The 137,313-nt window shown below is 40.5% G+C and overlaps 15 protein-coding genes and 1 pseudogene across 32 annotated transcripts; 8 read left to right on the top strand and 8 right to left on the bottom strand.

Moving 5' to 3' along the window:
- Positions 1-5,423: 5,423 nt before the first annotated feature.
- On the bottom strand, positions 5,424-7,702 carry LOC115668040 (annexin-like protein RJ4). Its single transcript, XM_030589819.2, has 6 exons — positions 7,547-7,702; positions 7,259-7,404; positions 6,523-6,741; positions 6,122-6,334; positions 5,876-5,965; positions 5,424-5,796 (listed from the first exon to the last, which is right to left on the bottom strand). The coding sequence occupies exons 1-6, from the start codon at positions 7,617-7,619 to the stop codon at positions 5,593-5,595; spliced, it is 945 nt and encodes a 314-aa protein (XP_030445679.1). The 5' UTR covers positions 7,620-7,702; the 3' UTR covers positions 5,424-5,592.
- Positions 7,703-11,513: 3,811 nt separating this feature from the next.
- On the top strand, positions 11,514-17,062 carry LOC115669079 (protein LNK2-like). 6 transcript variants are annotated; one of them, XM_030590520.2, is made up of 8 exons: positions 11,514-11,768; positions 12,961-13,273; positions 13,362-13,491; positions 14,045-14,333; positions 14,418-14,504; positions 15,091-15,804; positions 15,883-16,037; positions 16,283-17,062. In XM_030590520.2, the coding sequence occupies exons 1-8, from the start codon at positions 11,745-11,747 to the stop codon at positions 16,632-16,634; spliced, it is 2,064 nt and encodes a 687-aa protein (XP_030446380.1). In that variant the 5' UTR covers positions 11,514-11,744; the 3' UTR covers positions 16,635-17,062. The 6 variants fall into 6 exon arrangements, with proteins under 6 accessions (XP_030446380.1, XP_056169087.1, XP_056169088.1 ...); XM_056313112.1 differs by lacking the exon at positions 14,418-14,504 and having other exon boundaries at positions 11,517-11,768; positions 16,280-16,657; positions 16,754-17,062; XM_056313113.1 differs by lacking the exon at positions 14,418-14,504 and having other exon boundaries at positions 11,517-11,768; positions 16,280-16,657; positions 16,737-17,062.
- A 1,397-nt stretch (positions 17,063-18,459) lies between these two features.
- Positions 18,460-23,458, top strand: LOC115669478 (probable ADP-ribosylation factor GTPase-activating protein AGD11). 2 transcript variants are annotated; one of them, XM_030590762.2, is made up of 10 exons: positions 18,460-18,904; positions 19,034-19,156; positions 20,284-20,367; positions 20,741-20,825; positions 21,209-21,284; positions 21,416-21,579; positions 21,666-21,903; positions 22,196-22,312; positions 22,426-22,521; positions 23,086-23,458. In XM_030590762.2, exons 2-10 carry the CDS (start codon positions 19,102-19,104, stop codon positions 23,365-23,367), a joined length of 1,197 nt encoding a protein of 398 aa, XP_030446622.1. In that variant the 5' UTR covers positions 18,460-18,904; positions 19,034-19,101; the 3' UTR covers positions 23,368-23,458. The 2 variants fall into 2 exon arrangements, with proteins under 2 accessions (XP_030446622.1, XP_056169023.1); XM_056313048.1 differs by having other exon boundaries at positions 18,460-18,937.
- Positions 23,459-25,534: 2,076 nt separating this feature from the next.
- On the bottom strand, positions 25,535-27,038 carry LOC115669730 (uncharacterized protein At5g39865). The gene has a single exon (XM_030590895.2). The coding sequence runs from the start codon at positions 26,644-26,646 to the stop codon at positions 25,834-25,836; it is 813 nt and encodes a 270-aa protein (XP_030446755.1). The 5' UTR covers positions 26,647-27,038; the 3' UTR covers positions 25,535-25,833.
- A 2,828-nt stretch (positions 27,039-29,866) lies between these two features.
- Positions 29,867-33,332, bottom strand: LOC115669783 (uncharacterized). Of its 2 annotated transcripts, XM_056313500.1 has the most exons (4): positions 33,099-33,332; positions 31,874-31,911; positions 30,307-30,348; positions 29,867-30,055 (listed from the first exon to the last, which is right to left on the bottom strand). In XM_056313500.1, exons 1-4 carry the CDS (start codon positions 33,169-33,171, stop codon positions 29,942-29,944), a joined length of 267 nt encoding a protein of 88 aa, XP_056169475.1. In that variant the 5' UTR covers positions 33,172-33,332; the 3' UTR covers positions 29,867-29,941. The 2 variants fall into 2 exon arrangements, with proteins under 2 accessions (XP_056169475.1, XP_030446770.1); XM_030590910.2 differs by lacking the exon at positions 30,307-30,348 and having other exon boundaries at positions 33,099-33,316.
- A 2,058-nt stretch (positions 33,333-35,390) lies between these two features.
- On the top strand, positions 35,391-42,306 carry LOC115692778 (F-box protein At3g54460). The gene is made up of 8 exons (XM_030619770.2): positions 35,391-36,253; positions 36,466-38,943; positions 39,040-39,247; positions 39,343-39,633; positions 39,719-39,778; positions 40,403-40,533; positions 41,240-41,354; positions 41,961-42,306. Exons 1-8 carry the CDS (start codon positions 35,475-35,477, stop codon positions 42,105-42,107), a joined length of 4,209 nt encoding a protein of 1,402 aa, XP_030475630.1. The 5' UTR covers positions 35,391-35,474; the 3' UTR covers positions 42,108-42,306.
- Positions 42,307-42,552: 246 nt separating this feature from the next.
- On the bottom strand, positions 42,553-50,364 carry LOC115692250 (PH, RCC1 and FYVE domains-containing protein 1-like). 3 transcript variants are annotated; one of them, XM_030619155.2, is made up of 9 exons: positions 50,130-50,364; positions 49,385-49,471; positions 48,499-48,588; positions 47,690-47,770; positions 47,354-47,545; positions 45,155-47,275; positions 44,415-44,561; positions 43,297-43,670; positions 42,553-43,014 (listed from the first exon to the last, which is right to left on the bottom strand). In XM_030619155.2, the coding sequence occupies exons 1-9, from the start codon at positions 50,187-50,189 to the stop codon at positions 42,882-42,884; spliced, it is 3,285 nt and encodes a 1,094-aa protein (XP_030475015.1). In that variant the 5' UTR covers positions 50,190-50,364; the 3' UTR covers positions 42,553-42,881. The 3 variants fall into 3 exon arrangements, with proteins under 3 accessions (XP_030475015.1, XP_030474944.1, XP_056169412.1); XM_030619084.2 differs by having other exon boundaries at positions 45,155-47,269; positions 50,130-50,337; XM_056313437.1 differs by lacking the exon at positions 49,385-49,471 and having other exon boundaries at positions 50,130-50,337.
- Positions 50,365-51,875: 1,511 nt separating this feature from the next.
- On the bottom strand, positions 51,876-54,952 carry LOC115692452 (protein NRT1/ PTR FAMILY 5.4). Its single transcript, XM_030619329.2, has 6 exons — positions 54,763-54,952; positions 54,461-54,678; positions 53,838-54,089; positions 53,254-53,534; positions 52,588-53,002; positions 51,876-52,505 (listed from the first exon to the last, which is right to left on the bottom strand). The coding sequence occupies exons 1-6, from the start codon at positions 54,869-54,871 to the stop codon at positions 52,080-52,082; spliced, it is 1,701 nt and encodes a 566-aa protein (XP_030475189.1). The 5' UTR covers positions 54,872-54,952; the 3' UTR covers positions 51,876-52,079.
- An 11,318-nt stretch (positions 54,953-66,270) lies between these two features.
- Positions 66,271-85,854, top strand: LOC115688335 (DNA-directed RNA polymerase V subunit 1). Its single transcript, XM_030614167.2, has 19 exons — positions 66,271-66,380; positions 66,498-66,550; positions 68,554-68,642; positions 68,901-69,027; positions 69,134-69,249; positions 70,063-70,116; positions 72,932-73,099; positions 74,013-74,171; positions 74,267-76,159; positions 76,266-76,441; positions 77,801-77,876; positions 77,987-78,111; positions 78,967-79,124; positions 79,752-80,026; positions 80,188-80,361; positions 80,467-80,610; positions 82,169-83,775; positions 84,428-84,542; positions 85,289-85,854. Exons 3-19 carry the CDS (start codon positions 68,565-68,567, stop codon positions 85,508-85,510), a joined length of 5,667 nt encoding a protein of 1,888 aa, XP_030470027.1. The 5' UTR covers positions 66,271-66,380; positions 66,498-66,550; positions 68,554-68,564; the 3' UTR covers positions 85,511-85,854.
- Positions 85,855-86,518: 664 nt separating this feature from the next.
- On the top strand, positions 86,519-99,859 carry LOC115691000 (uncharacterized). Of its 3 annotated transcripts, none has more exons than XM_030617565.2 (18): positions 86,519-86,655; positions 86,766-86,917; positions 87,159-87,398; positions 87,814-87,960; positions 89,655-89,733; positions 92,188-92,371; positions 92,957-93,022; positions 94,328-94,567; positions 94,977-95,183; positions 95,276-95,579; positions 95,952-96,111; positions 96,249-96,357; positions 97,339-97,474; positions 97,582-97,637; positions 97,709-98,008; positions 98,101-98,223; positions 98,357-99,046; positions 99,365-99,859. In XM_030617565.2, the coding sequence occupies exons 2-18, from the start codon at positions 86,788-86,790 to the stop codon at positions 99,527-99,529; spliced, it is 3,336 nt and encodes a 1,111-aa protein (XP_030473425.1). In that variant the 5' UTR covers positions 86,519-86,655; positions 86,766-86,787; the 3' UTR covers positions 99,530-99,859. The 3 variants fall into 3 exon arrangements, with proteins under 3 accessions (XP_030473425.1, XP_056168953.1, XP_056168954.1); XM_056312978.1 differs by having other exon boundaries at positions 98,089-98,223; XM_056312979.1 differs by having other exon boundaries at positions 86,587-86,676; positions 98,089-98,223.
- Positions 99,860-100,911: 1,052 nt separating this feature from the next.
- Positions 100,912-106,445, bottom strand: LOC115691078 (phosphatidylinositol 4-phosphate 5-kinase 6). The gene is made up of 8 exons (XM_030617683.2): positions 104,516-106,445; positions 103,907-104,074; positions 103,461-103,626; positions 102,980-103,096; positions 102,687-102,880; positions 102,074-102,219; positions 101,911-101,992; positions 100,912-101,616 (listed from the first exon to the last, which is right to left on the bottom strand). Exons 1-8 carry the CDS (start codon positions 105,679-105,681, stop codon positions 101,328-101,330), a joined length of 2,328 nt encoding a protein of 775 aa, XP_030473543.1. The 5' UTR covers positions 105,682-106,445; the 3' UTR covers positions 100,912-101,327.
- A 1,927-nt stretch (positions 106,446-108,372) lies between these two features.
- On the bottom strand, positions 108,373-111,600 carry LOC115691584 (NADPH:quinone oxidoreductase-like). Its single transcript, XM_030618305.2, has 3 exons — positions 111,445-111,600; positions 111,157-111,351; positions 108,373-108,956 (listed from the first exon to the last, which is right to left on the bottom strand). Exons 1-3 carry the CDS (start codon positions 111,539-111,541, stop codon positions 108,655-108,657), a joined length of 594 nt encoding a protein of 197 aa, XP_030474165.1. The 5' UTR covers positions 111,542-111,600; the 3' UTR covers positions 108,373-108,654.
- Positions 111,601-114,173: 2,573 nt separating this feature from the next.
- Positions 114,174-118,840, top strand: LOC115691404 (hydroxyproline O-arabinosyltransferase 3-like). Of its 7 annotated transcripts, none has more exons than XM_056313085.1 (9): positions 114,174-114,302; positions 115,108-115,706; positions 116,351-116,418; positions 116,516-116,717; positions 116,968-117,065; positions 117,163-117,232; positions 117,365-117,436; positions 117,598-117,711; positions 118,427-118,840. In XM_056313085.1, the coding sequence occupies exons 2-9, from the start codon at positions 115,281-115,283 to the stop codon at positions 118,487-118,489; spliced, it is 1,113 nt and encodes a 370-aa protein (XP_056169060.1). In that variant the 5' UTR covers positions 114,174-114,302; positions 115,108-115,280; the 3' UTR covers positions 118,490-118,840. The 7 variants fall into 7 exon arrangements, with proteins under 7 accessions (XP_056169060.1, XP_030473918.1, XP_056169064.1 ...); XM_030618058.2 differs by having other exon boundaries at positions 114,174-114,308; XM_056313088.1 differs by having other exon boundaries at positions 114,197-114,368.
- Positions 118,841-122,236: 3,396 nt separating this feature from the next.
- Positions 122,237-125,075, top strand: LOC115691256 (aspartyl protease AED3-like). The gene is made up of 3 exons (XM_030617886.2): positions 122,237-122,808; positions 123,265-123,739; positions 124,531-125,075. The coding sequence occupies exons 1-3, from the start codon at positions 122,311-122,313 to the stop codon at positions 124,890-124,892; spliced, it is 1,335 nt and encodes a 444-aa protein (XP_030473746.1). The 5' UTR covers positions 122,237-122,310; the 3' UTR covers positions 124,893-125,075.
- A 146-nt stretch (positions 125,076-125,221) lies between these two features.
- On the top strand, positions 125,222-128,292 carry LOC115691171 (uncharacterized; annotated as a pseudogene).
- A 4,148-nt stretch (positions 128,293-132,440) lies between these two features.
- Positions 132,441-134,370, bottom strand: LOC115691670 (L-ascorbate peroxidase 3-like). The gene is made up of 4 exons (XM_030618410.2): positions 134,260-134,370; positions 133,207-133,256; positions 132,685-132,750; positions 132,441-132,608 (listed from the first exon to the last, which is right to left on the bottom strand). The coding sequence occupies exons 1-4, from the start codon at positions 134,351-134,353 to the stop codon at positions 132,441-132,443; spliced, it is 378 nt and encodes a 125-aa protein (XP_030474270.1). The 5' UTR covers positions 134,354-134,370.
- Positions 134,371-137,313: the final 2,943 nt, after the last annotated feature.

Here is a 137,313-nt window from a genome sequence, read left to right as displayed (position 1 = left end):
CAGGATCATTCAATTGAGATGGAGCTTATGTTTGGGTCTTTTTAGGTGTTTATTTTCGAGCTGCCCTCTCTATCCTCTATTTTGGAGTTGCCATTGGTTGCTGCTTCTTCAATTGTGCTCAAGTTACTATTGTTTGTTTTATCAGTGGTTGCCCTTGGCTTCTTCTTGTAGATACAGCCGATTCTTGACTTGGTCCTCCTTCAGATATCAACATCTCGGAACTTCTCCCAAGCTACAACATATAAAAAACTTGATTAGTTACCATATCAATCAAATGACATATATCAAATGCGTAATACATAAAAAACTGACATTTAAAACCGTCATGCCAGTATTCATGTCAGTAAACAACCTATAGCCATATTCCATTAGCCTTTTCCCAATTGCACCATGTGTATGTTGTGGTGCAAAACTTTCAGAAGCCTCTTCAACTGCTCTTTTTCTAACCTACAAAATGACAAAACAGAATGAAGTTAATACATCAAGAAGTACATATAATGGCAATGACCATAACAAACAGCTTACTTGAAATTTACTCCTCTGTTGTACAATATTGGACTGAGTTGGCATTGTAGTTGGTCCTGCATTATTGCTTTCTGAGTTGCCCTAACATATCCCTGCATCATTGGCCTGTGTTGTCTCTTGCTGTTGTTGTTGCTGCTTCTTAGTTGGACAACCAGTCTTGTTGTGCCCTTCCCTATGACAGTGTGAGCATCGAATTATTCCACCAGCCCTGCTCATTCTGTTACTAGTAGTCTCAATTTCCTCCATTCTCCTTTTCTTTTTAAGCCTGCCAATTTGTTTCTTCAGTGGTAGAGGTTATAGGGGTTGATGGTTTGTTTTGTCCTAAAACTTACAACTTCTCAAAGGCTGCATCATGAATTGGTATGCAGCAAGATGCTTGCTTTTCTTGTAACAATCCTCTACATAATCCTCTGGATTGAGTTGCTTTGACTGGATTGCGCAAATGGCATGTGAACAAAATATTCCAGCCAATTGCCATGCTCGACAAGAACACTTTTTTCTATCCAAATGGACAACATACTTGTCACCGTTATTCATGATCTCGTATCCATCGTCCCCATTCCAAATTGAATGACAGAACCTACTAGCAGCAATGTTGTCATTCAATTTTTTTATAATCCTACGCCCACGTTGTCTAAGCCACTTTGAACATTCATCTCTCTGTCTTTGCAGCCTCGTCATAATCATAACTCTGATGTCTTCCAGCATACTGATAATTGATTTGCACCTGGCTTCTATAATCCTGCCGTTGAAAGCCTCGCAAAGGTTGTTGTCAACGGTATCGCACTTGAATTCTTCACTGAAGAAGGCTCTACACCAATGCTTTGCTTCAGTTTGGAACAATGCTTCACAAGCTTCAGTTGACAAGGCATTTAGAGCTTCTTTGTGAATTCTGAAATCTGTCATATTTGTGCTCTTTGCAATTAGCCAAAATTGCCTTTGCAGTCGATCACTTCTATACTTCTTTGCCCAATTAGCATATATATGGTGAGCACACATTCTATGCTTAGTGAATTACATCAACTCAGCGATCACTGGAACAAGCCCCTGCAAAACCAACAAACATTTGTAAGCTACATGAATGATATTAGAAAGCTAATAATTCAATGGCATTACCTTTTATTGGTAGCTCACGAATGCCCAACCTGTTCCATCAGTTATTTGAAGATCAGGCATTAAATTTTTCAGAAATCAGGACCAATTCCTTTGTTCTCAACCTTCACAACAGCCCAAGCAATTGAAACATTTAGTTGTTTCCATCTCTCCCAACCGCAACCAATAACTCTCCTTTGGATAATCCTTTCAGAAAACACCCATCTAACCTTATCACTTTTCTACAGCCAGTTAAGAATCCAATTCTACATGCATCAAAACATATATACATCCTACGAAACTATGTCCCATCATCAGGCGAAGGCTTATCCACAACTTCTACATGAATTCTACTAGGTAGATTCTGAAGCCTACATTCCCTAGCATAGTTCCAGATCTCTGCATATTCTTCCTTATAGGTACCTAGCAATGTACTCATCACCTTGTGCTTAGCTCTTTTGCACTAATTTTTGGACACATTAACACCAAGCTGCTCTTTCACTAGCTTTTTCAATTGAGAAGTCTTGATTTCTGGCATTGCCTTGATGGTGTTGAAGAAGTGTTTGGCCAACCACACACTAGTCACTCTTTTATTATCAAATACAATACTGCAATTATGCTCCTCCTGGAGTGACCGGATTTGGAATGAGCCACTCTTCTTATTCAATGCACCGTATATTTTCCATGGACAATTGTCTTGTGCACACTTTGCTCTAATAAAATTCTTGATATTTCTAGTGAAGTTAACATTTCTCTGTTGAGTGATGCAATACCTTATAATAGCGTCTCTAAAATGCTTGGCATCATCAAAATTCATCGACATGCAAAAGGCAAGAGATGTACCTGTCGAATCATAAGAGGGATATTAACTTCTCCTTCTTTGTTGCACTACACCATCTTTATCATCATCATGCTCCGAGATATTGCCATCATCATGCCCATTTTCCTCATTATCATAATCGTCACCATCAGACGCATGAGTTCCTTTGTCCCTGTTGACTGAAATGCCCTCATTCCCCACCCCAAATGGTACTTTTCTTCTTTGCTGAAATGCCTTCACTTCTTCCTTTGCTTGTGCAATATCCTCATCATCAACATCACTTGTGCAAATGGTATGCACTGATGTTTCCTTATCTTCGTCACCTGACAGTGCAATTTCCCAAGAGCCCAGGCTTATCCCAAGAGCCCAGGCTTATTCTAGTCTATTCTTCGGGCAATGTATCTTCACCATCAGATAAGCCACCGGTATTCTCAAGTTGGTCAAATAAATCTAACACAGCATATATATGCAAAGCCTCGGTCTCCTCTGCTCTCACATCTCCTTCTAAAACAACTCTATAACTGGCTTGGGTTTCAGCACCAGCTTCTAACACTGCTTGCTCATCTTCATCGCCATGATATACAGCATATGCATAAACATCACTACCATGAAGATAATGATAAACAAGATCCCTCACGCCACTATCATCATGCAGATATCTCAAGCCATCCTTAAGACCCTTACCGGGTACTTGATAATGTAAGTTCCCTATTTTGCATTGCAATTGTTCCTCTATATCCTTCTTAAAGTCTTTATATGATAGCTTACTAAGACTAACAAGGATAACACCAACGTATTCCCACTCTTTCCCAATCACAAACCTCCCACCGTATCAAACTTTAATGGGTGCATCAGTATCGTCCATATTAACACTGCACCCCATAAAAAAAGTTATTTCTATAATAGGGGACCACAACACAGACAGACAATTTCAATTTTAGTAATCAATCCCCACAATTACAATAAATACATTGCACCGCATATAAAAAAAAGGTTATTTCTGTAATAGGGACCACAACATAATTAGACAACTTTATCATTTAGTCCTCACAACCACAAAAAAAACATTGCACCCCATACAAAAAAAAAATGTGATAGGAGACCACAACACAAATGGGCAACTTCAACAACGGTCCCCACAATCGCAATAAACAATCAGAGGTGTCGGTCAGTGAACACAAATCGACAAAGTATAACAGTGAATTAATTAAAGCACTCACCTTTACACTATAGCACCAAACCCAAATCAATAAAGATATCGTCTTTTCCCACGCTTTTACACTCTGTCAACAACACGAAATTAAATAAACATTTGCTCACTTTGTTAGTCAGTCAACACAAAATAACAAATCACTAACCTTTATTCTCTGTCGACTAAGATTCGTCACGCGACAAGTCCTAACTTTTCCCTCCAGTCCGTCGCCTTTTTAGTCTCTGTCCAGTGAGCAGCAGAAACAAAGATCAAAGGGGAGAAAGATCGAAACCCTAATTTGCCATTACAGAGAGTGCCAGTGAGAGCTGCGATTTGGGACTTTGGGCATACAGAGAGAGTGGCAGTGAGAGCTCGATTTGCTTTAGAAGAGACAAAGTGTTGAGGAATCGAACAAAATCGAAGCCCTAATTTGTGATTATCTCAGAGAAATCGAGAGAAGGGTGGAAGACAGCGTGCACGAACATGAGGAAGATGACGTGTGAGTGAGAAGCCCTAATTTGGCACTTACACGAGACGTCGTCGTTTTCAAGCTATTACACGCCCAGAAACGACATATATCGTTTCTGTTAGAGGGAGAGATTTGTACACAATTTAGGAAACGACATTGTTTCTCTCGAACAAAAATTTCCACGTAAGATTTCCATTAATTTTTGAAAATTCCACGTCAGATTGTAAAATTAAGTAAAAAATCCACATAGGACGATTTCGCCAGAAGTGGTACTCAAATGATCTATTTTGGTCGAAAATGGCACTCAAATGATCTATTTTACTCCGATGTGACACTCAAGTGAGCCAAAAAAAATTATGGCATTCAAGTGTGCGCTGTACAAAAGTTAAGGCACTTCTAGTGTCCTTATCCCATTTTTTAACGTATTTTCTCAAGAGGACGACTTTTTCGGCGAGTAAATTAATGAGACATGAAATTTGAAATACTATCAATTTCTCACCAAAAAAAAACTATTAAACTCAAGTACTATTAATAAAAAATTTAAAAAAAATAACTGAAACAATTGATAATTTAACACGAGAGAACAATTTTAAGAGTCATCGTCACCTCCTCGATTTACCATCAAATAAAAGATCTGTCTTTTTATTTTTATTTTTTTCCTGTTTTGGGTTTTGGTTTGTCTGGCTTTATAGGAGATTCCCAATCCATATTGCTAAAGAATGTTTATTCACAGCCAGCATGCACCAACCAAATCACTCATGTTGGCAATGCATCAGCAAGGAACACATTCACGTTATAGCTCAAACCACATATCAAAACCTCAAGAACCAATCTTGCATGTCCTTTCCTTTCCCACATCTCTCTCTCTCTCTCTCTCTCTCTCTCTCTCTCTCTCTCTCTCTGAATGTCTTCATATGTGATGTTTTCATGTGATGGACTTTCAGTGTTCAATGAGCTTGACGCCACGTGCAAGGTACTGCCACCAAATCGACCAAGTTCATTGGGTGGCTGCTTCCAGGCAATGTGAATACTTCTTTGCCTTCATCCAGGTTTATTACTCTTATCTTCCACTCTCTACTGAACTACATAGTCGGGCATTGATCGAAGGCTAACCAAAGTTGTCGACTTTGCAGCTACTTCTATCTATTCTGTGGATGGGTGTTCGAATGTTTTGTGCAAAAGAAGATGAAAGCCAAACGCTGCAGAGCGACACGAGTCGTGATTCTCACGGTATTTGATACTTTCGGTGTAACATCTATATCTCATTTGACGTAGTTCCATCTAAGTGGTTGATCAACAAAGGATTGCTTCTATGGAAGAAGTGCTTGTGCAAAGACAAACATCACATAAATAGATAGTTGAGACACGCCAATTACAAAGTAACAAGCACTGTCCACATAAAAAGTCCTGGCCGAAATCGCTTAAAGCTCATACTTATTAATAAGTTCATAGGACGAAAAGATCGATACGCAATATGGGAAAATAGGTGGTTGATCACTCCTCCTTGCCCAGGAGAGCGAGCAAGAAGGCCTTGTAATCCCCTGAGGTGTCCTTGGCCACTGCTTCGTCAAGCGACACACTGTTCCTCTTGTAATACTCCTCCTTGATCTCCTCCAGGTCCTTCTCTGCCCGAGTCACGATCACGCGGGTCAGTGCATCCTCATCTGTCCCGGCCCTTTTGATTGCGTTGCGCAACACCTGTGCTCGACACAGTCAGTTAATCTACCTAATTAATACTGCATCGCATGTATTGCAATGTAACACAATTTGTTCTAACCTTTTCAAAGTACTTTTTGGGATCGTTGAGGCACCGAACCGTCGTGCGCAGTGCCACCAAGAACTCATCAGGATGTTCAGCCAGCATATTCTAAATCCAGACAAAGTGAGAAAAATCGAATTTGAAACTCACCAGAAACACAAAAATAATTGACAGCAATTTAAGTAGTAACGTGTTGGGAAGGTCTTTTGCAAAACTATTATTAGGAAAATTGCTACATAAGTCATATGTGAACATATTTGGTACCTTAGTGATGGAAGTGCCCTGGTCATCTCGGTAGCGATTGAAAGTGACCCTGAGCTGAGCCTTGCTCCTGGTGCTCAAGATTCTTATGACCTCTTCATGGGTGAAGGCCTTCTCTTTTATGGCATTGTGAAGAACAACGGCCTCCGAGTTCGCCAACCTTGCATTGATCTCTTCTCCTTCGTACCTATACGCACTCACTAGACCAACCAAGAGCTGCATAACAAGAGCCAGCCATGAAATAATCTTCAAATTTGCATTCCAGATCACAAGCAAAAGCATAGAAATATTAGGTAAATTCTCGGTGGTACATTAAAAGATCTTCTAGACCTAGTAAGGGCGAATTCGAATGCCAGAATGCGTAGCCTCTTGGTACTAAATCTTGTGTTCACTTCATAACGTACCTTGTGGATGTCGCCGGTGGTATGTGCAGCGACATCTTCTTCCAAGGAGCGCTTGTAGCGAAGCTTGTAGGCCTTTCTCACCTGTAAGAGCTCCTCAGGGGAATGAATGCAAGAAATCTCTATGATCACATGGTAATCAGGACTCGATTTCTTCAGCGCCACGTTCGCTAACACGGCATCCCGATCAGCCGGGTCCAGTATCCAACGGTACACCGCTTTCTTCAAAACAGATGTTATGGGAACATATATCAAACTCTCAGATCATTTTATCCGGTAAAAGAACATCAAGATTGCATGGCTCGTTCTCTTTCTCAGAAGACTTCATCTGATCTTTTTACAGCTGAGCTTCATTTTGACAAGATCAAGACGATCCAATTTCTTTTTCCGCGTTACGTATGATCCCTACAGTTGTCAGTGCACATCGGGTGCTCTCCCGAAAGAGTCCTACGCAACATTCAGTATTTTTGGTTGAGCTTGGTTAGGTCACCTAAAACATTTAATAGATGAGTTATTGAGTCAAAAGCGGGTCATTCTTTTACACTAGCTCCTTAGCCTTTTCCATTTGGATGCATCATGCGAGTCCCAGAGCATGCAACGTTGATTACCAAGTGTAATCAGTGAGTGAAAAGTTGACAACTGTTTCGATGAAACTGACGACAACACTATTAAACAAATATATAATGTTCAAAGCACTTCGACCAAGAAATTTATATCATCAAAAGAAAAAGAAAACGACCTCGAAGTCTCCGGAGAGCTCAGACTCAAGGCGCTTGACGAGGTCTTCCTCGTAAAGCTGCTCGTAGGCTTGCCTGACCTGCCTCCTCTGCGCTGCATTTCTGTGCCCCAGCACTTTTATGACCGCCTTCTCATTCGTTCCCCATCCTGATCTCATCGCAAACAAAAACAGGAAATGAACGATTGGGTAAAGCCTCTCAACACCTTAAACTCATAGCAAATCTCGACAAAGATACGAACACATGGCTTGAAGTTGACCACATGCATCAACAGCGAGATAGGTTCAAACCTTGACAGGCCTTTCTTAGAGTTTCTGCGTCTTCAGTAGCAGAGAAATGGTCAGGAGCAACAAGGGTAGCCATCACTATCACACTCTCTCTCTCTCTCTCTCTCTCTCTCTCTCTCTCTCTCTCTCTCTCTCTCTCTCTCTCTGTAGCCTCTCCACAGTGTGATGTGAAGAAACTTAGCATCCCCACATCCCCATTTTATACAGCATTACGCACATCGAAATCATCGACACCTAAGAGAATCCATCATTTCCCTCAAAAGCTCTATATCATAAATAAATAGCCAGATCCTATACTATATTAGCATTGTCCGGGCGCGCAATCCCACGTGTAGACAACTTAGTCCTTAAGCAAATGTGTCTCGGTTGGGTTTTGAAGCAGTTTAACCTAATAAAAGTGTTTTGTGTAGGTGTCATGGCGTTCCCTAACAAGCACGTGTACATGCAATGTGAACATGAAGAAAACAATTGCCCCACCGTCCTACTTATGTCCTATTTTCAATTCGACCTTAAGACATAATTGGCACCGAAAGACGTGACTTCTGAGTCATGTACATCTCACGATAACATATGCACGACTTCTGGCCTCTTTATCATGCCCTCTTTTCCCTTTGTTTAAGGGTTCAGGCGATGCTTAAATCGATTTAATAGTTCTCCCGTACCAAGTAAGTTCACACCGTCTTGCTTCGCTAGAGACGGAACATTTACGTCGAGAGCAGAGAGCACGGGAAAAAATGTACTGCCTCGTGATTGAATTTCAAAAGTCGAGTTATGTTCGAGCACAGGACCTCGTACCCTTTAAGATACGGAGTCATTTTATCTCTCGTAATTCATCTGAAATCTTAATGGTGGATATCCGCTCGATACCTACGAACTACCTTTCAATTCATAGCAAACACTAATTAGGGTTGGAAACGCCTACAAGATGTGTATTCAACATAACCAAATGGATTGATAAAGACTCGCCCTTACACTCTGGACCCCAACACTGATCTTAGGTATTACTTACTCTCCCTTTCTGTCCATCTCTAATCTAATGAAGAGAAAGCACGTTGCTATGTACCTTTGCACGCCTTTTGCAGAGCTTCAGCATCTTCAGTGGGAGAGAAGTGATCGGGAGCAACTAGAGAAGCCATTTCTTTCTGTCTATTGAGTATAAAAATGCATTTTCATCAGCTGATGGTGTGACATTTGGTCACGCAATCCCTCCAATTTATAGAGCAATCTCTCACATGCAAAACCCCATCATGGATATCAGCGCCGCTTCACATAGATCACGTTTCCGAGCAAGCAAACGTTACTTATTTTGAAGAACGTACGTTACTGTTTTTACTCCCGCAAGTACCGTGGAAACTTTTTGAAAGAGCAACGGACGAATCTTTTGGAGTACCCTTTTTCGTGCTCTCCAGGACTAGGAATGACGAGATGAATCGAGGACTGAATCGAAAGGAAAAAAACAAAGAGCCGGCATTGAACAAGTAAAGAACAGTTCAAAGATGACTGCTATCACTACTTCTATAAGTAAACTAGTGTCGAGACACGCTATATATGTGCATTAGGGGTGAACAATCGGGTCGATTCCGAACTGGGTTGTACCTGACCAGTTCACATGAGGACCGAGTATGTCCTTAAGAAAAAAATTGGGGATCTGCCCTTAATTGGTTCAGTGCCCACTCTTATACTGTGAACTGTTAATTCCAAGACTAATTCTTTGTAGAATTGGTTTTTTAGTTTTTTTTTCTTTGTTTTGTATAGATATGTTGAATAAGGGTTAAGAACCTAGAAAGCTAATATTTATATTGCATAAAGTTAGGCTCTTAGGTTGGGAAAATTGTCCAAAAAGTCATAAATCTATTGCACTTTTGCCAATTCAGTCATATACATTTCAATTTTGTAAATTGAATCCTAAACATTTTGTTAATTTGTCAATTGAGAGCCATCCAATCAATTTTAATTAGAAATCACTGACGTGGACGCCGATAGTGCCATGTAGGACGGCCGGTGCTGACATGGACAATTTTTTTTATAATTTTTCAAAAAATATAATCTTTTAGTTTTTCTTTTTTCCTTTTTTTCTTTTTTCTTTTTCCTTTTTCTTTTGTTGTTTCTTTCTTTTCCTTTTTTTCTACCAAATCTAGTGAGCCGGCAAGGACCGCGAAGAGGATGGCAACCCTCATGAGGTTTGGGCAAGGGCCGTAACCCTCACCCGAGGCTGGTGAGCCCTCGCCCAGTGACTGGCGACGGTTGGCTGGCGACCCTCACGGTGCTTGGAAAAAAAAAAAAAGAAATAAAAAAATTTTAAACATATAAAATATTGTTCACATCAGCGTCGATCATGCCACGAAGGACAGTCACCGTCCACATCAATGATTTCCAGCTAAAATTGGCCTGATAGACTCAATTATCAAATTGTCAAAAGGTTTATGACTCAATTAGCAAAATTAAAACGGTTCGGGATTGAATTGACTAAAGTACAATAGGTTACTTTTTTTTGACAATTTTCCCCTCTTAGGTTTCAGACCGATTTTTTAAGGAAACCGACTCTGATAGAGTAGATTCTAATTCTTGATTTAGAACCTATTCACCCTGGAAACAATAATCCCTAACATGCCTAATCAAGGACGGATTACATCTGAAGAAAGAGAAAACAATAATCGAAGTGAAACTCTTGTTTTCATGTTTGTAGGGCTCTTTCGACAAGAGAGAGCATTAGATGAGGTGAAGAAGACGAGGCGGAGAATAAGGGAGGAAAAGAACGAAAGACGAAGGTGCAGGTAACAAACAAAAACACAGAAGGGACACGCATAAAGTAGGCTTGCACGAGAAGCCACGTTAGTCGCCGCAACTTCCGAAGTCTCAACATTACTCGCGAAAACTAAAAGATGCGTGAATTTGGCAGTTACATGATGGAAAGAAAGTGGTTGATATAAAGGCCGCCCTTCGAATCGTGCCAAGCATAGGAATTCCCCGTGCCAGGCCCATCGAATCGTGCCTCCAATTAAGTTAGAAAATTTGGCTGAAGAAAAATCCAAAAATTAATAATAAAAAAAAGGGGATAACGACACAAACAATCCATGAATTTTGGCTCAACGTGCAATGTGGTCCATGAACTTTTGATTTGTTCAATGTAATTCCTGAACTTTGGCTTAATATTCAATGTGGTCCGTAAACTTTTAATTTGTTCAATGTAGTCTTTAGATTTATTTTGTACATGTTCTATGTAGTCCCTGAACTAGAATTATTGAACATTTTCCATATTATTCATGGACTAAATTGAATATGTAATAAAAGTTGAAAGAGGACATTGAACAAATTAAAATTTGAGGGACCACATTGCACATTAGGTTAAAGTTTAGGGACTGCATTGAACGAATTAAAAGTTCATGGACCAAATTATACATTGAATCAAAATTCAATGACTATTTATGTCATTTTCCTTAAAAAAAGAGTTAAATTCCGCAATCGTTTTTCATTCTAATTTCGTCCTCATTTGTATCCCACGTTATGAGCCCAAGATATAATAACACCAGGCTTCAAATTAAGCCGACCATCAATTACTATGGCCATGTAATTTGCCTGATCACGACTTTAATCACAAGGGTTCCGCTATTTAATACTTCTCTAATCCCCAAACCCGACGTTCTCACCCGAAAGTCAAGTCGGGTCGGGTCGGGTCGGGGGATTGACCCGAGTGCTCATCAGGACACCCCTCCTCCCCCAGTTGATGACGTCATCCTGATCCCAAGAGCCCGGATAAGACGGACACGACAGCAACCTTGGGGAGGGTGGTGGGGGGGCCCCACCTCGGCCCCGCGAAGGAAAGCGATGTCCGAAGCAATTCCCACCACAAATCGGTGGGCCCCCCCCCCCGGGGCGCGCGTCACTCCAGCCAATCACGGAGCAGCTATCGATCAGACGCTCGCAGCCACTACTTTGGATACGCCCGGTTCCCACGTGTCACTCCACGCCTCACGTGCTCCTCTCTCTCTCTCTCTCTCTCTCCCTGCGTCTCTTTGCCAGTTCCATTCCATTTTCCGGGGGTGACGCAGCAGGATCGTTGCTCCCTTTGATGTCGGCCGCGCATCCGCTTCTCCCGCTGGTTTCGGCTTGAGCTACTCGGAGATGTGGCCAGGAGCGACCCGTGCCCGCGTCGTCGATCTGCTGCGCTGTCGCCGGAGGATCCGCCCCGACTCCTTCAGATATGTTTGATTGGAACGACGAAGAGGTAAGGCAGGGGAGCTTACCGTTCTTTCGATGTGCTTACTTTAACTCAAAAGTCGTTTGAGCGATGCATGAGGGAGTTTATATGGCTAGGATTAGCTGGGTTTGCTCATCAGGCTCTGCCTAAGTGTTTGCTGGATGCTTTCGACTTTTGCGAGGTCTCTTCTTTTTTTAGTAACTTGTAGTTGCTGGGAGGCTCTGTTTAGTTTGTGTTTCCAGCCCGAGTAGTCAGAGTTGTACGCTACAGTTAGAACGGTGCCTTTTAGGACCAAGCTTACTTGAACATGCTAAAAAGGTGCGTTGGTCTCGAGACTCTTGAGCTAGTTTGTGACTGTAGCGATCTCGACTCACGGTGTCGAGCACTCCGCAGGGAGGCAATGTTAGTTGGTTTTTGAGGCGACACTTCAAGGATGAAGTGGGCGTGTCGCATGGAAGATATATCTTGGACATTGGGTTGATTTCGATCCGAATTGGAGGTACATATGTAATCACTCTTTCTGGGGTCCAAAGTGGGCATTGTCGAATTGCGACATTAGTGGTGCTTAAATGGTTATGATTATGGAAAGTGCTAGAGCAAGGAGAAATCCTGATATCTTGTTACCGGGGGGGTTTGAGATGGAAATCCAATATCCCACGATGGCATATTACCAAGTGGTGTAATCAACAGTAAGGTGGACTGTACGAGTGCCTACGAAATGTGCGAACAATCATGCAATGAGCAGGACATGTTGGACCTGATGTCTGAACTCGTTAACATACCCTTCCATCAAACCTAATTCCACCGAGAAGCTTGTAAAGTATAATACTGGTTTGCGGTAGACCGATAAAGTAATTTGCCAGCATCTCTCTGATAACACAATTCCATCTCATACCTTACATTCCACTGGAACTTATTTTGCATTACGCACTCATCCGAGCCAAAGCCATATATACAAGAATATTATTTAAAAACTCAAAGTTGTTTGATAATATCTCTCATATGACTGCTGTCTTGTGGACACAAGTGGATAATTATCCACTTGCTTAAGGGTGATGCTGGCTTAGAGCTCATCTGTTTGCCGGCAACTGGACTAGCTATCTTCTTACTATCTTTTGCATGGATTGCTGTTGTTCTTCTGCAATCTATGATAATCACAATGTCTTTTGCAGTTTAGTTGTCTCTTTATTCATAGCAGTTCTTTAAATGCTGTTCACAGCTTGCTAGCATAATATGGGGCGAGTCCAAGGAGACTGATGACCATATAGTTCCTCATCCTGAAGGAAATGAAGATCATCAGAAGAAGAAAGAATGGAACCAAGAAACTGCTCCAATCAAGCCTACAGAAGAAAAGATCCTCGGGCTGAAAATTGATTTTAATGACTCAAAAACGGGAAGTAGTGCTAATATCAATAAAAAGAGATGTTCAGATGTATCTGCATTTGGCTCAGATTCATGGCCCAACCTATCTTCATCTAATGCTGTTACAAATGATACACGAACCATTGAACCAAGATATGGCTCTTTTAAAGGTGGAGAAAACATCTTGTTGCTATGCTTAGAAGATAATGATGTCATTAGAATTTGTTAAAATATCTAATTTATTCCTGACATAACCAGCAGGGCTAGATGAACCTGACAAGGCTTCTGAATGTTCCAAAAATACCCATGAAGATAAAGAACAGGGCGAATTTGTTGACTATGGCTGGTCAACCATTGGAAGCTTTGAAGATCTTGATCGGATTTTTAGGTAATTTATTTTATTTTTATGTTTGTTTGGCTTATCCCTGATTACCCAGTTAAGCTACATCATCATTCTTTCTTTCTTTCTTTCTTTCTTTTCTCGATTAGACGTCTGGTCATATCAATTGCAATGTAATTGCACCAATTCCTTACCAGACTTTTGGATGAAGCGTGAAATGGCAGTGGAGCAAGAGGCAAACAGGATTAATTAGCGCCATTCTGTCTGCCAGAATTTTATCCAGTGAATTACCTTCCTATAATGCATATATGAAACTTAATTTATCTTTCATACAAAGATTGTGTTTGGCATGTCCATCGCCTTTTTTTTATCTATGTTGTTTTTGTGATTCCATTATTGTGCTTGTAGCATTGCCCAATCTGCAGAAGATTTTGCTAATAGAATATCTGTATTACAGCCCGTCAACAAGTTCAATTAGAATAAGTCCCTTTGTTTTTCTTTTTGAGTGAGCTTTGCCTCTGTCCCCTGTTTCTGTTAGCCAAAAAATGTTATGTCCAGTGGCATCCTTTTAATTGAATATCCTCGAGTGGCGATTTTGCAGCAATGATGAGTCACTATATGGCAGTGAGAATCTTGACAGTGCAGATGAGCTATGGTCTTATAGCAAAAATGTGACTCTTAGCCCCATAAGGTCAGTCTCTGGATATGCGGATTCTCCTACTCTGCGGTCAAAACCATTAACAGGTACAGGTGCATCAGAGGGTGTGGAAATAAAAGCAGAATATGTTCAACAAGACCGCTCTGTTAGACTTGCTTACAAGGAAATGAATGACCATGCATCCACCCTCTTGCAGCACTCACAGATTCTGAAGAAAGTGGAAGATAATCAGGTATCGACTGTCAACTTAGAAACTATATATGAATGAAGATGTTTATCAGCTAAATTTATGTACCTCATTAGTCCTGTGTAACAGACAAATGTGGGCATGGTGGAAAAGGCCGCAATAGTGAACTCTGGCTTTGTTGTCAATATTTCAACCCCCGCTCAATCTGCAGAGAAGGTAGTCCTTTGGGACTATTCAAAATGCACCTGTAACCACTATACTGTATTGGATTAGTAATGCTTGGTTCCAGCTTGTGGTCACAGGCTTTGCTAGAGGGTCAGGAGTCGGAACAATAGAAAACCCCAACCTCTGGCAGAAAGCATCATTATGTCCTTTAGAGGTTGCTGAATATTATATAATATAATTTTACACATATTGACAGATGAAATATGTTGTCAATAGTCCCTCCATCAAGATTATAAAATCCTCTACTAGAAACTTGAACAGATATAGGACAAAGGAACATCCTGGTGCCCAATATAACTTCCTTTTCGTCCATGGGCTCTACTTTTACTTCATTCGCAGAGCCAAATAATTATTAATAGGATTACTTAGCTCCTTCGACATTTCGTTGGTTTCCCAAAAGAATCTGCATGTGTTAGACCAGGACTTCATCAACCTAGAAGTAACATTGTCAATATTGCAGTTGAAAATAATGCCTAGCATATGCTCTTCCTAGACTGAGCTGTATGCCTTGTTTTATTGTAGCATGAGCTGCCCTCCTTGTCTGAATGTTGACCATTTTATGACCATCTTGCTGTAGTCTCAAAAGAAGCTGCTAAGCAATCAGGATGATGCTGTGGAGGGAAGAAGCCGAGAAAGACCATTAGAAGATGTCAGTAGGGCCTGGTATTCTACTGGAGATGCAACTGGACCACATGAACACCAACTGGCGCCCCACATAATGCCATATGACAGGGCAGATTCAAGTTGGTCAAGACAGCTTCAGAATCCCGACTTTTTGCAAAAGAATCCCGTATCAAACACTTACATGGCTCTTGCAGTTGGGAATAGTGTGAATCCTTATCCACTAATGCCTCTGTTGTCCCCAAATCTATCTGGAGAATGCAAGAAGAAAAGTCTGATATCTGGCTATGAAAAATCCTCTGGAAGTGCAAACCATGTAACGAATGTTGTTGATCTTCCTGAGAAAATTTTAAGCATGACTCCCCAAGAAAAGATTGAAAAATTAAGGCGGCGGCAACAATTACAAGCAATGCTTGCTATTCAGAAACGGCAACAGCAGTTAACTCAACATGTCTCTGGTCATTCAGTTGCTGAGAAATGCGCCCAGAAGAATCAAGTGCTACATCTTGGGGGTCCTGATGGTGAAGAAGTTGCTGACATGGGCCCTGTTGCCTCTCTCGATCCAAGCTCACCTCTGGAATATGATTATTCCGACTCAATGTCTGTGGCAGTTGATGACTATTCAGTGGAGGATAACATACTTCAGCGACTTCAAGATGTAATCACCAAGGTATGCTTGACTTTCAGGTGACTCGTTTTCTGGTCACTTTTGCATATTTCCTGTGACGGTAGTAACGCCTTGCTGCAGTTGGATAGCAGGATTAGACTTTGTATGAGAGATAGCTTGTTTCGATTGGCTCAAAGTGTGATGCAAAGACAACAGATCAGTGAGACTGGCACCACCAAAACAAACACCAGACAACAGCACAAAAAGGTCGTTGAAGAAGTGAATGCTTGTGACAGGTTAGTGGCTGGTCGTGGTCTGCTTTACATATTGGTTGAATGAAGACTACTTCTGCTTTGTGTGCCCTTATGCATCAATTGAGTAGTTCATGTTTTAAATTTATTGAGTCCGGAGTATGCTGGGAAATCTTTTTCTCGGTCTACCTTCCCCGTAGTTAACACCCCCAACACATCCCCCCCCCAAATTGCAGTGCAATCTCAATCTCAAGGAATATACTAATTCCAATCTGCACTGTGGCCAGCAGGCAGGCTAAAATGGGTACTGCTGAAACAGAAACAAATCCCATAGACCGCGCAGTTTCTCATCTTCTTTTCCACAGACCTCTGGAAACTGCATCAAAGCATTCAGGGCTGGCTGAATCATCTATTTCGACTAATTTTTCTTCTGAGCGAAAAGCTGCGGGGTCGGGCAACTTGCAGGGAATAGACTTGCCGGATAGTCCCAACAGCAGACAAATTATTCCTTGCCAGGGTCCAAAGACTCCTACAAGCACGCGTACGAAGCCCCGGAAATCTGGTCAGTTTAAAGCTTCAGAGAACACCTCAAGCGATGGATGCAATGATGATGCAACTATGGAGGTTGAAGCCTGTTACTGATGAAAAGGCCAACATCATGAGGGGTAATTCCTTCCTTTATCTCTTCCATGCCTATGTGTACATTTATCGTGCTCGTTATACAGATCTACTGTTAATTTGGAGGTTTCTCTTATTGTCAGCCGAGTGGATCTTCATCAAGGGGCAGCGAGAATCCTCATCATGGGAAGCAACTAGAAGAAAAATCATCAGCACATGTCGGCAAGAAGTGTCATTTATTCTATCATGACCGAACATCCTCTCTGTTTCCTCTTGACAACTGAGGACTGTGTCTCTTCAACCATAATATAGATGATCTGTATAGGTTGCCTCCATGTTTGATTTTCAAGCTTCTCAATGTTACTGAGTATGGGCAAATGGATGTGTTCATTGTCTGAATTGCATTTGACCTTATGAGCTTGAAATAAACCTGAACAAGATAGTTCAAGGCAGTCGGCTTGTTAGTGCCATCTTCACCAAGGTTAGCGCTGGGCGATGTTTAAATTGATACCCTTTTTCGTGTACTATAGAAATTGGTAGTGTCGGAGGATTCCAACCGTTTTAACAGATTAGAGTCCACCTCTCCTGAAGTACTTAGATTGTTTGATCCTCTGTTGGTTGCCTGTGTACTTCTTTGCTGATTCAATGTGATGATGCCTTGTATGTGTCTCAGCTTGGTTTGCTGTACATGCTTTAGATGAGCCAGAGATTATGTAAGATTGTCCAATCCAATGTCAAAGCACTAAGGTTTTGGCAAGTATGTAATCGATTTTTAATTGGACTTGATATTATTTCTTTTTGGGTATTTTGGGGATAAGGAAAACGAGTGAATATGGACTTTTGTCCTGACATGCCGACGAGGGTGGTGTCTTTAGTTTTGGGTCCACTCCACCCAGTTGGAAAACGACATAACAACGTGCGCAGCTTTATCTACCCATCTATCTACGTTTGACTTCGTTAGGAAATGGAGCTTCCTGATGGGGACAAGAATATTCTCGTATTTTATCGTAAGCTACTGTTTATGGACTTTTGGCTAGTGAAACTAACGTGTGCACCCTACGCTCCTTTTGAAATGTCTTTGATATATACAGTTTACAATCACTTTGAATAAAGAAGAAGACATTAAAAATTTGATCACATTAAGGGAATTATTTGACAGGGGTAAATGCATGATGCTGATAACACTTTCCTAGCCCATGATCAAGCTTAAAGCTTTCAAATTGAGATGAACATTAGAGGAGGATGGCTTACCTCTTACCTAGTTCGAGTGCTTTTACTTCGCCAAGATTGATCAATGAAGTTGGAAAAATCACAATTGTGCGAAAGTGATTTCCATAATTTTGCAAGTCAAGGACTTGGATTGCCATTCCTTTATTATTGGTCCCACGTCTCCAAAATGTACTTCTAAAAAGCCCGAGATTGTACGAGGTAATTGTCTATAGTATATACGTAAACAAGAAAACCCCAAATTAAATCTAATCGAATCTTGAAGCATATGGTATGAAAAAGTTTAGTTGTCCTACATCACACAAAATTTTTTTTTTTTGTTTGGTAAAGGTACATCATGCAAAATTTATACATGTGAAAATAGAAAAATAGATACACCTAAGGATAACGATATATACGGGTATCTCTACGTGTACTCGTCTGGATTACACTCGCGACAGAAACCGAGTGGGGGTGAATCTCCCTCGAAAATATGTTGTAGAAAGGTTTTGAGGATGAACCAACCACACCAACCCACAAGAGTCTCTCATCCCCCACAAAACCGAACTTCTCCCTCCTCGACTCTGCATCATCATCATCATCATCATCATCATCATCATTATTCATTGCTTTCGCTTATCGGAAAAAGATCGAATTTTTAATCAAGAAAGAGACATTAAATAAGGAAAAAGAAGGGAAGAATAATAAAGAAAAAGCCACCATTTCCCAAATCCTGCAATCATATCCCTCCTCATTGCCCTGAATCTTTCTTTCGCTCGTTTGACTCCGATAAATCCAGCAAAAAATATTCAGGGTCAATGCTCTATCCACACACAATTGATTCTTGATGATATCATCAGCTGCTCCTGAGAATTCTCAGATTTCTTTCCCCCCCATCTTTTAACTACAACCAGCTTTGTGTTTTTTTTTTTTTCCATTTTGGGTCAATATATTGGGTTCTCTTTTGCCTTCTTTCCCCGTCCAATTGTTTCTTGAGCATCCATGAAAATGAGCGAATTCTATCGAGATTGCATCTGTATCGACGGTTTCTGAGAGGATCATCTATATTTCTGAGGACCCTTTTAAAGGTTAGTTTTTTTCTTCCTTTTTTTCTTGTGCAGGTTCGTTTTGCATGGAATGGTCTGTTCAATTTTGCTAAATTCCCACTTCATAACACGGATATGGATTTTATTTCGAACCCATGTTCCTTGATGCAGAGAAGAAGCTGATTGAATGGAAATATACAGATTATAGCGAATATTATTTCGTATGTTGGATTCTATGTATGGAAGCTGACATGTCTATCCGGCAAGATAATTCCGGTTCCGATGATGTCTCAGGTGATTGCTTGATAATATGTCGAAACTACTTTCCCAATAACATAACTGAAGCTAGTGCATTATGTAGATACTGCTTCTCTCTCTCCCTTTTTTTCTTTTTTTTCTTCTTCTGATAAACAGGAGGCCGATAGATGTAACGAATGTAGCATTTATCGAAAAGCAAAAAATTTGTTCTTGGCTGGTTAAATTGAGATTGCTCAAGTGAAGTTAGAAACTTGTTCTGAAATTTGATTGTGTGCCCTCTTGTTCTTGTAAGTACCGAGGTTGGCGACATGTCTAATAAGAGGATTTTGATTCTTTATAATGAAGCATCGAACAGTTAGTCCAGACAACTAATTATGTTAAGGGTCTGAAAAGCAGATCAATTAGGTACTCATCATGGTAGAGTAAGCTCAATTGGCAAGGTTGGTCTCCCCATATGATGCTGGCAATAAGGAGGAGAATGTAAGGAAGAATACATAATGTTGTGTTTCCGAGTGATGGAAAGGTTTGACTCAATCTGGAGGATTGGAATTATGAATCTCTTTTTAGCTATTGGAAAGTGATTGGAAGAAAAATTGGGATTGTGATGATTGTGCTCGATGTACTTGGCACTAATTTAACCGTAATGATACTGCACAAAACTGATAGCTGTCTTAAGAATTCTTAGTTTGTTCAATAAACAGTTTATAGCCATAACCGTGACTCTGGAGATCGTGTCATCTTGCTGATTGTCTTGATCTGCAAACAGAAGTGGTTTGTTTATTTTGATCTGCTTAATATATGAGATCTGTCTTGAATTGGTAGTATATGTTTGACAGTGAGGCACTGAGGTATGAACGCTGTGTTTCCTCATTCATATTGCTGAGGGGATGCAGAACTCTCACTTTTGCTCCTTAACATTTCTATCTCAGACCTTATTACCTTTGTAAATCTTTTATCTTTAGTTTCTGAAAAACTTTTTCTAAGCAGTACTGTCAATCTTAGATGTTTTCTGATAGTTCATTACCACACTATTGATCAATGACATTGGTGGCCTTTGCATTCTTTCTATTTGATTTGACTTCAGATCCTCTGATGACATGAGCTGGTATCATGATTATATTTTATAGTCCTATTCCCTGGTACCTACCTGAATACTTTTACAGGGACGGGGTCTTGCCTCTTTGATCTCTTGCGTTCAGAAAACCCTGGTTGGGGATGCACAAGTGACAAAAAGACATCTTATTCCGGTATCTTCAGCTTAAGTGATATCTTTATCTTATTCTGTTTTACTTGTTAAATTGTACTGCATTTGTCTCTTTCTCCATGAGTCTTCCATGTCAATTACTGAACTTCAGCAGATGCCAAACATGATGTAATTTAGTTTCAGAGTGATGTAATTTAGTTAGATATCACACTAGGAGATAGTAGTTTCCCATTTCATATTAACCAGACTAATTTTTTCACTTATGAACTTCTTTTACGTCTTCCTTGAGTTTGTAATTGTCTACACTGATTGTCATCCGTAGTGCACAAAGAAGTAGTTCTCTGCCCTGTCCCACAATTGTCATTATGGGTTTGAATTAGAAATTGTCTCATGTATGTTTTTATACCCATTAACAGGAGCACGACAAAGGCTTGAGAAACTAATGTCACAGCCTGGTAATGAGTTCTGTGCAGATTGTGGCTCCCCAGATCCAAAATGGGTGTGAGTACTAGAGACTCAGAAATTCGTTCTTTGAATCTTTCATATTTCTTTTCATAAGCAGGAAGACTTGTGACACAAGAAATCAGACTCTCTCGAAAAGCAAATATATAACATGACTGCAAATGGGCATAGTACTCCTATCTATTACTTCATGAAATATCTGCACATTAATGTAAATTCTCACTCTAAAATCCAATGGATCTGAATGGATAAGAGGAGTTCTTGAAGTTGTCTGCACCATATTTTCCACATTACTGCACAAACTTTTATACATCCTTTCCTTAATTTTTATCATTTTATACATAGACTGCATAAAGGTTGTTGTTTCCTTCAGTGTCTCCAAAGAGATATTATGATTAAACATTTCCTTTTGTGCATCTCAGATCTTTGACTCTGGGAGCATTTATATGTATCAAGTGCTCTGGTGTTCACAGAGGCCTTGGAGTGCACATTTCAAAGGTATGATATCTCTTGGAGCTCAGGTCCGAGGACTAGTCTTACCATTAATGCTGATCATAGATAACACTAGTATCACCTGGTCGTCATGACTTAAAGAGAAGAGCCCTTAACTATGTTTTCAATTGCAACAGGTTCTGTCAGTAAAACTAGATGAGTGGACAGACAAGCAAGTCGAAGAATTAGTAGAGATGGGTGGAAACACTGCAGTAAACCTGAAGTATGAAGCTTGCATTCCGGATAACCTCAGAAAACCAAAAGCGGATTCCTCTATAGAAGAGCGGTCTGATTTTATTAGGTAATGCTAGTACGCAAACCTTGAAGTAAGTTTTAACATGAACTTTGCAGCAACCTAAAGCAAAATGTACTTCTTGTAATACTCAGGAGGAAATATGAGCTGCTAGAATTTTTGAACTCTTACGAACAGATGGCCTGCCCCTTCCCACCATCTAATTATAGATTCCCATCGTCGTCCCAAAGCAGCTCTTCTAGCAGTAGTGCTATTCAAGAGAAAAGACAGTTTGAGAAACAACCGACGAAGCATCGGATTGGGCAGGCATTTCGTAACAGCTGGGGAAGGAGGGAGACCGACCATAAGGCCTACAAGAAGAAATGCTCATCGGTATGATTTGTCTGTCTTTCCTATTTTTATTTACTGGCTAATTCAACTGCTTTTGATTTGTTATCCGGATTATTTGATGGAGAAACTCCACCAAAACAAGTTCTGTTTGCACTTGTTGGAGCTGCAAGTAAGAGGAATGATAATAATAGTTGGGGGTTTCACTTGGAAAGAAATTATATCCTGATAATAGATTGGGTAGAAGCAAGGGTTGCAATGCGCTAGATCAGGCAATGTTACATATTGTGAATCCAGCAACAAAGACCTTATAGCTTCCATGTCTACTTTTCTATAGGCAGGAATGGTTGAATTTGTTGGTCTAATAAAGGTCAACGTGGTAAGAGGCACCAACCTAGTTATTCGGGATGTGATGACCAGTGACCCTTACGTCATCCTTGCTTTGGGGCACCAGGTGAGCCTTCCGATCGGAACTGGTTGATAATGGTCTTGTGGTTAAGTTGATGGAGTTATGAAATTGTTTAGCATTGAGTTAGTTATTTTCCTCTTGTTAATGCCTTGTTGCAGTCAGTGAAAACGCGTGTTATAAAGAACAACCTGAATCCAGTGTGGAATGAGAAGCTGATGTTGTCAATTCCGGAAAACGTCCCTCCTTTAAAAGTGGTATGGAGCTTATATCCTAGATGACCTCTTGCAGTTTAATTTAGTGGAGAGGCATTAGAAGTAAATAATATGAAGATGTGTTCTCTGGACTCGTTTAACATTTGTTGGTACCGATACTCTATATACCATATGTGTGCTAATTGACCCCTTAGACAAGTCACTAAATGATATCAGAACAGTAAGACAAGTTACTTTAGTGTATACAATATGGTTGGATCTTCTTGGAAACTTTAAGCTCTTTCATGATGACCCTGAAATGGAACTGGGACAATGTCATCGTTCCCCAACTTGTCTGGTACTCTTTTCAGCTTCTATGGGGTCACCAAATTGAATATAAATTTGTGGCCAGAGGTTTTATTGGCAAGACAAGTCTCAACATTGCAAAACTCGTGATTGTTCATGGCACAGCCAAAGAGTTTGGTGAAGTGGTACTGTTTCTCTCAGGTTTTTACCATAAGATACAGAGAGTTTAAATTAGCCAGAGTTCGTAAACTGTCTGTCAAGAGGTAGCAAAATCCAGCTTTGGCCTTGAAAGTAATTAATAACATAATTTTGCATATGCAGCTCGTATATGACAAGGACACGTTCAAGACGGATGATTTTATGGGAGAGGCCGAGATAGACATTCAGCCCCTACTGTCTGCCGCCAAAGCATATGAAAGTTTCACCATTGATGAGTCGATGCAGCTCGGGAAATGGGTTGCAAGCAGAGATAATACCCTAGTGAAAGACGGTGTCATCAGCTTAGCCGATGGTAAAGTAAAACAGGACATAACTTTAAGATTGCAGAATGTCGAGCGGGGAGAGCTTGAAATTGAGCTTGAATGTGTTCCCCTTACTCAGTAGCTTGAAAATTAGTCTGACCAGATTATAGTGATATGCGTGTAACAGAGTTTGACATTGTTTGGTACATATACTGCTAGGGTTGTTTTGTTCATTGCTGGAAAAATTTGTTTGAATGTTTGTTGGTGATCGAGATTAGAACTCATAAATTGAGTTGGTTTTCCAAAGCACACTAAATAACAAAAATAGAAACGAAAAGTCAAGTGTCTGGACCCTAACAAGGACAGTATTTTTCCATGAATCTGCCCTAGATCGTAATATACTTCTTCTCTTTTCCAAACTTTGTGCAGTGAGATTTTGAGAGTTTTCCTTCTGTAATTAATCTTATTGCATTTCGTTGGAGAAAGCCAGCTTTATCTCCGAACGTGGTTAAGAAAATCAAAACATTTCTCTCTTCTTTTCCTTCTGTCTAAGCTAATACACTGAGTAACACAGTAATAAACGCAAGACACGATGAGAGATTCCAACAACTAGTATGGATTCGCGAAACGAGAACATAGATTACAAGAAGGTCGGTGATGAGTGGAGAGCGTCAGGGTGATGGGTCATCGAAAAACAAATAGTTGCTCAGTGAGCAAGAAGGTACCAGACAGACACAGTTCATTTACATGGAGTCCTGGCCACCATTAGGAAGACATCCTTTGTGTACAAGATCCTTAAAATCCATAGACTGCATCATCTACGAGGTTCAGTTGATGAGGTTCACAACTCTTAACCGAACCTGCGAGTCAATGAGAAATCACCATTATCCTTAAAGGCATTATGCTCAATGACCTATTCTGTTCTACCAACTCTATGTCTTCCTCATGAAAGCTGTTTATTTCCCACACATTCAGGAACAGCTCCGCACGATCACCTGCGACATCCAAATGAAGCGTAACTGACTAGCTCAACCTTCTACCACCAACAATGGCTACAATGCACAGTAATATCTTCACAGCACGACAAAAAAAATTACCAACGGTGCAACTCGAGTAGCCGAGCCTCTGATCCACCCATAATGACATTAGTCAAGAAAGCATACAGATATTCGGGGATCACGATGAACTAATCATTGAGTCATACATCATCAGTTATCTCTGATCTTGATGACCCAAGTCTCGTTATAGTAAAAATGAGGAGATCATCACTGACAGCATTATTGACCTGGCTCAGCAAATTGCTGTAGAAACATTTCCGTATCGAAGCATAAAATACTAGCCAAGATCGATTCAATCCCGAAGCAACTGATAATATGCATATAGAGGAGTGACTCCCATGACTATCCTGTAGCAGAACTAGAAGGCATATCCCAATCAGCAAACTCTTATCTGAAGTACCAATTCAACAAAGAAGAACCCAAATAAGAGCAATTCCGAATGCTCTATGTGAACCAAAATTTCCAGGTTGCTTACACCATGCATTAGCACGATCATGATACCCAACCCTTCTAGTTTCAAGAGTCACGTAACTTGAATCAATCAAACAGAACTCCAAATTAGATGATGACAAAGGTCCTAAATTTGAAACTTCAGGCATAGTCCCAGCTAACATTGGAGAATATAGCATGAAGAAACAAGAAAGCAATATAATAGCATAACTGCTCTCCTTATAGCATCACTATCACCTATACATGATACACACGTCAAGGTAATTTCAGAAAATAAATGGACACATACCACAAATACAAATCATGTGACTAAACATCCCAAACCTCTGTATCAATCAGCATAAGTAATTTTGCAAAAGCCACAACAGTTGCAGGAACTACTGCACGTGCAGTAGTTAAGTGATGGCAACTGTAACATGAAAAAGACTCTGATCCTAGGAAGCAGAGAAATACTTCCAATTTTATCGCAGTAAACATTTTGTGAACCTAGAGAAACATCCTACTGAATATAATCCTTTGTAGTACAGATGTAAAGCTGTTCATGACATCACTAAGCAGAAAAATGGCTGGCCACGAGCTTCATCCTACTTTGAATTGGAGTTTAGAGTCACAAAAAGCATCAAGTATAGAAGTTCCATCTCGGTAACATAGACATTAGCTTGTCATTGACAAACATCCTCCTTCAGAATTTGCCCCAAATAATTCAGAACGGTAATCGCCAAGAATAGACAATACCAAGTACAAAAGGAATATCAATTGCCCCTCTCCTCTTATCATAATTTGTGAAAACAACCGCAAATCTTCTCAAGTCAAATTATTATTTACATTCCAAGGAGGGTAAATCTCTCCTGCATAAGTACAAAAGCAACAGCCAAATTGTCGCTTCGATTTTACATACGATAACTTACTACCCCAGTTCATGGAGTTGATGAACCATTAGTTCCCAGCCAAAAGAGTCCAGAAAATCCAGGAAAAATACAACATTGGAACGATTAAGGGGACGCATCATTGCCGGCTCCTGCAGTTTATCATTCGCATCAAGAAATAACCTCCCCAGCGACACGTAGCAATTAACATTACCAATATGTATTGGCCCAAGTTCAAGAACCACATTCCGGACACCGCATCAACCCATTCTCGTTACATTCAAAGCACCTCTTGAGCACCCCCTCATCTTCATCAAACACCTTCCTACTTCCATCGCAGTTCGTGCACGGCACAAACCTCTCGTCCCCACAGCCCTCACACACAAATCCCGGCGCTTTCTTAGGAAAACGTTCGAGGATTTTTGCCAATTCACCGGTTTCATACATCTGTCTGATCGCATCGGCTCCGCCCACATACGTGCCCCCGATAAACACCTGCGGCAAGCTTACTCTTTTCTCGCCCAACACACCCTGCAGCTCCTTCTTATATGCCAAATCCATCGAAACGTCCCGCTCGTCGACCCACACTCGAAAGCCCCTAAATATCGTCCGCACCGCATAACAGTCCTCGTAAGTCCTCCGAATGCCATGCAAGCTAGTGAAGTACACCACGATCCTGTCCTCAGTACCCGGCAGCCGAATCGACGAGTTATTGCCAAAGCTCGAGCCAATAGATTTCGCGGGCTTTAACCTGGAAAGAAGCTGCGATTGGAATTGCACCTGCAAATGCAGCTTGTCGGCGGCAGCGGCGGCGGCGGCGGCGGGGACGGGGGCGGGCGGGGGTTTCGGGGAGTCGAAGAAATTGCGGAGCTTGAGGACCTTCCCTTTGAAGGACTCGATGGAACTGTAGAACTTCCTGATGGAACCGGCCCGCTCGAGGGAGGGGTGGTGATCGACCAAAGCCTTGGGCTGCATGGTGAGCGACCGGTTGAAGAGCGAGCTCCTCTGCTTGCCGGCCAATTCGCAGTCGCTCCCCGAGCCCGCCATTGCCGAGATCCCACCACGATCGGCCCCCCAAGAAACCCGGGCCGGAACGACGCTCGACCGCCGGAAATCGTTGCCGGGGGACGCCGGAGCAGGACGATCGGGAACGTGCGAAGGAAGGGGGGGCGGCGAGGACAAGCGGCGGAAGTGACGAACAGCAGCTGGAACTGATCGACGGTGAAGAAGAAGAAGATGGAGATGGAGATGGTGGCGGTGTTGGCCGTGTTGGAATGACGTGATGGGAGGCGCGAAGACGTGCCGTGCGAAAAAGCAGGGAGCTTTCGAATCACTTTCAGAAGAGAGAGAAAGGAGAGAGAGAAGGAGGAGGGAGGAAGGAGGAGGAGAAGAAGGAAGACTTTTGGAATGGCGTAGGGGTGGAGGAGAAATGATGATGATGATGATGATGATGATGATGAGGTTTTTGGGGACGCACCGCCTAACTTTTTGAATTTTTCTCCGGTAAAAGGAGATGGACCGAAAAAGAAAAAACATGAGAAAAAAAGGGTTCTTGATTTTTCGTCGCCGTTGAATCTTTGCAATGCGCGTGAGATGTATATGATCGAAGATCTTACCATTTCTCTCTTTTCTTTTTCTTATAGAATTTATGTCACTTTTAATTGATACTAAGAGAAATATTTGCTAATTCTTCTCAAATCGCGACTAAATTTTATTTATTATGGACTTACATATGATGCGCATTGATTTATTCGACGGGAAATTAGAAGTTATTAGTCAATGCGGTATTGAGAATAATTGCTACACCGATCGAGATGGTAAGAAGATAGGCTATTGATGCATCTTAGCAATTCGTTAATTTCATGTTGGACTTTTTTTTTGGGTCTGAATTTTTCGTGGTGAATTTATAAATATTAAATAGGATATTTCTTTTCTTGGGGGCGTCGAACGGATAAGATTCAATGGATGAAATCCAATGGCCCCCATGTGTAGCCAGTGGGAAGGAAAAGGTTCTCCAACTAAAATGTTATTGTCACCCCCCACACTATCTCATAGCTCTCTATTTGGTTAGGTAGAATAAGGGACAGTTGAGAAATTTAATTGTGCCTAACCACTAATTACATACATCATCTACATCTTTTCTTCAAAAAAAAAATTGTAGTCTAGTCGAAGAATCGATAATAATTTTAAAAAATAGCACGAGAAGTAATTGACGCAGTGGACAAAATCTTATCATAGCATATAAATCATATAATTTATTATGGAATTTAATGTTGATTTCGACTCTTTGATATTATCTATATATAGGAGTATGTCTAGACGATATGGCGAGTTTCACGACCTTACAGAAATTTAGTCAAGTCTTTTTTTTTTATGGAGTGTGGGATAAATTATATGTTTCTCTTCCCATTTATATGTTCCAGGGAGGATTGATTTTATGATCGGCGATTTATCAGCGCATTTAGAAAGTTGGTAATCCGAAAACAAAAGTCATTAATACGAAACGACTAACGTAAATGAAAGATCGTGATCGTTTATTAAAAGGCACCGGTTATTAGTGAAGAATCGTTGGTTCAATCGGATTTGTAGAATCTTCTTTCTAGGAAAAGAAGTTGTACACACTTGGTATGTGCATCTGCTTTTGTTTAAACCATTAAGTTTGATCAATGCCATGGTCAAGTTGGATGGCACCAAATGACATTTGACGATCTATACATATGTTTGGAGGCATGCAGTGGAGTGTCCCTATTCTCAAATATGTCTGAATTTGTCAAATCTTTAGGCCATCTGCAGAAAACATCAAATAACAGAGATTCCATCGGACGAGTGACAAATGCATTAGTCATTAATTTATTTCATGAAAGATGGGAGATTCCAATCAAGGGTCACATCTGACCACTAACCATTTCAAGAATATTCATCATCAGCCTGAGTAATGAGTCACTAATTAGATATATATGACAAGAACAGATGGGTTGTCTTATCTCAGAAATTCATGTGATTTCTCATGGAGGTTCTATCCTTCTCAGTCACTTGCTGCTAAGTTGAGAAATGGGTGATGCAGGAAATTTTCTATTACTGAGAGAATAATATCAAAACTTGTGCATCCAGACAAGACAATAAAAATGCCTGTTCTTTTGCCTCTGATTCAGTAAACTCAACTCAAACTCGTGCAAGATTGCTCGAGCAACCGGACTTTCTTATGATCTATTATCAGTCTACAACAACATGGTATTCTTGAGTCTCCATAGAAAGAGCAATCTCATCAGCAAGCAAAAAGCAAGTGGACAACCATCCACTCAAAGCTCCCCATACCTGCATCGCCACCCAAATTATCATCGTGCTTCTCACGGCCATTCCTCCCTTCCTTCATTTATTAATAAGCAACTTCTTTTCTGCAAATTGTAAACCGAGGAGAGAGAGAGAGAGCGGGGGGACCCTCTAGCAAGGGAAGGTTTTAGAGGAAACCCACTTACAGATTGGAGTCTTGGTGATGTTGGAAAAGTTTCCTCAAGATGAAGAAGAAGAGAGGAGAGTTTCGTGTTCTGAGCCTGGACAAAGCCTTCACTAATGTAATAATGTCCTATTTGCTCGTGTAGGTGAATATAAACCTTCAAATATGCTGCTTCTTACATCACAAATAAATTATTATGATGAGCAGAGTCATAGTTATCTGGGTCCTGCCACACTGGCAAGAAAACAAGGACAAGCGCTTCCACAAACCGTTGGTTACTCGTGCTCCTACCTGTAATGGCACTGTTTGATCTTATGGAATGTATCAGCTGGTCCTGCTCTCTCTCTCTCTCTCTCTCTCTCTCTCTCTCTCTCTCTCTACCCCTGCATGCAGCTGCTATCTTTCTTCTCAAAACTGGATGTGTGGCTAGGATTTAGCCCCCTTAGATACACTGCCTGAGCAAGAAAAAGTGGGGCACGCTACTGATTTCGCAAATATTTCACCTTCAAATGCATTGAAATTTTTTAAAGGTCCAAAACAAGTCGGTCTTAGCCGAAGTATGTGATGAAGCTATTGCTCGTAAGCCGTAAGAGATTGACTTCCACATGGTATTGAAGGATATTTACATGCCTGATGTCACCGGCCCCAGTCTGTCCCGTTTTCAAGAGAATAGTATGGTCCGATCGGACTGTCTTGCACAAATTCGGAGCAGAAAAGAGGGTGTTGGATATAATTTTGGAACAGTTGACAGAACTAGGATTCATGTACGCGCAAGAACCCCACCCGACAACACACGCACACACACGCTGAGAGAGAGATCCCAAAAAAAAATCTGCCTCAAGATGATTAAAATATTATTACATCGGTCCCTCAAAACAACAGGAACAATTAGTATGACTTCCCACAATGTATCAAGCTCCCAGCACCCAAGAAAAGACCAAAAATGGCTGCACTGCCAAGTGTAGTTTGCCCCACATACCTAATCTTCATCAGTCCAGGAACCTGCAAAATAACAAAGGCATCCTTTCAGGGAAAAGTCTATTTGCAATGACATGGGAGAAAAATTAATGCCAAATACTTGATTTTTCCAACACGATAACCTCAACTCTTAAAACCAGCATTAATAAACAAAGATAAAACACGGTCTGCCTACCTAATAAGTTTTAGTTAAATTATAAACTTTCCGCAACCAATGCCTCCAGGTATACATTCTCAAAGGCAGAGTAAAACAATTGGAACAAACAAAAACCCACATACATCTGTAATGTGCATCCATACAACTTCACAGTGGCCTCCTGGTAGAAAGGGAACTGAAGCAAATAAAAATTTCACCCGGGAGATGATAGCTTTTCATTCCGAATCTGGTCATATCATGATATATGATTTGTTACCATGCCTCCTGGTATGCATTCTCACAGGCAGAGTAACACAATAGGAACAAACATAAACCCACCTACATCTGTAATGTGCATCAAGAAGACATCACAACGGCCTCCTAGTCGAAAGGGAACTGAAGCAAATAAAAATTGCCCCCAAGAGATGATCACTTTTCATTCCAAATCTAGTCATATCATGATATATGAATTGTTACCATGCCTAAAAAAAATCTTGAAAAGAAAATTGAAATCAATCATTCCGTCTGGAAAGAATTTCAAAATTACTGATAAGACGATCTCTAGCTAGGTGATTGAGTTATTGCTTCAGCTGCAACTGCTTAGTTTGACACACAGTGAGAATGGATATAGAAAGAAGGATCAAATTAACCCTTTCATAATGCTCATCTGAAAGATATTGACTTCTGCAACAAGTGGAGGAAAAAGCATCCCGAAATTGACTTCAGAGGGAGGAGAAAACCAAGCTAGTTGATAGTTCTACAAAAAAAGGACCGAAGCTTTGTATAATTTTCTTCGTCTTTAGGGTAAAGTTCTTGTCTCTTTATATTCTCCTCTTATCCTTCTTCAGTGGCAGGCTGAGGTTGGTGTTGAGGTAAAGGAGCATAAAACTATTAGATGCAGATTTCCAAGTCACTCAATCATAGACGAAGCATACCAAGTATGATATTCTATACAGATGATTATTTCAAAGACGCCCACAACTTAATAGCTCTATTGGACAAAGGAAACCAGATATCAATGTTCCTCAGGTATCAATATTCAAGTACTAGTTAACTGAATATATGGAATATGAAGCCAAAAAAAAAAGCGTATACATGTACACACAAAAACAGATCCCTCCCATATGAAGAGGGTGCTTGTTTTACGAAAAACGAATGATTTAGAAAACATTTTCTTAAAAATAATTACTCGTATTGCTTGAAGTAATAAGTCAATGAAATATGTTTTCATTATTGACAACAATTTATGTATAACATTTTCATGAATGGTGAAAATATTTTTTCATTCATTCATTTTTGTAAGCAAGCAATTATTTTTAGGAAAATGTTTTCCAAATCAATTATTATCCGCAAAACAAACGGAACCGAAAGGAAGAGCGCTTCTTCTTAATATAGAAGAGTAATTGTCATTATTGCTAATACAAAAAGCCAAAAATGAGCTCATAACCATCATGATTTGGAAAGGCATTGCTAATCTTCTTCTAAATCCCTAGTATGAACAACCCTACATGTAAGCTGAAATGGAACAGTCAAACAAATAACGGTTCCTTTCTCACATTTATGACTTAGAATGGAAGTCCGAAAATTTGTCCAAGAAGGAAAAAATTCCATCTTCCCAGTTCCTAATAGAGGTAAGAACTACAAGGAGAGATTGGCCATTCTGCATTTATATTTTTATGTGAAAAATAGAGGATAGAACGCCGTACCTTGTATCGGATAGCCTCATATGTCCCATAAACAGCACCTGCATCAGCCATGCACATGTTGTAAGCACAAAGAAACAAACTTAGAGAGCACAAAATGAAATAAAGACACAGATGCACAAACTTCCCAAGCAAGATAACGAACAAAATTTCGGATAATAGAATTAACAGATGGTTGTCCAAGGCCAGAGACTTATGGAAGCCAAGTCAGAAGCAAGAAAGACTGCTTAGCATCTTTAAGCATTGCTTACTAAAGCCACCTCAAGAAAATCTCAATAAAAAGTGGTAAAACGTAAGTAGCATCGTTTTGTCCTCCTATCCAACATCTTCTCTTTCTACCATACTCGACTATGAAACACGTATCTCCATCTCATGACATAAAACATAACAACAATATATTCTGACAAAAAAAAAAAGCTTCACATAGAAAACCATCCTGTTGGACTGTCAGCTTTACTAATACATATTTATTGCATTTTCCAGCATTTACAATTTTAAATTATCTGGAAGCAATATCTGACTAACAATTCCAATATGTAAGTGGTTCCTACTAACAACTGTTAATCCCTTTGTAGTAAAAGTAAGAGATTTGCAGATGGAGAAATTCAGTAAATCCCAAAACTTTAACTCCTTCAGATTGGAAGAGATGCCACAAAAGATTAAGACTTCCTCCCTCCAAGAAAGAAAAGGGTATAGAGAGACTGGTGCTGCCTACAGATGGACGAAATCGTCAGCAGCACCAGCACACGAGTTCCCCACGGCAATAACACTGAAAACAACCGCGCCTTATCTGTGCCCTATCTAGCTATAAGGTCAGCTAATCAACAATGCTCTTAGGCCACGCGCAAAACCCAAATACTATTTCACTTAAATACGCCCTTAGTCATAAACCCACAAGGCAGAACCCGAACAAGAACATCTATACCCGCACACCCTCTTAAACAACGACAGTTTAACATAGATTTCAAGGGCTATCTTAGTCCAAGCTCCATCTGGGTCACAACAAAAGCCAACCATTCAGAGCGTATATCACGACAATGGGGCGATCGAGAGACGGTCCGTCGAATCGACTCGATCGACCACGACCCACGATACATCTACCGGAACAAAAAGACTTAAAACTGCAGAGAAGGGTCGATGCAGGGGCTTTCCCTGCTTCTCGTCCCGGGCACTTGAAAACAGCGAAACGAGGAGAAAGAGATTAGGGTTAGGAGCGAAGGGAGGTTACCAACGGCGCCGCCGATTGCGCCGCCGACCGCGACGCCGGCTCCGACCCGCGCCAAGCAGCTGTCCCTCGCCATCCGTCGATACCTTGCGGCGGCGTCTCTGTCTTCTTCTCTCTGGGCGTGCGTGCGTGCGTGCGTGCGAGACGACCGTGCGTACTGCGAGCGCGGTCGGCGATTCTTTGCTTCTTATAGCTGCTTCGATGTCGACGCGATGCGAGTGCGAGTACTTGAATGCTCGTCCAATGTTCTTACTCTTATACTTATCCTTAAAAAAAATGTTAACTTGCAAAAAAAAAAAACCTGCGACTATTAGGAGTTCCGGTAATAACAAAACGACAATTTTAACTTTATCTGAAATTTTCTTTTGTTTTCTTAAGTATATATATATGCTTATTGATGATTTATTTTGAGAATTTGATTTTTATCGATTTCAGTAATTTGTAACCGCAAATTTGTTGATTTTTGCTTATCGATAATGCATAGAGGTGAGCAACTTGGACCGCCCAAACCGGGACCGGACCGGACTGACGAGTTTGGTCCGGTTCTCGGGACTATCGGTCCGGTTCCCGGTTCCTAAAAGCGGAACCGGTTTCCGGGCGGTCCGGTTCCCGGTTCCAAGGGGGAACCGGACCGGACCGGCTATTTAATATATATTTTTATTATTTTTTTCTTTAAAAAAATAATAAAATGTGAACTAAACTTTAAGTGAACTTCATTATCATAAATTCATTGATAAAAAATAGTAAAATGTGAATTAAACCCGAAGTGAACTTCATTGACATAAATTTATTGACAAAAATTAGTAAAATGTGAACAAACCTTAAGTGTTTGACAAAAAAAAAACCCTAAACTCTAAGTAACCGGTTCCATTGGACCGGACCGGACCGACGGTCCGTCCGATTCCAGGTCCTAGAACCAACCGGTCCGGTCTGCGATTCCCAAAATTGAGAACCGGTTCTCTCGGTCCGGTTCCCGATTCCACCTTGAAATCGGACCGGACCGGGATTCGCTCACCCCTAATAATGCATTCAAATAAAAGTGTCGTAATCATCTTTCGCTTTCCACGCTCGATAAGGTAATAAAAATTGGATATGCAATGCATTAATATAGATACATAAAGTAATCGGTAACATAGGAACAGTTATATCACGTCTTTCAATGGATTTTAAATTTTCGAATTTTTGAGGAAGATTTTAAGAAACAGTGGTCAAATTTACTTTTATTTTTTTACACTATTGGAGATTGCATGTTTTCGTCACCCAAATTATGTTTCGAAGGATCTTGAAAGACGCTGAGATTATTATTAACTTAAAAGGGTTAATACCACAAAAAACTTAAAACTGGTAAAAATTAATGTTTTAACTACTAAAAACTCCAAACTAATACACGTATGACAAATTTACCTTTATTTGATTTCCGTTAAATTTTACTGTCAAATTGCTTTGTTAAATGACACGTAACAGTTTATAAATGTACCAATTTTGGGTTTTACGCTCCGTTTGTCATAGGTGTACTAGTTTATGATTTTTTGTGGTATTAATCCAATTTAATGGAAACTAACAGAGGTTAAATTTGTCACAAATGTACTAATTTAGGGTTTATGGTGATCAAAAATTAGTTTTGGGGTAAATTTGTTACATGTATACCAGTTTTGAATTTTTGATAGTTAAAATATTAGTTTTTGATAAATTTGTCATAAGTCTATAAGTTTGAAGTTTTTCGTGGTATTAACCCAATTTTTTTTTTGTCAAAGGTATTAACCCAACTTAAAATGGGGGAAATCTCCTCTCTTTATACATAGAGTGACCCGGTCTCAAATTTCCCTTTTGAGAGTGCTAAGCAAAGGATAAAATATCAAGTTTTGCATAAACAAAAGCAAAAAATAAAAAAAAAGAATCAGAAGAGCAATAAAAAAATTTAATCTTGAGAGTCATGACCATAAGGAAGTTACAAAATTGGAAATTCTTATAGAAGCAAATTTATAAAAAATATATATATGTCAAGTTTGAGGTAAATCTGTCACAAAAGTACCAGTTTGAGATTTTTCGTGATATTAATCCTAAACAAAACCCAAAAAAACCGAATATAAATTTTTTTTAAATCTTGTAAGTTGCAAAATTGGAAAGTCTTATAGAAGCAAACTTATAAAAAAGAGATACCACGGCCTATTGACCGTCGATTGTTGACCTAAATCGACGGTCAAATCCGGGGGACGTAAAAACGCCGCCGTTTCGGGCATTCCCATGTCCTCGAAACAAGCGACTCTCTCTCTCTCTCTCTCTCTCTCTATCTCTTCTTCTATTTTTCCCCCAAAACCACAGTGAAGCCACCATCCATTGGCGCTTCACCCTTCAAAGTTTCGCAATCGATCGAGGCACATGGACGGCGAGCTTTCCGGCGAGCTTTCCGGCGAGCCTTCCGACGAGTGGATGCGCGACCACAAGCTCTGCGGCTTCGTCTGCGCGGTCCTCAGGGTCGAGCCGCCGCCGCCCCCTGTCGGGGCCCTCCCGCGCAACGCCCGCTGCTTCCTCTTCGGCGAAGGCGACGAGGTCGGCTTCCGGACCGAGGGCGGCGTCGTGCTGTCGACCATCGATTCGAGGCGGCCGGGGCTGGAATTCTCCGATCGCGATGCTTCTGGCGAGAAGCCGGGCGGACGTGGCCGGCTAGGGCGGTGCGAGGGGAATGTGACCGGGGAAGCGCCGGTTGGCGGCGAGATTTGCACCCCGGGAAGCGAGGGCGCCGACGCGCCGCGTGAGGATTGCGGCGGTTTGCCCTGCGGGGTTGGGAGCTGCGAGGGTCACGAGCGAGGGAGCGGTCGTAGTTCGAATGCGGAGGCGTTGATGGACGCGGAATGGACGCCTGGGGGAGCGGTGAAAGTCGAGGCTTTCGAGAGGGAGAGCGGCGGGGGTTTTAGGAGGAGGAGAGCGAGTAGAATTGGATTGGTACATGGGAGCATGAGCATAGTCCGCCAGATTCACGCGCTGTCCAATGGTAAGTGCTTGAACGTAATGGCACGGTTGGTCCGGGCTGTGGTGGATGACCACGGAGAGACGAGAGTCGTAGTCTTGGTGGATGTTTACCTACCGTTTGCAGTTTTGTCCGGATGGCAGTTCCCACGTTCGAGATCCACAGCGGGTGCCCTTTTCCGACATTTGAGGTTTCTACCTGGATACTTTATGTTACTTAAAAAGAACTCATAGGTCCTTTGGGAATGAGTAGACTCAGTCGAGAGAAAGGCTGCTAGAGCTGCTAGTTTCTATTTTTGGCATTGCATTTTGATTCATTCATAGCATACGTTTTTCTGTATTGTAATTAGAAATCTGGCTTTTGTCGATCTTGTTAGCACAAGTTAAAAATGCCTTTGTGCAGGTGTGACTGGGGAGAGAGGAGTACGCTGCTTCGTAATGGAGATTACTCTGACAGTGCTTGTTCACATGACGAGAGCATCTGGAATCTCCCCGATTGCCATGTTCTTAGATGCAACCTGCATACTCTTATCCCTGAATCTTCAAAGAAAAGGCTATTTGATCTTCATGAAATTTTCAAGAGTTTGCCCAGTCTAACCAAAAGAGAGGGTCTTGATTCTTCAAGAATACAACCAGACAATAACTCTCGTGGATCTGGGATTTGGGAATTGCCTGATGATGTTATTGTTGGTGTTTTGACAGTGTTAGCCCCATTAGACCTTATTAGGGTCGCTGCAACTTGCCGACGTTTGAGGTCCCTGGCTGCGTCTATCATGCCATGTGTGAAACTTAAACTCTTTCCCCACCAGCAGGCTGCAGTTGAGTGGATGTTACAGCGTGAACGGAATGTGGAGTCCCTGCTGCATCCTCTGTACAAAGAATTTTTAACAGAAGATGGATTTACTTTCTCTGTGAATTCCGCTTCTGGTGAAGTCATAACCGGGAAAGCGCCTACGATCAAGGATTTCCGAGGGGGAATGTTCTGCGATGAACCTGGTTTAGGCAAGACCATAACATCACTCACCCTTATTCTGAAAACACAGGGAACACTATCGGATCCACCTGATGGGGAGCAGGTGATTTGGTGTAAGCATAATGGAGATCAGAGGTGCGGTTATTATGAACTTCGTGGTAGTTATGTGGGTGGTCCTTCACCTAAAAGAGCTTGTTCAATGGCTTTTGACAAGCAAAGTTCGACACCACCAGTTGTGTATTCAGAGCCTGCTGATGGTGGGAACCGCTGCACCAGGAGCTTGAATCGCATTCGGAAAAATCTGATATCAAGATACGAAGAGCAATTTGAAGATAGAAATCATTACTCAAGTCAAATGGAGTATGCTGCGAAAGATGGTGGTAGTTGTAGTTCTGATGAAAAGCTAGACGGTACTCCATCAGTGCTGCCACATGGTCGCAAGAGGCCGGCTAATGTTATGATGGATTCTCCAATATTTACCGACACATGGATCCAGTGCAATTCTTGTCACAAGTGGCGCAAGGTTGCGGAGAAATTTGTAGCTGAAGTGGGTACTGCATGGTTTTGCAGTATGAATGCTGACCCAATGTATCAGAGTTGTAGCACTCCAGAAGAAACTTGGGATAATTCCCAACCAATTACTGACTTAAGAGGTTTTTGTTCAAAAGGGACAATAGTGGGGAAGGACGAAAATATACGTTTCTTCAAAAGTGTGCTTAAGGATCACTATACATTGATAAATTCCCACACTAGAAAAGCTCTCCATTGGTTGGCTAATCTATCTCAGGACAAACTATCACAAATGGAGACTGTCGGTCTAAGAAGCCCTTGTACAGTATCTGTTCAATATGCTTCTGGCTACCACCAAATATTCCAATCATTTGGCCTTTTAAGGAGGATTGAAAAAAATGTTTGCAGGTGGCACTACCCAAAAAGTCTTGAGCATTTGGAATTTGATGTGCATGCTCTAAAAACTGCTCTCTCTGAGCCGTTGAATTCCGTCAGGTTATATTTGTCCAGAGCTACACTCATAGTTGTTCCGCGAAATTTGGTTGACCACTGGAAAACTCAAATCCAGAAGCATGTTAGACCTAGTCAATTAAGGGTCTATGTCTTGACCGACCGAAGAAGGATTTCTCCGCATAACCTTGCATGGGACTATGACGTCGTTATAACTACCTTCAACCGTTTAAGTGCAGAATGGGCTCCTCATAAGAGAAGTGTACTGAAGGAAGTGCATTGGCTTAGGATCATGTTGGACGAGGGACACACTCTGGGGTCAAGTCTTAATTTAACAAATAAACTGCAAATGGCTATATCATTGATGGCTTGCAGTCGTTGGATACTGACCGGAACTCCCACCCCGAACACACCCAGCAGTCAGTTGTCGCATCTTCAAATAATGTTAAGGTTCCTTCATGAGGAAGCATATGGGCAGAATCAGAAATCATGGGAAACGGGCATCCTCAGGCCATTTGAAGCAGAGATGGAGGAGGGTCGATCACGCTTGCTGGAAGTACTTTGTAGGTGCATGATAAGTGCAAGAAAGAAAGATTTGCTGGCCATCCCACCTTGCATAAAGAAAGTTACATTTCTTAACTTCACTGAGCAACACGCTAAAAGTTACAATGAATTGGTAGTTACTGTTCGTCGCAATATACTAATGGCTGACTGGAATGATCCGTCACATGTTGAGAGCTTGTTAAATCCAAAGCAATGGAAGTTCCGTTGTACCACTATTAGAAATGTGAGGCTGTCTTGCTGTGTTGCTGGACACATTAAAGTAATGGATGCCGGTGAGGATATTCAAGAGACAATGGATATTCTATTGCAATATGGTCTGGATCCTCTGTCCGAAGAGTACGCTTTGCTAAAATATCATCTCCTCCGCGGTGGTGATTGCCTCAGGTAAATTTCTGCTTTTGCCATTTCACGTGGCTTAGTGGATTGTGTCATTGCTATTTAGATTACTGACCTGGACTCCTCTGTTTTTTCCCCCATTAGGTGCGAGGAATGGTGTAGACTACCTATTATTACCCCATGTAAGCATCTCCTTTGCCTTGATTGTGTTGCGTTGAGCAGTGAAAGATGTACTGTTCCTGGGTGTGGTTACTCATATGAGATGCAGACTCCTGAAGCCCGGCCAGAAAATCCAAATCCGAAGTGGCCTGTGCCCAAAGATCTTATTGAGTTACAACCTTCTTACAAACAGGCAGGCTGTCTTTTCTCGAAATGTAGTTTTGCATCTGCTTATTTATTTGGTCCTTGAATGATATATGCTGAGACATAGTGTATGTTGGTATCCAGGATGACTGGGATCCAGATTGGCAGTCAACATCAAGCAGTAAAGTTACTTATCTGGTAGAGAAATTGAGAAGGTTGCAAGGTGCCACTGGAAGTAGTTGTCAATTTACAAGTGGCAACTCTAGTGCTGTGAACTTTCAGGAGCAAGCAAACCCTTCACTTTCGAATAGCTCAAAGGTATTATTAACGCAGGGTGATCAGTCCAGTTCTATGACAGATTCACACAGGATAATCACAGAGAAGGTTATAATTTTCTCTCAGTTTCTGGAGCATATACATGTAATTGAGCAGCAGGTATTTATAATTTGCAGTCATATTTTAATGACTCTGTGATTTTTAATATATTAGTGATGACCATGTGCTTTATTTCTTTGACCAGTTGATGTTTGCTGGTATTAGTTTTGCTGGCATGTATAGTCCAATGCACTCGAGCAACAAGGTAAGCTCTTGTCTTAGTAATTGTTGGAGTATTCAAATTTTAAATAATACCTTCATTTGACAACTTAAGCCTTTAAACCGGTTGTTAGTGATTCCACAAAATTTTATGGTATCCGATCAGGAGATTTTGAGTTCAAATCTTTTCAGGCCTGTTGTTTTCCTCCCCATTATATATTTTCATGTTTTAGTCTTAGGTCAAAGTCCAGCCTTTACGTGAGGGGCAATGTTATAGTATTTAAATATTACATTATGCCTACACATGAGGGGCAATGTCAAGCATTTAGAGCAATTGGCGGTGGTCTATACAAAATTTACAATAGTAATTTCCTATTCAGGCGTGTTTGTTTTGGCTAAAAGAAAAGCTAAAAGCGACTTTTCACTTTTCTAACATAATTCAAAATAGCATTGAAATTTTAAAAATTTATTAAAAAAATTATATGCAAATTTACATATCAGTTTTATGTAAATTTTTTTATTTTCAAGCATTTTGTGTTTCAAAAAAGTCATGCGCATGCTCTTCGTGATATAATAAAAGTAAATAAAGCTACTTTAAACGGACAAAAATATCTGATGCGGTCAAACTGTATTTGATGCAGTGAAACTAATATACTCTTTACTTATTCAGATGAAGGCACTCGCAAAATTCCAGCATGATGCGAGCTGCATGGCCCTCTTAATGGATGGAAGTGCTGCACTGGGTCTAGACTTGAGTTTCGTGACACATGTATTTTTAATGGAACCCATTTGGGATAAGAGGTACATCGTGGGATTTATCTTGCCCTCATCAGTTGGCACTCATCTGTTACTCTTTTATTGCTTATCACCTATTCCTTTTCTGAACACTACATGCATGGAGTACTGTCTTTCCAGTGAACCAAGATGCCAATGCACCTCAACTGCTGCTGACTTTTGGTGGTTCAAAAAATTAAAATTTCTCTTCCTGGGCATGGGGAAGAAAAAACACGCATCGCCCCTTATGCCATGAGCTTGATATAAGCATGACTCCATTTTTTACTCTGTATACAAATATTCACTTACCATTTGGACAGATGCTTAAAATGTCAGTTTCTCTAACCTTTGTGCGAGAAGTGTGTGAGAATTCTGAATGGTACTGAACTGTTTGCTAGCACTAATTTTTTGTCTTTTGTATGTCCTTTTTAATTCATGAAGTTTCACTTGACTTCGGTAATCAATTATTTAGGCAGAATCTGAACACTATTGAATATGCGAGATGCAACACATCCATAGATCAATTCCTACTGATATTACATTATATGAGTTCTGGTTGTGCCCTTCAAGTTGCCTCTATAGTTCTGATTACATTATCTTACCTTCACAATCTAAGTAGACTAATGATATTACATTTATATGGCCCTCATTTATTCCAGTCTCTTATTACTGAATTTATTTACTGAATTTTACTGGTGGAAATGGGACTTATTCTCTCTTTGAACTTTCTCAGCATGGAAGAGCAAGTTATCAGTCGTGCTCATCGAATGGGTGCTACTCGTCCTATTTACGTGGAAACTTTGGCAATGTGTGGCACTATTGAACAACAAATGTTGGAATTTTTACAGGTATTCTTTTCTTTGACTTGACTGGAAGTGGCGGTCTACTTTATTTGGGTGAGATGTAGGTATTTCTTTGGGAAGAATCTCTGCTCAATCTTCAGAAGTAGAGTTGGTTGACAGGATAATGTAAGAGGGAGGGAGGAAAGAGCTTGGGGACGTGAAGTTCATGTTATTAACATTGGAAGACATCTACTCTTTTGGATCTTTAATGAACCAATTGTGTTGAACCATATCGTCTTCATGAATGAAAGTGTGCTTCTGAATAATTCAGTGTATGATTTGTTCTTGAGCATATCTTTTGCATGGACTGCATGTGTATCTGTACGTGAGATTACTCTTGCAGGGATGTTGACTGTACACGTAGCGTCTATATTTCCACCAATTCGGAGTAGTGGGTCCATGAATCTTCTTCACGGCCTTCATCAGGAGCAAGGGCTGTATACCGCATCTTGGTTTCTTGTAGTCTACTTCCATTATGATATCTTCTTTGAGCCTCGGTCCATTTAGAACAGTTCGCCTTTTCTGCTTGTTTCCATTTTCCTTATCAGACACTTTTCTCCGGTTTTGCACTGATTTCTCACCTGTTTCTTGTGGTCACTCATGTTCCTTCAGGATGCAGATTCGTGTAGAAGATTCTTGAAAGAGCAAGCATGTAAGCCTGATCACGAGGGACAGCGAGCTCATCGTACCTTGCATGACTTTGCTGGAAGCAATTATTTATCCCGTCTCAAATGTATTCGGACAAAATGTGATTCATGAACTAATTTTTGACAGTTTTAATTGGTTTACCTCATCCAAGGCAACCCTTGAGTTTTAGCTTCTGGCGTGGGGGGAGATCATATTCTTCTTCATTCGTTCTCTAGGAATCATCAGTAGCTGTCAATACTTTTTGTTGATATTCTTTTTGCTTGGATGTTTCAAAACTTATAAAAAGTTAATCATCTTCTAAGTTCCTTTACGACTTGTTAGTAGACCTCGACAAATCAATGTCGGTACATTTTCTATTGCTTAACGTAAGAAATAACTCCCAAGTTGCCATGTCTGATGTTATTAAGTTGACTGTTGTAACTTGTAAGAAGATGTTATATCAGCGTTGGTTCTATTCGACGCTGAATTGTAAATTTAGCAAATCCAAATAAATCAATGAAATCCGATCACTGGAAACTTTGAAATAATCATCCGCAAGGAAATCACCTGGAGGGTCGTCCGACGGACCAAGAAAAGATTGGGATTCATGTGACAAATTTACAATTCAGCGTGTTCTGAGTTAAGTGCACAGGCCTACTTACAAAGAATTTACAAATTCTGATTTCCTATTGCAAAGGGTCAATTACGTGGCAGAGAGGACGGGCAAATGGGCGGCGGCGGAACGGGGGGATGAGGCGGAGGGGGTGAAAAAACAAACACGCCATCACTCGCTCAAGAAACAAAAATTGAAGAGATTAATTCTTTCCTCGAGATAAAATGACCCTCCGGAGGATCACCAACTTCATGTTTTTCTTTTTTTTCCCTGAAGCCTGCTTCCACCTCATATCAGTGAGCAAGCATTTCTTTCCCGAAAACAGTGGACGACTTGTCTGCCATCGGCACATTGTATTGCTGATAAACTCTACTCCTGTTAGCTGCCCACCACTGTTCTGCTTGTTTCTCGGTAAAGCGCTTCCGGCTAAAGCAGACAGAAGAAGAAAATCAGAAACGGTTAGCAATTGCCGAGCATGAACGAGTAGTTTAATCCTAGGTAACAAACGGTAAAAGATCAAGTGTATAGTGCTCTCCAGTCTATACTAGAATATCCAGTCATTTGTGACCTAGAAGCTCTGTTTTCAGTTTGCAAACATGATCCTTAGTGTGTGAGAGAGAGAGAGAGAGAGACAGAGAGACAGAGAGACAGAGAGAGAGAGATAGAGAGAGGTTTGCAGGGGAGTGTTGGTTTATCAGTTCCATATACCTGAAACGGACACGCTTAAGATCCTTGATGCCTCCGGGCAGCAACACAAAGGTGATGTAAACACCTGGCTCGTCTTGCTCAACCCAATCTCCGTTCCCAGATTCAACTTTTGGCCCTCTGGTTTTGTTCCTCGCCATTGCTTCAGATGTCTGCTCAGGGTGCTTTGAAATGGAGTTACCATTGTCACTTGAGGGGTCAGGCATCACAAGCCCATTCGATCCATTCTCATCTGGTTCATGGCAACTAACAGTATAGCTCGCATGCTCGCTGGCTCCACTGAACTTGTCATCATTGGGAAGAATAAGGCTAGACAAACCGGAGGGAGGGGAATTTCTAGCAGTTCCCATAGGTAACCTTTCAGCCACGTCCTTCAACTGCATAAGAAAAGGAGCAAATGCACATTTAATTTGTGACATTTTCCCGCCAGAGGTAGGAGACAACAGCAACTCAAGTAATGGTAGTCAGTGCTGTTTGTTAAGGACAGCTATTTTTCTAAGCTTTCAGTAATGCCCAGGAAAAACCATGGAGATGTTACTTGCTGAATGATCTTAAAAGGTTGACGGCGATTGCAAAAAATGTGTGAAAAGTGGAGCTGCACTGATACTCTATGGACAGTACATTGCTCACATCATAATGTCTCAATAAGCTTATCAACATTTCAATATCATTGAATAAAAAAAGCTTACCGATATTTCAACATTCAATAATGTTGAAGAGACATTTCATCTGAAAAGGAAATATATATAATTATATATGTGTGTGTGTGTGTGTATGTAAGTATGATAAAAGCACACAACTCTCTGACTGCCTGCTTTTCTGAATTTGAAGATCTAGTTATTCCTCCACCGTAATTGATGTCCAAGCAAGTCAGAAGAGAAATTTTATGTTTCCTTCTTTTAGATTCAAACTTGCTCGTTTTAACCCTCCAGATTTGTCAAGAGAACTGAGGGAAAAAGGATTCTTAGGTGCTATAACAAAAAGACTATAGACTACCTAAAGTTATGAAAACAATCCTCCTTGAGTTTCCAACTTTCACCAAAACCCAAATTGATTCTAACAAATGATGCTGCCCTCTGAAATATCATAAACTGATCAAAGACTTCGAGGCAATTGCTTACCTGGGCCGTGAGGGACTTAATTACTTCTTTAGCTGCCTTACACTTTGCACTTTCTTGCTCAGCAATCATGAGAGCCTCTTGCAGCTCTTTTCTAGTTTGTTCCAGCTCAACTTCTTGAAGTTGTGCTTTTCGATTGAGATCTTCGACCTGCATCACAATCATAGGCAAATTATAAAAGGGCATTTCTCAAAGCTAAAGTACAGAGCGCTTAGAAACACTAATCTCATAAACTCCATCTCTATGTTGAACTAGCATATATATATGGAGCAAAAGAGTTATGCTTACAAAACAACAAAGAAGGGCAACTGCAAAAGCCAATGTTATCCTGTCATGCAAGTGCTTTCCATGTTGTATCTAGCTAGTGAAGTGCCAGGTCCTAATAAATATGAACTTTCTTGTGTTTGGCTCCTGTCCCATCACTAAGGGTCATAGACCCATTAATAAAACAAGCCAGACAACCCAGGTGAGAAATTGCACTGAAAGAAATGTCCAATCTCACAAAACCTTCGGTGCCATTAGTAGAAAACACAATACTTGCAATTACAAGTTATTTGGTTCTGCCAATGCAACTTTTTCCTATTTCGCCTAAGAATCCAATATGACTAACTTGACAAGGTATTCACCAAACTATGTCCATTAAAGAGGCAAGCTCTTGCTTACGAGCTAAAACAAAGTCCATATAACTAAGAACGGTTGGAAAGGTTCCCCACACAGATTGAAGTTGCAAAAGATTACCATACCTGAGACCTCAGCTTAAGAACTTCTTCACTCAGGCTACTATTTGTCTTTTTGGCATCATCATCAACAACTTTGAATGGCGTAAGAACTGAACGAGTCGGTGTTGCAGCACGAGGTGGGCTTGAACGTCGGGATGTTGGCGATGTTGCTCTAGAAACAATTCTTGATCCAGGAAGAGAAACAGAGAAAAACTTCTTGGACGTTCCAAACACTGGGTTCCAAGACTTCGAGCTGTTCAATAATCCATTGTTCAAAACCCCATTTGGAACAGGTGAGACACGACCTACATTAACATCCAGCTTCTTGTATCTACTGGAAGGTTCTGTCCCCACTTTCTTACTTAAATCTACAGAAAAATTACTTCCAACCAGAATAAGAGATTTATCATTCTTTTCGATAAGTCCATTTAGCCCCTGATTCATACTTCCTCTCCTACTCAGAGATGAATGAGACGATGAGTCAGTGTCAGGGGATCTAGTAAGCTTTCCAAAACAACTATCACACACTCGATATGCTTTGTTAGGATTTGGTGCCATGGAAGCTTTGAGCGACTTTTTACCACTGCACGAGTGACAAAAGACAAGTCCACAATTGTAACAATTGTGGCGTTTTCTTTTGAAATTAAATGGAAGACGGCAACCCGAGCACATTGATTGATCAACACCTGAGACCCATTTGTGAAGACATATAGCTGCAGTGAAATTAGCACCACAGACTACACTTTTCACTTGTTTATCTTTTAAAGCCTCAACAAGAATTGGGGAATTTCTGTCATCCGTATCCCCATGACCTAAACGACCATTCAAGCCCTTTCCCCAAGTATAAACCTCCGTTCTTGAAGTTAAAACTACAACATGATGAGCACCACAAGCTATTTCTTCGACGAAGTTTTTCAAGAGTTTTCCATCAACTCGGGTAGGAAGCTTTCCGTCAGCTTGTGGATTTCCTAGCTGACCATAAACAGGGCTTCCCATAGTGTAAACATGGCCAGTCGTGGTTAGTGCAACAGTTAGGCTGTGACCACAAGCCACCTGACAGAAGTTTGGTTCAACAAGTGCCGCAACACAAGTGGGCACTAGTTTTGCCTCCTTATCGCCATGTCCAAGTCGACCTTTATCTCCATCGCCCCAGGTAAAAAGCTTCCCAGAAGAGCAGTTACTGGAACTTGAAGACCCAACCATAACTTCAACAACAGCAGCAGTGTGCCAAACACCACATGCTGCACGGACAGTGCGAAGACCCTTAAGGGACTCCACTTCCCTGGGTACTGACACACTAGTCCGATCTCCATGTCCTAATACACCAAAAGTTCCATCACCAAAAGTAAACAATTGGCCTGCAGAAGTTACAACCGCTGTATGCCATGGTCCACATGAAATAGATGAGACGTGTATTCCTTCCAAGGGTCCATTTAACTTTTTGGGAGCCCACTGACTTGATTCACTTCCATGTCCAAGGACCCCGAAATTGCTAGAATTTCCACCCCATGTGTATAGATCACCGCCCAGGGTAACGGCACAAGAATGGTACTCTCCACAGGCAACAAGCTCGACATTCACATTCTTGAGTCCCTCTATAAGCTTTGGATGTGCAACGTCAGAATCTACACCATGTCCAAGCCTGCCTCCTATTTCCTTCCCCCAGGAGAAAACCTCTCCTTGCTTGGTAACTAAAGCAGCGTGCTGTCTACCACAAGCTATATTCTGAACATCAAGGACTACAGCAGATTCCAAGGCTTTGGGAAACAAGGAGTCCACCTTAGTCCCAGAAGAACTACCAATCCTATGGACCCCGCCCCCCATAATGCCATCTCCAGTGCCTTCCCCCCAGAAAAAAACATCCCCTAAAGCATCACCCTCATCATGACCAGATCCATGGCTTGATGAACTGACAGCACTTGATAAGCTCACTCTAAATGCATCCACATTGGTTCCATTTATGCGTCCAGTCATTCCATCTGATCCCCCTGATGAGCGAGAATGAATAGAGCCAGATGCAGTTTCTGAAGGATAGAAAATCTTGGGAGGAAGAGCACATAAGGACACATCTGACAATCCATTCGATAAACCGATTTTTGTCGGACTTTCAACTGGCGTATGAAGGCACGAATTGTCGGTCTGATCCTAGAACCAAAAAATAAAGTTTTTTATCTCCATGCAAAACTGTCTAGATATGCACAAAACTTGAAGAAAGCAATGCACCTTCTGCGAACTATCACCACTAGCAAATGGAGAGCTAAATGCTGAACTACTTTGCCCTTGTGCTCTTGGACTAGTTGCTTCAGATGAAACTCCACTTCTTGATTCTCCTCTCACCTTCTGATGATTGCGACGTGTTATTAGTGCTTTTAGACCAGTTAACCAAACTTCAGCTTCATCTTTATCCTTGCAAATCTGACGAACATTAACAAGAGAGCGTTAAAAGATGAACAAATGTCAGCCTAGAAGTCAAATTATTAATTCAATGGATGGAACGATGGAATTAAAGATCCACAAAGAGACAAACGAACAAAAACATTAAATAAATAAAAAAATTACCAAATCTAACGATCTGTCGTCATATATGAGTGAAAATGATTGATATTCCTTCTCAGGTTGCGGATATCTCTGAAATATTGGCTGTCAGAACAAGATGATGAGTAATTAGTATGTATATCAGGACGTAGAGAAGAACATTCTTTTGATGTGGAGGGGGCACCGAGATTCTACATCAGCTTTTTCTTCATGAAACCACATCAAGGGGATGCCAATTAATTAACAAATGAACATTCTTCATTAGGTAAACACTTGGTGCATGGAGAAACACGATCCAAAAGCACTGAAAGCATGATACGGCTTTCTCATGAAAACACATACATGAAACGCATCTGGCTAGTCTATTAAAAGCATCTAAGAACTTCATAGAAATATGTTCACCAACTTACACGCAAGAAATGGTGGAAAAGACCTTGAGAAAGAGCATCACAGGGAAATCATACACGTATAAATCTTAAGAACTACAAAAAGATCACAAAAACTACAAAGGACTTTCTTCGGGTGCTGGAAGATTCTGCATGACGCAAGGAAGCATTGACAACCTTGGTTGAAATGACAAAAAGATTGTTTTACTTGGAATAATTTGTGCAAATGGCATATTTTTCCTAGCTGTATCTTACTTATCTAAGGTATCAGGCTGAACTGAAGCTCAATATTTTAATGCAACAATCATTGTCCAGGCTGAATTTTGGAATAATGGATGCAACATTAGACCTTGAATTTTATTCCCCTTATTATTCTCCTCATTGCTGACAAGATATTTCATCAACATTGGTTGTGCAGATATTCAGAGAACCTAAAAAGAAACTTACTGTCCGCTGCCCTGGTATTATTCTGGAGATGTGATTTATCTTCAGATGCTTCTCTTCTTTGCCTGAGAGCCATATTAAAACAGATTCATCCTGCAAAGATTTATGAATGTAGTCAGTTTCATAAACCACTAGAGAGTACAACCTAGAAATAACTCATCTGTGGAGAATGTTATAATTGGCCGGATAATTGGAAAGGCATGGCATGATTCCAGTGATTGTACATCAAGAGACTACAAGTGTATGTGTATGTAGAAATACGATAACAACAATACTTAATTATATGCATACCTATGTACATATATGTTAGACGCACCCCTTTTCGATATGAATTACGGCACATGGAGGAGCCCAAAAGAAGTCCCATGGCAGTGTGGGTCTAACACCAGTGAATCGATCAAAGATAACAAACGTAGACTTTCATCACTTTCACATTAGATTTCAGAATGGATCTAGATTCAATGCGATGCAGAGATGTACCCTGCATGCATATAACTTTTCTGCATGTTGGAGCCACCATCTAAGTCCTAGCCGTTCTACAGCGTGGCCAATGAATCCGATATATCTTATAAGTCTAGATAGTTTCCACCTGCATTTCACCCCAGGCTGCAAAAACTAGAATCATGACTACATAACAGGATCCAAGATAAATCACCATGTACTATCATGGGAACGTCTAAAAATAATGCAAAAAAAGAAGTCGATAATATGCATATAATGCACCGAGGCAACTTTGCAGAGAGAGGTTTGCAATACTTCCATATATAGCTCGATTCATGTTCAAAAGTTCCATTGGAGAAACATACACCGAACACCAGCGAATTTTGTTACGAGCGAAGCAAGGTGGATGTCAGATATCAAGGAAGAAAAGGGAAAGGCGTAATCTTACATTGGCCAGCCTGAAGGGACAAAATTTGGGCTTCCCTCTGCGCCCGTACTTGAGCAGACATGCACCTTTTTTCAACGCAGTAATTGCCTGTCGTATGGCGAACAAATATTCCTAATCAAGTTTATAAAAATCTCTGAAAGTCTAAAATAGCACCGAAACAAAACCGCATAAAGGTTCGTTTGATATAGGAGAATATGGCACAGGAAATCTCGGTTGGATGCAGTACCAAAAGATTGTTACTTGTTTCGTGCTAGCACGTGCCAATGTCATCCTATGTTCAATTAGGGGACCTAAAGCAGTAGGTGATGTTTACAAATTCGAAACAACCAATTCTATCAGGCACGAGCCGTAAAGTAAGGGCTCCTCAGTTGCACTTCAATTTCACATTGGCGAAAGAGTTTGCCATTGGCAATTATAAGGAAAATTAGAGGACAAATAAGCTTTCTTTAGCAGAGATACCGGACAACCATTTCTCTCTCCCAAATTACTAAGCCACCATGATTCGATCTTCTTTTAACAATCTAGAAGGAAAGCCATCTCATCAACAAGCACTACAACTAATTAAACTAGCACATGGCCAGTGCTATTAAACAGGAAAAAAAAAAAAAATTCAACTGTCATTTCCACAAACCGCTGACTACTACAGCCATCGACCAAAACGAAAATCACTACTCAGTGCTCAACCTCGACCACAGATTAAAGGACAGCATCGAACTCCGATCACTTCAACAACCAAAGCACTTACCAGCTCAATATCTCTCTCCAACGGCCCCACTTTGGACTGATCCGCGGCAGTCATCCTCATCGCCGCGCATGAACCTCCAAGGCTACCTCTCCACAACACCGACGCAGCAGGAACCTCCGAAACGAAAAGCAACAGTCCGCCTCGCCATCTCCACTCGTCCTCCTCCCCTCGAAACCTCCCCCCGGACCCAATCAGACTCCCCACATTGCCGAGACGGTCCCCCCGCCCCGGGGGGAGCGCGGCGAGCTCCGCCGAGATCGAGACCGCGGCGCGCTCCGAAACCGGGAAAACCGGGGAGCTCGGGAGGGAATGCCGATCGCCGCTCCTCAATCCGGCGGCCGCGGGAATCCGAAGGGACCTAAGGGACGAAGCTGCTGGAGCGAGGGGAGCTTTCGGCCGACCGTGGGAAGGAAAATCGCAAGGGGGAAGATGACAAAGGGGAGATTGGAGTTTACTAAGATACCCGAGTCCCGTTTCGCCCGAGGATTTGGCGCGCCGAGAAAGGGAAGGGGAAAATGCGGGAAAATCACAGGGAGAGGGAGGGAGGGAGGGAGGGAGGGGGAGAGAGACGGAGTGAATGTAGAGTGTTGCGGGCAGGAGGAGGAGGAGGAGGATGCAGGAAAAAGGAGGAAAAGGCAAAAGTGAAAAATGGTTGATACCGAGAGAGAGAGTCTAGAGAGAGAGAGAGAGGACGAGTCTAGAGAGAGAGAGAGAGAGAGAGTGAAGTGTAGCGAAGCGACGCGAGGCGAGAGATTATAGGGTTCTTGGCTGCTGCTCCTCCCCCCCTGGCATTGACCTGTGGACTGTTTTGCGCCTGGGAGTCAAACGCAACGCCTCCCCGTTGTCACGCCACGTGGGTCGGATCTCCCATGTGGGGCCCACCCCCCCTCTGTCGGATCGCCGCTGGGGGAGGAGGGATCGGTTTCCTCCTCCCTTGAACCGGACCCGGACCCTGACCCGGCCCCGGTCTAATTAAGAACCGGCCCGACCGGTCTGGTTCCGAGATCAGTCCTGGAATCGGTTATTCCTCCTTTTTGTTTTGGTTTTGTTCGGTTTCTTCTGTTTTGTCTGGCTTGAACTTCAAAAGTTTGGTGTTGGCTTTTTGCTTGCATTTGGTGATATTGCTTCCACCATCTACTGAAGCAATTGTACCTGCATTATTTTATGATGCCTTCCGTATGCATCTTTTCCATTAAAGAGTTACAAGTGGGAGCTTTTCAACATTAAAAGGAAACAAAGAGCATTATTTTCGATTTTTCGTTAAATAAATGTTTACATGATCAGGGGTGCGGGGCTAATTGACGATCGACTAGTTTTCTCTTGGATTTTGTAGTCATTACTCTATTACAGGATATCGTATTAACATATGTTAAATAATGAAAGAATGCATATACATGGCATTATTCTATTTCTGCTAAAGGTAAAAAAAGAATGTAACCCAAGTATCTTTTACTTTTTAAGAGAGAAAAAAATTATATATATAACATATCGGTCCGAGCAGCTCGATTCCGCACCTATAATCAAGAAACGACGGTTCCAAATTTTGGGAATCGGGAATCGTCCAGAATTGGCCAATTCGGTTGAGTTCGAATTAGGGCTGAACCGATGCTCGCTCCTAATCGTCACTGTCGCCCGCTCAAAAGTGATTAGGATGATCTGATTTCCACTTTGGCCGAAAATTAGTTTCTTATCTTTGTATCGAACTTTGAGATCTTGCTCTTCTTAATATGCAAGATCCGGGTAGCATCACCGAATCAAGTTCGAGTAGATATCATCTTGAAAGTGCCGTAGCAGATGTGTGAATCTGCGATGGCTAAGTGTATGCATTTCTCGTTTGACCAAACATGGGCAAAAGTGACTCAATGCTCCATTTCTTTACTCTACGACAGGTAGCTAGACATTGAGTTCTACATCTGTATTGCTCTCTTATCAAACCACAAACATTGCCTTTTACACTTCGCCTTTGAAACCCAAGTGATCATTGACTCTCTTGTACACAAACCTGCTAGCGACCACCACGTAAGCGCACAAATTCAACCCGCTCAACCCGGCCAGGACCCAGTAGTAGTAGTCGAGGTGCGCCGTGTTGAGGTTGTCGCCGAGCCACTCGTCCCCAGCTCTCAAGCTCGTCGCCTGGACGACGCTTATGATGGCGCTGCTCACAAAGCTCCCGATCCCCACCACGCTTATGAATAGACCTGCTCCGACGCTCCTCATCTCCTCCGGCATCTGGTCGTAGAACAGCTCCTGGAGTCCCACAATGGCAAACACATCGGATAGCCCGCACAGCATGTATTGCGGAAGCAGCCACCACACGCTCATGGGCACCGTCTTTTTGGGGGAGTTCGCTAGGCCATGCTTGATTGCTACTTGCACCTGCTACCAGAAAAGGAAAGAATTCAAATCGACGCTCTCATGATTGAGATGAGTATACACGCGGAGATGCTGCTGACGTTACCCTTTTGCCCTCGACCATCGCCGAGATCGCCATGTTGAGAATCGACAAGAACAGGCCGATCCCGATCCGCTGCAGCATGCTGATTCCCGAGGGGTGTTTGGTGATCTTACGAGCCAGGGGCACGAAGACCCCGTCGTATAGCGGGACGGAGACGAGGATGGTGAGGCCGACAAGGCCCTGGAGCGAGGCGGGGGAGAGGCGGAAGTGGGACCTGGACATGGAGGAGCCTTGCTTGGTGAAGAAGGTGTGCATCTGGGCCTGGACCACCGTGAACATCAGGCAAAAGAACCAGATGGGGGTGAGGCGCAGGATCAGCTTGGCTTCTTCGACTTGGGTCACGGTGCACAGCCGCCAGGGATTCCTGGCCTTGCTCGTCGCGTCGACGGCGTCGATCACCGTCGCCTTGTCCAATGACCTGCATGTTCAAGTGTCCAGATACACACGCATGCAAGACTTGTTCATCAGCCCCGTTCATCTTACAAAACATTAGTTTTCCCTCAAGTTAACTTGCCCCATTCTATGAAAGTAATCAATATTTCAAACACTATATTACAGGTCTTCTCTTATTGATTATCTCTTTTTCTACATGTAACTCGAGCATAGATGCTGTCAAATCTATTCCATGGGCCATGCTGATCCAGAAAAGGAAATCGAAAGCCCACATACCTGAACTGCGGAGTGCGGGCCAAACACCGGGCTTCATTTCGGCCTCCCTCGCCGGCCACGCTCTGCTCGTCCTCGTCGTAGTAACGTACGTCGCGGCCCTCGCCCGCCTCCTCCGCACGCCACTTCCGAGCCGCCGCCACAAACACCTGCGCGACCCTCGTGAATGGGCTCCCGAGGGGGCCCTGCCTCCGGTACGCTTTCAGGCCCATCAGGAAAATTGCCAACCCCATGGCCACCGTTCCGGCCAGCAACCCGAAGCCCACACTCCACCCAACATGGTCCTTGATGCAAACAAAATCTTTCATGAGATTTACGGAGTCGAGATTCACAATAAATGCCCATGATTCCACTCATGGATGGAGTATCTACATTAATGAACAGCCCAGATTTGGGCTTCATAAATACTGATACTGATCCTGTATTTACTATCTTATCAAGCAAATACTCTTAAGGAAAATTATAAGGAATGATACTGTATAGTAGATGTAAGCTAATCTTTATATCTTTGAAATTAACTTTATCTATGAAGTTGAGTAAATGTCGGAATGTGCCGAAGCAGCGCAAGCAACGCGCTTGCTAGCTACCTGCAAATAAGGAATGAGGAAGACGGAGGTCGTGGCGCCGACGGTGATGCCCAGGTACCACCAATTGAAGAAGGAGCTCTTGGCCATCTTCTCTGCCGGCAAGTCCTCGTCGAATTGGTCGGCGGCAAACGTTTGCACGCATGGCTTGTGCCCGCCTTCTCCGACCGCTATCACGTACAGCGCCGTGAAGAAGGTGGATTTGCGGTAGCCGCTCGGTATCACGGACACCGACGATATCAGGAAAATCATGCCCTGTACACAGTTCAAAACGAGGGAAGAAAGCACACCCGAAAAGAAAAGGAATTAGAAGGAGATTTCGCCTCGCGAAAGATTCACATGAAGACGGACTAGTTGGTGCACAAAGAAATAAATTCCTAGAAATTACCCAGATAATCCATTGAAGCAACTCCTATAGCTAGTTACTGTACAATCCACTCTTATTGAAAAATAATTCGGTTCGGACGTACGACGGTCGGATGAAAAACAGATTTTGAGGCTTTTGACTTTGACAAATAATTCCATTTTGTAGCTCGACCACGAAGTCATCGAAAAGAAGCAACAACCAGAAAACAAGAATAGGGCGTCAAGAAAGGGACACTACTTTTAATGTCCAGACCACGTACCATGAGGTAAATGAGGGAGGATATGATGATGGTCCTGAGCCGACCCAGGTAAGAGTCGGCGACGAATGCTCCGACGAGCGGGAAGATCGCCGACACGCCGACCCACACGTTCACGTTCTGAGCGGCGACGGCCATGGTCTCGCCGAGATGGTTGGTGAGGTACATGATCAGATTTCCGGCCAGTCCGTAGTATGCGAACCTCTCGGCCACTTCGACGACTGCGATCGAAAAGCAAAAGGGTCGACAAGAGAGAGAGAGAGAATTCTCACGATCGGAACAGAGATGGCAAATGAATGGCTCACAGATGATGAAAATGGCAGCACTCCATCCTCCTTTTCGAGGGCTTGAAGAGACCTTCGCGGCTCCATGGCCATTCCCCACAACAGCAACTGGAGCTGCACTGCGATCCATTGTTTCAGAAAGAGAAAGAAGAACGGTACGCAGAGAGAGTTTGATCTGCTCGGGTCCCTTTTATAGTGTGGTTTCACTCTCTATACAGAGTGCAAACACGTGATTATCAGCTGGTCTTACGGAGATCAGCTTTAGTACCCCATCCATCACTACACATGTTTTTGGCTTTTTGATTGCATTAGGTTGAGTCAACTCTCGGATAAGAGAGAGCACCCCACTAAATGAAAGGGCAGCATGTTGGTCCAACCAATAGAATGAAATGAAATGAAATGAAATGGCAGCTCAAAATGCCATCACAGCACATGCTTGTGCTCCACTCTTTTGACCCTTTGTGTCTTTGGTAGGTTAATTAATAACCCGTGATATGTTTCTTTCTATGGAGGCATGAACAGATGGATAATTGACCATTTAGTCTTAAACTTATTGTGTGGATGCCAATGCAGTCCCAAAATTTCTAATTATGCCAATTCAATCCTAACCATTTGCTCAAAATTTCAATATAGTCCTTCCGATTAATTTTTTCGGGAAATCGCTGACGTTGTAGGACCGCACGTCAGCAATTTCTGGCTAAAATTGACCGGAAGGACTGCAGTGGAATTTTGCATGAAGGCTTAGGACTAATCGGGTAATCTTCGCCACGAATATTCCAATGTATCTCGATTATTTTCTTTTCAGCTTCATCTAACATTTCACATTTCCCTAATTCTGAAAAATGGTGGGTTTGAATTGATGATTCTGATATTCCAATGTGGTCATCTCCTTCCATGAAGTCCTCTCCTTTAAAAAGGGCATGTGGACCTCAACCCAAGAATCATAGGACATCCCTAGAGAAGCACACATGTAGGCTGGCTTCTGTGCTTGATATGTCCGTCCTATAATTGTGAGGAACTACAGAGAATCATTTGACTTTGTCACATCTCAAAATTCACAGGAGACCTGTTGCTTTTGTGCGGAATCTTAGAAAAAAATCCTGAATTTCTTCAAATCGATACGAACTGCCTTGTGTGAAACCAAGTATGTAAACCAGTTACGTGGATTCTAGAGAACTTTTGAGTTGAAGTTTGGGGATTGAAAGCAGTGTGTTGGGTTTGCTTTGTGCTATGGACAGATTCTGGCTTTACTGTTTGTCGGTAAATTTTGGTAGGTAGAATTATTTCTTTAGGGACCAAAACAATGGTGGATGAAAGTCACATGCATTCAACTTCATGAAAGTGACACGATTGATCCCCCACTTCTCTTCAAAATCTTTTGAGCTTAAGTCTAGTCAATAGGGGTTTACCGTCACCTATCCTAAAATGAATTGTAATCATCAAAGCCGAACGCGTGATAATCACGAGATAGTTGGCCTAATAGTAAACAGGTCGCCTGTTTTCCACGGCATCGCAAATTCGATTGGTATCACAGGCAAGCCTCCGAACTTTTTGTGTTGTTGTTGCCTAACCGTCTCATATCTCATGCAGAGTAATTTGTGGAGTTGCGGTGACGGGCTTGTCGAGTTTGGATTTTTGGGTCATGTGTGATGCAGAGTAGGTATCAACTCGACCATCCCCGTACATATAGGACCCTTATGACAACGTCTAGAGGAGGTCGGCGGCTTCGGCTATCCCTCTCCACCTTTTTACCTGCCAAAGAAAAAAAGGCTGAACGCACAGTATGGGACTAGTGGTGTTCAACTTTGTCAACTTAAACAACTATCATTGGAACATTTAATGGACTATGACGAGCCAGGAGAGAAAATAGCAGTCCCAACAAAAATGTACCGAGAAATAAAAAGTACTACCGTCTAAGATTTTTATTTATATAAATGTGCACGGTGTGGAAGAGTCACGAAATGGAAATTTGTATCTGTTAATGGATGAATTGCCTTACGAAATTTGAAGAGATAATGATATAAATAGTCCCTGAAATTTAGCTCAATATGCAATGTGGCCCCTTTAATTTTTAATTTATTCAATATAATCCATGAACTTTTGCTAATATTCAATGCAGTCTCTAAACTTTTAATTTGTTCAATGTGGTCCCTGGACTTTTGGTAGATGTTCAATATAGTTCCTGAACTATACGAAAATGCTCAATAAAATCCCTGAACTTAAATTAATTGAAGGATTATATCGAATATTTTCATATAGTTCGGGGATTAAATTGAATATGTACCAAAAGTTCAAGAATGACATTAAACAAATGCACATTGGATTAAAGTTCAAGAGTTACATTTAACAAATTAAAAGTTTAGGGATCATATTACACATTGGGCCAAAATTCAAGGACTGTTTGTGTCATTTTTCCAAATTTGAAAATTGAAACCATGCGTAATTTCATAGGATAAAGTCCTTTCTATTGTCCTTGTGCTCCTGGGAAAACGCCTGGTTATCTCCTTTTGTCATTATGCCCATGAATTGCATGCATTGTGATAAGGATGAGAGGCAGTTACTGAATCAGTTCCTACCATGCCAAAAGACGAACAGATACTTTAAATTTCCACGACCGTTTTCTTCATTAAGGCTGTGTGTTCATGAATTGCGCCTGCATGCAACTGCCTGATCTGATCTGCTCTGCCAAAAACATGAGGAAATAGTTTCTGTGTGTCACGAAAGTTAATGTGCGATTTTGCTTATGGTGTTCACCTTCGACAATCGCGAACGCGAGCTAAGAGAGAGTGCAAGTTTTGCGTGACTATCTCGTTTTCAAAGTTGAAATAAGGATTTTTCGTATGCTACACTAGTCTATTTAATCTATTTATAACTCGAGCGTCACCTCCGTCACTATCGATATTGATGGTTATAGTGATGAACGAGGGTTTTCTTCGAAAAAGGTTACAAAGAGGACGTGCACTTTAGATTAATCCTAGAACTGCATATTACAATCGCTTATAACCAGAGATCTGCCACACTTACTGAAAAAATATTTAAGGAGAGGGCTTTTTTTTTTTTTTTGGTATGAGTATCATTATGCCATCTATGGAGAAAGGATTATGTTTTCTTTGGACACTTTGAAGTATGTTGCTAAACAAAGCTTGACTTATCCTTCTTCGCCATGTTTCTAACCACGAGAAATATTAAATTAAAATTTTCACTAATACGGTCATGTGTACTTAAAGCTTCGTTTGTTTCGCGAAAAATGACTGATTTGAAAGATATTTTCTTAAAAATAATCACCTGTATTGCTTGAAATAATTAACCATTGGAAAATGTATTCATTAGCAACAATAATTTTTATCTAAACATTTTCGTGGACTGTAAAATTATTTTTCGTTCAATCGTTTTTGAAGCAATTATTTTTAGAAAAATATTTTTCAAATCATTTGTTTTCTGCGATACAAACGGAGCTTAAACTTATATTGGAGACGATGTTTTACACAACAAACATGGGTTATGCCACCCCGACGATTATTCTAGCTTTTAATTACAAACTATAATAATGTTTGATCCAAAAACTTAAGTTAATAGGTGAAATGAGATTACACGTACATAAGACATGCATGGTATAATCACTTATTCAAGCAATATGTAAGCCACCTTCTTGCATGTCGCGCTCGATTTTATCAGCTCATCTTGTAAAACGGGCACGGCTCCTATTGTGTGAGCAAGTTGCAAATTCACTGTGAGCAAAGAGTTTGAGAATAGAGCGTTGAGATTCAGACTTGTAATCTGTGTTATGATACTAATACCACAGGGTGTTTTGGGCAATTATTGCAAATCACCGAAAGCTCGAAACGATTCGATTCAGCCAGCGAAAGAAAAAGGGAAAAGAAGAAAGTATCACGATGGAGCTCATTCATACCCTGGGTGACATAAGATTCCACAATACATTGCACGTATCAAAGATGAAGTACTGCTGCCATGAGCTGTGTTAGCTTGGTGGTGCTTGCCACCAAAGTCGTCATCAACATAATACACTGACCGAGGACACGAACCAGGCCAATCCTGCAATAATCCATTTTCTGGTTCATTCGAATGTACCCATGTCAATCCTTTCTTCCTTTTTATCTTTTGCATCAGGTTTAGAGAATGAAAAGTCTCCCTCTTCATCATCTTCTCTTTATGCCGACTTTGTGTTCTCTGCTTTTTGGGATATATGCACTAGAAGTCCTAAAACTTATCATAAAAGTGCAATTGAGTCCTAAAACTTGCAAAAGGTGCAATCGAGTCCTAAAACTTGTCAAATTGGTTCAATCGAGTCCTAAGGTTAACACCGTCTAATTTACTAACGGAAAATGCTGATGTGGCGTTGACATGTATTATTTTATTACTTTTCTTGAGACACGCGGCGATGATGTAACATCCAACAAGTGCCACGTCATAAAAAAATTAAAAAATATAAATTAAATTAGAAAAAAGCTATAAAAATTAAATTAAAATAAAAAAGACCCCAACCAGTAGCTGTGGTGGTGGCCAAGCCCTCGCCGGTGGTCGCCTCCACAGCCGCCGGGAAGGGCCGGCGAAGGTCGCTCGGGCCTTCCCGAAGCCCGGCGACCCTCACCGGCCCTGGGCGAGCCCCCGGCGAGGGCCTGCAGCCCCAATCTAGTGGAGGGCGCGACTCTCGCCCCAGATCTGAGCGAAGGTTGCCAGCCCTCGCCTGGGGCCAGCGAGGGCAGGCGACGGACGGAGAGGCCTTGCCCAGAGTCGCCCACCCCAGGTGAGTCCTAGTGCACATATCCCTTGCTTTTTTATTCTTTTGCCGCACTAAGTTAAGTGAATTGTGTCAAGTATACCGACATCCCCCCACCCCTCATGATGCCAATCGTGACTAAACCTCGACTTCTGTCTGGCTTCAGAGAGTTCGATCTCTGCATTCCGTAAATGACATGTAGGGTTGCATTTTGTAATGACCGATTGTGTTTGAGGCTGGATGTTGTGGCCACCAAAAGTGTTGATTCATCAAGAACGCATGAGCTTGGAGTACAGGTTGAAGATGGGATTGTCGAGTCGGTGTGGTCATCCTCGCCCCACGGTGCTACATATCGATCCTCATGCTCATCTCGTGGACGATGTGGTCGAGCTCAAATCACACGTACATTCGTGCCACTTTTCCCTTGTCTTATCCACGAATCTAAACCCCATGATTTCGGTTGTAATTGGGGTGATCATGATAGTAAAGTTGACCCTTTTTACGGGGGGGGATTGGCAATGGCCAATGGAACCACCCAGCAATCATCATTAAGCAACTCCAGCATAAGGTTCTTGTCATCTCCACTATCCATAGAGCAAAAACGTAGAGAAGGCCCTAATCTTTGCTCTGAAATTTCTGAAAGAGCTCATGCTTACTATCATCTGATAATGGCCTAATCAATTCTTACATAATTTGAAAACCCCATCATTTTTATAATTGTCAAGTGTAGTGTAGTCTGAAAAGCTAGACTTTCCTAAGAAAAAATGGGCAGGAAAAAGGGAAGAATCAAAGAGAAATGATATGATCCACGCTCTCCACGATATGAGGCTCGGAGTGACAGGTAATTCCACAATCCTGTGCCTGCGTCTCGAGCTACAAACTAGCCTTTTGGTAATCCAAAGTGTCCCTGGTGGGGACCTAAGTCATTCACTGTCCCGTCTCCACAGGATTTGTTTTTTTTTGTGTGTGATTTTGAACCCCATTTGTCAAGTCGGACACGTTTCGACTAGGCATTGGCTGAAAACTAGAGGGCATCGGGGTACACAGTCAAGAGTTTATCGTTTAAATTCGTTCTGCCGCATCGTGTCGATAATGTATATAGAGAAAGAGTGGAATCTACAGTTACTCGTGCGAAGAAAAGAACGCTTGATCTCTCGCCAAAAAAGAGAATCCCGTCATCTTCATATTGTCATCGGTTCTATCCATCACCTCATTCTCTCTAGAATACTTAGCTTCCACAGCCTAGGTTTCTTCGGAGACTCAGGTCGGATCAATGAAATGAGACGGGACATCACACTATGTTTCACCATGGATTGGGGGGGCCACCTACAGTGAAGCTGTGCGCGAGATCCTTTCGCTGGCGACCATTGCATCATCCATCCGACTCAGTTCCTTCTTCTTTCACGCAAGAAGCAACGCAGCATCGCACGCCATTTTGAGTAATCTTTTCAAAGAATGAGCTGGTGAATCCTTACCCAACTTGATGTTATGGGGGGTCAACCGAGTCCAAATTTGTGGTAAGCTGCCGACTTTTTTCCAGACATTGCTCCAATTATAACCCAAGTTGGCACGGTTTTAATCTGATAGATCACTTTAAATGGACAAGCTTGGTTTTGGCTAAGAAGACGTACACATCGCACAGTGCATGATCAGTATATGATCCACTGTCCATATGGACTTCGTCCATTGGAATTCTTCCTCCGGTGGAAGGTGATCACCTCCTCAACCCTGATTTTCCAACGTCCACTTCAGACATGATAGGTTTGCTAGTGTCTCTGGAAAACCTAGAAAGATCGAGCTTCTTTTGACCGCGACTATAATTGCGCGCACAGTGCACGACTGTATCCCATAAGGAATGACAACCAAACATCCATATTGTTCATCCTCTTAGGTTGCATTTGATTCGGCGTTCTCAAGCGGGCTTTAGCCAAAGTTTTGGAGTTTGGTAGCACAATTTAAAGGGCCTTCAAAGCAAATTTTTGCTTTGCAAGTGCTCGAAGCTCAAGGCAAATAGCTCAAGGCAAGGGGGACTTCCTTTGAGCTTTAACAGTTTCACAATGCAACTCAAGAACTAGTTAACTTTTTTGTCTTTAAACTTTACTTTCACAGAATTAGTCAAAATCTTGGTTTTACCCCCACGAGCAGAGTACAGATGGGTTGCACCACCTAGGGTCGTGCAACACCGGCACCACTTCGCCTAAGGTCGTGCGACCTTAGCATCTATCGCCGAGAGTTGCGAGACCTTGGTAATCCGTCGCCTGGGGTCGCACGATGTCGGCATCGCCTGAACTATCATCATGACGTCGGCACCGCACCGCCTAAGCTTTCCTCCGTTCTCCTTCAGTATTTTTCTTCCTTGTTTCAGAGAATAGCATTGCAATGAATATTTTACATGGTGTTTCTAGCGATATTCATGATCCACCAACTAATATGGTAGGAACTCTTGTTAGCAACTGTGTAGATCCCATCTCCAAGCCACGTGCTTCATATGTTGAATGTTACATTTTCAAAATGAAAATGAATTTCTCCGAAAACTTCATGATATTTGCTAATCGAATATTTTTGGATCTGTGGCCATTGAGCTTGTATGAAGGCGACTATCGAAACAGAACGCGGAGAATTCTAACACAAATTACCAAAGCCAAATATTCCGTGAGAACTATAAGAAATTTAATAAATTTGGAAAATTGTGCTTGTGATGTCCAATGGTAATTCTTACACTTTGGCTCCGTTTGTTTCACGGAAAATATTATCCTCATTTTCTCTCGTTTGGCTCGCTTGAGAAAATGAGTCGACGGAAAACTTGTATTTAAATTCAAGAAAATGATTTCCTCTTTAAAAAATCGGAAATCATTTTCCAAAATATGACTATATATCAGTGGTTGAACCAAAACTCTATACTAGGGGATAGAAACCCTAATGCTAGTCCAGGTGTCCACGTCCAGGTCTCTGGTGCCCGAATCCAAATCTATTGAGGTCGGACCTGTGACCCAGGTGCCGGTGTCCGGATCCTAGAGACTATCAGAATAGAACGCGAAGAATTCTAACGCAAATTACCAAAGCCAAATATTCCTTGAGAACTATGAGAAATTTTGTGCTTGCGACGTTGAAAAATTATTCTTACACGTTGGCTTCGTTTATTTTGCGAAAAACATTTTTCTCATTTTCTCGTGCTTGGTTCGCTTGAGAAAATGAGTCAATGGAAAACCAATGCTTAAATTCAAGAAATGATTTCCTCTTTAAAAAATTGGAAATCGTTTTCCAAAATATGATTAGGTATTAGCACTTGACTCAAAGCTCTACGTTTGGTGACAGAAACCCTAATGCTAGTTCCAAGCGTCCAAGTCCAGGTCTCTGGCGCTCGGACTCGAGTTCGTAGAGGTCAGACCTATGACCCTAGTGCTGATGCCCAAATCTTGTTTGCTTAGACTAGGTCCTTCTAGTGTGAGTTTTGGACCCCAATGCTCGTACTTGTACCCAGGCCCCCGACTCTATGCTCGGGTCCATTAAGGTCAGGCCATAAGCCCCGGTGCCCGTGCCCGTGCCTGATGCCCCGGCACCCCGACTTGAGTTCGCAAAGGCCGAGCGCGGGATCTCGGTACCCAAGGTTGGATTCCAAAACTAGGGTTCGAGTCCACAAAGGTCATGCTTGGGTCTACAAAGGTCGTGCTCGGGTCCACTGAGATTGGGCTTGGGGCCTTAATCCCCGTGTTAGGGTCCATTGAGGTCGGGCTCGGGACCCAAGTGCCCGTGCCCTGATCCCCGGCCACCTGGTCGAGGTCTATCGAGGCCGAACTCGTGACTCTAGTGCTCGTACCTGTTTCTCCAGCTACCTATGCGTAAGTTACTAGTATCTGAATGTTGTATATCTATTTATGAAAATCAAATCAGATATTCCATACCATATAACATAAAACATTTTTCAGTTTATTTTCAGGTCTCAACCAAATACCGGAAAAGTATTATCGTTTTTCTAAAAAATAACTTTTTGAAAAATATTTTCCAGATATGTCACATTTTTCGCGAAATGAACATAGCCTTAATCTCAAATTGCCAAAGTCAAGGCATAGTTATCCATCTACAAATCCCATTTTTTTTGGTTGAGTCTACAAATCCAATTTAGGATTCAAAAAAGCCTCAAGAAGCCAATTGGGCCCAAAAGATCCAATTTAGACTCGAGATTTAAAAAAAAACAAAAAGCCTGATGCTCCTGCACCCAGGCTCGAGTCCATAAAGGCTGAGCGCGGAATCCTGATACTCGAGCTTGGATCCCAAACACCTGGGCAGGTCTACAAAGGTCGTGCCCAGGTCTACAAGGGTCGTGCCCAAGTCTATCGAGGCTAGGCCCGAGACCTAGGTGCCCATGCCCTAATCCCCAGCACCCTAGTTGAGGTCCATCGAGGCCGAGCCCTCGATTCTAGTGCTCGTTCCTGGTTTTTCGAGTGCCCATATGCAAGTTACTAATATCTAAATAGTATGTGTCTATTTTGGAAAATCAAATCAGATTTTCCATACCAAACGACAGAAAATATTTTCTTTTTCATTTTCAGGTTTCAGTCAAACACCAGAAAAAAATACTGTCATTGACCTAGAAAATGACTTATTGAAAAATATTTTTCAGAGATGCCCCATTTTTCGTGAAACGAACGGAGGCTTATTCTCAAATTGCCAAAGTCAAGCCGCAGTTATCGGGTCTACAAATCCAAGTTAGGATTCGAAAAAACCTCAAGGAGCCAATTGGGCCCAAAAGATCGGGCAATTTAGACCCGAGATTTAAAAAACCCGACCCGACCGTCAGGGCCCGAAAGCATAAAGAAAGGAGAGCGTGCCCTTGGGGCCCACAGACGATGTCCCCCCAAAAAACCCACTGCCGTGTCCCGGGCCTCGGGACGAGAGCGGGGTATTCAATGCCCGAATTGCCCTCCCGTTCTCCATTTAATTACAAGCGCTGCCACCGTGGTCAAGGAGGGCCCACCCCGACCGTCAACAAATAAGGACAAAGGAGGTCAACAAAATCCCATTAAATATATATATATATATTTTAAACTTTTCGTAGCAATTTTTTTTTGTTAAAACTATTAATTCCAGATTTTTAATTTAAGGTTAGTATAACGAAAAACCCTAGGGTACGAAAAATTTACCTCGAACTAATTTTTTAATAACAAAAAATCTAAATTGATGCACATGTGACGAATTTATCCAAAATTAATACTTTGACCATTAAAAAACCTAAAATTAGTACACTTGTGACAAATTTACTCTTCATTAAATAGAATTAATATCACGAAAAATCACAAATTGATAGATTTGTGATAAACAGAGGGGTAAAACCCAAAATCATAACACCCGTTAATTGCCACGTGTTATCCGATTCAATAAATTGTCAGTAAAATTTAACGGAAACTAACGGAAAGTAAATTTATCATAAATGTACGAGTTTTGAATTTTTGATAGTCAAAAAATTAGTTTATGATAAATTTGTTACAGATATATTAGTTTAAATTTTTTCATAATATTGACCATTTAATTTATGAAACTTTTAGAAGCTCGTAATGTTCCATTCCATAATCTTTGATTCTTTGACGTGACAAAGCTTCTACTTTTTCCTTTTTCGCTTCTTTGGTGCGCTTTTGATATTTGACTTTCATTTAAGTGCACAAGATTTTTTTCCTTAAAAGCCCACAAATATCAAAGTATATTTTTAATCATTCGGAGGTTTTTCTTGATTTCAAAAAATCTAAAACTTTTTTTTTTACGTTCCAAATGTGTTAAAGCACAATAATAGATACAGGTTTAAAGTTATAATAAATGGACTCTAAAATTATCTTTGGAGACTCCGGAGTTTAGCGTAAAGTAATCAATTTATGAAGAGTAAAGTGATGTGTGTTTAGATGAATTGCGTTGTCACGAGCTTTATTGAAGCCGATGACGTACTTTTTTCCTCTTTACTCGTTTGTGCCTATTTGATATTTGACGCTATTCAATGCACATATAATTTTTCCTTAAAAGCACATAAACATCGACACATACCTTTAATATTCGAAGGCTTCGCATTATTTCAAAAAATCTAAAATATTTATTTTCTTCCGAAATGTTTAAAGTACGATGATAAATATATTTTTTTCAAAATTAAAGCAAACGGATCCTAAGATCCTCTATTAAAGCTTGGGATTGGCGTTAATTAGTCAGTTTATGAGGAGTGAAGTGAGGGGTGTTTAGACATTTCGCCTATAAATTGAAAATGATAAAATAAACGGATAAATTACATTGTTGCTGGCTTTGTCAAAGCTTGTGCCGTACTTTTTTTTCACCTTTTTCCTTTCTTGCGCCTTTTTGATATTCGACCGTTATTTAATGTACACATAACTTTTTCCTTAAAGGCACATGAATAATCGAAGTATATTTTCAATCGTTCAACGGTTTCACAGTTTTATTCGACAAAAAAAAAACGGTTTCACAGTTTCAAAATATTTAAAACATTTTTCTTTTCTTCCGAAATGTTTAAATTGCGATGATAAAATATACATTTTAAATTAAAACGAACGGACCCTAAAATTCTCCGTTAAAGCTCTGGAGTCGGGTGTTAATTTTTCGATTCACGAGGGGTGAGCGAGGGGTGTTTAGATATTTCGCCAATAAATTTAGAATTAATAAAATAAAAAGAATTTCTTACAAATTCAAAAATTAATAAAATAAAGGGATTTTCCAATTGGCAAATTGCAGAAAAGGAAAAATAAAAAATAAAAATGGGGAGCTGCATGCGGTACCCTTTTTCAAGTCTCTTCACTTTCTCACTCCCCTGTTGTTGTCAGACGGTCTCCTCTCCTCTACTCTCCTGCTCCTCCTCCTCCTCCTCCTCTGTCTCTCCGGGCGCAACCGGCGACCGGGCCGCCCATCTCAGGTACTCAATTCGCGTCCCTCCGCTGAATTTCCGGCCGTTTGTGGCTCCCCGCGGCTCCCGTGGCCTGACTCCTCCCTTGTCGTCTCCTCCGGCGCGCTCCGTCGCCTCCGTTTTTAGGGTTTTTGGGAGGCTCCGGCGGTGGGGGGGACCTTGGAGCGGCCGGAATCACGGTACGTTCCCACCTGCATTTCCGCTTTCGGTGTTTGTCTGGCCGGGGGGCGTCGGGGAGGGCGAGGAAATGGGGGAGAATCGGCACGCCGGTCGCGCGGAGGGCCGAGGGGGGAAATCGCCTGAGACCGACCGAGCTGTCGTGCCGATGATAGTGTCGCATTGGCGTTACCCGTTTCGCATTTGCTGTGTCGACTCTCTTTTCTCTTTTTTTTTTGGGTCGTCGTTGTTCATGCGGAGTCTGGTTGTTTCGTTTCTTGGAGAGGATTTAGAAGACGAGGCGGTCGAGCTGGTTTTTTGGGACACGGGTCACGCTTGCGGTTCTACTGGTCGGATTGTGTTGCGCGCTAGGATTTTTATGTGTTTGTCTCGGCTCCTTTGGCTTGTGAGCTATTTGTGCTGTGAAACGAGAGAGAATCGGAATGCCGGTTGCGCGGAGGGCGAGGAAAATCGCCTGAGACCGAGCTGTCGTGCTGATAATAATGTCGCATTGGTGTTACCCGTTTCGCATGTACTGTGTCGACTCTTTTTTGTCGTAGTTGTTCATGCAGAGTCTAGTTGTTTCGTTTCTTGGAGAGGGTTTATAAGACGAAGCAGTCGAGCTGGTTTTTTGGGACATGGGTCACGCTTGCGGTCCTACTGGTCAGATTGTGTAGCGCGCTAGGAATTTTTATGTGTTTGTCTTGGCTTCTTTGGCTTGTGAGCTATTTGTGCTGTCAAATGAGGGAAAATCGGAACGCTGGTCGCGCGGAGGGCGAGGGAAATCGCCTGAGACTGAGCTGTCGTGCTGATATTAATGTCGCATTGGTGTTGCCTGTTTTGCATTTGCTGTGTCGACTCTTTTTTTGTCGAAGTTGTTCATGCGGAGTCTAGTTATTGCATTTCTTGAAGAGGATTTAGAAGACGAAGCGGTCGAGCTGGCTTTTTGGGACACGGGTCACGCTTGCGGTTCTACTGGTCGGAATTTGTTGTGCGCTAGGATTTTTATGTGTTTTTCTTGGCCCCATTGACTTGTGAGCTATTTGTGCTGTGAAATAAGGGAAAATCGGAAAGAGAGCCAGGAAAATCGCCTGAGACTGAGCTTTCGTGCTGATATTAATGTCACATTGGTGTTACCCGTTTTGCATTTGCTATGCCAATTATTGTCGTATTTGTTCATGCGGAGTCTAGTTATTGCATTTCTTGAAGAGGATTTAGAAGACAAAGCAGTCGAGCTGGTTTTTTGGGACAAGGGTGACGCTTGCGGTTCTACTGGTCGGAATCTGTAGCACGCTGGAACTTTTATGTGTTTGTCTTGGCCCCATTGACTTGTGAGCTATTCGTTCTGTGAAATGTTCGAGAAGAATCGCTTCACCGTTTGACTCAACTGGTAGAATTTCTAGGAAATTGGAGGAGTAAGATGCTAGGCCCCATTTGTTTCTGTGACTGGATTTTTGGCATTATGTAGAATTTCTCACAATGGATGAAATTTTACCCGGTCTGGATAAAATAAAACGAGAGACGAAAGGCAAATGAAGCTGGCCAAGGTTCTTACGCAATTTTTATATAAATATTATGAACAACTGTCGCTCTATTAACATCTATGTAAAATAAGAGGTACCTAATGCTGACACTGAGCATTGGAAAAAATTGATGGTTTGTTCCTCAAAATCCTTCAATTTTTTTTTTGATAAAACTCCTTTGACAGAATTACCTTCTGCTTTTCCATTTTCGGCTAATGTTGTTCTAAGTTGTTTCCAATCTTTCCCTTTTTTTAACTTTACACTAGAAGTATTCTGTTAGCTCTCTTTTTTTGGTGCTCAGCCTTAATGTAAACTGGAAATAAGGCTTGTTTGCCTTTACTTGTTGATGATCCAACTTATGATCTTCTGTTTATTTCCCTTGCCAGTTTTCTTAGCAGACATCTTATTTTCTCTTGCTTTATTTTCCTTTTGTTTTACTCATACATAGAATGCTTGTACGGGTTGTAAGTTATTCTACAAATGTTTGCTGTTCCCTGTTGTAGTGTAGAAAGGGATGGAGGAAACTTCAACAACTGCTTTAGATGCAGAGATAACAGCAATCAGGTTTGGCTTGGCATCTCGACAGGAGATTGTAAGTTTATAAGATTCTGGTGCCATAAGCCTTTATGCTGTCATGTAGCATTTATTATTTCTGCCCTGTTAATTTTGTTCTTTGTATACAAAATTTAAATTGTACGTCAGTTATGATTGTGCACTATGTTTTGAGGTTGCTAGAGTAAAATATTTTCTATGCGCAATGATTCCTCTTTGTAGATCGGAGTCTGATCTTGTCATAATTAATCACTGATTACTACTGATGGACTCTCTCCATCTTGATTTTTTTTCTTAGTGCGCAGCATCCATCAGTGATTGCTCAATTACTCATGCAAGTCAGCTTTCTAATCCATTTCTTGGCTTGCCTCTCGAATTTGGGAGGTGTGAATCATGTGGCACGTCCGACCCGGGTAAATGTGAAGGTATTACTTTTATGACCGGCTTTCTTATTTTACAGTGTGGTTTCTAAGCTCTTAGATTTTGATAAATTGAAGAATATAAACTTGACACTTTTTACTTTTGCTCCAGGTCATTTTGGATATATTGAATTACCAATCCCAATATATCATCCGAGCCATGTTAGCGAACTGAAGCGAATGTTAAGCATGCTGTGTTTAAAATGCTTAAAAATGAGAAACAACAAGGTATTTCCAAGTTCCCCTGAATTTCTTTAGTGTTCTTTACAAGAAGCAATGAGAGCACAATCTGGCATTACTTTGAGGTTTTGCCTCTATATAAGTTGGGGTACTACTGAGCTGTTTTCCTCAGAAATGCATTTTTCAATATTTATTCTGTTTTAACTTGTTTGAGGCTTTATATGGAGATATACTGCAGCTACTTTTCCATATTACTGGAAAATACTCTTTATATCTTGTAGAAAAGTCATTGTTACAACTTTGCATCTCCAATTTTTTATTTGCTTTGTCCCCCTTATTTGTCACTATACTTTTGACACAATTGCTCAGTATCCAAAAGAAGAGTTTTATTTATCGTAAAATTTCCTATATCTCACCCTTGTAGCCATCATAGCTTCTCCTTATGCCGATGGGACTGTGCGCGAGTGCGCGTGTGTTGTTTTTAACTGGCCACATATCCAATTTTTTATTTGCTTTTCCCCCCTCATTTGTCACTATACTTTTGACATTGACAATTGCTCAGTATCCAAAAGAAGGGTTTTATTTATTGTAAAATTTCCTATATCTCACCCTTATAGCCATCATAGCTTCTCCTTATCCAGATGGGACTCTGTGTGTGTGTGTGTGTTGTTTTTAACTGGCCATAGATCCGAAATGCAACTATGTTTATCCTATTGGATGCAAAATGTAATTGTCCTTGGTACGGACAACCCATTTTCTAAAGAGAAATTCTATTTTATGATTGATATATTGTCCTTCCCAATCAAGCTTTAGTTGGTATTGCATTCAATACTGTTGATAACAATGATATGTTCCTTTCAGTTTCCTATCAAGAATGCTGGTGTTGGTGAACGACTATTAGCTTCATGTTGTGAGGTAATCAACTAAATTCCAAATCGCAATATGTTTTTGTATATATATTCTTGTCATTAAAGCAACGTCAGCATGCTTGAGAACTTCTATATGATAGTAGACTTTCCTGATTATAATTTATGCTTGACACTAAAGCAACACCAGCATGTTTAAGAACTTTGATATGGTTGTATACTTTCCTGATCGCATGTAGTAGTTATCTAAGTTATGTGAATTGGTTTGTTGTTTAAAGAGTATCTCCTGATGACTCAGTGTTGCATCTATTGCATTTTTCTGTGTACTTTGCTTGAATATATAGCAAAGAATTAAATGGGAATGTGGTACCTGGTATCAGATTTTTGTATTGTGCTTTATTTGTTTTTCTTTTACTTTGGTTTAAGATCTGTTTGGATTGGCTACTTTCCTGTCTGCACCTTATGCAACGTCTACTCTTGTGGCTGTCCGGGAGATTCGAGCAGTTGCTGGGTTCTGTTAAAGAAATGATGTTGACTAGACTTGCTAGAGACATTTGTAGAGGAACAGAGACTATTGGAGTATCATGCTAAATGGCTGGACGAATAAGAAGGCCATGGTCTATAATTTGGTTATTGATAATTGTATAGACTTTGCACGCGATGGTCCACAGAGAGAGAGAGAGAGAGAGAGAGAGAGAGAGAGAGAGAGAGAGAGAGAGAGAGAGGCCGAGTTGCAGGCACTGAAAGTTTAACTTTTTTTACTTTAAGCTATGGCTGGAGAGCAGAGAGAGTTTGTTCATGAGAGCAGAGGCGCAGATACCATGGATCACTAGCCATTGGTTATTTAACATCATGTAGAGGTGCATTGTCTGTTGTCTGCTGGGCAACAACTGTGGCAAGTGAATTTTGGTTCTTTTTCAAGTTCAATCTTACCCTTTTCCTATTTGTTATGGAAGGAGGTTGGTTCCTTGTATGGAAAGGATTGGGAAACTGACATCGGAGAGCAAGTGATGTGAACTATATCGGGAGTATGAATGTTGATCCATGTGGATATTGCTGAACTGCCGATGTATGGATTTTTATTTGTCGATGAGTATTAATCAAGGCCAAATAGAAATTAGATGATTGTGGACATAATTTCTCTACGATTTATTCCACACTTTAAGTTTGGTAGCCCAACAATATCTACCTCTTGAGGCATTTTGAACGGAGTAAATACTGATAATATTATGGAATACCAATTTAATCGAAAAGAGGGATTACCCACATCTCTCATAATAATTAGTAGAATTGATAATTTTGATTTCTTGGTGAGATAAGAGAAAGATTTCGAAAAAGCGGAGGCAGTAGTTTCTTAAAGTTAACACTTAGTGTTGTAAGTGGAGACATGTATATATCCTTCAATATCATTATAATATTATGTATTATTGTCTTATTAAGACTAACTTTCATAAAAGTTTGTGTCTTGAGGCAAACAAGAGGAGAATAGATTTATGGCAAGGGAGAGTAGTTGTTTTAAATTGTTCATTTAAGTAGTGTTGTAGGAGCACACATGAAGATTTAGAGTAAAGACATACGTTTTGGAGTGAAAGTTATTTACGTAAACATGGAAAAAGACATTGCTCTTTTAATTTCCCAGATTAATTTTTTGGGGATATTTTGAAAATCAAGAAGTGTTGTAGCATCTGAGGACACGAAAACTGAATAGATGGCCCTTTTGCTTTTTGTGACGTGCCTTCGAGGCATAGACTGTGCTCTTTCGTCACTCTGTAAATTATTTTTCTGGTACTTTTTGGTGAATGTGAATTGTGCACTCTCTTGGTGCCCTTTACTGGTATTCTTTATTACTTGTAAGAAGACGATATACACGCTGTGTTTGCTGCAAAGATGCTTCACTCTTTGTTATTGCACGAGAAGTGTGCTGTTGGTCATATATGGCTTTGCTCTTGTCAACTGACTGGTGGTTACTGCAGACGGGTTCTTTTGTTGGGGCATTTGTACATGAGAGCTATTTGAAACAGAATCGAACATTGCCCATCCTTCTATGAAAGGATGCTGGAATGGTTTATTGGTGAATCCCTCATGGATTAGGAGCAAATGTGCACTTGAGTACTTTTTAGCCTATTAGAACATTATCTTTTGAAATGTCACCTTTTTGAGTAGCTTTTAAGGCAACCCATGATCTAATTCGTCCAATAAATAGGTAGATGGGATGAGTCTTCCATCCAGAGCGTTCGCGATTCTAAAGCTTTGCCAGTCCGTGTGGATATTAGAGTGTGACTTGACTTGTTAACTAGTTCTGTTTATGTCGAAATCTTGGCCATGCAGAACTGGTTGCTTTGACCAATCTAAATTGTAATCCTTTTGATTGTTTAGGTAGTGAATGGGACAGCATTTAATTTTGTTAAATAAAGTTGAATCTTACGGGTAGAACCTGAAAGTTGTTCAATTGTTGGAAATTCTGAGTTACTACTGGCTTCTATCATGATTCTGGGTAAAATAGTGAATAGTTATTGTAAGCTTATATTGCTTTTGATACTTGTACCATATATGATGCAAAATATAATGTTTGGATCCACCGCTAAATCATATTGGTTTTGATACCATACCATATATGTTGTGTAGTATACAGTGTGAGGAGCCAACCCTTACACGTGTAGATGTTTAGTTGTTGCTGCGGCAGCGGCACTCTCATTAGTCTATATTACATTTTGATTAACTTGTACATCCTCTATGCATCTTTGTTAATCCTTGTCCTATCCTTGACATAAATGAAATTCGGTGATATCTTCTTGGACTTGGATCAACATACTATTGCCTTTGATTTCTTTCTACAAAGTTTTAATGTAAAAGCTTCTGTACAGGATGCAGCACAAGTTTCTATAAGAGAAGTTAAGACATCAGAAGGTGCACACTGCTTGCAGTTGAAAGTATCATCGAGGTCAAGATTGCGAGATGGTTTCTGGAACTTTCTTGAAAGATACGGTTTTCGATATGGCGACAATATATCTCGACCTCTACTGCCTTGTGAGGTTGGCAACTTCTCCCCTTTGTCAGTATGATGTGTAATTATTTTTTAGTACGGTTTTTTCCATAAATTGTATGAGAGGATAATTCAATTGTGATAGGGTATAGACATGTTCTTTTATCGCATGCTTTGACTAGCATAACAATGTGCATGTGAAGAGTGGTGCTAGTTTCTCTTGACTGAAGATACGTTGCAGCTATGCTTACTTTACTGTAGATGTAGCTTCAGGTATTGTCTCTAGTGGCTCATTTTTCGCTGATGGATAGTCCTACCCAAATGATGGGCTCGGAAGCTGTAAAGCGGCCACTTTTTTAATTTATGCACATTTAATTTTAATTAGAACTGCATAAAGGTACGAAATAGAAGTGAAAAATAAAACAAAGATGGGCTTAAGTAGACGTTATATGGTGTTCTTCTACAGAAGTGTCCTTGAAGAATGACACAATGACCGTTTTTGTTATAAAGATATATGCCTACTACAGTAAGTTTAGATAGGTCTTTCCTGTTTTTCAATCATCATCCAAAACATGTTCTCTGGTTAAGGAACCTGGAATCTCTGCATCCTGGCAGATCTTTTATACCAAAAGCTTGCAGATTCTCATAAATGAAGGAAAAATATCACTTGCATGGAGAAGTGGAAGCCTTAGCCATATGACTTGTCAAGGGTAGAAGCAAATGCAAGTAAAATTTGTCTTTGGATTCTCTCCATGATTTAGTCGGTTACTTCTGCCGCAATAGGTTCGTCTATTCTAGGGTTGAAATTTTGTTAGTTTCCACCACCATGGTTGAAGGCTCTTTAAGTAAAAAATGACTTGGAACTTGTTCCACAAGTAGTGTGTGCTTGACTTCCTTATTTGTTCTCTTGAAGTGGTCCTTAAAGTTGCTTTGCTGCTTAATTCAATGAAACTAATCAACAGGTTGTGGAAATTCTCAAAAGAATTTCTGAAGAGACCAAAAAGAAACTTGCTGGGAAAGGATATTTTCCTCAAGATGGATATATTATCCAGTATCTACCTGTTCCTCCAAATTGCTTGTCTGTTCCAGAAGTTTCTGATGGTGTTAGTGTTATGTCCTCGGTAAGTCAACATAAGGAGTTCCTGTCTTAATTTGAGTGCTTTGTACTTTTGGTCTCCTGAATGCTAATAACTACATACATCATGTTTCTTTGCAGGATCTTTCAGTGACGATGTTGAGGAAGGTTCTCAGGCAAGTTGAGATCATCAAAGGTTCAAGGTCGGGAACTCCTAATTTTGAGTCCCATGATGTAGAGGCTCAAGATTTGCAAATTGTGGTTAATGAGTACCTCCTAGTCAGAGGTACTGCAAAGGCGTCTCGTGATATTGATACACGCTATGGGATTGGCAAAGAACCATCAGATACTGCTACCAAAGCATGGCTTGAGAAAATGCGAACGCTGTTTATCAGAAAAGGCTCAGGATTTTCCTCTCGCAGTGTGATTACTGGTGATGCCTTTAAGAAGGTCAATGAAATAGGCATTCCTACTGAGATTGCGCAGAGAATAACATTTGAGGAGAAGGTCAGCATTTATAACATGAATTATCTGCAAAGTCTGGTGGATAAAAAGTTATGTCTGGCATACAAAGATGGTTCAGCCATGTATTCACTCAGCGAGGGTTCCAAAGGGCATACGTCTTTGAAGCCCGGCCAAGTTGTTCATCGCAGGATTATGGACGGGGACATCGTGTTTATCAATAGACCACCAACCACACATAAGCACTCTCTACAAGCATTGTCGGTTTATGTCCACGACGATCACACTGTCAAGATAAATCCCTTGATCTGTGGACCTCTTGGTGCTGACTTTGACGGGGATTGTGTCCACTTATTTTATCCCCAGTCAGCACCTGCAAAAGCTGAGGTTGTAGAACTTTTTTCTGTGGAAAAGCAGTTGCTGAGCTCACATAGTGGGAATTTAAATCTGCAACTAGCTACTGATTCCCTGTTGTCACTGAAGATGATGTTTAAAAAATACTTCTACGGCAAGTTAGCTGCTCAGCAATTAGCTATGTTTGTTTCGTTGGATTTGCCGTATCCTGCTTTGTTAAAGGCTCACCAGTTCTGTCCTACCTGGACGGCTTTACAGATGCTGCAAACTGCTTTGCCAGCAGGCTTTAACTGTTGTGGGGATAAGTACTTGATCAATAGAAGTGATCTATTAGAAGTAGATTACAGTAGGGATTTCACTGCATCGATGATCAGTGAAATTGTTACCTCCATTTTTTTCGAGAAAAGTCCTGTGGAGGTTTTGAAGTTTTTTGATGCACTTCAGCCGTTACTGATGGAAAACTTATTTACAGAAGGTTTTAGTGTGTGTCTAGAGGACTTCTATATACCCCAATCAATGATCCAAGATATTCAGAAGAACATTCAGGTGATATCACCACTGCTGTATCACCTAAGAACAGCTCACAATGAACTACTGCAATTACAGTTGGAAAATCACCTTCGACTGACAAAACTGCCATTGTCGCGATTTATCTTGAGATCATCTGCGCTGGGTGATCTGGTGGACTCAAAAAGTGATTCAGCAATCAGTAAGATCATTCAACAAATTGGGTTTCTGGGTGTTCAAATCTCAGACAAGGGAAAATTCTATTCCACCTCATTGTTTGATGAGATGGCCTCCCTTTTTCGGAGCAAATATTTCTCTGAGGGAGTTGATTATCCATCTGGTGAGTATGGATTAATCAAGAGCTCCTTCATTTGTGGGTTGGACCCATATGAGATGATGGTCCATTCTATATGCACTAGGGAGGTCATTGTGCGATCCACAAGGGGATTGTCTGAACCAGGAACCTTGTTTAAAAATCTAATGGCCATCCTTCGAGATGTAGTCATATGCTATGATGGCACTGTGCGGAATGTTTGCAGCAATTCAATTATTCAATTTGAGTATGGTTCTGAGGTTGGAGGCAAGCCCGAAAATCTCTTCCCTGCAGGCGAGCCTGTCGGTGTATTAGCAGCAACTGCCATGTCAAATCCTGCTTATAAAGCAGTTCTTGATTCCTCTCCTAGTAGTAATTCCTCATGGGAGCTAATGAAGGTAATAATATTCTTTTCTATTGACGGTTAGAATTAGTTAACACTTGATGTTCCATCTCTATTTCATAGAGAATTGAATCTTTTCATGTCCTCGTTTGTCCTTATAGGAGATACTGCAATGCCGAGTGAACTTTAGAAATGAACCAATCGACCGACGGGTAATTTTGTACTTGAATCGATGTGGTTGTGGAAGAAAGCATTGCAGTGAAAATGCTGCATGTCTAGTCAAGAGTCACTTGAAGAAAGTGAGTCTCAAGGATCTCACAGTTGACTTCATGATCGAGTGAGTCTTTTATATAGTATTTCTCTTTTGTACAATCATTTACTCTTCTGCATGGAGATATTTACGTTTACAAATTTTATTATCTATTTTACACGTACTTTCTCTTGATCTGTGACTACTTTCTATCACTTTGGCAATAATAAGAGAGCCACTTGCCAAGTTGTCTGCTGCTTGTGATACTGCAGTTTTAATCATAGCTGCTGACTATTTTTATCACGTGCCTGTGTAATTTGTTAGAAGGTAGCTGAGCTATTACAATCTTGTACCTTGATTGTTACTTATGGTTCTGTGCTGAGCATTAATCTCTTTATCCTCAGCTAAATCATTCACTCCAGAATAACTGCTCAACGTCCAAAACATATGAAAAACAGGGACGCCTTCCATTTAAATAATTAAAACTTTAAGATCACTCATTTTGTTTACGGTAGTTTGTGCTGCTTGTCCTTAGTTGACACCTAACTCTAGGGCTTCATGTCTTTATTGGATTGGACTGCTGCACAGTGCATGTCCATCAGCCTGAAAATTGAGTATTCTGAATTTCTCCTGTTCTGCATTGCTTTTGAAGCAAAAATAGATTTTTAAAGGCGCTAAAGTGTCTTGTTTTTGTACTTATGGTCTTTGATTTGTGATATGATCGTTGAATTTCTGATCAGTGTATGGCCTTGTATCTCTGCTGAAGAGGACCTAGGTTTGCTCAATTGAATCAGATTTTTTTATTCTAGTTGAAAGATTTTAATTAAGATATCTGATAGGAATGTTTAATGTCGCCTCTTCTTTTGGTCTAACACAACAATGGTCTTACAGTTGTATTTGATCTTGAGCTTGCCTCTTTATTTGTGTCTGGCCCATTAAAACTGATGTTACTTAGACATATTGCCAACAGGTTTTGTGGTAAATGCAGCAAAATAATATTTAAATGAGAAACAGAAGCAAAAAGCTAAAGGATGTGAAAAAGATGTAATTTTTTTTGAAGAAAATCCATGTATTTGCATCTTTTACTGCTCGTCATAATTATTGTGCTCTTTTAGTGCACTAATGATGAGCTGTGTACTGCTGTTGGGAGAACTCTGCCCTACACCACATATAAAATACACTATTATACTAAGACGCTGTAATTGATGCAACGATGATAATTTTTAGTGTGCATCATATTGTCAAATATCACTTTATTCTCATCATATTGGGAAATGGGACTTTTCTTTGTTCATCCCTGTGGTTCTAGAATTGCACTTGACCCACTTTCCAATAAAGCGTTGCGATATCTATATATTATCCTGATATCAGCTTGTATCAACTGCTTGGAGAACATTATAGCATGCTTTTTTCTGTTTGGTGATTTGAGGTTCAATTTACGTGTAGGTATAAGGAGCTACGGACAGTGTTGGAAAGTTCTGAAGCTCATGCTGGACTGGTTGGTCATATTCATCTCAATGAGGTTAAATTTGTTTCCCTTACTGCAGCTTTGTGAATAAACATTAATGTTCGGTAATTTGGGTTACCGTTAAGGTGTTTTGCTTTTCTAAAGTTTCAAGCTTTGTGAAACAGGTGCTTCTGAAAGAATTGAACATCCCCATGGTTGATGTTCTGAAGCAGTGCCAAGAGACCATCAACTCATTCCGCAAGAAGAAAAAAGTCGGTAATCTTTTCAAGGGCACAGTGTTATCTGTCAGGTTAGTTTTATTATTTTTATAGTAATTGGAGGATCTGCTTGCTGCATCTCATATAGTGTGCTTCCCGCAGTTGCATTTGCAGTTTGTGCACTGTCCTGCAAAGTTGACCAGGTCTGAAATTATGTGTGCTCAATGAGCTGGCAAGCAATGATGTAATTGATGGAATTACGAAGCTGTTACATTTTCATAAAATGTGTACAGTTGATTCTGAAAACGTCAAAAGGAAGAATTCCGGTTCATACACGCAAGACATAGATTCGGTTTAAGAAAGTGATGAATGACTTGGGAAAGCAAAATAAATAAGGTATATCTAAAGACAAAATATTTTGGACAGTTAGTTCAATGTTTCTATCAGATTTGTTCATTAACAACTAAGTGATCAAATGGTTTACTCAATAGCTGTGAAAGAATGTGGACATTAAGTTTTAGTTGGACATTTCACTGGTTCATGAAATATACTCCCCAAGTGTGTTGTCAATGTGGGTTTGGTTTTGGGAATGTTTGCAATTGAAGATTAACTATCCGGTGAAGCTTCAAATGGTATAACATGAATATTCACCTCAAATATTGTGGAAGCAACTGGGCTGTGAGGTGCACATCTGTTACTTTTACTTTTCCTTTTGCTACGCTAGTCTAGAGAAGAAACTATTTTTTTGGATATATGTTGGAGTATAAAACAACTGCCTCGTCCATAAACGGTTAATTTAGCATTTATTGATTGATATTATTGCATGTGAGTTGATTTAGCATGTAAGTCCTCTTGCATGGTCTTAATTTGTACTTGTTGCCATTGCTTGACAGTAGTACAAAATGGGAAATCTGATAGTTTTGTTGACTTGTCTTCCCTCTTTGCAGTGATAGCTGCTCTTTCCAGCCATTATGTGTGGGTGGGAAATCCCAAATGCCATGCTTGATGTTCTCTAGTTTGGATGCAAATGATCCTCAATTGGAGAAAATTACACATGTTCTTGCCAACAAGATATGTCCTGTTATACTTGATACAATCATCAAAGGTACTGTAAATTACTACAGGGTCACACCATTATTTCTATTGTTTGTTTTCATTGCTCGTAGCTTTACGCATCTATCAAAGCCATAGTGGCTACTTAAATTGTGTGAAATTGGGTATAGGATTGTTATTCTGTGTAATGCTCTCCAGAATGTCCTATTTGTCTTGAAGTGCTGTGTGTTTTTTTGTTTTGATGACTCTGGGCAGGGTTATAAAGATGCTATAGCTCCTTGTATATTAGCAAGGATAGGAAAGTTTATGGAGGATGTGATGGTGTCCTGTGATCTTGATCTTACAATTTAAAATTCCATTAACCAAGTCTGGCTTTCTGAATGATAAAGGAATGGAATGGAGGGGGAAAGAGAAGAGAATCAATGAATTGCGTGATGTTAGGTTGTGAATTATATATTACAAATATGTGATTACATGTTCTGTATATGTGGGAGCATGCCATAATGTTCGTTGAATTCAATCTATTTATTGTTATTATTAATTAGTATTACTGCTTTTTGCCAAGATGCTTGTCAAATAGTTTCTGCAGTGTTCATTCCTTCGCAGCAACATAAATTAAAAAAAAAGAAAACTTAGGTGGAGTTATCTTGACATATTATTGAGGTACATTAATGGACAGGTGACCCCCGGATTAGCTCTGTAAACATCGTCTGGATTAATCCTGATACAACGTCTTGGATAAGAAACTCTCGCAGAAATCAGAAGGGTGAGCTGGCATTGGATATTGTTCTTGAAAAATCAGTATGCAAACGAAGTGGTGATGCGTGGAGGATTGCTCTTGACTCATGCCTTCCTATACTTCATTTAATTGACACGAAACGTTCTATACCATATGCAATAAAGCAAGTTGAGGAATTGCTTGGAATATCCTGTGCTTTTGATCAAGCAATCCAGGTATGGTTCAAGTTCTGGATAGTTACAATCTCACAGTTGTTCCTTTATCCCTTGATAGAGTGGCTTCTGGGGAGTATCCTCACCTTCTTTTTATTTTTACCTCTCTTTATCTTTTTCCATTCTGTATCCTTAGATGACTCCAATTTTATGGCCATTTGCAGCGTCTTTCGACGTCAGTTGCAATGGTGGCCAAAGGCGTTCTGAAGGAGCATCTCATGCTCCTTGCAGACAGTATGACTTGCTCTGGGAGTCTGATTGGCTTCAACTCTGCTGGATATAAAGCGTTTTCCCGTTCACTGAATGTCCAAGTTCCATTCACTGAAGCAACGTTATTTGTATGTAGATGTTCTTGTTTTGACGGAATGTGAAGGAATAATGTTTGACTACTCAAGTAGCTGTCATTGCTTATCTATTTTAACTCTTATTATGCTTGCTTGCAGACGCCCAGAAAATGCTTTGAGAGGGCTTCGGTGAAGTGTCACGTGGATGCTTTGTCAAGTGTCGTGGCATCTTGTTCCTGGGGTAAATGTGTTGCTGTTGGCACAGGCTCCAAGTTTGATATCCTCTGGGGCACAAAAGACGGGGTTAGAATTTTGAAATCACTTGTTATCCCCCTGATTCATGCACTGGAACATATATCGCTGACAGATGACTAAACAAAAGTTGGATGGGATGACTTTTTAATACCAGACGAGAATTTCATTCACACTTACATTACATTCTATTCATTTAAATTAGTTAACTGTTATAGATAGCACTTCGAAAGTACTGCTAGGGGTGCAATCAAGCTGAGTCAAGTCTATCCATGCCAAGCTTGAGCTCGACTGGCATACTCGATGCTCGAAACTCGGCTTGAGGTCGATCGAGTACCAAAATTTAGGCTTGAGCTCAACTCAAACAGAAAACTCGAGCTTGACTTGATTATAATAGAGTTAGATATGAACTTTCGAGCTCGAGTTTAATAGGCTCGAATATTGTTTATGCATTTATGTGTATCAAAGTTAAATATGCAGTTACTTTGTCTTTTTTTTTCTGTAATTATAAAATACTTTTGAAAAAATAGAAGCTTGATTAGGCTCACGAGCTTGTTGAGCTGGATATTGGCAAGCTCAAACTTGACTTAATAGTACACTCGGGTAGCTCGAACTCGAGCTCGACTCAAATTTAGGCAAGTCAATCTTGAGCTCTTGAGTAGCTTGGCTTAGTTTCACCCGTAGTTGTTGCCTCATATTGTGTAATATCTAAGTGTTGGTCATAATCATTTTATTGATTTGTATTGGACTCATCATCTAATTTACCAGTAAGTAATTCACATTTTCTATTATATGATTCACATTTTATATTACCCAGGGGTATAGCATAGTCAAGTGTTAATCATATTAGGCATGTGGTCCTGACGAAAATTGGATATCAACTTGATCAACGAGAAAAGAACAAATTCTCTATCATCTTTGTCAAATGCAGAAAAGTCTTCCTATTGCATATACTGGATCTTAGTTTTTGCCATGTCCTACAATTCTAGTCGCTCATAGTAAATATTGTAGGCTCCACTTTTGACTGTTACTATCATTGACTTGTCAATTACGTTGAGTTTTGGCACTTTTTTTTTGGGTTGGAGAGTTTTGGCACTTTGATAGGTATTAAATTAGAAAAAGTTGATGCAGTGATTCATTTGGAGTTTTATATCAAAATTGGCGGAGCTTACTCATATATATAAGAAAGGTTTTTATCAGATTTTTTCCTGCTATGACAGATCACTAACATTTTGAGAGTAAAAAATTTGATGGCACAGTTTTAAAGTTATGATTTGAAAAAGTGGAATGTTAAGAAGTATAGATAGACTCTTCAAAATCGTACTGAAAGAAATGAATTATTCGTAGTTGCCATATGGTTGGGGAGCAGTTCTAGTCACCAAGTTCATGATAAGTAGAATAAAAAAGGACATTAACATCATCTATTTAAGGAAGTTTCGTCAGTTGGTTCTTGAAGGAGTTGTCAACCTACTTTTAAATAATACAAAGTCGGGGAAAAAGTTAGTCTCAGCTATGCCTCTGCATGTTTCTGTACAAATCAGCATGTCTTAATAGAACTGGTTATCTTGAATTTCTTACACACACTGTTCTAAGTGAACTAGTTTTACAGGTGGATTCGAAACAGGAGGGTGCCACTGAAGTATATAGTTTCCTTCATATGGTAAGAGGCCCGAATATGGAAGGAAGAGGAGATTCTACTTGTCTTGGCGTTGAGATTGAGCATCTTGACTGGGAAGAGGAAAATGCCGAGCTCAACCGATCACCAGAAAACAATTCTGAGAGACCGGTTTTTGAAGACAATGTTGAATTCCCGGATAATGTTGACGTTCAGCCGAACGGATGGAATTGGGACAAAGTAACATCGGCAGATAATGGATCCAGTGGTTGGGATGCTAGTGCTTCCTGGGAGAAGAATGACAATGATTCAACCACACCAGGAAACAATAGACAATCAACTGCATGGTCTAATTGGGGATCCAAGAAAGCAGAGAGCCAAGTTATAGGCTCTCAAGTGGATGATCAAAAGAGCAGTTGGAACAATTTGGCATCTTGGGATAAAGAAGCTGATAGCAATCGGCTTGGTGGTCATAAGTCAAAGGATCCGAGCTGGGGGAATGGTAGGACCGATGGTGATGATCTCCATTCTACAAAAGTCAATGAAAATTCTTCCAATTCTGGTGGATGGGGGGCTGCTGCCTGGGGTAGTGATGGTGGCTCTCAGAGCAGAAAGAGTTGGGATGGTTCTGAAAAATCTATAATCGACGAAACTCAAAGAAGTAAATTGGAACAGCAAAGCCATGGATGGGAAGCCACAAGCTGGGGGAAAAAACCGGATGATGAAATGGGTTGGGGTGGTGCTCAAAGTGTCAAAGACAAGACTGGAAGAGCTGGTCTGGATGATTCTACCAAAGCCAATGAACAACCTTCTATATCTGGTGGATGGGATGCTGTGGTTGGGGCCATGAATGAAGTTGGTTCTCAAAGTGAGAAAGGTTGGAATAGTTCTCAAACTGCAGAAACTGAAAAACAGAGTCAATGGGAAACTGCGGGCTGGGGCAAAAGGGCTGAGGGCAGTGAGGTGTCTCAAGGAGGTTGGAACAGTTCTCAAAATGCAGATGATACATCCAAAAAAGTTTATGAAGATGGTTCTCAACTTGGAAAACGTTGGAATATTTCTCAGAGCCCTAAAGCTAAAGAATCTGACAAACAGAGTCAATGGGAAGCCACAGGCTGGGGACAAAAGGCTGACGATGGAGATATGTCTCAAAGAGGCTGGAATACTTCTAAAAGTGTTGATGATATGTCTGGCAGAGTTGATGCAGATGTTCTTCATTCTACAAGACCCAATGAGCCGTCTTCCACATCTGGTGGATGGGGTACTGTGGCCTCGGGACAGAGTGAAGGTAGTTCTCAAATTGGAAAAGGTTGGAATACCCAAAATTCTAAAGCTGAAGGAACAGAAAAATCGAGTCAATGGGAGCGTCAGAGCCAATGGGGAGGAGATTCGAAGAAGAAAAGCAAGGGACAGCATCCTGAATGGAAAATGAGAAGGAGCCTTTCGCGACCTCGTGAAATGACATATGAGGACCCAGCTGCTCCCCGCATGTTCACGGCAACGAGGCAAAGATTAGACATGTTCACATCAGAGGAACAAGATATACTCACAGATGTGGAACCGATCATGCAGTCAATACGAAGGATAATGCATCTGTCTGGGTTAGTTTCATATGATGTACCCATAGCATTAGCTCATTCGATCTTTTAGTTTTCACCTGGATTGTGCACATGTGCATGTGTATATATTTGCATTTGTTCTTTATCTGATTAATGCAGTTACTAATTCTGAAATGCCAATTCCTCTGCACTTTTCCTCCATAATATACCAACATTGCGTATGTAATTTGACAATTGGCTCATGAGATGATAATACTTGGTTGTGAAACTCATGATTGTACCAACCAATGTTGTAAATACTGGACCATAGTAAGAACTGTTATCTTAGGGGCCCTGTTGGTGGGTCCATCCATCAACCGTCGGTTCAGTGTTGTTGATGTCATCAGTTAAAACAGAGGAGCATATATAACATTGGTTGGCAAAGAAAGCTAAAACTGCTATTGCCAGAGTTAAAGTGGTTGTACTTATTCCATGTGGAAGAAAATATAAAATTTCCGTATTAAAGTTCTGTTATGACTGAAGAACTTTTTGGCTTCTCATTCTTGAATCTTTGTTGTCCTCATTTGCTTCATTTGCATCCTATGGCTCTTTTGTTGTTTTTGCTTCATTCTGCAGTCCTTGGCGGTGCTAATCTCTCTCCCTCTCTCTCATTTTGTAAGCTGCTTCACTTAACACATCATTTTTCTATCTGAAGGTACAATGACAATGATCCGCTGTCAGCTGAGGATCAATCCTACATAATTGATAATGTTTTGAATCACCATCCAGATAAAGCAGCTAAGATTGGAGCAGGAATTGAGCATTTGACGGTATTTTTTAAATGATGAATATGCTTACTTCTGATTAATGCATCCTGATAGGATTTTCTGTCCTTTGATTGTGACGGGCGAGATCATGTAAACAAGAATTTCCATTTCTTCTGCATGCCCGCTTTGTCTGATAGATGATGTTCCTTGCTGGTTTGGGGTTAGCCAAATGGAGCCCAGGGGTTTTCTTCTCATCCTCCACCTCATCTTTTCTCAAAAAAATATGATTTTGGAAGATGTTTCACAGCATGGAATTGGGAACATGGTTGATGATATATGGAATCAGTTAATGACCTGAGATTCTATTTCAGAAATAACCAAATGAACTCTTGATGTAATGAGGCTCACTGACATGATTAGACAGCTCTCGTATATACAGGGAAATATCGTTATCCATGATTAGGTGGCTCTTTATTCAGTAATGGTATGGTTTTGATGAACCCTAGTGTTCCTTATTTTCGCCAATAACGCCCCCACCCCTCTCAGGGTCAAATATGTGCTATATTCTACAAAATGTCATTATACCCTATATCTCGGCCCCCTCCCCCATGAGTTAGTGATTGCAAGTATGTTTATCCTGCCCCGCTGCTTGAGCCACGTTCATTGTCCGCCACCTTGAAACCTCTACTCTGGGAATATGTCCTTTAACTATATAGTATTTATATCAGTCAGTGGAATTTTATATAACTCTCTCTCTCTCTCTCTCTCTCTCTTGCAAGTTCTCAACCTTTTAGGATTAAATTTGACAGGTTAGCAGACATAGCAGCTTCCCAGAGAGCCGATGCTTCTACGTGGTGTCCACCGACGGTTCTCGGATCGACTTTTCATATCGGAAGTGTCTAGAGAATTTTGTCAAGACCAAGTACCCTGATGCTGCTGACTTATTTATTGGAAAATACTTTAGAAGACCCCGCTCCGAGGGCAAACGGGAGCAGAGTGTTGCCCCAGAAGAGCCTGCAGAAAATAGATAGGGGTCAATTCTTTTGTATTTGGGAAGTAGTTTGTTTAGGTTAGAATTCTAGTTTTTTATGCAGAATTCGGTCGTCTGCTCTTTTGATCTGTATATATATTAAGCAGATGACTCTGTAAATATCGAATTGCCGATGCCCTTTTCTGTTAATTGTATCTCCTCTTTCTCTCGGTTAATCATCTTCGGAGGACTCAATCAAGCCTCTCGCAATTCGGGAAAGAAAGGCGATGAGAAATCATTTGATTTCGATTCGAGTCGCAGCATTGTAACGACAGGAAGAACAATGCCCTTGAACGTGCAATTCTGGTTGTCTTTCTAAATCGAAATGATTTCGCAGTTTTCTTAGATTCTGCGTTTACGCTCTCCTACTCCAACAAATTATATGTGGTCTTGCCTCTATCGTGCACACCAATTTCTTGAAGGAAGACTAAGTAGAAAAGCAAGCACGTCTAAAGTTGGTAAAAGCTTTGAATGGGTAACTCTTGCGATACTCGTGCACGCGCGCGCACACATATATCAAATTCATTATAGCTTTCTGATTTCTATATGCTGATCTGTAGAATTGATTTTGCATGTAGCATTGCGCAAAAATCTTTGGTATGTTCTGAGCTTCTAGTTCATTTCACAATCATTTCACACCTCCTATAAAAACAATTCGCGAAATGATTCCGCGGAGCTCCCTCTCTAGGGGCCCTCTCTCTTCTTGCTTAGGCGCTTTAATCGGGTTCAAAATGATGCTCTTTTCGCAGATCAATCCTAAAAATTCCACGAAAGAGAAACTGTCCAAAAGCGATGAGTAATGACAGAGTGGATAAGTCGTATTCGGATCGATCTTGTCTGGGAAAAAAATCGATAATATTGCCCCGCCTTGCTGGATTCACTTGCCCCTTTCAAGACATAGCATGTTACCCTTTAATTTTTTGCCAATTTAATAGGGATTTGGCTGAATGATCCCAAAACGAGAAAGCCCTGCATTTTCTTCATGATAAAAATCATAAGACGACATTTTTGTATGGATATTTCCTATGAAGTCACTTTTTTGACATTATAAAAGGCAGTTTCTCTTACAGGACAAAACCGTCTCTTTCCGCTCACTGCTCCTGAACTTATCCCACTTCGGGACGATCAGCTCCACCTTCGTCTCTGGTGCGGCACCTTTCATACATAGTACGGTTCAATCAGCGTGCGTTTCTCTTCTTCTTCTTCTTCTTCCTTTCGTAAGTTTAGTTGGGATTGAGGTGAGGAGCTCGTCGCAGGTAACGACAGAAGGAAGAAGAGATGGCGTCTTTGCTGGCCCAGCTCGGGCTGCCGCCGGACAACGGGAGCGGGGCGTGGGAGGATCAGAGCTTCTTCAAGCTGTGGAAGCGAGATCCTCACGTCACCCTGCAGTGCCACGATTCCGTCGAAGGTCAGTGTCCGTTCGCGCGCTGGTCGCGCCCGATCCAACTGCGAAAAACTGCTTCTTTTGATCGGTTGAAGGAGGAGGAGGGGGGAAAAGAGGTCGAATTGGGACTGCCTCTTGTTCACGAGCGATCGGTCGTTGTTTTCACTGAAGTTTTCTTATGCTCATCGTGCCGAATCCCGCGGTCTAGGTGTTATGTCCCTTCTTTCGTTCTCCTGATTTCGTAAGTTGTTCTCGTTGTTGTCAGGAGCTCTTAGGTACTGGTTCGAGCGGAACAAGGTGGACTTGGCGCTGGCGAGCTCGGCGGTGTGGGATGACGACGCCGTCGACGGCGCTCTGGATAGTGCTTCTTTTTGGGTCAAAGGCTTGCCTTTCGCAAAGTCCTTGTCTGGCCATTGGAAATTCTTTATGGCTCCACGTCCTAAAGAAGTCCCCAGCAACTTTTTTGATGCTGCATTCGAGGATTCTACATGGGAAAGTTTACCGGGTACTGCAAGTCTTCATTCTTCATAAAGGCAGCCTTTAAGATTCGAGCGCTGCATCCCCTAGTTAATGTCATGTTTTAAGTGGATAAAAGATTACGTGACCGAAGATCAAATGTCGAAAAGAACCATTAGTTTCTGCGTGTGTCCAGGTTAAGAATATCAGATTGACCGTTTTTGGGCTGCGCCATTTCTTGAACTTGATGATCTTCTATGTCATGAATATATGTTGTACTGCTGCAAAAAGTTTAGTGAAGGTGCGGCTGTTAGTGAAGGACATTCCTATATTGATATTCCCTTCTATAGTGGGACCTGTTAGAGTTTGAGGTTTGAGTGAAATTTTCAGTGTTCGAAATGAAAGCTGCAAAGCATGTGGGTTCATGAAATGTTTCTCACTCATTTTTGTTCAAATTGGAGCAGTTCCTTCCAACTGGCAGATGCATGGATATGACAGGCCTATTTACACAAATATTCAGTACCCATTTCCAGTTGATCCTCCAAACATTCCTTTGGAAAATCCAACTGGTTGCTACAGGACATATTTCAGCATCCCTAATGAATGGAAAGGTATCAGTTGTTTGAATGCTCTACATGTTATATGTTTAGCTACTCTGAAGTTGGTCTGCTGAAATGAAATAACAGAATGTTACTGCTCATATATTTGAACTGTACTTCCGTTTGTTGTTTCACACCTGTATTCTCAGGGCATTGCTTGATATCTTCTGATGCTTTATTTGTGTATGACTCATAATTGTTAAAGATTACTGCTTGGTGATAGAATCCACATGTAGAACTACCGAGTATGTCTGTACGATGATAGCTAGCTCCTGTATTCATGTGGATCATGAGAATGCTGAATGACATCTAAAAGTTATGGTCTAAATTTCATACGCTCAAGTGATTGAAGGAATTTCCTCTCTCCTGATTTTAGGTCACAACTTGTAAATAAAGGATAGAGCATAGAATGATATTGTCCTATGTGCTGGAGTTTCCTATGCTATGTCTCCATTTAGTGGTTGTTGGAGGAAATGCTTAGTAGTTACCAGTTGGTGGACAACTATTCCAACAAATTGTTGGCTTTTGGTAATCACTTGACTTTAGTGGATTCCGATTGTGGTCAATCCTTCAACTTGAAAGTTGATCAGCCAGTCACTATTTACTATAAAAAAATCTGCTTCTAATGAGCCCTTTTGAATAGTTCATTTCCAGTACAATCTTTTTATGTTTTTTTCCCCTACCAATCTTTTCACTTTATTTCATATAAAGACAAATTCTTTTATTTAGTTGGAGCTTTAATAAATGAAAGTGCTTAGATGTGACTATAAACAAAATATTGTTGGAAGTGAAGGCTCAACACCTGGTGATTAATAATTTAAACATTTGTACAGATGAGTTATGGGTAAATTAATTCCTATGGAAGGAAATTTTGTTTTCTTAAATGGTTATAACATTAATAATGTTAAAGGAAAACTCTAAATATGAAATCTGGAGCCACAGAAGTTGCAAAAGCACCCTAGCTTGCTTCTTGAGAATGAGGTTCTTCCTGTGTTGCCTTTTTGAGCTTCTTTGTTTGAAGGCCTACCAAGTGCCAGATGCTCTACTAGGGCTGTGATAGCTTCTCGATAGCAAAGCAATTTCTTAAAAGCATTCCCTAACAAAACATGCCCTAAATTTTTCTATCCTTGGATTGAAATGGAAAGTCTTGAGATTTTTGCTCAACTACACTGTTTGTCGTTGTATAAAACTTACTATATCATCTTCACTACGTTTGATTGAGCATGCAAATGCATTAAGTTACATATCTGTGGACTTGCTTCTTAACTATGTCATGCAAAAGTAGTGACAGTTACTCTCTCTCTCTCTCTCTCTCTCTCTCTCTCTCTCTCTCTCTCTCACGCACGCATAAGAGCCTTTTGTGCTGGCATGTTGCTATTGATATCATTTTTATGTTGCATCTTTTTTGTTATGCCTTGCATTGTACTCTTCTTCTTTGTAGTATTTGGTACTTAACTTTTGAGTAATGCTAGAGACACCTAGATTCATATAATGCTAGAGACACTTAAAAAGTTATTCTTCTTTGTAGTATTTGATTAAATGATGTGGCATACAGTAAGTGATTATTTAAGTTAGTAAGCCATTTAAATACCCAACAGAAATCTGCCATATAGTAATCACATTTAGTATATGAGTCTTAGTATCTCCAACATTATTCTTAACTCTTTATCGTGGCTTTAGCTTTGCTACATCTTAACATTGAATAGGGCGTAGGATTTTGCTGCACTTTGAAGCAGTGGATTCTGCCTTCTGTGCATGGATTAATGGAGTCTTCATGGGATATAGGTAATTATTTCTCCACTCTTCATTAACTGTAGTTATTTGATCTTTTGACCACTAGTATATTCTATCAGAAAAAAATTGCGGCATTTTGTGAGATTCTTCTTTGCATTGAATTTTGGGAATTATTGTCAATTTATCTAATAAAGGCATAATTTCAATTTATCGCCATTTCAGCAGACATAAATACAACTTAAACACTTCCTGCCTGAGGTGGGTTTGCTCCTGCCTGAGCCTAAAGTGTGAATTAACATTCAATGTGAGGCACAGGAGGGTGTAGAGACTTAAAACATTGGACCTGTCCCTTTGATACAATGTTGAGTGTTTTTAATCCATGCTGACGCTTGAGGCCCATTTTGTCTCGGAAAAGATTTTTTGTTTTTCCTCTTCATAGAAAAAGAAAACAGAAAAAGTAAGTGTTTTCATCTTCTTTTATTTCCGTTTGACAACATGTTTAGTAAGTGAATGAGAATTCTCTTTAAGAATGAAAATAGTGGAAAAATGTTTGCGTTCCATCATTATTGGAAGAGAGGCTTTTCTTTTGTTATTCCAGAGTTTTCATTTGGAAAGAAAACAGTGAAAGCACCAAAAAGTTGTTTTAACTTTACTTTTGAAAACTACTTCCTTGTTTTGTTTTTAAAATTGACAACATGTTTAGTAAGTGAAAATGAGAATTCTCTTTAAGAATGAAAATAGTGGAAAAATGTTTGCTTTCCATCATTATTGGAAGAGAGGCTTTTCTTTTGTTATTCCAGAGTTTTCATTTGGAAAGAAAACAGTGAAAGCACCAAAAAGTTGATTTAACTTTACTTTTGAAAACTACTTCCTTGTTTTGTTTTGAAAACTCTCTTCAAAATGTTGCCATTTGCATATTAGGGTCTGTTTCATTCTTAGATAATTAAATCAGAAAATCCAGTTTCCTGTTAATCTTACCAGGACTTAAGTTGGTAGATAATGTTCGACCAAAAAAAAAAAGTTGGTAGATAATGGTTTTGATACTTACAAACTTCTATGTCATGCTCTAGAACAATGGAAGTTAGTATCATGCAATGCCTCCTTATTCACTTAATTCTTTGGTTCTTGCTTTGCTTGCATATTGGTGGTACATCAGTTTGACATTTCCTGGTCCATTGACATTTAACCATATTATCAATAAATATTAGATAGTCTGGAAAATGCACTTACCTTATTGTTTGATGTCATTGATGATACCTCATCCTGGATTTTGGCTTGGCCGGAGGATGTTTTGGTTTTATGATTGTCTGAGTCAATGTTGTTGCTTTTTGTTTGAAAGAAATGTGGGACTAATATTTATACTCTTAGGGCCCGTTTGGTAACGTGCCAAATAGTAAAAATTTCTGTTCTTTTGTTCCCAGAAATAGTTTGGGAACAGAAATGCGTTTGGTAAACTTTTTGTTCCTGGGCACATTTTTGCAAAAATTTGTGCCGAGAAACAGTTTTGGAAGAGAAACAAGAAGTAAAAAAAAGTTGCTTCTTGTTTCTCGGCACAATTTTGAGAATCAGTTTTTTTTTCTTCTTTTTCTTTTTTTTCTTTTCTTATTTTGTGGTGTTGTTCTTCCCTGGCTGAGCCGGCCGCCGGCGACCGGCCACAGCCTAGGGCCGGCGAGGGCGAGGGCTGGACCCTCGCCCGGAGACGGCGAGGCTCGGCCTCGCCGGATCTGGGCGAGGCCGAGCCTCGCCGTGGGCTCGCCCGGATCTGGCGAGGCCGAGCCTCGCCGTCGCGACCCACGGCGAGGTCGGCTTCTCCGTAGGTCGCGACGGCGAGGCTCGGCCTCGCCGGATCTGGCGACGCCCGGGCCTCGCCGTCTCGGGCGAGCCGCCTCGCCCGGGCGGCGAGGGTCCAGCCCTCGCCCTCGCCGGCGAGGTCCGCCCTCGCCCTCGCCTCCGCCGGCGGCCGGCGACCGGCCATGGCCAAAGAAGAAAATGGGTAAAAAGAAAAAAAAAAAACAATTTAAAATATTATGAAAATATTATTTGGGAACAGAAATTTTGTGTAGTTACCAAACGCATTTCTGTTCTTTTCTACTCTAGGAATAGAAATTTTGGACAGTTTATCAAACGCCTTCAAATACTCAGAAATTGTTTCCGGGCACAGAATAAAAAAAAATCATTTCTGTTCAGAAATAGCTCCCGGACACAGAATGGTATTCATGCGCACCCTTACTGTTTCTGGTTTGTACTTTTTGTTCTCAAATTAAATGAAGTATGTGAAAGGCAGATTCCTGTTATGCAATACTTGCTAAAGAGGGACGATAGATAGATATTAGTTGTAGGAAGAATCCTGATGCCGTGAACTTGTTGAGAAAGCAAGTTCAATTGACTGTTATTGTGGAAAACTTTCCCTGCTGGGTTCTTGAACAGGAAAAATACTGAAGGAAACAGTGTTCAGTTGTTTTAATCAGTTTACAATTGACACATACACAATGCCCGGTTTTGCAGTCAGGATAGTAGGCTGCCAGCTGAATTTGAAATCACTGACTACTGTAAGCCTTCTACTTCTGAAGAGAAGAATGTTTTAGCTGTTCAAGTATTTAGATGGAGTGATGGATCTTATCTTGAGGATCAAGATCATTGGTGGTTATCTGGTATTCATCGTGATGTGCTTCTTCTAGCAAAGCCACAGGTTTGTTTTCTCGACATTCTCATTTTCATGAGATTTCTTCTCCATAATTACTGGTTGCTGAACTGTTAATGCTAGTGGTGCTTCGGGGAACATAATTGAATTTGTAATGTGGGATAGTGGCTTGTGCATGTATATATGAGTTAATTTTTAAAAAAGTTTGTAAGCTAAGCTTCTTTTCTTCTCTTATTGAGCATTTGAAATTTTCTCTTGTAAGCTGGTGGTATATTCTTCTCTTTGAGTAGATTAAGGATAGGAATGTCTTTGTAAAACTGTTGTGCACCATATGCGGAAGGTTCTATATATATGAAATATATATCTGTAACATGTGCATGAAATATATAGCCATATTTGTTTCTTTAGTAACATAATTAACCCTGAAAACATCAAATAAATCTGCCTAAACCTCCCAAGATACTACATGTTGATTTGGAACCTAATCTAGCTGCATAGTTTGAGTTTCTTCTTATCTCATGGATTGATACGACATACATTCTGATGAAACTCTGTAAAAGATGTCTTCTGACCTTTTCGCCACCTGCTTATCGCATGGATTGGAATTGACTAGCTATAACATAATTTATTCAGGTATTTATTGCGGACTATTTTTTCAAGTCTAACCTGGATGTCAATTTCACATGCGCTGATCTTCAGGTAAGTATACAAGCAGACTTGCATCATACAAAAATTAGATTTGCTTTAATTGAGAGCAGTCTTTACCAACTGAAGTGCAGTGTTTTACATTGTCTGAGTAGCCTCTTTTGCTTTATTTATCACTTTCTCTACGATTCTCTTGTTCTATGTTTTTTTTATCTTCATGTGCAGCTCGGTTTCTTGCCATCTAGATGCCTTTACCAGCACGGTTTTTTTTTTTCGCAGTTATCTCGTATATCTTTTTCTTCTTGAATCTTTCATCTTAGTTGACTAAAGATTTTCTACAATGTAAAAATGGATGAATATCCACAGCATGCTTATTTGTGGCCAACTCTTTCTTTTCCAGATGACAAGTTGCTGATAACATACAAACTATCAAAAGACAAGTTAAACCTTTTTCCGCAAAGCCAGATCTGTTATGATTAAAGAAAATTTTGCAGAAAAATGGGAACAGAAGAAACTAACGCATTTCTCATTCTTCCTGAGTAATGGTCTTTTCCTTTGCATTTGGGATCTTTGCTTTCATAATAGTGCCAAAAGTCCAAATATGGACGACACATTCTGAAAAGGGTGTGATGTGGTAAATTGGATCCGTCATCTACTCCGAAGAAGTCTCGATTGTTTTGTCAACATTGCATAGTATTGCATCGTGTGGGATATCTTGTTTCGTGCTTCTAGCATCTTTTTTTCTTTCCATTTATTTTTATATTTTTTTAGAAAACTACTGTCTCCTTATATTATTAGCTTCTACTACATTAAGCAGTCTTCTGCTGGCGAATGCAGGAAATAGGTTGAGGTGGGGGGCAGATGAAAACCTATGCTTAAAATTTACATAAAATAAACTTACAAAATTTTTACAAGGTAAATAAAATATCCATTCTAGTATCTGACCAAAATATATACAAATCACTGAAGTAATCAGATTTATTTTCTTTAGTGATGCAGTCCTTTAAATTTATCCCATGACTGTCAGTTTGGTATGGATCACTTTTAGTACCCAACTGAGATATACCTATACTTCACTGGTTGCCAATACCCAATTACAAGTGAACACAAGATAATTACACATTTGCCGTGAAAAATATCACAGCATAAGGAAGAAGGCCAAAAGTTGTCGCGTCTCTCTTTGAATGTTCTAGTGTGAATCGGACATGTCACCATATACTTCTTCCTGAAACAGGTAACTGAGGGCCATACGATCATCATAGCATACTTTCTAACTTCTCCACAAATTTTAACTTATTTTTCTGTTGTTATCATACTGTTCACCTCTTTATTTGGAAAACTTCCATGCTCTTCACACAGGTTGAAGTTAAGATAGATGATTCTCGACAAAAGCCTGCAGACAGCATTCTTTCTGACCTAATAATCGAAGCTAAACTCTTTGATAACTCTATCTGGTACAACAAAGATGGTGATGTGGATCTTCTCTCATCTAATGCTTCTGATCTAAAGTTCAACTGCTCGTCGTCCCAAGGACTTGGGTTTCATGATTTTATACTCGATGGAAAACTGGAAAGGCCGAGGATCTGGTCAGCTGAACATGTAAGGAAGCTGTTCATAAAGTTCTGAATTGAAGATTCTTGGTTATGTTTTTGAATCAAGTGGTTACTACATATGTTATGAATTTTTCTTCATAATTTCCCTTTTGGATCTTTCTATGTTGCAGATCATGATGACAAGGTTCTTTCTCTTATATGTATCATTTCTATCATAATGATAATGGATATTAGTAATCAATTGGCTTTTTGGGATTCTTTTAGTACGGAATTTCTCCTAGTAATTTTGACGTTCTTTCTTTTACTGTAAATCCTATGCATATAGATGTGCCATACAAATATGTACTTCCCTGTCTCTTTTATTATAGATCCCATGCATATTAGCCCTCAGACAATGCATTTCAAGAAGTTATTTGTTTGCATTTCTTATTGTTTGCTGGCTTGTGTCATTTCAGCCAAATCTCTACACTCTTGTTGTCATCCTTAAAGATTCCTGTGGCCATGTTATTGACTGTGAATCATGCCAAGTAGGCATTCGGCGAATTTCGACAGCCCATAAACAGTTGCTTGTTAATGGGCATCCAGTTGTAATAAGAGGAGTGAACAGGCATGAGCATCATCCACGTCTAGGAAAGACAAACATTGAGTCTTGCATGGTTAAGGTAATAATAGAATATTAGGAAATTTATCTTCCCTATGTCAGCTTTGAACAATGGTGTTGATTGAAGTTTTTGCAATCTCTCCTTCTTTGCAGGATTTAGTTCTTATGAAGCAAAATAATATGAATGCTGTGAGAAACAGCCATTATCCTCAACATCCTCATTGGTATCAGCTGTGTGATCTGTTTGGCATGTACATGATAGATGAAGCTAACATTGAGACACACGGTTTTGTTGACTCTAAAGATCGAAAGCATCCTACTCTTGAACCTAGTTGGGCTGGTGCTATGCTGGATCGTGTGATTGGCATGGTGGAGAGGGACAAAAATCATGCTTGCATAATATCATGGTCCTTAGGAAATGAATCTGGATATGGGCCTAATCATTCTGCTTCAGCTGGTATTTAGGCTTACCAAATTTTTAGATCAAAGCAGTTTTTACGAATTATTGCTGCTGAAAGATGTCAAAACAAGAATAAATTAATGAATGTGCTTATGTACAAAAAGTGTTAATGAACATGTTTCAGTTTAGTGGTTTGCCTAGCAAACATGGAGGAGCCAACCTCTGGGTAAATGGGTTGTGGGCTACAATGTACTTAAACTTGTAGTATCCAGGAAGAGATATTAATCTCTCCTTAAATTTATAGTGTTAGGAATTAGGATGCATTTGTCATGCAGGGATTATGGGCAATATAAGGCACAGGAGAAGATGCATTCATTGGAAAAACCTTCTTCCTTTGCTATAAGTTACTAATCTAGTAGTTTACATCAGGGTGGATCCGAGGGAAGGATCCTTCTCGTGTATTACACTATGAAGGTGGTGGAGCCAGAACTTCCTCGACAGATATTGTGTGCCCTATGTACATGCGTGTGTGGGACATAGTGAAGATTGCTAAAGATCCGAATGAAACTCGTCCTTTGATCTTGTGCGAGTACGTAACTCTGACGTTTTTTCTTTTTCTTTCCCCCTTTGTATTATTTCTTATTGCTCTCCCTTAGTTATTAATACTACAATATCTCTGATCTGATATCCATGCCATTTTCGATATTCCTGTGTCACCATTGAAAGGTACTCACATTCAATGGGAAACAGCAATGGAAACATTAATGAATACTGGGAAGCAATTGATAGTACATTTGGTCTTCAAGGTGGTTTTATCTGGGATTGGGTTGATCAGGTAAATTACTCCTTGACCTGGAAAAATTTGCTCATGCAAGCCTTCACTTCACGCCAACTCCTATGCTCAAAGTTGTGGATGGGAATCCATGTATTACCACTAATTGTGCCAAATACCTAAAAGGCAATTCTCTTGTTACATACTTATAAGTCGAGTTACTTCTCCCCAATATTACTCTGGAAATATATGTGGAATGAGAAAATGTCCTGTAAAGTGCTTTATTGGATGTATTGTTAGGAACTAATGATAGAGCCTATCCTCGGAGGTGTCTCACAGATCTGAATCTTTAACCAGGTCTGGCTATATGCATCAATACCTTTCATAATTTTGTACTGTTTAATCCGGAAGTAGTTGCTTTAATGGTGTAATAATGCTGACTAAAAGCAGCTGGCAAATGAGTCATGTATGTTCTATTTTCACTGAAGTAGTTCGACATAAATGTTAAAGATTTCATGGGTCCTTTGAATAGGCTATGCAGGAAGCTGATCGGGTGATGAAGATTATTGGAATGGACATGAAGCACCTTAAAACCATATATTAAAATGAAATTCAATCAATTGAGTTTGTGTGGTTTATCAGGCTTGCAAATTCTATATTTTGATTTGTCAAGTTCATAGGGACACATTATTAAGGCATTAATTGTCAACAATCTTTTTATTGATATCAGAAAAAGAAGTAATTCGAACAGGTATGTTTAGATAATCGTTCATTTGGAGAACAAAGGGGATTGTGGGTTGAATAGATGCAATGGATGCAAGCATTTCAAGTTCTCTCCAAGAAAGACTGGCATTTCCTTGTTATGATGCTTGATAAGCTAGTGTTGTTCTGCTTTCATATTATAATGTCTGCAGTCAATACCTGGCACTAATATCAACTTAAGCTACGCCTGATACATTCTATGAGCTTGTTTGACTTTCTTGTTGTGGCGATTGCATAAGGAGGATTTGTTCAGAAACTTGAGGTTACGTTCTTTCAATTTAGGGTTTACTAAAAGAGAAGGCTGACGGCTGCAAACATTGGGCGTATGGAGGGGACTTTGGGGATATTCCTAATGATTTAAACTTCTGTTTGAACGGACTTACATGGCCAGATCGTACTCCACATCCTGCACTGCACGGTACATTTCACTTTATACTTTTGACTGACATATATAAGATTTTGAGTTAAGTGCCTTGATTAGCTATCAATCTGCATGCTCACTATGGCTCTGTTTGATGTCTGCAGAAGTGAAGTATGTCTATCAACCAATCAAGGTTCTATTAAATGGGATCACGCTAAAGGTACTGTCATGCCTTAGCTACTATCTACAGTTTTTTGACCGAAGCTGACAATATTTCAATCTCCTTTACAGATAATGAATACTCATTTCTATGAAACAACGGAAGGGTTAGAATTGAATTGGTTTATCCATGGGGATGGATGCAATCTTGGTTCCGGGGCTCTTTCACTTCCCGCGATTGGACCCCAGAGCAGCTTTGACATAGAGTTAGAGAAGGGTCCATGGTACTCAGTTTGGGCTTCCTGCTACGCAACTGAGATTTTCTTGACAATTTCTGCTAAGCTTTTGCATTCGATGCGCTGGGCTGAAGCCGGACATATTGTGTCTTCCACCCAAGTCCAGCTGCCTGCAAAAAAAGTCCTTGCTCACCATGTAAAAAGCTATCCCATTTATTGATACTTCTATTGAGTTTGTCGCATCTTTATAATGTGTTCAACATTTCTTAATGGTAGTTTAATTCGCAGGCTATAAAAGTTGAAAGTGGTACATTCTTTAAAGAAGTTTCTGGGGACATGATCAGAGTCTGCCATCAGAATAATTGGGAGATAAAATTCAATGTACAGAAAGGAGCTTTTGAAAGCTGGAAGGTTGTTTCTATCGTAAATTATTTTTTTAAAGCAGAAGATAATATCAATCTTACAATTAAGGTGTAGTCCCACATTTAATCATTCTGAAATCAATGGCAATGTGATTCTTGAAGATATGGTAACAAAATTGCAGGTTCAAGGAGTTCCTGTAATGGATAGCGGCATACTCCCTTGCTTTTGGCGAGCACCTACAGATAATGACAAAGGGGGAGGCTCTGCTAGCTATCTCTCTTTGTGGAAAGCTGCTCACCTCAACAGCCTCTCAGTTGTTATTGAGAGCTGCTCTATAGAGCAAGATTCTGATTGTCTTTTGAAAATAAAGACAGTATACCATGTTATCGCGCAAGGTGAGGAGGGTTCCCTTTCTCAGTCTGAGAAATCAATTGTCGTATTTGAATGTGACATGATATACTCGATCTACTGTTCTGGGGATGTCATTATGGAATGCCATGTAAGACCCAGTTCGAATCTTCCACCTCTGCCACGGGTTGGAGTTGAATTCCATTTGGAAAGTTCTTTGGAGAGGATTCAATGGTATGGACGAGGTCCCTTTGAATGTTATCCAGACAGAAAAGCTGCTGCCCATGTTGCGGTCTACGAGGAGAATGTGGCCGACATGCATGTTCCCTACATAGTTCCAGGAGAATGTGGAGGTCGTGCTGATGTGAGATGGGTGACTTTCCAAAACAGAGATGGTGTTGGGATTTACGCTTCTATCTATGGCAGTTCTCCTCCAATGCAAATGAGTGCGAGTTATTACACCATGTCAGAACTTGACCGTGCAATGCATAATGAAGATCTTGTTAGAGGAAGCAGCATTGAGGTATTGCCTCGAGTCGGAAGTGCTTTCTCATTTGCTTTATAGTATCTACAAGTGTTGATTTCATTCGACTGTTTTCATTCATCTGCGAAATATACGAAATTTCACTGTATACATCCAGTCCAGTGTTAGTTTCTATGAAATCTGAACTAAATGCTAGAACAAGAAATTGAGGAATTATCTGATTTGTTAACATGTTAAGTTCCTTATTTCCGGTATTCGCATAAATGTGTCGATAGCTCCAGTATTTTGCCAATGCTTCCTCTTAGTATTTTCCCATTTTCGGGGTCTTGACTATTAGAATTCTACTTGCTGTTACAGGTGCATCTCGACCACAAGCATATGGGTTTGGGTGGTGATGATAGCTGGTCGCCTTGTGTCCACGAGAAATATCTGGTTCCTCCCATGCCATACTCGTTTGCTATCAGATTGTCTCCAGTGACCTCTGCAACTAAGGGATATGAAATTTACAAGTCTCAGTTTTAGAACACAATTTATCATTGTTAATTTCGCTGCCTCTCGACGTGGTCCACAAACGATCACTGGCACAATAATTTGTAAAAGATCTGCAAGAATGAACCTTGTGTTTGGACCAATTCCAATCTCAGTTTATCTCTGATATCTTTCTGACGGGTGCTTAATGCAGTCAAATTTGTATCTAAACATGAAAAGTTCTCTGAAGACCCAATCTGAAGATAAATAAAACCACGTGTGGCGGCATTAGTTTGGAAATGGACCCGCAACAAATCAGTGACTTTATGTTGTTGATCAGTATGAAGAGGAACTCTCTCTAATGTAGAAATTGTGCTTTTTTCCTATGTTGTGTAATCTTTTTACCATCTTATGAATCTCATCTATCAAAATTAGTAGTTATATTAGAGTAGATATATTTATGCCCCTGTGATTATCATGGGCTTAACGTCGCGAGATGCTGATGACTGATTCTGTCATTTTTGCATATGATCTTTGGTAGATTCCTGAATCACAAATTTAGTGGCCTAGCAAGAATCCACAAAATGCAATAAGGGGACCGCCTTTTTTCGATACAGTAAGTCACATTGGTTGATTCGATAGATACTAGCTTCTTGTCTTGATTCTTTATGCAGGTGATGGGACGCTAAAAAAACAAAATTTGCTTTTCATGATCTCTGGTCCCCATGTCCTCCGTGAAACAAGACATGGTCCTGGTCTCCTTTAAATGTTGCCGGTCGGTGGCTGGCGGATGTGAATTGGCTGTAACATCGAGGCAAGACAGTAGCTTGGCATGTCGCAACAGCCCGTGTCTTCACGGCATGGATGGAATCAAGGTTGAGGTTTTATGTGCGAGATCCCCCCCAAGATGAGGCTGAATGGTAGGTTCCACGTGGAATGAAGTTGCATTAGGAGCATTAGAATGTAAATAAATATGATGCACCAAGTTTTTACGTAACTTAGCTAGTCATGTTTATTGAAACTTGTCTGCTCCCCCTCTTGCACCTGGCAATATCAGATAATTTCCACATGCTGCATTGAAAATTTAAATTACGACTCGAGGCCCGTAAGGTACACAACTCGCTAGTGCTTTGCACATTGCTATCTGCACGCATCAGCTCTGGAATTCGAAGTTCAGGTCAAAGGAGCAAATTTGTGCTGCAGATAATCTTTTGTAGTAATGTCAGGACCTCTTAACCTATTCACGGTTGGCCAACTTGGAGGTAATGGCGGGTTCTGCTTGATTGCACTTTCGATATTGGTTGTACCATTCTCACTGGGTCGATCTGTGTCCGAAGGGAAAAATAAGGAACTCCAAACCTCTCAACGTAATCAGAATGCCGCCCGAGATGCAGAAGAATAAAACAAACCTTCATGAGAAGGATTCTTGATTCTAATTGTGATACGAAATTCATGGTGAAGCAACTTAGAATTTTTCTTTTTTGCCTTCACCGATCTCCTGTACATCTTATTCATAACAAAATTCCATATCCCTCCCTTTTCTGGTAAAAGATATGGGTACAAAGAATCAATCCTGTGATGACACATTTTACAAAAAGAATGAGGCTTGAACTCTGATCTTCTCTACCCTTACCTACAACACATTTCTTTCAGCCTATAACTTACAAGACGATGATGATGAAAATCTGCCGTTTGTTTGCCAAGAGCACGAGACATCTAACCCTAGATGCCATTCTCTAGTACTCGCTGCTGACCGAAACGGCAACCTTCTCACCATAGAGAACCATCATCCCATGCTTTGACTGTACATAGGTGTCCACACGTGGATCGACCATTTGAGAGAGTCCAAACCTCAAGTGTCTTCTAGAAAAATTCTGTATATAAAATCACGGAACCGTCTGGAGTACTGCTTTGGATCAACCGCGGATATTGAAGTCGGGTCATATTGGATTGATTTGTATGCATGCTCAAGCTTCTTGCTAATGTCATAATCCTGCAATATGTCTATTATGCCAAAGAAGAGGATGACCTCGTATAACTCTCCTGTTGGTTCACCAACCAGCTGTAGCTCACAGCCGTTTCTCCTCATTGTTAGTTCAGCCCTTGCAGGCATGTTTATCCCTAATCTGGTTGAAGCCCACCTGCCCAATATCATCATATATAATAGCAGCAATGCTTAAGTCACATATGAAGAGCTAATTTGATCAAAATGGTAGATTGAGAGGGAGAAGCTCTAGATAATTGTCACAGCTTGCTAAAGGATGGAGGATGTTTCAAGTAAAAACTAGTATACTGAGAAATGTAAGTGCCATATAATCCTTCTATAGAAAGAAATATGATCAATCTAGAAGCACGATTTTTCTTTATCGTTCATTCGATTGTCAGAGAATCGTAAGGGAGTTGTTTATTGTAGAGGAGTAACGGATTGTTTTTACCTGGTAGGGTCAAGTTGAAGCTGATCCATTTCCACACTGGAAAGGCGAGGATCTACAGGGTCAACAATGTTATCTCCAATGCCTGAACAGACATTATAGCACATGTTAAGCCTGGCTAATATGGCATGAATCTAAGGCATTTGGCGAATTGGCGAGAGTGAACCTCTAGGAGTGCGAACTCCAGCAGGACAAGCCTCGGCAACTAAGCTATCCTTGTTATAAGAAGTATCTCGGAAGTGAAGACCAATCAGCAGACTGTAGTCCATTATCCTCTCCTGTTCCAGAAAATCACAGTCCTTGTCCACTTGTCTGCACAAAATGAATCACATATAGGTGGAGAACGTAAACAAATAGAGGATATATTAGGATTGGCTCAACCTTCACAGAAAGACAGATAAGCTCACTACCTCTACTTAAATGCACCCCTCAGAAATTGCCATCAACATATGGAATTTAGAATTAGTTTCACCTAAGTAGAAGTTTGAATTACTATGAATGGAGGAGTTCTGGCGTGCTAGAATCCAACTTCATTCTCTAAGAAAGAGCTCTACTGAAATCATATATCACAAACAAGTTGGCTTGTGAAAATCTTGGTTCATTATATATCAGAAATGAGTGATCGAAGTTCCATATCTCTACCTTGCTTGTGCAATATTGGGCTTGAGGGTGTGGGTAGAAGGTGTGTGGGGTAGGCGAAGAGAGCGCTCAAGAGTAAGCAAGGTACAAAGAAAGAGGAACAAATATTTTAATAGCACACACAGAAAAAGAAATCTCACCTGCAGAACTCTTGGAACCAAACATTCTGCAATCTGAATATAAAGTTGAGATCAAGGTCCTTAAGGGTGGTAGTAGCCTCAATTTCAGCCTCCGGTTTATCAGTGATACGACCATGAGAAGAACCCTTTAAGTCAAAGCGCCTATGGATTGCGTACTCGGAGCAGAATAGGTTTCCCATTATGACAAACCGTACCTGGGCCACTGATTGCAAATGAGTATGACTATAGTTTTACGTCCTGTGAAGTTCACTTGGGAAGATGTAACTCTGATTTCAGTGTATCTCAAACATTACCTTCTTTTGTGCAGTCCCAGTCAATTTCACGCAATGTAGACCAAAGTATTTTGTAACGAGAGTGTTTTCGTAGGTTCGGACATGATTGTAGTAAGATGGCAGCATCCTCAAAAGCACCTGTCACAAACAAATTACATGGCATTGTGAACAAAGCAGAAAAATGACTTTAAGTTCAAGAATTGCTGACTAAATATTGCAGCTAGGTGCAAACAACTTCCACCAAAAATCTTGAGAAAGCTTTACATAAATGGTTGAACCTAGTAATATACCTTCAGCAGACTAATTGCTCTATATCTTAATTTGGTATGAGAGAAACTAATTAAACATTTGGGGACAAGTTGTTAACTTAGATAGCAATAAGTTGTTAACATGAACCTTGTGATTGGAAGACTGGTTTCTGCTACAGTAAATTATTTAATAAGAATGCATTGATATGTGGAACTTCATCACTCATATTATGCAAGCAACGAGGAAAACACACCTTTACTTCTGATTTTTTCATGGTCTTTATCATGTACCGGTCATCATGGGTCAAGTAGAAGAAACTTCCACTTTTTCCCGGGGAAGAAAGCTCTCTCAAGGCATCATTCCCACAGATCGATATCATATAATCTGCTGCATCAATTCTAAATAATTTTCTGAGAGTCCTGCAGATTGACAAAAAGAATATGTTGTCACTCTTGAAGTCTGGGTTAATGAAAAATTTGGTGCTTTGAAACTTGAGTATCTTGAGTGAGTTCACGAGACAGAGATCCAGAAAATGTTTAATAGAGGACTATTTTGGGAGATGTCAGCTTAAGCTTATGCTAATGAGCACAATATCATTAATTCTGCCACAAACACTACTAGTGTGTAGATGTATTTATAAACAGTAACTTGATGGTGCAGCTGAAAGAAGATTATCATTAGTGAATGGTTCAAGATTACCTGAAAACCACTGGGCAATAATCCTTCCACCTGAATTCACATGACTGGTGGGGTGGAGTATGCTTGGACCCTTCGGGAGGAAATCTAGTCCACACTTTTTCCTTGGGATCGAAAACCGAAGCTTTCAGATCCAGGGATGTAGCTGGAGCAGGCCTTCCAACGGAATGCCTGTGGGGGCAACGTTGAATGACTGATTACATGCAAGAAAGACATCCGATGACATGCCGATCATGATGACATATGCCCAAATTTATTTCCTGGAATTGTTCTCAGTAGAAGAATACATGAACATTACAGCTTTGCTGTCCTTTTTTTTTTTATTAGTGGATTGAGAGGCACTAGATGGTTACTTCCACTTGTTCACTATCCCTTTCATTGAACACCATAACATGTGGGATACTAGAAGTCAAACTATATGTTCAATCAACTGAGGAGACAAATATCTAATCTGCTATATCTGGAAAAAAAACCGACAAATTTAAAACCTATGAATATGTGAAACTTGTGTATAATCATAAACAAGTTTCAATCAGCAAAGCTAAACTTCTGTTATCCAATTTAAGAGAAAAAGGAGGCAAAGTTAAACTACCAAAAATAAAAACCCAGTACCTGATTCCTAGTTGCAGGTTGAGCATTAGCTCATAGTTCCTATGTCCTTTAGATATAGTCTCTCCCTGTTTCTTTGGCGGTTTTATCCTTAGCATCTGTTGTTTAGTCAGTGTGGCTCTCATGCTTGAATCTTGAGGCTGAATATTCCCCAGCCCTTCATTGTCATCCCTGAGATTATTTCCTTCACTGCCTTCTGAACCCCAACTGTAGTGAGACACCCGTCCATCCACCGATATCCTCCGTTTTCCACCCCCATCACTTTCCTTCTGAGGTCTCCAAATTTGCTGCTTTTGCAAGAACTCCCCCTCAATCCCTGGCCAATTCAGCAGCTTCTGTGATGGCAAAATTGAAACTTTTTCGCCAGGACAAATCTTACAATCCTGCAAATCCACTGAAAACACCTCTTGAGGATTCCAATCAATGTTGCCTCCAGTTGACCCCGATGGGTAGTATGTGCCGCTCTGCTCCTTTGGGTCTCTACTCCAAATGCCGACATAAAAACTACCGTCCGCCCATCTATAAGTCCCATTCCCTCTAGGCAAACCATCTTCCCAAAATCCGTCATACCGATTTCCATTACTCCATATCATTGTACCATTCCCGTTGATTGTCCCATTTTTCCATTGCCCTATGTAATTGTTCCCATTATGCCATTGGTACCGCCCATGACCATCTTGCATCCCGCGCCGCCACTCTCCTTCGTAGTAATCACCATTAACATAACTCTTAGTCCCTTGCCCATGTTTCAAGTTCATTATCCATGAACCTCTGTATGTATCGCCCGAAGGGCCTGTGTAAGTCCCTTTACCATCCATATAACTACTCTTGAATTCACCCTCATATGTGGCACCGCTTGGCCAGCAAAACTTCCCCTTTCCCATTGTCTTGCCGTTGAACCATTCGCCAACGTACATACACCCATCGGTCCACAGATACTTCCCATGACCGTGGGGGAGGTTATCCGCCCACTGGCCGGTGTAAAAGTCCCCATTTGAGAGGACTCTCTCGGAATGATAGACCTCGTTCTGGCCCGCATTGTCCTCGTCGTCAACGTGGGCAACCGACATAGCGGCGAAAATGCTGTTCACCCTTTTCTTTGCAGCAGCTTGTGATTTCCTCACTGTTTTTTCCCAGGCCTTCAAAATTCGGCCGTGCTTTTTGCTCATTTCTCTCTGCCCCCTAACAAATGTTAACGCCTACATTCTCCTCTTCTCCTTCCCCATACCCAGATCAATGTCTCTCTTTCTCTCTCTCACACCCACGCACATTCTCTCTCTCTCTCTCTCTCTCTCTCTAACTATGTGCTGTCCCCAATGAAAACTCTCCAATCACAATAAGGCATTCTTGAAACAGAGGAGAGAAATAAACAAGGCATATGCCGGAACATGAAAAGAAGACTCGTTTTATATGTCGGGTAACCTGAATTTGCATTGGTGTCAGCTCTATTTGTGCTGTGAAATGGGTTGTCTGAGATTTGGAAGGAAAAAGAATGGGAGTGTCGGATTCATAATGGAGAAAGCAAAAGTTGGGGTTGGTACCAATGGCAAGCTTTTCTTTGTTTCTGGGTGCATTTTCTTGATTTTTTTTCCCCTCTGCTCTCTTTTTCTTTCTCTTTTTTTCTCCCTAGTTTCCACTTTTCTTTTTTCTGATGGGTTTGGACCAAAGATTCAAAGCATTGGTCTTTGCATCCGGATTTGACTCCTGAAACTACTGTCAGGCCAAACATTTGGAGAAAACAGAGAGACATGTCATCGCTGGTGGTTATCCCATTTGCCGTTTTTGGGGGTCTTAGATCAGAGAGCAGTGACCGCACTTGGCATTTTTTACTATAATTCCTCTAATTTATCCTATTGTTTCCTTCAAATAGCAATCTTTCTCCGCTGGGCCCTTCATATTTTACCCCTTCTTCCCATAAAAGGCGCCTAGCTTGTTTAGTACGTCCCTCTTAACATGCACAGTCCTTGTCCTCTCCATGACTTTTTCCCTCCTTTAGCAGAATAAAAAAGACCATAATTCGTGTCACTTTGCTGAATTGTCCAGAACTTACACTCCTCAGTGCATGAAAGAAAAGACAGACAGACAGAGATTGGCATTGGCATTGGCATTGGCATTGGCATGACTTTCTTGTTTGGAGGTTAGAGGGGAAGGTCCAATGCCTATACTTTAGAGGGACATATGCAGAGCAGAAATAGCCAACAAAAGGGCTCTTTTACCGACCATTGGGCAGACATTAACAGCTTCTTGCCATTAACAAATGGCCGGGAAGTCTTTTCTCCTAAGCGTGTGTCTCGGTTTCAACTAGAAAATCTCGGACACCGCGTCCTAAGACACTGTGCGGCCTGCATCTTCTGACAAGTCAAACTCGGCCCTATTCCCAAGTGGACCCCACCCTTCTCTTATTATTGGCCAACATAAAATATAAATATAAAATAAAACGACTCTCGCTTCCTTCCTGGACACGTCACCATTGAAATGCAAACCGTTGGGTGCGGCGATGGGAAAAGCATAAGTAAAGTCGTTCCATACATAATTAGCGTGATTGGTTGTATTATGAGTCATAAAAATATAGGTATATATCCTTTCATAAAAGGCCACTATTCAGGCTTCCGATATATTCGTTGTCACGGGTGAATTTAGATTATAATTTCACAATACCGATTACAAATTCGTAATGTTTATCTAGCCTTAATGATTTATGTGCATAATGCACACTAATCACTAGATTTCTATGTTCATTATGCGATGCAATATACCGTCTTCCTAATTAGCGTTCAGGTACGATGGAAGTGAAGCTAGTTTCCAAGATTCAAGGAGGATGCAAATTCTGGTATGTTTTTGTTATCAAAGTTATTCACCTAATGTTTGTCAGAAAGAGTCCGAAAAGCCCTAAACTTATTGTACGACAATTAATTCAATTTTAAACCTTTTAACTGTGTCAATTTAGTCATAAACCTTTCGACGATTTGCCGATTTAGTCTAAAACCTTTTTTTGTCAATTTAGTTATAAACCTTTTGAAAACTTGCTAATTTAGTCCAAGATCTATTATTTGGATATTTGGCCAAAAGAACTAAATTAGCAAATCGTCAAAAATTTTATGATTAAATTGTCAAAATATTTATGACTTAATTAACATAATTAAAAGATTTACGATTGAATTGATATCTAACAATAAATATATAACTTTTTCAATAATTTTCTCTGTGTCAGAGAACTCAATGCTTAAAAAAGAAAGAAAACCTCATTGTTACCGGTCGATCAATTCATCCTCGGAAATTTCAAAAGGACCCCCCCATTGGCGTCGTGTGGTCAGGCAAGATGAAGTTGCATCATGGGGTTCAGGTGACAAGGGATATTCATGGGGTCTTGTGTGAAGGGTGCAAGGGAACAGAATTCACGTCAGTCATTTGTTTTGATGGATACCATGTCAAGTGTTTGTCTCCCACATCGACGGCACATGGTTGTCTGTCGCAGTCAAATTGGCCTTTTCTTGTCTCATCATCATCACAATTAAATTTGGGGGTCACAAGTCTGGTCTTGGAAATACAATCCCCCAATTTTCTACCAATCAGTGACCTTGTTTTTTGTCTTGTTCGTACTCATTTAACAACACACTGAAATAGCCCCAAAATTTGACTTAAAAAGCACCCTTACCTTCCTCGAAAATTTTAGCCCGCAAACCAAAAGTCCTTAAGCTGCTTCATTCGGTGCCTTGTCCGGACCTCGGGAATCACCGGATGTAAAACAGAGAGAAGGTACTCCCACCTCTCAAAAAAGAAAATGATTTGAGGGCCCAAAAAAATTAAAAAGATTTGAGGAAAATTGAGTAATAGGGCGTGCGGATATCAGCACTTTAAAATACGGAACGCATCCGTGAAACCCTTTCACTTGCAGGACAGGCTGCGGAGGCTCCCGTTGGAAATTCGGCTCCTCAAAAGCCCATACATTGTAATCCACTCCATTGTTTGTCCTTCCTCGGAGGAATGTTTCTTTACTAATTACAGCCCTTGCTAATTTACTCATAGCCTCAATTATGGAATTGGCGTTCATCGTCAAGACATCAATTTTATGTCCTCAGCACTACAGAATAAAAATAGACACCCATGATGCAGAGGTATTCAAGTTCTTGATGAGTTTTGCATCACTGACCCTGTAGTCGCAGCGTCAATTTGAGCAGTGCTTGAAGAACCTGCTTAAGCTTCTCCTTCGCCTCCGGATCAACCAAGTTTCCCTCACCGTCGAATTTCACAGGCGGTTGAAATGCGTTCAGCATGAATTCGGGCTTGTTGATGAAATGAAGATCGACAAAGACTCCAATTTGACGGAGATGATACTGTGCTCGTCCCCCACCAAAACCTCCTCCCGCGCTCACAATGGCAGCTGCCTTCCCGGCCCATACATTTGGTGGTCTAGATGCCCAGTCAATTGCATTCTTTAAAGGTGCTGGTATGGCAAAGAGAAGAAAATGATTAAGAAATGAATGACTGCACAAATGCATAACTTCCTCATCCTTTACCATCGTGCGAATGCTGGTGAAAAATTCAAGCTGACGACGAATGTCATGTACTTATTTTCTTCCTGAGCAGGAAATGAACCAGAGCACAATAAACTGCTACGTCGAACTTACTTTCCAACGTCGAGGAGTTGGCTTAGTAGTAAAGAAACGGACATGTGCGAGGTTGACGCAAACAATAAAGGTTCAAACTCCCAACACCATGAAGTATTGATAACCTCATGTTTGGGCTATCCACTCTCGCTTCTTCTTGGGTCCTACTTGATCTACAAGATCATTAGGGTGTTCATGGCCCAGGATTTACTCACCCAAGTCTCATTAGACTCAATGATTAGAGCATAAATTCCTGGAACTTGTAACCTGAAACGCACGTGTTGAAGTGGCAAAAGCACGCCTAACAAGCATTGGGAGAATAGCATGACGAAATGTTTGAAGGGAAGTTGAGACTTCTTTCAATTTACTGTGCTTTAGTGAAATTGGATGATTTCGGCAATGTGTAGTCTACCACTGACTTCGGATAATTTCACCGATAGACTTATGAATTCAAGATAGGAGCATATAGTTCTCTCTAGTGTATACAGATTCAATGAACTAGAGATCCAATAGTATATGAGAGAAGGATGATATTTTATAATTTGATCCACACACGAAGATACTGATATTTCCGAGAACACTAACACAATGCAGATGGTCACCTCACCCCATACCTATTATCAGCAACAAAGCTTCCACATGAGGAGACAATTAACTCATGACATCTGAAGTGTTAGTGAAGTAGCGTGTTAAGAGAATAGTTGATTTAGCAGGAATTGAGGAGAGAGGAGGGGAAAGAAGGAAGAGAGGTAGGAACAGAATTGTAATTGCTTACTCTTTAGTGTAATCTAATGGCCCTTTAAATAGCCGAGTACACATATGGATATCAATTATAAATGGAAACTAATTAATGGCTATCCTTATAGATAGAAACTAATTGATGGCTATCCTTATTAATGCTAATTACTATCCTCGTCATAAATGGAATGCGATTCTCCTTAGTCTTGTTTAGGCATGCTCTTGCGCTGTGAATATACTTGCAATCCTTGGGACGTAACATAGCGTTCTCCGAATTAGTTTAGGAAGGAGATCAGTCTCATAGTTGGTCTACTGTGAGAGTTTTTCGTTCAACAGATGGTTGTCAAGCCAAGACTCGATGCACAGATTGACAATCCGATAAGTATACTAACACACCTTCCTCTAACCAGTCAAATGTGTAGCGACTCGACAAACAAGGCTGACAACCTAAGCAAACATGTTTGAGTGAGTGCAACACACATGAATACAAGAAATACATACATAAACATGATTAGAGTAAAGTCTCATCATATTCAGAGTGTTGCAGCACAAGCAAGTATATAACATAGATATGTATGTAAGATTCCACAGCATACACTCTCGACAATCTCTCGAGCAAGATATCGATAGCTTCGGAATTAATCAACCAAGAATAGGTTCATTCTGGTACTTCCAACAGTTCTACTCTCATTAAATTACTCCAACAGTGAGGCCTCCCCACCCCACAGGCTACAAGCACCCAAAACACACACACATGAATAGCATTGCTCGAGTCCACTAGGAATCAGAGAGCTGAGGTAACAAAGCAAACCCACCTACAAGTTCTTGAAAGGCATGGTCCTTCATAGACCAAGCCATCCAATACATTTTAACTGAGAAAAAGAAAAAGACCCACTGGAAGTAAAATCTACTCTAGTTTGATTTGAGCTCAACATCCAGAAACTCGACGGCAAAAGTTAAGGAAGAAAGAAAAACCTCAAGACAAACAAAGATATAAGCAGAGCAAGATAATCCAGGCTGATGCAATGGTTGTGAAACAGAGAAATCATTAGACAAACTCATTCTATCGCGGACGCGCTACAAGAAACCATCGTCTGATCCGACAGTTTGGCAGTTGACTCAATCTAATCAAATCTAATCTAATCTAATCTAACAAAAGCAATATCATTTCTGGTGATGAATTGAATCCAATCACTCCCAAGACATAGTAAAATCAGCAAACAGCAGTCAAAGACATTGGCGAGCACCGCCGTGAACGAGTAAATGCATTGAATTGAAGCAGCAGAGAAAGGTGGTTACGAGTGACGGAATAGTTGTACTCCGGGGAAGCGAAGAGGATGCCGTCGGCTTCCAGGACCTTCTGGCGAAAAGCCTCGACCGCCGGCGGGAACCTGCCGTCGGCTTCGAGGTCCGTGTTTATCATCGGGAGCGGCGATACGTCGACCAGCTCGATTCGCATCCCGTTCCCCGATTGCTGCTCGGATATCTCGATCGCTGCACGCCATCGACAGGAAAGCGGGAGCTAAACACATTCCGATGAAGGAGCTGCAGCTTTTAACGGAAAATTCGAAGGTCGGACACGGTTACCGGAGCGAAGGAGGCCTCGGTTGAAGGAGGCTTTTCGGATCGACCCGCAGATCGCCGCGACCTTGATCGCCGGGCTAGCGACCACCATAGATTCCATCTCTCTCTCTCTTTAGGAATTGTCAGCGGCGGTGAAGGAGGAGGAGGACAGGGAGAAGAAGAAGGCGGGGATAACGATACAAACAATTCTTAAACTTTAACTCAGACATGTAATTTGACGTCTGAATTTTTAATTTATTTAATATAATCTTTAAATTTTAAAATAATATTTAATATGATCTTTAAATTTTTAATTTGTTCAATATCATCCCTGAATATTTTGTACATATTTAATTCAGTCCCTGAACTATATGAAAATATTCAATATAGTCCCTGAACTTGAATTAATAAAAAAGACTACATTGAACATTTTCATATAGTTTAGAGACTGAATTAAATATGTATCAAAAGTTCAAAAATGACATTAAATAAATTAAAAATTGAGGGACCACATTGCACATTGAGTTAAAGTTCATGGACTATATTGAATAAATTAAAAGTTCAAGGATCAAATTGCACATTGAGCTAAAATTCAAGGACTGTTTGTGTCATTTTCCCAAAGAAGAGGAAGCAAACCATGTGATGGCGGTTCTTCCTTCTGTCTTGTCAAGGAATAGGTGGGAATCGGGAATTTGAGGAGCCACGAGTGGACGAGAGCCGTTGATGATGAGGACCGGAGGAGTGCGGACCGGAGGGATCTCGGTGAGGTCGTGAGCAGAGCAGCACCGCTCGTTGACCGATCGTTGTGGCTTTGCAGAGAGAGACGGAGACAGTTCCAATAGTTTGGGAGCTGTTGGTGTCGAATTTTAATCAGAAAGAGAGAAGAAAGGGTAAATATCGCGAAAAACCCCAAATTAGTATATTTATAATAAATTTACCCTCCGTTAAATTGAATTAATACAAACAAAATCACAAACTAATATATCTGTGACAAACGGAGGGTAAAACCCCAAATTGGTATATCTGTCAACTGTTACGTGTTATTTAACTGAAACTAAAGGACGATAGATTTGTAACAGGTGTACTAATTTAGCATTTTTTGTAATTAAAAAATTAGTTTGAGGTAAATTTGTTACGAATATACTAGTTTGAGATTTTTTATGGTATTAACCCAAAAAGAAAATGCTTGAATGTATGGACACTCCCAAAATTCATTGGCGGTGTTTCTTGAAGAGCACATTAACAAAACTCCATTTTTGTTTTTTGTTAGGGCGACCGACGTTGGCGACCTCTTGTGGGCATTATCAGATGAGTTTCATTGCGAAGACAACATGTTCGTTTGACCCATAATCACTTCTCATTTTGAGCGATTCTGCCGCCGTTACCCACCACAGTGGTATCGAGATCAAAGCCCAGGTTGTCTTATGTCACGACACGGTCGAATCTCTGCCGCTGAATAACCAAGCTTCCCAAGGATAAAAAACGACTAAAGAGATTAACCAAGGGGGACCAAAACAGTTGAAAGTAAACTTTTACATCATTAGACCAACCATCGCGATGGTAATCCTCGTTAATTGTTGTTTTTATTTGTTTTTACGTAAGTACTTAACTCAACGAGAAATTTCCTTACCTGTCCAATTTCTAATGAATCAAGATCTTCATTATTTGTTGTTTATGAGTTGCTTTAGCAGATTCCACTCATCTCATTAAAGAAAATTGGAGAAGGTTGATGTTTGTGTTTGTTTCGTGAAGAACGAATGATTTGGAAAATATTTCCCTACATATAATCGTTTGTATCGCTTACAAACGAAAAATATTTTCATTTTTCATGAAAATATTTCAATATAAATTGTTGTCGATAATGAAAATATTTTTTATCGACTAATTATTTTGACCGATTATTTTTAGAAAAATATTTTTCAAAATCATTCATTTTTCGCGAAATAAACAGAGCTTGCACGATTACTTTTTTAACATAGATTACGCGTGCATTTACTTGAAAAGCTATAATAACAGGTCTTTTCTTCAAATATATATGACAACTAATATGGTAATTAATTAAATGGAATGATGTAATCTCAAATGTTAATCCATGCCTGGAAGCCCTTTGAACTGACTTCCAAAATCAACAAGATCATGTAGCTCTCTCGACCATTTTCAATCATGTTATTGATAATTAATAAATAAAGGCAAAAACAAGGAACAATTTAATAAAAGCGCGAATAATAACTATTTTGTTTTTTTGTTTTTCTATTTTTCTGTTCTTTGAAACAGGTTTGGAACATAAATTCATTTGAAAACACAATTTCATTTTTTGAATTTCGGAATAAATTTTTAGTCCATAAATAGGTTTGGAATAAAAATGAGAAGTATATTTTTTTTTCTATTTTTTGAACAAAACTAGAAATAACAACTCTATGCCGCCTCTCTCGCCAGCTTGCTGCCCGCCGCTGGGAACAGAAATTTAAGAAAGCATATCAAACGAATTTCTATTATGGGAATATAAATTTCGTGTCATTATCAAACATTACTTTCTGTTCAAAAATTCATTTAGGGAATCAAATTAAATTTTTATATTTCTAGCAAAAATTGGGTCTAGTAAGAGAATGATTATTATTTGCGCCCTAGACAATCGAAAGGAATTTCATAAAGAGCCATTATTTGAAAATATACCCCAGGCATAAGCTCAAGAAAATCTGTCATTTATTATTATTATTATTATTTTATTATCAAAAAACTGCTAATTGTTTACTCTCTCTCTGCGATGTTATTTCTTTCTCCCCTCTTACGTTTCCTCCGATTCCTGTTCGTTTCTACTTTCTACTGCGTGCTCTGCCTCTCTCCATCGACGCTCTTCTCTGTTTCTCTCGACGCGGTTGACGGTAAAGGTATCTCCTTTCGCGTCGGAACGCCCTGAACCTTCGATCCTCGAGCATGCATTGATGATGGTCGTCGTCCTTTCGTTTCGACCCGTGACTCGTGTGCTCGGTTGCATTCCTTCCATTTGCTCGATGTCTGGTTGTTCCCTGTCGTTCTTGCTGTTGCGGATTGAAATTCGGTGTTTTGCTTCTTGGGTCTGTTTTCATTTTCCCATTTGTTGATTTGCTCGCAAGGTTGTGGGAATTGATTCGGCCCTCCACCGGTAATCTGTATATTTTTAGCTGGGGAAGTTTCTTATGTGGTGGTTCTGTGTTATATAAGTTGTAATCTTTCGGCCATTTGGGTACCATTTGTCCCTTAACATCGATGGTTTTGCTCATATTTGAAATGCAGATATCTTCTTATGTTCGTTTCCTGTTAGTCATGTTTAGCCAATTGAATTGCCTTTCCATTCCTGATTTTATGTTAATTTTGGAGCATTGTTTCTTGAAGCTGGCAATTGTTTTGTCTGATCTTCTTTCATGGATCTCAGAATTCGACTGCTCGTTTGCTATAAATATCGGTTCCTTGTACTCTGGACCAGTCCAATGAGACAGTATTAAGAGTCTCGATTTGTGGTGGCAATTCCCGATCATAAGATATATAGACCTCACTCGCTGGCATCTATTTGAGAGATTCTTCTTTTTATATCATTTGAAATCATGAAACATACTATTGCTGCTGTAGTACCTTACAAATCTGTAAGAGGTTTGGTGGATGTCAGATCCTGTTTTGAATTTTGCTGACTTTATGTTGGTCATCTATCAGGTTGCTAGCACGAAGACATAGAGCAGAATATTGGGTTTGAGAAACCTTACCCATCACATCATGGTGGTGGACTGGACAAGGGCTTGACTGGCTCGTGGTGATCATGATTATATGATATCAGGAATAAGGGACTTTTGTAACCAAAGGGAATTATATAGTTGATTGTATGGTAAATGAAAATGACTGGGAGAAAGAACACTGGAAGCGCTTCAGTGCCACTGCTGGTTCTGTTGTCGCTTGGGTTTTGCTTTGCTACATACAATCTTCTAACTATATTAATGCGCAATATAGCAATCATGAGATCGGTGGTGGATGATTCGAACAGGAAACTATTATCCGATCCCATTCTTGAGATGCGTGATAATATGCAGAAGCAGAAAACCTCAGGATCACCTTTTCACGTTGCTCTTACAGCTACAGATGCTCCATATAGCAAATGGCAGAGTCGCATTATGTACTACTGGTATAAGAAGAAGAAAGACCTGCCTGGCTCCGAGATGGGGGGATTCACTCGGATTTTGCATTCAGGAAATCCCGACAACTTGATGGATGAGATTCCTACTATTGTTGTGGATTCTCTACCTGCAGGCTTGGATAGAGTAAGATTTGCTTTGCTCTTTGGATGTAATGGCCAATGCTATGCTAGTTCTGTTATTCAATTTCGGACTTATCATGAGGTGTACGCTGTTGTGGGGATTAAGGAATGAAATTAATTTGGGAAAACAACACATTTGGGGGATCCGTTGCAGAAGTTGCCATTGTGTTTTCTTGATATCACAGGTTTAGGCAAGTTTTTGTCTGATTAGGTACTTACTACTGAAGGTCTGACAAAGCTCATTATTTTGGTTTTATGGAGTATATATACATGTACTCAGTTTACTTATAAGTCTGACTTCTTCATGAGTCAGGAGATAATAAATGCGATGTCCACTTTCACAATGGGAAAGCAACAGCCTGGAACTTCAATTTTTTAATCAACTGCAAAGTTCCCATGTTAGAAGTTGAAAAATTACCTTCAAGACCTGCAATTTTCTTTACTTTTGATTCCAGATTCAAGTCAACCTGACCTGCAATTGTACTCGGAAGTATACTTAGTTGATTGCTTTAGCCTTCCAAGTCTTGATGCTTCAATTCTTTTCTTCTCTTTTTGGACATATTCTGACCTTACATTTTAGAGTTCGGTTTTTGAGTTTCTGGTCATTCTTTGAGTTCACATCTTAAATGGTCTTTAAATGGTATACAGGGATACATTGTATTAAATAGACCATGGGCCTTTGTACAATGGTTGGAGAAGGCTACAATTGAGGAAGAGTGAGTTTTTTATTTTTTTCGGTGATTGGTGTTGTGAAAAGAATTGCATTTTAGGAATGTCTTAAAAGGATTGAGCATGTTTAATTTTGTGCTGCAGATATATTCTAATGGCAGAACCTGATCATATATTTGTAAATCCTCTACCTAATTTGGCTGATGGAGGATATCCTGCTGCTTTCCCTTTTTTCTACATAAAACCTGCAGAGAATGAGAATATCATCCGGAAGTTTTTCCCTGAGGAGAATGGCCCTGTGACCAAGGTTGACCCTATTGGGAACTCTCCTGTAATCATTAAGAAGGTAATGACTCTCGAACTATTCCACCTGGATAATGATGATCTTATCATTTTATATCTGATTAATGTGATCTCTGAACAAAAGAGCCAAAACCCGTGCCTACATAACGTTCTATTCTACCTTATTTGGTTAATGGAAATACCAATTGATATTTGTTTGCATGCAAAAATTAGTGTCTTTTCTAATCTTGATTGGTATAGGTCATATGTGAATAGACAAAGTTTTTTTTTATTTTTTTATTTTTTTTATTCAGGATCTGCTAGAGAAGATTGCTCCTACATGGATGAATGTTTCTCTAAGAATGAAGGATGATTCCGAAACTGATAAAGCATTTGGATGGGTACTGGAAATGTGAGCGTTTGAGAAAGTGTGAGCGTAATTCTTATTTTCTCCCTACTTTAAGTAATAGTAATGGTGATGGTTTATTCTCGTCTTTTGTTAATCTCAGGTATGCTTATGCCGTAGCATCTGCTTTGCATGGTGTTAAGCATATCCTCAGGAAAGACTTTATGCTGCAGGTTTGGAATGTAACTTTATGGGGTTATCACAAATTCTGCTCATCTCCTTTTCAGTAGTCTTTTCACTGCTTACATGTAATGGGGACCTGCTTGAATAACCATTTGAATTCTCTTTTCTTTTTCTGTTTGTAGCCTCCATGGGATTTTCAAACTGGAAAGAGGTTTATCCTCCACTATACTTATGGATGTGACTACAACTTAAAGGTGAAAATACATTTTGTCCAAGCTATAGATCATGCGAAGCTGCTTTGGGAACATTTTTCTGTGTCATAGATCATAATTGAATTTGCCAATCTCCTTTTCTTGTACATCAATTGGTTAAATTCCTTGTTTTAGAACTCAACCAGTGATTTGCATGTTTCCAGGGTGAGCTAACATACGGCAAAATTGGAGAGTGGCGATTTGACAAGAGATCATACTTACGTGGTCCTCCACCTAGAAATCTTTCCTTGCCTCCTCCAGGGGTTCCTGAAAGTGTAGTAAGTGAGATATGTTTTATTATGTGGATCTCAATCTTTTGTCAAGATCATAACATGTAAAATAGGTTTGGTTTATTAAGTTGAATTTGTATGTTATCAAAAGGATTTGATGGTTACCTGAGCTTCTAGACATGCATGCTGATCCTTTTGTGATGCCCTCATTCGTGAAGTCACTAATGATCTGGGTAATTTATACGTTGAGATGCAAGGAAAATGAATCTAGGACACAAAATATGCTGGAAAATAGAAGGATGTAACATCAGATCTATGTGACTTCTTCCTTTTTAGCTCCCTCATGGCAACAGTAGAGAATACCTTGAAGGTTTAGATAAATTCTTTCCTTGATAGTTATACTGCCTAAGGACCTGGTTTGACCTCTTAAGCCGGTACTAGCACAGCTTGAAGGATCTTTTTGTTCATCTTACTTCATCAAATCGACAGTGATGGCATATGCAAACATCAAAGATGAAAGGTCTATTGGAATTTTCTATGCTTCGATGCTTGCACATAAACTATTATTCATAGTCATCATTTTATCATGATATGGAAAAAGAGCAGAAGCTGAGGGATATTTATGCAAGTCTAGATGTACATTTGGAATGTTTGTTCTGCTTATCCTCTTGCACTGAGGGACATAGCCGGGTATAATGAAGCACAAATCTTGACTCCCTGAATACGTACACTTATGGATGCGCTTTGCTTTTGTTTTTTGCAGGTTACTCTTGTGAAGATGGTAAATGAAGCTACTGCAAACATTCCCAACTGGGATACAGAGTAAAAACTACACGTGCAATTAAGGATAACTCGAAGCAACCTATGATTTGGAATAAAATTATTGTTTTCAGTCTTAACTGTGTTATTTTCAGAAATAGAGCGCATAAATCTTAGCTTAGACTTTTAGATAGAGGTCGACCTAAAGAGAAACTTTTACATATAGGATTGGAATGCAAGTTTGAAAGTCGCCACTTTCCGGACGCTTTCCTTTGGTTGTAAAAGGGCCTAGAAATACTGTAGATAGAGATCCGCTTCCTAAGATGGCCTAGTGTACAACCCTACATTGCTCAACTCGCAACGAGATCTCTTACGAATAAGGGAAATAGACCTCTGCATTTCAAATTGCAAATATATATGATTTGAGAAGAAGGGCTCTATTTCCAATGTCTTGATCTGATCAATGCACTGATGCTCCTGATGATTGACTGCATGGTGATTATATGAGTTATTGGTGCTATGTTTGGTCAACATTGAATAGACCTATTCAATCTGTTTCGCCCGTAGTTTTTTCGATTGTAAGGGTTTTCGTAATGGCACATTTGAGTCGTGGCGATTTATGCAGTGCATTTTGAGGTATTAATAAAAATTGGTTTTCGAACTTCAGATTGGTCGAAGGACCATCACTCCATTCCTGCAAGCATGACAAGTTCATGGAAGTACTTAAATATGGTTTAGATGACTTAGCTACTCTGATTTGAGTCCAAAGGCATTGCAGTTGAATATGCCCTGCTATCTATGTCACACTCACACGCAATGTATCTTCGTGGAGTGATCATTTGCGTGTACAAGGACACTCATTCACATGCCCAGAATCGAATCGAACGCGGGACTTTTGATAACGATCGCGTGAGAAAGAAAACTGAGATCTAGCGCTTTAGAAGCAGCCGTGGCACAACACGCTTGGAAGCAATCTCTTAAGGGTGACAGATTTCACTGGTGCAATCATTGTGACTTGTACTGCGTCAAAATGAAGCGAAGATGTGGAGAGTAGGGGCAAAGGAAGAGAGGTCCAAAAATAGCAGAGGCAAACTGTACTGCAACATGGCATGCTGTAATTCAGTGGAAACCAGGCCAAACCGTGTGGGCCCGACCACTCAAGTGGTGGGCCCACGAAGAAGTGGTCCTTGTGGGCCTTGTTAAACAGCATAGCTGGCTGGCTCTAATCTTCAAGTGGATGCGGGGCAACGTCAAGTTAGGTTTTCTTTAAACCCCAGACAGGATTTAAGCAAAATCTGGAAGGTTGACTTGGAGAAGATATTGGGCACATTGCCCATTAAGGTTCTTCCTTCAGGCATTTTCTTCTCATGAGATGATTATAGATTTTACATGGTAAGTGTCTCTGTAAATGAGAACCACTTGTCCTTTGTGTCACTGCCTATTGTTGTGCATTCTCAGACTAAAAAGACAAGCAAATAACTGATTCTTCTCCCTATATGGAGTTACTGAAACAATCTTGTTCTATTATAGTATGATGTCTACTCATCATTTGGCTTTAAGGTATCTAATCATGCGATCCTCGCTTTCTGGGGGTTGATAAGAGTAAGCAAATTGGTCGTGGTATAGGACATTTCAAATGAGTTACTAGAGTTGGATGATCTTGTATGATGGGCCACAAGAATCTAGCATCACATGGAATGATTACTTTAGTTACAGCTTTAACAAGTCAAAATGTACACTCCCAACATAAACTTTGGGAAGGTCAGTGTCTCAGAGGTTATTGGGTGGTGCACTTAGTTTGAGTTAGATCTTCTTGTGCAGACGGAACACTGACATAGTAGACCATTCACATAATTTTCACATCGTGGGCATTCCATATTTGCGGTTCACTGATTCAGTCTATTGGAATAAAACTGGTTTAAAGATGCAACAAGATAAAAATGCAAACTATTTTCTCAATCGACTATGGATTTTTCTCTCAGGATCTCTCTTTTCTTTTCCCAGCATATGATCTGCTCCGATGGTGCAGAACACTAAAGCTTGAGCCAATTACAATAATTTTTCATACATAGTGGCGTGCGACGCCAACAACTTGGTATAAGGAAAAGTGTAAGAAAAGTCCTAAACCTTTTGCATTGGTGCTAATTTAGTCTTAAACCTTTTTTTGGTGCCAATTAAGTCCTAAATCTTTTGTCTTTGCGCCTAATTTTGGCCGGATAGTGCTGACGTGGATGCCGACCAGCCTACATGGCACTGCCAGCGATGACGTGGACAACTTTTAATAATTTTCGATTATTTTATTTTTGTTTTTTACTTTTTTCTTTTCTTTCTTTTTCTTTTTTTTTTTCTTTCCCTTTCTTCTTCCTCCTGCCGTTCGCCGGTTTGGCGATCGGCTGGAAGCCAAGGCCGGCGTGGCTCGCCAGCCACTAGCGAGGCTCGCCAGCCACTAGCGAGGCTCGCCCTAGCCAGCAATGGCGACGGCGAGCCTCGCCCGCAACCTAGCGGCCACTAGCAAAGGCTCAAGCCCTCGCCAGCGACTAAGTAAGGCATGACCTCGCTAGAGAGTTTTGCTTTTGTTCTTTTCATTGAGGAAAAGGAAGATTTTTACGTTGGAAATGACCCTTTTTCCCCGACGAGTATAAGCTTGGTTGATCAACGAATTTCAGGTATAGGCTATTTCCTCTCACAATCCTTGTACTTAATCAATAAACAAACTATCAAGTACAACTCAAGCTTTGTGCCGTGCACTGCAGTTAATTTCACAGAAAGACACGTATGATTGTTCACTACATTTATCTTTTGTTGAGTTTGCCTGATTATTTCTCATGAGTAATGGACGAATGCATGAAGAGGAAGTGCAGTGGCCATGACTCGTGAGTTTACTGTAGTTCAATATTTTGTGCACTATCCTACAGAAATTACGTGGATGTGACATTATAATAAACACAGTAAGAGAACAGCTAAGCTTGGACTCTGCACCAATTATGGCTGAAATTTCTTTGACTACTAATCACGACGTGAAGGAGGGAGGTTGTAATTTGAATCGAAATTGAACAAAAACCAAATGTGGGTAGCAAGAAAGTCTTCGTGCTTTTTCCATTCTGGTGATTCAAATAACTAAAAGGGTAGTGATTCACAGTGTGCTTCGAATGAAGAATTAAGCACTAGAAAACAAACGAAAGAGACGTGCATTTTTGCCTATTGCAGATAGTTGTCATCATCTGCACCCATTTCCCTCAGAGAGAGAGAGAGAGAGAGAGAGAGAGAGAGAGAGAGAGAGAGAGAGAGATGCTTTGTGGATGAGAGTGCCAGTCACGATACGTTATGGCAAGTGAAAATACTCGTATTTCAATAAAATTTAGTCTTGAAACAGTCTTGGAGGTAATAACAGAAGCAATATCCTCAATTTCACACATGAAAGATTGTGCAGAGGGTGTGTGATTATATCATTATTAAAATTTGGCATATCTATTCTGAGACACTTGAGATGGTAAATGTTATCATAGCAACATTAGAACTAATCTGAACCCTGCAAAGATCAATCTTGGTTAGTATGCACTATGCAATTTGTAGAGCACGCTATACTCCACATTAGATGTATGTAAATAGGGCATTTTAGCCTTACTCTGTCTCTCATGAGTCCTAACCTGATCTTTCCATAAATATGTAGCAACGAGAAAAAAACAGAAGAAAAGTCATCTTTTCAAGTGAATGGACAACGGAAGGAGAGGTCCACACTGCAAAAGCAAATGGAATACAGTCTGTGATCAAATTACCAGTCAAGATCCCACTCACAAGTCACATGTCCACATTCCCACTCCAAATACTAACAAGCCCAGCTATAAATAACTCGCTCACTCTTGGTCTCTCCCTAGCCTAACCATATCCATGAAACACCAACACACAGTAACAATGAAGCAAACCCTCTTCTTGCTCTCAGTGGCCCTCCTCTCATTGTCCATAGCACAAGGCCTAAACCCCAACCAGTGTGACCTCCCAAACCATGGCTCAACCCTCCAAGTCTTCCACGTGAACAGCCCGTGCTCTCCACTGAGGCCACCCAAGGCCATGCCTTGGGAAGACACTGTGCTCCAATTGCAAGAGAAGGACCAAGGAAGGCTCCAATTCTTGTCCTCAAGCCTAGTGGCTAAGAAATCTGTGGTGCCCATTGCACCTGGGAGGCAGATCCTACAGAGTGCCACTTATGTTGTGAAGGTTCAGATTGGGACTCCTGCTCAGAGCATGCTCATGGCTGTGGACACCAGCAATGATGCTGCTTGGGTCCCTTGTAGTGGGTGTGTGGGTTGCTCTTCAAGTGTTGTGCTTGATTATGCCAAGTCCACTAGCTTCAAGTCCCTTGATTGCCAAGCCTCTCAGTGCAAGCAGGTAGTATACATGCATTTGATTATTTATGCCCTTGTTCTTTGTCTTGAGATAGTATACAAGTTAGATAGACATGTCAGAATTGTTCGGCTCGCTCATTATATATAATATACTATGACACAATAACACGAGTTAGGTGGACTTTTTTTAGGAATGAAAATATTAAATTTGTTGAGTTTTTAGAATAAATTTTATAATTAGCTTCTTGATTGCCATGTGTGAACATTGGGAGTAGTGCCTACATGAATCTAATATGGAGAGATAGGATTCACTTATCCAACAACTTAAAACCTTTGACATTGTCATTTCACGACGTCATTTAAGACATTTGACGAGTTGCTTTAAATGTTCTTTAGCAAAAATTCATGCAAGTTTACCATTCTAAAATGATCGGCAAAAGTAATTCAGCTTCATGAATGGCGCTCTCATGAGCTAATTAAGGTGTGCATGAAATTTCAGGTACCAAATCCAACGTGCGGCGGGAACACTTGCGCCTTCAACATGACATATGGCGGCTCCACTATACTGGCGAATCTCTCGCAGGACACATTCACCCTAGCCACCGACCCCATCCCCGGCTACACCTTCGGTTGCATCCAGGCAACCACGGGGACCTCCGTGCCGCCGCAGGGGCTCCTGGGCTTGAGCCGAGGCCCGCTGTCACTCATGTCTCAGGCCCCAAGCCTGTACCAGTTCACGTTCTCGTATTGCTTGCCCAATTTCAGGTCCGCCAACTTCTCCGGGTCGCTCCGGCTCGGCCCGGTGGGCCAGCCCAAAAATATAAAGTACACTCCGTTGCTCAAGAACCCAAGGAGGTCTTCACTTTACTATGTCAACTTGATGGGCATAAGAGTAGGGAGCAAAATTGTGGATATTCCACCAAGTGCACTGGCTTTCAATGCTACCACTGGGGCAGGAACCATCTTTGATTCAGGTACAAGGCAAGGCCAGGCCAGCCAGTGATTCTCTTTTTCAAGAATTCTTTTTTGTCCTTAAATTATGAAAATGATTTTTCCTTTATTTTTGGATGAGCCACAATGATATCTCTGAATGTATTCCTGATTGCTAATCACAATTTATTTTTTCGGCTGGATATTTAATAACGTTTTAACACAATGGTATTTGGCTATAGCCTGCCTGATTTTTCTTTTTTAATTCATCAAAATATAAAAAAAGGGAGCCTGCCCTATCCTTTTCCTTTTTATGTTTTGGGATTGGAATTGGATTAACTTACAAAATATATATATTTTTATCCTCATTAGGGGCTCAAAAGCTATTATTAATCTTTGTATTTATTTGTTGAACTTGCAATTATTTGCAAGCAAAATGTAGCTTAATATTGCCTCACCTCAAAAAGACCAGATGCAGTCCATAATTTCAATACAATGTATTTTACTTTTTGGAGGAGGACGTGAATTTTGCATTATGCTTACGAAATAATTATTTAGAAGATGTATATTATTTTTCTTAATTAATTCATCACATTATGCTAATAGAGTTAAATAAATTGCGGATGTCAATACAATCTTAATTCTTCGAAACTCACGAGAAAGATCATTAGTAGTGCGATTATCATCGCACCAATTTTAATGTAAATGATTTAATTTCAACATTAAATCAAGGAAAAGAAAAAGGAAAAGATTGTTCTGATGGTTTTGCTTCTCTTTCTTTTTTTGATTTTTGATTTTAACCTTTCTTCTTTCCTGGCGTCGGTGCAACGTCCAGGCACGATGTTCACTCGGCTGGTGGAGCCAGCGTACGTGGCGGTACGAGACGCGTTCCGGAAGAGAATCGGCGGGAACGCGACCGTGACCTCGCTCGGAGGCTTCGACACCTGCTACACCGTCCCGATCGTCGCTCCGACGATGACCTTCATGTTCGACGGCATGAACGTGACGCTCCCTCAGGACAACCTCCTGATCCACAGCACCGCCGGGACCACCACGTGCCTCGCCATGGCCGCCGCACCCAACAACGTCAACTCCGTCCTCAACGTCGTCGCCAGCATGCAGCAGCAGAACCATCGCCTCCTCTTCGACGTCTCTAATTCCAGGCTCGGCGTCGCGCGCGAGCAGTGTTCTTCATGATTTTTTGAATTTCTCTTTGTTGTTGATCAGCTTTAGTGCAGAAGGTCAAGGATATGATTTGCGTTGCATCGAATTTGTGCTTTGGTTTGGTATTCTGGTTGCTCGCCATCTGAGTTTTGAACGAGTGTCCAATTTTCTTTGATGGGATTAATTTGCAAATTTTCTCGCGAAGGATTGAAGCTACCACATTGAGCTCGGATGATGTTCTGAACTTAGTTACCTCTGTTTACTAGGTGATGCTTTATGATAGTAAGTTGTCAATGTCTGAAGAGTAGTTGCGAAGCCTCTTGTTTGTCGTAAGCCTTGGCTTATGTTCTTCTTCATCAGGAAGATGAGAACCCGCAAGACAATAAAAAAGAGAGAAATGTGAATGAGGCTAAAGCTAAAATTGGAAACAAACAGCATTAAAGCTCGAAAGCAAGAAGCACCAGATGACAGAAGAAGACACTCTTCTCTCTCTCTCTATCTCTCTCTCGATCTCGGCTTCAAACTGGTGCATGATCTCCTGAGGGATGGACACTGGACAGTGACAGGTGCGATGACGATGCTTGAATGGGAAGAGAGGTTAAAGATAAAGAAGAAAGGCTAAAGTGTGATAAAGAATACAACGTACATCACTAACAACAGCCAAAGTGCTCTGGTTTCCCTATTTTTAATTTACATTCCACTAGTTTCTCGCTTACTCCTGTTCTGCTCCATGCTGACCTCAGTTCAAGCCCCGTCGCTTCTAACTCCTTTATAACCACGCGTTGCTTGGCACTCGGTTGCATGAAGCAGGACGTCCATTCCTATCTGATCATAAAATAAGTTTCGAGGTATTATCAACTCTCTGCCCTCACTAGTCAACTTTTCTGATATTATGTTGTCCGGTTTTGCATAAGGATTCCATAATTGCTGGCTTTACTGTTGCACTCATGCTGACTAAAAGATTTCCTTCCAGAGATCCGGTGAGACAGTGAAATATGAAATTTCTTGCAGAAGCCCAGAATTTATGGATGAAACTCAATCTCCGAGGGATGATCGTTATGAGCCTATCTCTGCAAGTCTTTCTCATCTTTTTCGCACCCATTCGAAAGAGGTGTTCAAACTGGGGGATAATGATGCTCACCTGGTCAGCTTACTTGGTTGCTGACTGGGTCGCTGACTATGCCTTTGGACTCATTTCCAAAGCCCAATTCACTGGTGGTGCTTCAGAATCCGAGGCTTATGCATATGGTGACCTATTGGCATTTTGGGCTCCATTTCTTCTGCTACACCTCGGAGGACCCGACACCATCACCGCTTTCGCGCTCGAGGATAATGAGCTGTGGCGTAGGCACTTGCTTAATCTCTTGTTCCAGCTAGGCGCTGCAGGCTATGTATTTTATCAATCGCTGCCCAATAACAAGCTAATTGTCCCGACCATCCTCATGTTTGTTGGTGGAATCATCAAATACATAGAGCGAACACGTGCTCTGTATCTCAGAAGCTTTAGTAAATTCCATGCCTCCTTGCTCCCGCCTGCTGATGCTGGGCCAAACTATGCCAAGCTCATGGAAGAATACTCTTCCAAGAAGAAAGCTAATATCCCTGCTTCGATAGAGATGATGCTGGAGCCCGATATCGAATCCCTAGCTGATGGAGAGGAAGATAAAACCAATTCGGAAGAAAAGAAAGAGAAAAATGCAACTGATTTGGACGACAGAGAAGTGATAAAAGCCGCATTTTTTTACTTCACAACCTTCAAAGGCCTCCTTGTGGATCTCATATTCAGCTTCCGTGAACGTAACGAAAGCATGAAATTTTTCAGAAGCAGAACCACAAAGGATGCTTTTTTGGTCGTTGAGGCTGAGCTCAACTTCTTTTATGATGTTCTTTATACCAAGGCTGCTGTGGTTCACCATCGAACAGGGTACATTTTCCGAGCTATCTCAATTGGTTGCGTCATTACTGCTTTTTCACTTTTCTATGTGCTGAACAAGCATGGTTTTCACGAATATGATATAAAGATTACGTACACCTTGCTCCTTGGAGCTGTTGGCCTGGAATTTGTAGCTCTTAGTATGCTCATTTTCTCTGACTGGACAATTGCACTTTTAGGGAGATCTGAGAAATATCATCGTATAAGAAATGCCTTCATTAAGTTCCTCCTCAAATTCAAATCTCTAGGTTCACCGTTTGCATTGCATATACTCCATGCTAGATGGTCTAAATCTATCTTCCAGTACAATTTGATAGATTCTCGGCTGAGAAGGTGACCAAAATGGATTGAGAAACTCTTTCATTGCATCTGTCTCGGGGAAATATTCGATGACTTGAAGTCTGGACGACGAAAACTATACAGCGACAAATTAGGTGCACTGATTTTTAATGAGCTGAAATGGAAGTCATTGGCTGCAGTTGATACGGAACACATAAAAGAGATATGTGCTGCTCGAGGTAAATGGGCTCTGGAGAATACTAAAACAGGGGAAGATTACAAACCCTTGCGTCCATTCGTCCATGAAGTCGATTACGGTGAGAGCCTTATACTGTGGCACATTGCCACCGAACTCTGTGACAACGCTGACACAGATGAAAGTACCGATTTCGGCGCTGATCGTGTAAACAGTAAGGTGTTGTCAGATTACATGCTTCATCTTATGATTAAACAACCTGCTATGATGTCTGCAGTGGCTGGGATTGGCCAAATAAGGTTCCGAGATACTTGTGCTGAGATGGACAAGTTCATCGATGAAAATATCTCTGATGGGAGCAAAACGAATGTTAGTATCTCTGATGGGACCAAACCGAATGAAAGTATCTCTGAGGGGAGCAAACCGTATGAAAATATCTCCCAAAAAAATATCTCTGGTGGGAGCAAAACGAAGACAAGGAAAGAAAGTGCGTGCGGAAGTCTCCTTTCTGTTCCTACACATGCTGAAGTGAAGCCAGTTGATGTGAAAGGAGACAGAAGCAAATCTGCGCTCTTTGATGTGTGTATTCTCGCCAAAATATTGCTGAGAATTGATAAGATAAACAGGTGGAAGATCATGAGTGTAGTGTGGGTGGAATTGCTGGGGTATGCTGCGATCCACTGCCGACCTTACAATCATGCTCAACAACTCAGTAAAGGAGGAGAACTTGTCACCTTGGTTTGGTTATCGATGGTACATCTTGGCTTGAGCGAACAGTTCCAAATAGTGGAGGGTCACGCTAGAGCAAAATTGATTGTTAAAAAATAATTAGGGTAAGTTGGCTGCCAAGTTGGCAAAGGATGAGGCTCCTTCGTGCAAATTCCATTAAGAATCTCGTGGTTGGAATCTCACTTTGTTTACACCTTTCTTCTGTTTCTTCTTGTAACGAGTGTGCTCATTTCCTATGGCTGCACCTTGTCGAAGGTGTCCTTCCCTATAAACTCTAGCTGCAATTTCTCCATGTATCCTGCGATTCTGTGTACTTCTTGGAACCGAATAAGAGAAGCTCACACAAATAACATCCGATTGCACTGGTTTAATATTTGCGTCGCAAGTTCAATGTTGAACCGGCAACAGAAAGTAACATTCTTAAATCAAAACAAGAGAGTATCTGTCGCTTCGTCTAAAATATATTCTTGTCCAAAAGGAAAGCATTTTCTGCATGAATGACGTACTCTTCCCGTAGATGATCATCCCAATGTAAACGCTGATATGTTTGTGGCTGTTAAATAGTGTTTTGATCGATTTTGTAAGGATTAATACCATGAAAAACCCTAAACTGGTACACCTATAACAAATTTATCTCAAATTAATTTTTAACTACCAAAAACCCAAAATTAGTACACCCATGACAAATTTACCCTCTATTAGTTTTCGTTAAATTTTACTATCAAATGACAAATTTATCCTCAATTAGTTTTCATTAAATTTTACTATTAAATCGCTGAGTTAAATGACACGTGACAATTGAAGAATGTACTAATTTGGGATTTTATCCTTCGTTTGTCACAGATGTATTAGTTTGTGATTTTTTTTATTAATCCAATCTAATAGATGGTAAATTTGTCATAAATGTACCCGTTTGAAATCTTTGATGGAAAAAAAAATTAGTTTGGGGTAAATTTGTCATAAATGTACTAATTTGAGGTTTTTTGTGGTAAAAAAATTAGTTTGTGATTTTTTGTAGTGTCAACTAGGGGTGAGCGGTTCCAGATTCCTTACAGGTTCCACCTAGAACCTGGAACCTACCCTCGGGTATATGTTCCTCATTTTTTAGAACCTAGAACCTACCCGTCAAAACGTGGAACCTGGAACCTACCCTGTTACAGGTTCCAGGGTCGGTTCCAGGTTCTAACAGGTTCTTTTTTTTTTTTTTTTCAGTTGTAGTTAATCAAAACGAAAGATCACCATTTCCACATAATCACATCCCAAACCCACCCACAAGAAAGTGCTCAACAAGAGAAGCATATATACTGTGCTTCTTATCTCATTCAAATCATTCCCTTGGAAACTTAGGGCGCGTTTGGTAACGCTTCTGTTTCTCTATTTTTCTGTTCTTCTGTTCCTTGGAACAAAAAAAGAACAGAAATCCGTTTGGTAACGTATTTTATTTTTCTATTTCCTGAAATAGAAAAGTGGCCAAGAAATAAATTTGGAGCAGAAATAAGAAGTAGAAAAAATCTACTTCTTTGTTTCTAGAAATAGAAATAGAAATCGAATCAAAGAAACAAAAACAAAAACAGAAAGGTAAAAAGGAAGAGAAACAGAGGACCGTCGTCTGCAGACCGTCTTCTTCCCTTTCAAGCCGCGGCTTCAGCTCCTCCTCTGTCCTCCGTCGTCTGCAGACCGTCTCAGAGCACCGGCCACCACCCCGTCACTCGTGGCGAAGCCCCGGCCAGTCGAAAGCCGCCAGTACGTCTTTCTGTTCTCGTCTTTGTTTGATAGTGTGGCGATTCTATAGGGACGCCGTCGAGCGAGGGCGGCCCTCGCACCCAGATCTGGGCGCGAGCAGCCCTCGACGGCGGCCCTCGCCCAGATCGGTGAGGGTGACCCTCGCTCGACGGCGGTGACGGCGGCCCTCGCGCCCAGATCCGCAAGGTACTCGTCGTGGTTCTACCTTCCGCTTCACTGATTGGATGCTCTTCTTTCCCTTCCGAGCCTCTCGCGTGTGCTTGTTTAGATGGTGCTTGGCCTTTTGAGCTAGGGTTCTTGTTGGTGTGGATTGGGTTGGAGTCGGATTCTGCTGCTCGTGGGGGTTTTTTTGTGTCGTGAAGTTGGTTTGGCGAACCCTTTTAGATGGAATAGTCTTGTTTTTCTGGTTGTGTGGGTTGTCTGGCTATTCGGTAATTGATCAATGTTGATGTTTCAGTTGATATGTGGAGTGTGTGTCCGGATTCGGATGGATGGATGGATGGATGTCATTGCAGCTTCTTCTGTGTGAGAATAGATAAAATTTTCAGAGTTTGGTTTCGCTTGAGTGTTTAGCGAAAACCCATTTCCTCAGGGCATGAAACGAAGCCCACGAGAAGCAATGCTTCAAAGGTTTGAAGCAATGTTCTAAATTTGCTAATACTCTGCACGTCTTCACTGTTGTTGGTGTATCATATTCTAGGATTGAGTAATCTAGAACTTGAAGCTTGTGTTACCTTGTCATTCACTTTCATTTGCCTGTAAATGGTTTTTGTGGGTTCATGAATTCACTCATTACCTTGTCATTCACTTTCATTCGCTTTTTCATTTTAAGACACATGCCTCCATTTACAATTCGAAAGCAAGCATGTATTGTAATTGCATGTTGTGCTATCCATAATTATATTCGTGATCAAGACAGGATGGACAAAAACTTTTCCCTATATGGAGATCCGGAGTACCCATTTGGACCTACACAAGTGGAGGATGCAGATGAGTGGCATGAGGAGGCAGTTGAGATGAACATGCTTAAGAAAAATATTGCAAATAAAATGGCAAGGGATCACAATATGCCTGAGATTCCATGACTTTGTGTTTATGACTTATGTAATGTTGTTTATAAATATTTGGGAACATTTTGTTAATTAGCGGGTATTATTATTGTTGTATTTTTCAAATCCAAAGCCTATGCAGCTAAACTGCACCAAGGAATCTGAGTGTGCCGAAGATCATCGGAATGTTCTTTTATTATCAGCACATCCGAAAACCAACAGATTAGTCGAGTGAGGAGAAAACTGAACACAGCAGACATTGGCTGGGTTCCAAATGGTGCCGACCGAGTTTTTCTGCAGAAAATCACATTAATGACCTCATTCTTCCTTTTTGAATTAGAAAATCCTCACATAAAATTCCACGACGATAAATTAACTAAAAGTCAAAGCAAGAATCTGCGTCTACGCTGCTTGAACTTATGGTTACAGCTTAAATAAATATTAACGGGGCTTTCAAAGGCCAAGAATGATCAACTGAGTTCATAAAGTTTACTGAATTTCCTTGCCAGTCTGATTCCCCTAATGTGACTCAGTCCAAGCTTCTTTTCTACGGAAGCTTTCAAGCATGCATAAATTGTAACTAGGGAGAGGATTATGTCCCTTTTTCAAGAAGATATTATACTACTGTATGGAAAAAAGAATGTTAAAATAGATACAAGAGATGGCATGCCTCATTGACTGCCCACAGCTTCAAAGAACAATCATCACTGCCGCTCGCAAACTTCGTAGGGTCTGCTCGAGAGAAGTCAACAGACCAAGCCCTCTTCTGGTGCTCCATATGTTGTGAAAATCCTTGAGCAGTGCCCACATCCCATATCTAGGTTCAAGCAATGTTAAAGTAATCATATGCAGAATTAGGATGGCGTATAACCAGGACCAAACATTTTGATTGCTGTTCACATCAGTTCTTTTTGGAACTCACAAAGACTAAATTTTGCAAGTCTAACAACTAGAATCAAGAAAGTAATACCAAGTAAGTCTTCACATTCGTAGAATGAGTTATCGTTTTGTTTATTTATTGGTAATAAAAACAACTAACACATGATTAAGATGTAAGCATTCTTTTTATGTTTTGGTAATTTAATATGAGAATAAATAGTATTTATAATAGCGGGTGTGAAGAAACTTTTGAAATAGATAAATATGGTATTCAAAATAATAAAAAGATTAAGAAAATTAATTTTATCCATGAAGAGCATGCTAAAGATATATATATATATATATATGTGAGTTAAAAAGGATTAGACAAATCAATAAACAATGCTTATTGGTTTTTTTCACTTATAACTTGTACTTATAGTTAAATAAAATATATAGACTTCAATGAAAAAAATTAGGAATAGAAATTTTTTTGGTTGTACCAAACGCATTTCTGTTCTTTTTCTATTCCAGGAATAGAAATTTCGTGCAGTTACCAAACGCATTTCTGTTCTTTTTTTATTCCAGAAATAGAAATTTTGTGCAGTTACCAAACGCGTTATTTTGCTCAAAAACTCATCCAAGAAATAGAAATAGAAAAAACTATTTCTGAAAAGAAATTGTTCCCAGAAGTAGAAACGTTACCAAACACGCCCTTACTAATTGACATTCAGATGAGATGGACGTACATTTCAAGATTAATAGGCAGCAACCTTAAGGAAAACAATAAATAGCTATTTAACGTTTTGCCTGGAGCAATAAGAAGCACAGTGGCCCATAATATTTGGAGGGAGGGATGGAGGGAAATGAAGGGAGGCCAGACAACAAAGGGAAAGTTGACACAACAAAATACCTTGATTAGCATCTGGAAGTCTTCCTTCGTTTGGAGAAACTTTTGAATCCTAAAGGTAGAAAAAAACTTAATGAATAAGGCACTCGTAAGAATTATCTTGCTCACATACAGCTAAATCAGAGTACCTTACTTCCGGGAACAAAGTCGACAGTGGGACCTCCAGTGACTTCTACTGCAACAACTCCTGCTAGCTGAAACAGGCATTTCGCTCATAATGATCAATACTGCAAATTGATAAATCATTTTTAATAGTAACCACTAGCATCGATCAGCTATATATAACATTATCCAACCACTAATCAACCAAGAACAATACCAGTTGAACTAGACAGAGGAGATTTCCTACAAGCAACTGAGAACTAAATGCCCAGGGGATTGAAAACAAGATAGATAAAGATTTGCTCTTAAAGCATATGAATATAGAGAATATGTGGGTTATGCCAATTAAGGGCTTCCATACGTGCATGCACATTAGTTTTAAAGATGTTGCATGCTGGAGGGAAAAAAACTTCAAAGTTAAATGGCAAGAATTTGAAGTCTTTTTCAAACTAAGCTAGTCATATCAACAAAGATTTCGTCCACCTATTGGGGGAGGCGACTCGTAATATGTTAGATGGAAGAACAAATCCTTTAAAGAGTCTTTTCACCTGGTATAGATCTGCGTATGTAATCTTTGGACACTTGGACTTCACCTCCTCTGTATCCAACAGAAAAGCAAATGTAAATATACTGACTGAAGTTATATCTCAACTCCATTCACAAAAAAACTCTATACATCAAAGCTATGACATTATCCATGATGGGTTCGTACAGTTGTATAGTTGAAACTCTTATAATCATAACATATCTACAGGGTAACTCATGTAAAACATATGCAAAGGTCTTAGAATTTCCTTGGTCGAGAATCATGGAAGCATTAGACTGAATACTAAACCACCCATCTTGAGCATGCTCTCATAAACTGAACATAAGATAATACATTTACCTCAACTTTATGAAGACTGTAGGGATTTCTTTAAAGAAAGTATCAATGTCTAAAGCAACAACTATCTTCATGCATTCTATACTGATGAATATTGGAAATATATCTAAATTTGGTTAGATGAACCTAACACTATGCCACAGGCAAGTAACAAAAGTAAATTAGAGTCCGCAGATTAAATCCCGTTGATAAGTCCAGAGTATAACGTTAAGCCAACTAAAATTGCAAACGCACTGCTTGGCCCTTCAAGAACTTGTAAGTACATAGCATCATGTTAACAAACTTGTTAACTGTCTTCGACATAACAGACGACGCGCCCCGCACGAGTGCACTAACCATCGTAAGATGATTAAGTCAACCATTACTCATCAAATGACACAAAACATAAGCAAAAGCAACTCCTCCCACAGCAGCAAATGAAGGAAAGCTATAATTGAAGTATTAGAAGACATACGTCCATGGAAATTGGACTCTCAAATCTCCACGCACCTACATATATTTAGTATCAAACAAGCATGCAACGGGACTCACACAATCACAACCTACAATTGCATGCTCGTCCTCCAAACTGCCGTCGATGCATGAATAGATGAACTCCAGAAACTACTTCAGGCACGGATGCCGAAGAGGCGTAGACACCGCTCCGCCAAAGGAATCAACACCGCGAAGGCAGAGAAACCTAAAGGCAGGTAGCTCAGAAAGAGCAGGGAGCGCTCACCACAGAAATCAAGAGCGATCTTCAAGCCAGCATTGGCGCCATGGGAGTACTCTTCCTTGTTCCGAATCGAGCCGTTCGGACCGGCGGTCTTCATCCTCGCGTCGTAAGTCCCAGCGTCGTGCCACCTGCAAAGACGAATCGCCAAAAACCGCCGGACATCAGAAACCGTGGGGGCTAAATCCGATCGACGGACGTCCGTCGCCGGCCGATTGAGGCCGGGACGGAACCGTAATGCGCGTAATCGGGAGCTCGAGACCCTCGAACCGGGACGAACGCCGCGCCGGCCCTCGAGGGTATTCGGTCGCTGGCAATCTCGCGCAGGGTGTTCCAGCGAGCGAGCGAGAAGGACGGCCGGAATTGCACCTCCGAGGAGAGACGGTGGGAGCCCCCCCGGAACCCTAGCAGAGCGTGAGAACGGCAGAAATGCAGAAATGCTCGCAAGTGGAAGTGAAACAGACGGGAAAGAAAAGACCAAAAAATAATTGTAATCTGTTTTAGGGATTCCGGTTCCGGTTCGGTTCCTAAAGGAACCGGGAACCGGGAACGGGAACCGGAAGCGCCGATTCCTAAAAATGGGGAACTGGGAACCGGACCCTCTCTTCATGGAACCGGGAATCGAATCGAACCCGCCGGTTCGGCTCTGCGGTTCCCGGTTCTATCCGGGAACCGTGCTCACCCCTAGTGTCAACCCATTTTGTAATATTTGCTTTCTGACTTAGTCAATTGGGGCCCACATAAAAAAGAAAAAGAAAAATGAAAAAGAAAAAAAAGACCATTTTGAGATAAAAGAGAGGAGAGAAGACCGACAGCAGTGCACGAAAACAAAGAAAAGAGGGGGGGGGCGGGTTGAGGGGCGCGGGGACAGAAAAGGAAGAAATAGTAAAAAAGAAGAAAGATTTCGCGTACAAGCCACAGTTATCTCATTGAGCCGGATTTATCACGTATCACAACGTCGGATAAGTGCTCGTGCCTTTCGTTCTTCCATTAGGAATATTTTTCGAAACTATGGCTTAACTTTGAAGTTTTGTGAAATTCAAGCCGCAAAATCTGATTTTTGAGTTGTAAAGCTATAGAATTTATGGAAATGATGGATTATGGCTTTGTGGAGCCATGGGTTTGATGGGAGTTGATTTATAGCAACGGTTTGGTCGGAGTGAGATTTTTAGGGTTTCGCATATGGGTTCCATGTTATGTTTATGTTTGAATAATCACTTTAAGTGAGCGATTTGTTATCGTGTAAGAATAGTTTTGGTAGCATTTAAGCTTTGTATAGCCATTTCGTAGTTAGTGTAGTGTTTTACTTGATTTTGACGTCGATTCTTGTTTAATTATTAGGATCACGAGATTGTCGGCTTGTTTAGCTATGCATTGTTTGGTTTTGAGGCATTTCTAGGTGAGTGGTGCCATCTTTTTTTGAGTTTGTAAACTCATATTTTTAAAATGAAAATTATGTGACATATTACGTACAAAGTGTGATTTGGCTAAAAAGAAAAAAAAAGTAATGTATGGCATATTTGATGCACAATTTCGGATCGAGCATTTACTAACCTATTTGTTATTTGAAATGGTTTAAGAATTGTTTATGAAATGAATTACAAAAAGTATTATGGCGGTTAAGTTGAGTTGCGAAAGATTGTATGCTTTGTTTTGTAAATCGATTTCTGATATCGATTATGGATTTGGCTTTGAGAATTGTCAATGATGTTGTTGTGGATTGGTGTTAATGCTTAGGGTGCGCATGAATAACATTCTGTGCCCGGGCGCTATTTCTGAACAGAAATGATTTTTTTTGATTCTGTGCCTAGAAACAATTTCTGAGTATTTGAAGGCGTTTGATAAACTGTCCAAAATTTCTATTCCTAGAGTAAAAAAGAACATAAATGCGTTTGGTAACTACACAAAATTTCTGTTCCTAAATAATATTTTAATAATATTTTGAATTGTTTAATTTTTTTTTCTTTCTACTTTCTTCTTTGGCCATGGCCGGTCGCCGGCGGCCGGCCCAGCCAAGGGAAGAACAACACAAAAATAAGAAAAGAAAAAAAAGAAAAAAAAAAAAAAAACTGATTCTCAAAATTGTGCCGAGAAACAAGAAGCAACTTTTTTTTACTTCTTGTTTCTCTTCTAAAACTGTTTCTCGGCACAAATTTTTGCAAAAATGTGCCAAGGAACAAAAATTTACCAAACGCATTTCTGTTCCCAAACTATTTCTGGGAACAAAAGAACAGAAATTTTCACTATTTGGCACGTTACCAAACGGGGCCTTAGTATCATTGTGAGCCTATTAAGGGTCTTTTGGGTATGCATACTAGTACAAGATATTCTTGTGAGCCGAGCCACCGACAATATAGGTGAAGACTTAGCCAAAGGGGAATCTATTATGCGTGATCATGGTTGGATATTTGACCATGAGATAATTAACCATTGACGTGTGATTTTGATGAGATTGATTAATGGACTGAACCATTGATATTTGTTTTGATGTTATTGTGAAACGGATAATTTCTAAAATATATATAGCTATGTTGAAGCGTTTGTTATATCCTAAAATTTGGTGTAATGAGTTATGTTTTTTGTGTCTTAAACATGTATAGTGACTGTTCGATCTGCTTAGAAGATAAACGCGCTACTTACTGAGCTGTGGTTGTTTATCCCTCTCATTCCCAATCTTTTCAGGTTTCTCGGATAGTGGTCAATAGAGCGAAAGCAATATTGACATGGACTTTTGGGAGTTGGTTTTTGGGTGTGGTTTGAGATAGCGTCCTTCATGTCGAAGGATCTAGGGGTGTCAGAATCGAACAGGAAAACCGAACCGAAATTTTGTATATTCGGTTTGGTTCAATTTTCAATTCGGATAATCGAAAAATTGCCTTTCTTTTTGCTGATGGTTATTTCAATTTGGTTCAATTCAATTAACCGAATCGGCTTTTAACTCTAAAATTAAAAAAAAAAAGCATAACCCTCATCTGAACAACCCAAAGTTAAAACCCTCCTGTAGATCTTGGATCGGGTAGGGGTGAAAGTAGAGTATCTTTGAAAGTTGAAGGTCAAGAA

The sequence above is a fragment of the Syzygium oleosum genome, unplaced genomic scaffold, assembly GCF_021117445.2.
Source record: "Syzygium oleosum isolate NSW1041296 unplaced genomic scaffold, Sole_v2.1 Sole_v2.07, whole genome shotgun sequence".
Taxonomy (NCBI): domain Eukaryota; kingdom Viridiplantae; phylum Streptophyta; class Magnoliopsida; order Myrtales; family Myrtaceae; genus Syzygium; species Syzygium oleosum.
This window is presented reverse-complemented; position numbering and strand designations above follow the sequence as displayed.

Excerpts from the sequence above, each read along its gene's own strand:
- LOC115668040 (XM_030589819.2), bottom strand. The coding sequence starts at position 7,619 with ATGGCTACCCTTGTTGCTCCTGACCATTTCTCTGCTACTGAAGACGCA. Across the intron at positions 7,405-7,546 it reads TCTAAGAAAGGCCTGTCAAG|GATGGGGAACGAATGAGAAG; the intron begins GTTTGAACCTAT and ends CGATGAGATCAG. Across the intron at positions 6,742-7,258 it reads AGCTCTCCGGAGACTTCGAG|AAAGCGGTGTACCGTTGGAT; the intron begins GTCGTTTTCTTT and ends TCTGTTTTGAAG.
- LOC115688335 (XM_030614167.2), top strand. The coding sequence starts at position 68,565 with ATGGAGGAAACTTCAACAACTGCTTTAGATGCAGAGATAACAGCAATC. Across the intron at positions 79,125-79,751 it reads ACTTGATACAATCATCAAAG|GTGACCCCCGGATTAGCTCT; the intron begins GTACTGTAAATT and ends ATTAATGGACAG. Across the intron at positions 80,611-82,168 it reads TCTGGGGCACAAAAGACGGG|GTGGATTCGAAACAGGAGGG; the intron begins GTTAGAATTTTG and ends CTAGTTTTACAG.
- LOC115669783 (XM_056313500.1), bottom strand. The coding sequence starts at position 33,171 with ATGGCGAGGGACAGCTGCTTGGCGCGGGTCGGAGCCGGCGTCGCGGTC. Across the intron at positions 31,912-33,098 it reads CGCAATCGGCGGCGCCGTTG|GTGCTGTTTATGGGACATAT; the intron begins GTAACCTCCCTT and ends TGGCTGATGCAG. Across the intron at positions 30,056-30,306 it reads GATGCACATTACAGATGTAT|GTTCCTGGACTGATGAAGAT; the intron begins GTGGGTTTTTGT and ends GTTATTTTGCAG.
- LOC115692452 (XM_030619329.2), bottom strand. The coding sequence starts at position 54,871 with ATGGATCGCAGTGCAGCTCCAGTTGCTGTTGTGGGGAATGGCCATGGA. Across the intron at positions 53,535-53,837 it reads TCCTCATTCCTTATTTGCAG|GACCATGTTGGGTGGAGTGT; the intron begins GTAGCTAGCAAG and ends GTTTGCATCAAG. Across the intron at positions 52,506-52,587 it reads CGATGGTCGAGGGCAAAAGG|GTGCAAGTAGCAATCAAGCA; the intron begins GTAACGTCAGCA and ends TTCTGGTAGCAG.
- LOC115691584 (XM_030618305.2), bottom strand. The coding sequence starts at position 111,541 with ATGGAATCTATGGTGGTCGCTAGCCCGGCGATCAAGGTCGCGGCGATC. Across the intron at positions 111,352-111,444 it reads CCGAGGCCTCCTTCGCTCCG|CGATCGAGATATCCGAGCAG; the intron begins GTAACCGTGTCC and ends GATGGCGTGCAG. Across the intron at positions 108,957-111,156 it reads GTACAACTATTCCGTCACTC|CACCTTTAAAGAATGCAATT; the intron begins GTAACCACCTTT and ends TTGCCATACCAG.
- LOC115669478 (XM_030590762.2), top strand. The coding sequence starts at position 19,102 with ATGGAAGCTGACATGTCTATCCGGCAAGATAATTCCGGTTCCGATGAT. Across the intron at positions 20,826-21,208 it reads TCCCCAGATCCAAAATGGGT|ATCTTTGACTCTGGGAGCAT; the intron begins GTGAGTACTAGA and ends TGTGCATCTCAG. Across the intron at positions 21,904-22,195 it reads ACAAGAAGAAATGCTCATCG|GCAGGAATGGTTGAATTTGT; the intron begins GTATGATTTGTC and ends ACTTTTCTATAG.
- LOC115692778 (XM_030619770.2), top strand. The coding sequence starts at position 35,475 with ATGGACGGCGAGCTTTCCGGCGAGCTTTCCGGCGAGCCTTCCGACGAG. Across the intron at positions 39,248-39,342 it reads TACAACCTTCTTACAAACAG|GATGACTGGGATCCAGATTG; the intron begins GCAGGCTGTCTT and ends GTTGGTATCCAG. Across the intron at positions 39,779-40,402 it reads CAATGCACTCGAGCAACAAG|ATGAAGGCACTCGCAAAATT; the intron begins GTAAGCTCTTGT and ends TTACTTATTCAG.
- LOC115691670 (XM_030618410.2), bottom strand. The coding sequence starts at position 134,353 with ATGAAGACCGCCGGTCCGAACGGCTCGATTCGGAACAAGGAAGAGTAC. Across the intron at positions 133,257-134,259 it reads GATCGCTCTTGATTTCTGTG|AGGAGGTGAAGTCCAAGTGT; the intron begins GTGAGCGCTCCC and ends TGTTGGATACAG. Across the intron at positions 132,609-132,684 it reads ACTTTGTTCCCGGAAGTAAG|GATTCAAAAGTTTCTCCAAA; the intron begins GTACTCTGATTT and ends TTCTACCTTTAG.
- LOC115691000 (XM_056312978.1), top strand. The coding sequence starts at position 86,788 with ATGGCGTCTTTGCTGGCCCAGCTCGGGCTGCCGCCGGACAACGGGAGC. Across the intron at positions 96,112-96,248 it reads CGTCCTTTGATCTTGTGCGA|GTACTCACATTCAATGGGAA; the intron begins GTACGTAACTCT and ends CACCATTGAAAG. Across the intron at positions 98,224-98,356 it reads GAGCTTTTGAAAGCTGGAAG|GTTCAAGGAGTTCCTGTAAT; the intron begins GTTGTTTCTATC and ends ACAAAATTGCAG.
- LOC115669730 (XM_030590895.2), bottom strand. The coding sequence starts at position 26,646 with ATGGCGGGCTCGGGGAGCGACTGCGAATTGGCCGGCAAGCAGAGGAGC.
- LOC115691404 (XM_056313085.1), top strand. The coding sequence starts at position 115,281 with ATGAAAATGACTGGGAGAAAGAACACTGGAAGCGCTTCAGTGCCACTG. Across the intron at positions 115,707-116,350 it reads TACCTGCAGGCTTGGATAGA|GGATACATTGTATTAAATAG; the intron begins GTAAGATTTGCT and ends AATGGTATACAG. Across the intron at positions 117,437-117,597 it reads GATGTGACTACAACTTAAAG|GGTGAGCTAACATACGGCAA; the intron begins GTGAAAATACAT and ends GCATGTTTCCAG.
- LOC115691256 (XM_030617886.2), top strand. The coding sequence starts at position 122,311 with ATGAAACACCAACACACAGTAACAATGAAGCAAACCCTCTTCTTGCTC. Across the intron at positions 122,809-123,264 it reads AAGCCTCTCAGTGCAAGCAG|GTACCAAATCCAACGTGCGG; the intron begins GTAGTATACATG and ends ATGAAATTTCAG. Across the intron at positions 123,740-124,530 it reads AGGAACCATCTTTGATTCAG|GCACGATGTTCACTCGGCTG; the intron begins GTACAAGGCAAG and ends TGCAACGTCCAG.
- LOC115692250 (XM_030619155.2), bottom strand. The coding sequence starts at position 50,189 with ATGAGGATGACTGCCGCGGATCAGTCCAAAGTGGGGCCGTTGGAGAGA. Across the intron at positions 49,472-50,129 it reads TGGAGAGAGATATTGAGCTG|GCAATTACTGCGTTGAAAAA; the intron begins GTAAGTGCTTTG and ends GCCATACGACAG. Across the intron at positions 48,589-49,384 it reads GTCCCTTCAGGCTGGCCAAT|GATGAATCTGTTTTAATATG; the intron begins GTAAGATTACGC and ends AAATCTTTGCAG.
- LOC115669079 (XM_030590520.2), top strand. The coding sequence starts at position 11,745 with ATGTTTGATTGGAACGACGAAGAG. Across the intron at positions 13,274-13,361 it reads AAGATATGGCTCTTTTAAAG|CAGGGCTAGATGAACCTGAC; the intron begins GTGGAGAAAACA and ends TGACATAACCAG. Across the intron at positions 13,492-14,044 it reads GATCTTGATCGGATTTTTAG|CAATGATGAGTCACTATATG; the intron begins GTAATTTATTTT and ends GCGATTTTGCAG.
- LOC115691078 (XM_030617683.2), bottom strand. The coding sequence starts at position 105,681 with ATGAGCAAAAAGCACGGCCGAATTTTGAAGGCCTGGGAAAAAACAGTG. Across the intron at positions 103,627-103,906 it reads TATTGCCCAGTGGTTTTCAG|GACTCTCAGAAAATTATTTA; the intron begins GTAATCTTGAAC and ends GTCAATCTGCAG. Across the intron at positions 102,220-102,686 it reads TGGTTCCAAGAGTTCTGCAG|ACAAGTGGACAAGGACTGTG; the intron begins GTGAGATTTCTT and ends CATTTTGTGCAG.